Below are 144,179 nucleotides of genomic sequence, written 5' to 3'. Positions count from 1 at the left end.
AAAAGAATTTTGTCAGCATTAGTTGGCTTCTATTTTTAATTTTTTTTTCTAGCTCTGCCATTTTATTTATTTAAAGAAGAGGGGAATCACTGTGCCCTAGTCATAATGCTTTCCTGTGCCAGCAGGCTACAAATCACCCTTCAGTGGCAGCTCCAGACTCCCACCATGGGCTTTGCCATTACATTTCAGGCTTGTAGTTCTCTTTTTCCCCCTATTTTTTTCACTTACACAAAGCAATAAAATCTGAATGACAAACTTCTCTTGTGGCCTCAGATTTTTTTTTTTTACTCCTAAGCTGTTTCACAAGCTCACAGAAAAAACACTGGTCCTACCTGACAGGCACCCATTCACCCGTCCCCTTTCTACACCCAATTAAGCAGAGCCAGGCCTGGGTGCTGGGATATCTCTCAGTACACCTAAATCTGGAGAAATATCAAAATGTCAGGAACAAATTCCTCACCTCAGATAAACTCCCAGGGTTTGCAATACCCCAAGCAAGCTTGGCTCCAGTGTCTGGTGCAGTGATCCCAGCTGCAGCCTTTGGTCACATGTTGCGTACAGTCGGTATCACTGCAGCCCCAGCAGCACCATCCACACTACAGGGAGGAGCACATTGCAACTGGGGATGGCGGACTGCTTGGGGGGTTGGCCTGCCCCAGGAGTGCTGGGTTTGGGTTCACCCCCCGCCAAATGATGCTGGGCCTGGCAAAAGTGGAGACACAGCTGTGGGGTAGGAGTCCCTCCATCAAGGAAAGAAGGTCTTGTGCCCACCTGGGGCCTGTTGGCTCTGCAGAACACATCAGTTGTGTAGCTAGCCCTCATGGGATATTCTGTTGATAGAGCTTTTCTAAGGCTAGAAAGGATCATTTTGATCACAAGTAGGAGTACATATCACAAGATCTTAAGATCAGGTCAGCTACAGCTCTTTCCATGAACTCCTTGAAAAAGGCTCTGAAATCCCTTCCTATCTAGCTCTGGATTACGTGATAACAGTTTTGGAGATGTAAAGTGTGAGACAACCGGCAGGCTGCATTGTCGAGCATCCTCCAGGTCTCGTAAACACAACTCCCACTTCTGACTCAGGCAGGATGGCTGAGATGGGACCCATCTCTGACTTCACGTAATAGGAGAAAGAGCATTCACTGGCCAAGGAGTGCCTAGAAGTGCGTGATTATTTCACTTGCTCATCATCTTTGCTGTAGACCAAAGGCCAGCAACAAACCTGTCATATAATTACCATCACACAGAGTTCACATTTACCAATTTCCTTCTTGTTGGGGAGATTGAAGAATCTTAAACTCCTTAGGCAAGTGTTGCACTTTCTTTGGCCCAAACTTTGAAAGTCTTTTGCTCAGGAGACATAAAATAGCCAGGGAGACTGCTTAAAGTTTCTTTTTCTCCAGTGCCCAATAGCTAAAGTCCCTGGCTTCATTAGCTGTGGCTTATTCTAGTCCATAGCGTTGCTGCCAGTTGGCCTAATGAGCATACCTCCAGGCACAGGTTTTTCCCTCTGGCTACTCATGGTTTGTATATTAGAAAATGCATTACACAGAAATGTCAGGATTATACAGAAATGATATTTTGAATTTAAGCCCCTACATTGTTAACAGCAATGTGACAGTAACGCACAAAGATCTCAAGCAAAATCAAAGGTCAATATAGAAGGTTTTCTCCTGTATATATTTTGAGAGGTTCTGTTTTGTACAGCTGCAGACTAAGCTGTAAGTTGTGTGGTATGAAGCCACACAAAATATTTACGAATAACTGTGCCACAGCACAAATGTCAACAAAATTCTGTGTCATACCTCTTGGTGGGCAAAGTCAGTCCTCATGCCTCAGGGGAAGAAGCTCCAGGGCAGTTTTTTGCTAGGTTATATGGATACTGATTTGTGGGAAGATGAGGTCTCCCTCTCCTCCTCTTTCCTGCCTGCCCTGGAAACCTGTCTGGCTTTCCCAGGCTCTGGGCAACTCTTTGACTGCTGCAGCCCCCCAAAACCTAAAGCATGTCCTCTCGGGCCACGGCTTCGAAGCTGTTGTAGGAGCATCATCTAAAATGCTTCTACCATCCATGGAGCAGGGTGCAGCATGCAGCAGGGCCCAGCCACCCTTCTCTGGCAGCATGCAGTCGTTTGCCAGAGTGGGAGTATGTTTGCCTGAGTATACATCTGCTTGGGCTCACACAAAGGCTGTATGGGTGCCCCAAGCTTAGCCTTAAGATGGCCAGATGCCAGCTCTAGCTGTAAGAAAGCATGGATGCATGCTGAGGTTGAGACAAATATCCCCTCAGCAGTGGCTAGAAGTGGTGTACATACAGGCAGCACAAAGCCCAGGGAAGCAAATCTGTGCTGATCTGTAGCTGTTCTGTAGCCTGGCATGCACAACCTTCCTGTAGGAAGCCCAAACTGAGAGCTTGTTCTTTGCCTTTACTGCAAAACTTTCCCTCCCCTCTTGCCAGCCTGGAGAGCTTCAGGCCCTGGTTCTTATTTGCCATTTCATGGAGAACTTGCATCTGCAGCAGCTGGCTTTTCATTATACCCGGCAGAAATCCTTAGGGGTGCGGGTATGATAGAACAAACCCCTAGCAGTAAGTAGTCCATCTGGAAAACACTTCACAGTCAAAGGCAACCCGAGTGTCTAAGTCTGAAGTGAGTTCCCGCCCCCTCCTCACTTGATAGTTATCAGTGTTATCTTTATTTGCAGTTGGTTGGATCAGACCTGCTACACCGGGAAACATGCACGAAGACAAGCAGAAGGAAACTGATAAAAATAGAAGATATGAGCAATCAGAAGCAAGCAGAACATTCTTTACAGTCAATAACTGGGATTATCTTAAATTATATTTCTCTGGCATCCTGTTTCACTTTTACACGTTGTTATCACTATGCTAAACTCACTCCCTAATCTCCTTATCCAGCTGTAGCCATCAGCTATGCATGTGAAACCTCCATGAAGCCTTTCTCAAGAGACTGCTCAAGGGACCAGCATAAGTACAATTGCTTGGCAGAGGAGGCTATGAAAGGTCATGCTACATTTCACTGGTGAGCTGGACAGGAGGCTGCTCCCTGAGACAGGAGCTGTCCGTGCAACTGGCTTCATGGACATGTTCAAGCAGAGGAATGGTCCCAGTCAGCAGCCTTCAAATAACAAGAAGTAAAGACCCATACTACATGCTGAAATAAGCAAAGTACTTAATTATTGGCAGATCTAGGGCAGGGTTTGCAAGGATAGTTGTTTCTAAAGCTAACTTTCAACCACACCAATGAGTGTTCTTCACATCAAAAAAAAAGAAAAGGAAAGATGTACATAAATATCAATGGAAAATGCACGGATGCTAAATCCAGAAGTGAACATTGTGACCATCAGATCTGATTTAGCAGAAGAAAAGCCAAAGACTCTAATGCAATACTTTCTTCAGGCAAGCCCAGAGCTTCTGTTTGGGCTACAGCTCATTATCTTCAGAGGCACACTCAGGTTTACCAGAATAATTCATCTTCTCAGTCCACAAAATCCACATACTGGGCCAGGGATCACCAACCTTCCAAGACCAAGAGCCAAGCAAAACACAATGTGACAGCTTAATGTCAGAGAATTTATTCTAAAAAATTCTTGATTCAGTATTGGTCTGGTAAGTGTGATAGTAGTTTTATGACAGGTATGTCACATCCCAAAACACAGTTGAACTCCACAGAAATACACTGTTTGATTTTGACCCCCATTTGGCACAGACCCATCATCAGTAGCTCTTCTGCCTCTGCCCTCTGCAACATTCACCCTTCTCCAGCGTTTCCCTCCATACCATGACCTCTGGCCTACAGACCACCCTCACCAGCCACCCCCACAGGTCCATATGTCCTTGATCTGCACAAAGGAGCAGAACCCCTCTGCCGCAGCTGAAGTGGGCCATATCAATGCAGGATCTAACCCATTGTTCCCAAAGTCTGAGCTCCAATTTCCTTTTTCCTTGTGACCTCCAGCTTTGAGCGGCATAGCAGTTTGTCAGGAGAACGGCTGTTCTGGTTCACTGTTGTGCACACGAGCCTCAAGCCTATGGTCTTTATTCAGGCCCATGGCAACAGCAGGCTTAGGGACCTCCAATCTGATGGGACCTTTTGATCTGGCAATATTTTCTCAAGCCTTTATTATCAGTTTCTCACCTAACAATGCAAAACAAATCTGGGAAAAGAGTGCAAACAATAATCCCATATCAGCTTTGCACCTGCAGGCAAGATCCCTTCTCCAGGCTGCTTGAGCTGAGCTTGCCCCATAGGTAGCTCTGCAACTTCACCCCTGGCAGTCCAGTTCCCAGGGTCTCAGGGGTCAATCTAACCTGGAGCTGCATGCAGAGAGCAGAGGAATAAATGCTACATTAAATGCTCCCCATACTTTTATCTATTTTTCACCTTAATACGCAAGAGTTATGATGGTGCATGAATAGACAAACCAGCACACTCATCAGTCAGGCACCCTCTGCCAGCCAAGGAGCCACAGAGCAGCCCATGACAGGACTGGCACATAAAAGTAACCCTCTGCTGGAATTCTATTTATTTCCTCCCCTCAAAAAAGAGACCTCTTTAATAGCAACAGCCCAATAATCTTTCCATCCAAACTCTGACCTTGAAAAAGGGATTGTAATAAAATAAAATAAAATTTCAATAAAAGTAAGTGGATGAGAAACACACTGTTTCATCCTAATCTAAATTTCCAGTGGTGTTGGCTAGCTCACTGCTGAATACAGGCAACAGAGACAGGGCCTTCTTTGTTTGCAACAAATTATTTAATCCAACATGTATGCATTAAACGGTCTCTCCTGGATTTCTTTATGTGCATGTTGCTCCTTATTTCTCTTTGTAGAAGCCACTGAAATGCATAAATTGCCAGGATCTTTGAAGATACCACCAGGTAGGAACCTTCATCTCAAGGGAAGACAGCCCTGCCTCAGATTTCTGTCCTGTTTTCCTCGCAGTTCCCATGTCCCTCCAGGGAAACATGACTATGTCCACTCTGGCTATGTTTGGCAGCTTTTCTCCCTCGAGATGCCCTGGCTGGGCTTGGGTAGGAGCAAAGGTAATGATAATATCCCTGCTGATGGCAGTGCTGTCATTGACAGCAGTAGGAACAGGATCTCACCCTTTGGTTGGGACTCATGAGGGTCAAAGATAAGGGCATCACCCTGTAGTGTAGGCCATAATCACATCCTAGCATGTGTCCTGTGAAGGAAATTGTCTTCCCTGGTCTAAAGAATGGTGTTATTAATATATGAGGTAAACTGGTACCTTGTGATCTGGGAGTGTAAAAAAACGAGCAAAACTACCTGTTTGGCATTTCATGGCACAGCATGTGGATGCCAAGGCTTAAGTGTGATAACAGCAGAGACAATCGTTGGGTAAGTAAAATGGCAATGAATCATCCAGTAGCTGCTCAGAGGGGTCAGCAGCCATGACAAAACCCCAGACCTGCATCCCAGCGCTCCCACTAAGATAGCCAGAACTTTGGGCAACAGGTGCAACGCAGCTGGACTGGCCCTTCCTTCCTTCCTTCCTTGTTTCCTTCCTCCCTTCCTCCCTCCCTCCCTTCTTCCCTCCCTGCCTCCCTTCCTCCCTTCTTTCCTCCCTTCGTCCCTCTCCAGGCATCTTTTCTCTTTCCTCCTGAACTTCCTTCAGTGGGAAAAGGCACAGGTGGTGCATCACCCTGCATCTGGGTTCTCCTCTTTATTTATCTACAGAAGTAGTTGGCATTTTGGGGCATTTTGCAGAGAATTAAGTAGTGCAAGCATGCACCAATTGCAGGGACCAGACGAGTGTGTACTAGTTGGTGGCCAGCTATGTGGGTACACACTCCTGATCTGCTCTGAGGAAACATGTTAAACCCTAATTCAGACTAACACATTTTATCTGGAAATCTTCTGGGGAGGGGGAAAAGGAAACAGGCAATTACAGTGGCAAGGACAACACGGGGCAACCTGTCAGACTGCCTGGTCTGCTGTCATCGTGTGTGGCCATACTCAGGTGCCTCCCTACATCACAGCCCTACAGAAATATTCTTCCTCTGCTGACACCCCTTTCTTCCATTTCTGGGATATTATGGTCAGATCCCAGTCAGCTGCTCCCAGCTGCCCAGCCTACAATTTCAGAAATGTTCAACTTAAGGTCAGAGTCGAGGAGATCATCACTGTGATGGCCCAGAAATAACACCCTGAACCACCCCACCACAGCTGCATCTCTGCCAGTGGTCGCAGTCACAGGGCCACAATCAGGACATCTCTTCTAACCCTCTCAGCCCTCTCTGTGCCCTCCTCTTCCACCTACCCTGACAGCTGATCGCAATCAGGAATGAAACACAAGAGGATGAAAAGGTCTTTGCGAAGTCTCATGGATATTATCAGTGTTCATCACAGATGATGCCAATCTTCAGTGGTGTCCCTCTGTGCTTTCTTTTCCTGCACTAACTCTCCTCTTCCTGCGGGGAGGGCGCTGCTCGTCCTCTGGTGTCACCAGCAGCCAGCAGCCACCGCCGCCGGCTGGCTCAGGTTATCCCAGGGTGATGTTGTCCTCAGCACGAGCTCCTTAATGCGTAGCCTGTGGTGGAAACAGGATGTGAAGCACAGGATGGGAGTGGCAATTACTTTTATTGCTGTCCTGAAGGTGATAATACTCAAATCATACTACCATGTGTTTTGGATAGGAGCCAAAAACGTGAACATCGGACCACAATAAATGTGTATCTCTTTTGCTTTACAGGTACAATTAAAGGGCAATATCCAGAATTTTACTGTCAGTGGGTGAGTCACAAGCTGCAAAGCCTGGATGTGCCTCTGAGACAACCAGCTCCTGAACTGGTTACACCTGTGCAGAGCCCACACGTGAAAGAAATCAAGTGAGGAAGCACGGCTGAGTCCACCATGCTTGGCAAAACCTCTGTCTGAAGCGCACTCTGGTGCGAGAGGACAGGTCCCAGCAGCGCTGGCTGCCACAGCTGCCTTGTGGTGATGAGCAGTTGCAGCAGCACTCAGACAGCATCAGAAGATTAAATTTCCTGGCAAAGGGAGAGTCTGAGAATGGTGGGAGAGCAGCAAAAGCTGGGGAGGTCTGCTGCACTGGAGTACTGAGAAAGCTAAATGCTTTCAGAAGCATCAGCCAATAAATATTGGAAAAGCTAGTAAAAAGGAAGGAAGAAACAAAGAGCCTAAACTTAACTGCCTGAGATTTTTATCATCAGAATCATTCATAATACAACATCTAATAACATTGGTTTTGCCATCTGACTCATGCTGCATATCTCATAGAAGGCAGAAGCTCTTTTCTTTCATCTGATATATTCAGTGTGCAAGAAGCTGTTCACAGTTCACCCCTATAGCTGAGGTGGAATATCGAGAATATCTAAAGGTCTTGTAGGAAAAAACAGTTAAGAAAGAGCAAGCCATCTGACTGCAGTGCAGTGCATGGGCATGGAGAAGAGACCCCTGAGCAGATGTGCCAGTACCATGCTGTTCCCACTTAACCCCAGTGTACTATCAGGGCTGTGACACTGTTTTGAATAAATATTCAAGGATTCTGAAGAGATTTTTCTCATACCTACGCTTGGGCATCGAGAGAGAAGCAGGTCACCATAACCAGGACTGGTCCAAGGCCTCTTATTGCACCAGCAAAACGAAAGCTCTGGCTCGTTCTCAGCCACAGAAACTTAGGCAATGTGATTCATGGCACGGTCTGACCCACACAAGAGGCAACGTACACTGCCTTGGGCTGGGGCCATTGCCTTCAGCCCTCACCCTCAGCCAGCACAAGCAAGTGCCCTTTCCCAGCCTCTTCTAGGAAGCCAAGATGACTCAGCCACCAGAGAGAGGAAGCTGACAGGACACAGCAGGTTATCACTCTGCCCAACCTGGGTCCTAGAAAGGGGTTTTCTACATAAAATAGCTCAGTACTCTAACAAATCCTCCCCAGGTCTTGCCTGGCTCTCCGCAAACTCAGCATGTTTCTCCTCCAGTGCTGGCTTCTCCAGCTCCCTGCAGAGCAGGTCTCCTGTCAGTGCCGCAGCACTGCGCCAGCCTCCCGAGCATTGTGCTCCTGCCTCGAGGGCAAGCCAGGCCTGCCTCTGAGACACCTTAGGGCTCTCCAGCTACCCCTCAGGATCCCTATCTTTGGGATGGTTTATTCTTAGAGCAAATGCCTGTCAGGGCAAGACCTAGATTTTTTTTGAGGAAGTCATAGTGCTAGTGTGCAAAGAACCACGTGGGGTTGAGGTCCTCAGTACCCTACTGTCCCCGATGACCGGTGCGGTCTGTTTGCAGGACTCAGCCATGTGAGGACTGCTCCATCACTCATCTTAGATCCAGACATTCCTTCATCCCACTTCCTCCAAGGCAGGCAGGTCACCCTGGCTCAACAGGAAAGATTGCTTGAAGATATGATCCACCTTATTTCCCATGGGGGTGAGAGCATGGAAAACAAGCTAGCACGCTGCAGAGGAAAGAGTGTGTGGGAAATGCTTCAAGTCTGAACCTCATCTGGGCTTGTCCAGGCACTTCAACAGCACAATGAATCTTCTGTTCCTGGCTCATTCCCACCCACAGGATTTTAAAGACATCTGCCTGTCTTGGTCATGTCCTGCATGTGCTTCCAGATGTCCTTGCCCCTGGAACAGGGGGACCATGGAGACTAGTTCAATTTCCAACATACCCTAAAACCCTCTGCAAGGTTTTGATTCTCACTATAGAGTTGCAACACTCTAAAATCCAACATTTGTGAAAAATATATTACTAAAACAGCCATGCCAATGTGTATTGTTTCCTTACTTTATATTATTTAAAAAAAAACAAAACTTCAGTAATAAGAGAATCAGATCCTCAGCTGCTATGTCCTGACCTATCTCCTATAAAGCTGATGGAAACTTCCCAGTTTATTCTGAGATCCATATGTCTTCATGGAAAGACTATCTGAATTACTTCTGGCTTTGTTGTAATGTTTGTGCTCCAAAACTGTTTCCTCATCCTTCATTCCTTTTCAAAGGAAAGGTGCCACCTGGCATGGACACAGACTTCCAGGGCTGTGGGTGGAGGAAGGAGGCTGTCACCATTAGGCAGGTGCTGAGTGCTTGTTCCTGGTAAAGGGACATCGTTACGGTTGCATGCCTCTCTCTGTCCACACTGCAATGGGATCCACTCCTATGACATACTCCCACAATTTCCCCCCTCCCTCTCACCTGAACATCTTACACTACCCCAGCTCTTTTGTCATCTTTATCAGGAATGGTATCTGGATACTTCCTCTGGGTGATGTGGGATCCTTGCTGTCTTGCTGTGGGAAGGACAAGTAGGAATCCTACAATCTTTTCCTTGGTATGACTCCAGGGGGAGACCATTTCACAGCAATTTTACTGTCACCAGGTTAGAGGATGACACTAATCATGATCATCAGAAAGCAAACTCCTCTTGAAGGCACATTGTGCTGAGAGATGGACTCATCACCCTTTGGGGTTATGTCTCTCCCCATTGAGTAGGGAAATTCCTCACAGATTCCCAGGCAGTGAAACAAATCCCACCTTTGGTATATGCTTGAGTCTGTCTCACTCATATTCTTATGTTGTGCAGGGGATCGGATGACCATCATCATCAATGGGTTTGTTACCAGAGTTTATACTCTTACATTTTCATTCAATTTTGTTTCCAAGAAAAAGGACCATCCAATCTAGGGAAGAGGTATTAAAATAAGTGGCTTTTCCATCTCCACACTCCAGATGGGTAGAGGGGTGGGGACAGGAGCCACAAAGAAGCTATACTTGATGGGGCAAAAGGAGAAAGTTTGAGGCTCACCTTTCCCTAGCCCTAACCATGCTTCCTCCGAAACTAGAAACAAGACAGCAACTTCAGCCTAGAGCTGGGTTTGATCTGACGAGCCCTGCTGAGAAGCCAGATCATTAACAGTGCTGTAGGGCCTTGCTGACCCAGCTACACTGCTCCCTGGCCCTTGCCAGCATCTCCACCCAGCTCTGTGCTGTGTCCTGTTGGCGCATTCATAGCCAGCGAGGGTCGCCAGCTCTGCCTGGTGGAAGACCAGACAGGAAGTCCTACTGTTTCATGGTCTCCACTGGGTTTTGACACTTGAAGGGATGGTAGCTTTAGATCAGTAGTACTCTTAGCATCACGTTTTGCCAGGGAAGGTTCAGGTTGGACATTAGGAAAAGGTTCTTCTCCCAGAGGGTGGTGGAGCACTGGAACAGGCTCCCCAGGGAGGTGTCATGGCCCCAAGCCTGACAGTGTTCAAGAAGAGACTGGACAAGCCCTCAGACACATGGTGTGAACTGTGGGTTTGTCATATGCAGGGACAGGAGTTGGAATCGATGACCCTTGTGGGTTCCTTCTGATTCAGGACATTCTATGATTCTGTGATTCTGTTGTTTTATGATTCTATGCTCCAAGATCTGGGGTTCAGCTGTAAAACAGCTCCAGCAGTCAGGAAGCAGTGGGGGTTCTACATGAACAGTGGAAAGCACATCAGGGAGTTTACCAAACCTCTCTTTCCCCACCATCCTTGCTGCCTGAGAGCCCTCAACTCAAGTCTCCTTTCCTCCAATGAGTAGCTCCCTGCTTCTGATTTTTTTTCCTATTTCTGCCTTTATTAGCCAAAGGTGTAGCTTGCCTAATGAGGGGCTGATACTTTCAAAGCACTGTGTGTTACCCAGCAAAGATTAGACCTGTGGAAAAATGAGTAGTTTGAACTGACTCCCACAGAAAGATTGATGAACCTGTCTGCCTGCAATTTCATAGCAATTGCTGCTGCCGCTTACCCAAAGGCAGACGTAACCTGCCGTCCTGGGGCCCAGCTTCCCTTGCCTTTCACAGTTCTCCCTCCTGCTTTCCACCAAAGGAAAAACCAGCCAGTTTTAACTCTCCTCCTCCCTCAGCTGCCTTCAGTTGTTCAGGTTGCACAAAGTAACCTCGTGCCAGCAGTTGTCTGTGATTCCCACGGCAAAGCCTGAGTTAAATTAGAGATGTTGCAAGCCACAGCTGGTGTTATGTGTTGATCCTGAAAGGGGATTTAGCAGCAAAGGGGTGTAACTCATGCTGTTTTGCCATGGAGAGGGTGTATGAAGGGAATAAAACACCCATGCCCAGCTGGCAGAACAGGATGTAAGAGGTTTGGGCAGGAGGATGCAAGATGAAAGATAGCAAGGTTGCTTCATTGAGCATCCTCTTTCCTATTCCTGGCTACTTTCTTTCCCTGTCCTTTCAGCAGGAGGGAAAAGCAGGATGAGTGGGGATGCAGGCAGTGAACTGAAGGAGAAGGCACAACTTGTGCAGCCTCCTTTCTCTGGCATGACAAGGTGGCATCAGCCAAACGCATCTGGGGGCAGTTAGGATACTGCTATTTTTCTTCCATTTCTGAGAGTCACTGACTTTAAAAATGACAGATCTATCATCAATAACCAAAAATCAGCCTTGGCCAACAATCTTCTCTCACACAGGTAGTGTCCAGCAGCACTCACCCACCCAGAGCAGCCTTTATGCTTCAAATTGCCCAGGATTGAGGCGACTGAGTCCTCATCCATGTTATTCTCATCCCCTGCATGATAAGTTAACATACATGGCCACTTGCCTGGAGCCCCCGTGTAGTAGGATCCTTATAAGCCCGTAGTATTCTGTTACCACATTGCTTTGCTGACACTCCCTCATGCATAATGTGTCTGTGATTACTTACTAGAGGAGAGAAGCGGAGGCCACTCCTCTCCTATGCTCCTTAAATAGTTAAATGCATTGGTCAGCTGGGAGCAAGCCTGACAACTGAAAGAGGTGCTGCTGCCAGGACAAAGCCAGGTCCGCATGTAAGTAAGCTGTTTGATAGGTAGAACATTTCATAGCTGTTGTTATGGTGCCTGGGGTGTCTGCAACTTCCGCTACGTAGTGATAAACAGGCAGTGGTTCAAATTTTTGTTTCTATTTTGCCATTATTTTGAATATGTTTACTGGATCTTTTTTTCTCCTGAAGTGCTGTTCTCTGAAAATCAATTTAATGCTCAAGCTACCAGTCTTTTATTTTAAAGTAGCTAGATTAGGCATTATACATGTAGCTCCATGGTTGTTTTTATGTTTTAGCATGTGCTTGTGTGTGTAGGGAGAGGAGAAGTATACACACATACATATCTGTGTGTGTGTGATTTTTGTGTTTGGACTTAAACCTACCTATGAGGGAGGCGGCAGTGATGTATATTTCCAGCTGATGTGTGTGGGACACACCTTTGCACATACACAGAAAACGGTCAAAATGACAAAACAATATGTAGGCTGTGGAAAAGGAGAGGGAAGTAGGTAAAAAGGGGCTGAGTCTCACCATGAAAAAAAAAAAAAAGGTTGATTTATAACCTGTGTGTCTGATATGATGATGGAGAAAATGTAACCATATTGATGCTTGAAGCCTGGAGGAGTTCTGATGTGGCATCAGTATTTTTCCAGCATTGTGTTGGGGTGTGTGTGAGTTGGTGGATGGGTTTACACGTATACACAGACAAATGACATGGCCTTATTTGTACAAAGACATCTGAAGCCTGTTTTCTCTCTCCTAGAGGCCTGGTGTGGCACAAGAGCAGCCACTACTCCTTCCCCTAGTTGCCACTAAAGTCAGATCCTACCCTAGACTTTGTCTTTCTCATTTTGGGGTGAGTACTCAGATCCTGCCTTTCAGTGGCATCGCACTCATGCTTGGCCCCCTAAAAATCCCCAGAGTGCTCTGTGCCTGTCTAAGGAGAATTAGGCAGCCGTTAAGGTTAATGAGTGATACTCTGCCCTTTTAGTTTGTTATGTCATCTGCCTCAAGCCTCTCATTATTGGTTTATGGGGATTAGTACCTGTCATGTTGTTTTTCTGTTGTATTTTGCATGTGAAGGGAAAACTGTTAGAAATGCATAAATGCATATTCCCCCCTTAAATGTTTCCTCTACAGACAGGAGGTGAACATAGTGAAGCAGTACATGGCTCCACAATACTCGCACTTGCGAATATTTTAAGTGCAAGTCCAACATTTGACTAGTTTCACTGTTCTAGAGCAGAAAGCACTATACTCCTTAGAAAGCAGTGTCTGAGGAACTGAGCATCAAAACACTGTGATTTTGTATTAAATTTTAAAAACTCAATTATTTGTACACATCGCTAAAGGACCAGCCCCACTCCACCAGTGTTTGGAGTTGGGCAACTCATGCCAAGAGACTCGAAAGGGCAGCATTGAGCTGTGGTTCCCAACCAGAGATCATCTTCTCAAATGTGAGGGAGATGGTCCATCTAGCTGCTCTCCTGTCTCCTGGGGTCTGGAGAAGAGCTTGAGGTGACCCACAAAGCAATGCAATGAGTGCAGAAGAAGCCCTTCAACAGAATGCAAGCAGCAGTAGGTGCTAGAAGTAATAAATATGGATAAGAGCTTTCAAAGCTTAGCCTCACTTTTATATGACAGCAAATGAATATAGTTGTGGCAGCTGGGTACAGGTTAGTCTGGGGGTGGGCTGAGGATGGGTTGTTGGGTGTTTTTTGCAGTGAGACTGAAGAAAGTTAGGAAGCCCATCTATCAAGAACAATAAGGATCACTGGTATATCTCTGAACTTTGCTCTTCCCCAATGTGTTGTAGCTCATCATGGCATCATCCACAAAACCCAGGGCAGCCAGGACAGCACAACAGGCTGAAGAGGCAGAGAACGGAAATGTGGGTTTGGGGAACAACAGAGAAAGTCTGGTTATCAGAAAGTCAACTTACTTTCAGTAAATCTTTTTCAGAATAGAACTTTCACTTAGTGTTCAGCCAAGGTATAGATCGCTTTTTTTCACGTTGTGACCTCTGAAAAGTGGACACTAAGATAGATTTCACTTCTGCAGAGTGTTGTGATAACTGATTCCTACTTCAGACAAGCAGATGCAGCCACATTGGGCTGGGGCAGAGAGAAGAGTAGCTTTGTAATATACGGGCAGTTTACTTGTATCTGGCTTGGAATCTGGAAGTAATCCTGCCTTTCTATTTTCCTGTATAGGCCAAAAAACCCTGGTTAGCTAAAAGCTATTCTCTACCTGAACCATGTGGTCCCACATGCCCACTGTTGCTGCAATTTGTTATACTCCCTTGGTACATCTCCAGTTCTTGTGCTGTGGTTGTAAATCTCTGCATGCTTCTGTGAATGGGTCCCATGTAAACTCTGCACTCAACTCACGCAGCTGCCCGGCATGGGTATATGGCTATTAATAGATTCCAGGCAGACCAGTCACAGCCCAGACAGCAGGGTAAACACATTCATTAAAAGCTAATAGTTGCAAGAAGGAGGAAACCTAACCAGGAATAGCTAACCTTAATCATCCAGGATGTTCAGGCAATTTCAGACACCCAATCGGCACTTCAGCAGTCCAGTGACGGGCTCATCCCAGCTGGACTGGAAAGGAAATGCCTGACTTCCCTGAGTCAGGAGTAGTGAACATCCCAGTGTGAGGCACGAGGAGGGAAGATGAAACATCTCCTGCCACCAGTGCCTGCAAGCAGGATGAGAAAGGGAAGGAAGCTGCCAGCTGGGGATCCTGGCTGCCCTGACCTAAGGTTCAGGCTACTGTCTTTTTCAGGGGTAACCCTCATTTTAATACTGCCACATGTCTCTGGGATGACTGGCAGGCAGAGCTGCTCTGAGGGAGCTTTCTCTAGTCTTCATCAGATGTTTTTTCAGAGCTTTTTATTCTGTTATTCATATCTAGCTATTTAAATGGTTTCTTGTACGAGCTCAAGGGAGTGGTCAAATCCTCACGTATTGTAAATCACCAGAGCTCTTGTTGCAATATATGGGGTGGCACCCTCAGTTTTTACAGATCCTTTGCAACAGGAGAGCAACACAGATTAATCAGCACTGGCAGAAAAACAAGGAGAACTGCAACAAAGGATGTGAATGACTTTAAATTAGCAAAAGTTGCACAGTTAGGGTGAAACTCTTGTTTCCTACTTACAGCCAAGCAAGACCTCATGGGCAGATTTGCACAAATCTTTTCTGAGATTATTACATACTTGCCAGAGAAGGCAATTTCAGAGAACCAAGAAATATGCTTAGATTTGTATCAAAATTGGAAAATTGTTGCTGCCAAAAGCAAAAGCTTATTTTTTGGATGTGGGATGGGAGATAGAGTCAAAACTTTTTATCTTGAGATTTTTAAGAATGGAAGGATTTTGTGGTTTGCTTAGAGGCAATTATTTTAGTTTCTCTTGTGCTAAAAATGACTTTTTATATAGATTACAACCTTGAGAAACATAATATAGCAGAAAATAATTTCTCTCTCAAGTTTCCTTCTCAGCAAGATAAATTTACATTGGTTTGGCTTCATTTACTTCCTTCCCACAGCTCTTTTTCAGTTCAGCAGGTTTCACTGTGGCTGATTTAGTGCAAATGGCCCTTCCACTCACCCATATAGTCCTCCACTCCTATTACAGAATCACAGAATGTTAGGGATTATTGTTTGAATTCTACTGGTACCTGAGAACAAGTCATCCTGTTTCCATTGAGTTAGTGGCTGGAATTGGCAGCGTTATCCCCATGTCCTGATTTTGGCTCTACGTCACCAGGAAAACAAAGTCAGTTTAAGGCACTAGTATGTGCCCATGCATGTACACACACGTCTGCCATGCAGAGAGCAGGAGCTTTTGATTCTCTGAATTCTTGCACTAACTTGCCACTGACTTTCACCGTGAATCTCTGCATGCAAGTTGTGCAGCTAGAGCATAGTTGAGTGCAGTTAGTGACACAGCAGAGGAGAGGAAACTGTGTGGAGGACCTGAGCTAGAAGACGTGAAAGGACAGGTGTGCATTAACCAGCTAAATTGGCTCTTTTGTTTTGCTTGGCTTTTGCAGTTCCAGTGGAAGCATAAGATGGCTCTCAGCAACCATACAAACAGTAGTTCGGTCACGCCGAATTTACTCCACATGTTTGTGGAACAAAAGAAGACACTTCGGTTCACTAATTTCAGCAACCCAGCCTTGGAGCTGCAAGAGGAGATAATGGCCTCCTTTTATATCCTCATCATCGTCGGGTTTTTTGGCTTTCTTCTCTTTGTCATGATGCTCAGCAATATTGTTTCCAGCAAGCCTGAAAACTACATTGACTACCTCTATTCTGGGAAGCTTAACCCTCAGAGAAGCAATGTGGAGCTTCCAGGAAAGGAGATCAAAGACACTTTCATTGCTATCAACAGCGCTGCCTTACTGGAACTGCAAAGGCAGGATGGCAAAAACCACTCTGGGCCTGAGGCGCCAAACACAGATGCAGTCCCGAAGAATGTATGAAAAAGGTTTCTTTTCATTATCATTCTGTTGTGCATACAGAGCGTAAACAGGGATATTTTTCATAAATGAAGGCAAGAGATGAGGAGCTGTGCCAGAACAGATGCAGGCAGGTTTTGTGCAAGCTTCCCACATGGTGCTGTGAAGGTACTCGAGCACAACCTGTGGTACTTCAGCCCCAGGCCTTTGGAGAAGAGGCTGGAAATCAAGTCCTTGCTGGCCTAGCTCTTTCATGGCTGTTTCTATCATGTTTTAATAGCTTGACTTTTGGGAGAATGGAAGGGCCTCCCTTTGCATGGCGTTGTTTCAAGCAGGGTCAGCATGTTTCCAGATGGAGCGCTGCTGTTGTGCCTGTTTGCTGTTATTATTTATTCACTGATTTATTTGGGGGGGTCTGAGCTACCAGCAAGCAGAAAGAGCCACAACGGCCTATGCATCCACCCTTGCCACCACACCAGGCACCCAGAGGTGGAAGCAAGCTGACCCATGTTCGGCCCCTCCTGAATGAAAGATTTCAAGGGTCTGGAGGCACGTGTCAGACTCGAACTTGTTTGCTCTCTTGGCAGGCTTTGTCTGCAGCAGGTTTTTGACAGTGGTCGTGCATTTCTCAGCAGCTCTCTTCCTGCATGTCAGCCCTTCACCAAGGCCCAGGACAATAAGGAAGGGCAAGACATCCAGAGGTCCTTCCAGTGTCTCTCCCAGGGCCCACCTGGACAGCATTTGAGCTGACAAGCCACAGCTGTAGCCTGCTGGATTGTGTCACTATTGTGTCAATAATCCCTGATAAATTCCTTCAGTGTTTAGTGCTAACCCCCCCAACATGAAATCCTATTGAGCCCTTAACCCCTACTACTTCCTCGGGTGGTAGAGAGTAAGCAGGGGGCTTGCCATGGTAGTTTTAGGGGTGTCTTCTGCAGGTCACCAAGCCTCAACAGACACAAGAAAGAGGGGTTTGATGACCACACAGCTCAGGGGTGTTCAATTCATGACCTGTAGAGCCCTGGTATACAGTGGCCCAGGACAGACAGCGATGGCAAGGCAAACATTGGCAGTGGGCTTCAGTTTGCTATATTTGGTCCGCACATTCATTGGAAAAAGCTCTGGAGTCTGCAAAACAAAATGGTTGGAAACTGGTGGTGCAGACGCTCTGAGAACTTTAAGGCATTTTGTTATAGAAGGAAAAATCCTATGAAACCATATGAAAACCTCAACCATACACAAAATTGTATGCCTGTGGGGCGGGTGTTGCTGGTTTCACTCAGCCTCCTTTATGTTGTTGCTATGTGTGCTTGCTTTTTGTTACTGTTAGGAAAAAGTTCTCAACCATTTTATACCCTAGTAAATATTCCTTCTTAACTTTTCTTGAACATGTTTTTACTCCACCTGTAGCTTCATGTTTTGCTACTGCAATTTCATTCTTTTTTTTTCTTTTTTTTTCTTTAATGTACCCTTTGCTGCCATGATATAGTGTTATTATTATGGGGTTTTGCCACTGTTTCGTCCAAGCCAACTGCCTGGAAATGATTTACTTAATGTGGGACAAATCCTTAATGGGAATTTCCACAGCCTGATCTCATAAGACACGTTCCAAGGCTGATACTTCCAGCTGATAGCCAAGATGAAATCCACACTGCTCTCTTGGCTTTCCACACTTCTTTCTTGAATTCCAAAGATTCAGCTTTCCAGCACAGACATCTCCTTTTTTGGACAGGTGCATATTCCCCAGACACTGTCTCCAGTAGAGGCCAATTAGGCAGTTGAGTTAGTTTTGGACTCCATTGCCTTTGGCCTTATTACCATGTCTGGTTTAATGACTGCTCAGCTTCAGCCAGGATCTGCTATTTATACTCACTGCTCCTGACTACGCTCAGTAGCCGTGCTCCCGCTGCTGCAGCTCAACTATTCAGATCTGGAAAATGAGAGGTGTTTTGAAGGTAGAAAAATTTGCAGTTCCAGGTTTGTTCCTTCTACCCAGTGTGGGGGTTTTCTGGAAGGTGGCAAGTGTCACTGTCCATTCTGGAGAAGGGTCAATTTCTGCCCAGTACCAGTATGAAAAGACTTCAGCTTGACATTTTGCAATAGTGACAATTCCTCCTCTTTTGTAGACCCATTTTATCAATTTTTCCACTCATGCAATGGTGTCAGGAAGCAGAACCAAACCTCTCTTTCCATCGTGAGTGTTAGATACAGGTTTCAGACATCCATCACCCATGCCAGGTTCTGTGCAGTGAAATCTTAACTCCTGCATCACTGGCTGCTGCTTTTCTGGATGGGCTTATGGGAAAGCGCCAGGCAGGAGGGTGAACTCCAGAGCCATGGGAAGTGCTCTTTACCTCCCTGCAAACCCAGCTTCTGAAAACCAATTCACTGCTGAGGTATGACAGAAATCTATTGATATCCCCATTGGTGGCCCTTTGGGGACAAGCCCATTCCCACTCACATCATAGACTAGTTTGGGTTGGAAAGGACCTTCAAATACATCTAGTCCGACCCCCTGCAATGAGCAGGGACATCTTCAACTAGATCAGGTTGCTCAGAGCCCCGTCCAGCTTGGCCTTGAATGTCTCCACGGATGGGACATCCACCACCTCTCTGGGCAACCTGTGCCAGTGTTTCAACAGCCTCACTGTAAAAAATTCATTTCTTGTGTTTTGCTTGAATCTCCCCTCCTTTAGTTTAACACCATTACCCCTTGTCCTGTCACAACAGGTCCTGCTAAAATGTCTGTCCTCATCTTTTTCACAGGCCCCTTTTAAGTACTGAAAGGCTATCTCATTCCTCAAGAGTCCAGGCCATAGTTAGCCCAGTATTTCTACCTGAAATTGTGGTCATACTCAGGCAGAAGCTGTGACTGTGATGCCACCAAGGGGAAGGCTGCTGAGATCAACCTTGGCTGAGAATCCCTAATGCTCAAACCCAAATTTCATCAGTTTTCACAAGGTGCCTTGCTGCTCTTTGTGGAAAACTGCCAGCAGTTGTACTAGCCCTGTTCTGAGAAGTTCAGGGCTCTTACTCTAGGTATTGGCTTAATTTATTTTCTGAAGTTTCCACCTTTTTCTGTGTTTTCACTCTGAAGCCATCTTTGATTTTGGCAAGTGCTTCTCTTATTGATTCCATCACAGATCAAAAGGTAAAATTACACACTTTTGGAAAGTCTCATTTGATACCAGAAATACTCCTTTGGCATGGGACTTCATCAGACAGCTAGGAGGGAAAACAGATTATTTAAACTGGGTGTGGTATTTGTCAGAAAAAGAATCCTAATTTTTATCACTCCATGTAAGACTGGAAGAGAACTAAACTCCCTGTAGAATAATGGTCTCAAGTGTTGGTTTTGGAAAAAAAAATCAGACTTACAAAACATTTTATTTAGATAAAAACAAAACATTAAATTTCAAAACTAGCAACTTAGTTTTAGCTGCTACATGTAATATAATACAGCAGTAAAAACATGCTGTTTGCTTAACATCTTGCCTACTGTTTATGTGTATTTAATTATGTTCTGTATTTCACTATGTTTTTATTTGGGATTTTAAAATAAAAGGTTTGTAATTATTTTTAGCTTGCATATAGAACGTGGTGACTGGTAACCTAATAACATAATTACTACTGAAACGGGTAATTGGTATGCAATCGATAATTGGTATCTTAATTGCTTCATTAGTAGGGATTTTGTTCACAGTTAATCGGTAGATTTGTTATTTAGCTAAGTGTACAATGGAATTCGGTGTAGCACCAAGAAAGTGCACAGTGGGGATGGAGGGTCACTGCTCAGCCCCCATTTGTGTATCCAGGCAGTGATGGAAGGGCGGGCAGCAGCCAGGGGCCAGGCCTCCCACCCCCTTCCCAGGGGGAGCAGGATGCCTGGGCATCCCTGTGAAATGTTCCCTGTGCCACAGAGCCCACTCTCCCTCACCCACAGACACCGGGGGGGCGGGTACGACCCCTGGCCAGTGCCCTGTGTCTGGGTGCTGGGTGCAATGGCTGGCTGTGCTGGAGGCGGGGGAGGAAGACAAGCGGCCCCAGCACTGATGGCCAAACCCCAACCTTCAGGGAACTGCCATGCTGCCACAGGCAGGTCCTGCTGGGAGGGCAGCAGGTAAGAGCAGGAGACTCCCATGCAATGGGTGAAATCGGACAAGGAAGCAATCAGAAATACCTTTTCCCAAATCCCAAATGCGCTTCTCAGGCAGGGGCTACCCCTAGAGATTTTGTACTGTGTGGCTTTGCTAGGGGATGTCAGAAGTCTAAAATAACAAAAGGAGGGGCGATCTCTGCTCCAAAATGTTCACTGGCTATGTAGACATGGGGTGGGAGGGAAAAGAGACAAAATGGAACACAGCAAACTAAAGGTAGCATGGCAAATAAAATACAGTTCTTTGCATCTCTAACTAGAGTTTTATGTATGCTGCCCAAGTTTTTTAAAAGATATTTAGATGCTGGGACTGTGAATAATTGTTTTTAAAGCAGGTCAAATGGTAGATTTATGTCATATATATATATACACACACACATATATATACATATATATATATGAATGGGATAGAGGAAAATACACTTCTTAAACAGTTACTCTGAAAATAGTCCATCCCTCCTGTCCCACTACATATCAGCTGTATTGTTAGTATATCTGCAACCAGTTAGGCTCAGACCGTTCATGGGGGTTGAAGGAACTAGGGTCAGCTGGAGACACAGACATGGTGATGCCACCTGACAGGCTAACAGTGTCACGGTGTCCTTCTGGGACAGCACCAAAATACAGCGACAGAGACCTTGCCCATGCCTAAGGCCTCAGAAGCCAAAAGGCTGGTTTGCATGTCCTTCATCCGCCTTGCCAAGTCCCTTCATCAGCCCATGAAAGCACAGAGAAGCCGCAGCCTACAGCAGCAGGCTTTGTCACTCGGCATTCCATTTGATGCTGCAAAACCACAAAAGCCTGGAGAGAAAGAGGAAAAGTTTCAGGACTGTTTGCTTTAGGGGGTCTGAACTGAGGAACATCAAACCTAACTTTCCTGTGCAGCCCCAGAGATACCTACAAGTGTGGTCCAGTTCAGATGAGGACCATGCTTTTGTAATGCACCTCCTGAGGGCTGCGGCTGTGCTTTGGTTTGCCTCATGGAGCAGCCCTGGAGCACACAAGTGGGCTGGGCACCACAGCTTCCAGCCCATGGGTAGCCTGCAGTGGACAGAGATGCTGCTTGCCACCGGTGACCACAGCAGAGAAAGGCCTGAGAGGCACCAAGCTGGCAGTGCTGGGGCCGTCCCTAGCCTGACACAGTCGGGAGGCCTCAGGGACAAGCCTGGCAAGGGAGGAGAGCACAGAGAAAGTGAAGGGAAGCCCTACCTCACTCTTGTATTTGGGACCCTGCCTAGTTGCTACCACGGTTGCTTCCCTGCTCTGTTTCCTACTGGTGTCCATTTACAATCAGAAGGTAGCTACAAAGCAAGAGTAACAAAAGCAATGTGCCCTTTTTGTGTCTCTCTCAAGGATGGCATGCTCCAACTCATGCACAATTTACTAAATCTTCTCTGAAGAGATGAAAAGGAAATAACACCTTCAATTTAGGTAACAGGGAATATGATCTGCAGTTCCAGTGGGTTTCTTGGATGGCAGGCTGATCAAAGGCACCAAGAAGAGTTAGGGAATAAAATTCCTTTACAGGTAGTTCTTTTGACACTTTATATCCAGTTGCTGAACAGTGAAGTCTCTAAATCAGCATTTTGGGGAACCCCAGGCCCTAATCGGGCCTCTAAACATGTGCATTTTTCAAAACTGATAAGCATCCAATAACTCCAGTAGGACTACTCATGTCAGCTTATGTTCCTGGTATACATTTATTAAGGACAAGGGCTGACACTAGAAGAGAAAGGTATACCACAGTGTGAAATAGTAATAGACATGAGTCAGTAATATTTTATGCTGTATTCTCATATGAATATGTACTGCATATTCAAGTATTTTTCTTCATATGTATACGGACTGAATCTGCCATCATTTTGCATCTGGCTAACAGTTAAACCATAAAGGCTTCTTTCTGGGAGTACACCCTTTTTCTTATATCAAACTTCCATACTTCTGTTCTCCATGTGACACTGCTAACATGATGTGCCCCATCAGTCATCTGCCCCAGCAAGGAGAGCATCCAGACAGTTGAGCTTTGACTTCAGTTTCCCACTGTGTTAGGGGGAAGAAAACCTGTTCCAGAGGGAATGACACAGACCATGGAATATCTCCATTTCAAGGATGGGCAAGGAAATGCATGCTCTCACAACAGACTGATGTTTGTGCTGTTCAGCCCCATCTGGCAGGCTGACAATGCTGACAGCATTTACTCCCAGCCTTGCAGGTTGTCATGGTTTAACCCGAGCTAGCAATACAACCACAATAGCCTCTCACTCACCCCCCTCTCTACCCCCCAAATAGGAGAGAGAATTGAAAGGGAAGGGAGAAAGTTGGATTGAGATAAGCACAGTTTAATAAAATAACAAAATAGTAATACACTACTAGTAAATATATATATATATATATATATATATATATATATAATAGAAATAGAATATAAAATAAAAGATAGTGCAATTTCTCACAAACTCTGTCCACATCAAGCAGCCTGTCCCGGGCAGCAGCACCTGGTCCCAAACAACTGATCCCAAAGAGATAAAAGAGTAAAAAGGCAGAAAGGCCCAGCGGCCTCTGCAAAACAGCAAAAGGCTGAACTAAATGTCCCAAAACGAACTTCCCCGGCTCTGACAAAAAGAGCAATGAAGAACATGAGAGACAGAGCAAAAGAGCACCCAAGAAAGAGACCAGAAGATCCCAACTCGTCTTAAATATGAAGCATGACGCTAATGGGATGGAATACTCTTATTGATCAGTCTGGATGTCAGGCAAGCTCTGCCCCATCTCTGCCCCCCTTCCTTGATGCCTCACACCTGTGAGCAGAGCTCAGAACATCTTTGGCTCTCAGACCAGAGCCACTAAAAACATTAACTCCATCCCGGGGTGTTATCTCTTGTTCTCAAACTAAGTCCAAATAATGACCATGCTAGCTATGAAAAAGGAAGGTTTCTAACTGCATGAAGAAAAAAAATAACTCATTTTCAGTCAAACCAGCACACAGGTACAGCTCAGTGTGAGCAATTTAATAGTCTTGCACTGACCAGCTTGTTCTTGCAGTAAAATTCTGCATGTGCATCTGCGGGGAGAAAGAGGAGCAGGTAAAAAAGCAGATGGGTCAAAGTAGTCTTAAATTTCTATTGTTCCATAACCTTCCCCAGCCAAACACTTGCCCTTGGAGGGACTGTGCACACTCACACATCTTCCCCTGACTGTTCCCACCTCCCCAGGCTGGCTGCAGCCCTCACTTTGCCATGTGCTCCTGTAACCCCGTTTGACTCATCATGGCAGCAGGGTGGTACCTGTCCACCCTTCTGCTCTGACCTTCATTTCAGTCTGTGTGTTCACATAACACCACATGAGCAATCTTCTTTTTCCTCCCATAATCCCTTCCGTTTCTCTGAAGGTGTTGCTCTTCCTTGGAGGGCGTGATGATGTTGGTGTCAGGCCACAGGTCCTTCACGGGTTCATCGGTAGGTCCAGCACAAAATGGAGAAGTGGGTGGACAAAGTGGGAACCTAAGAGGACTCTAGAAACCAAATTACTTCTAAAAATACCTGTCTGAGGCATCACTTATTCCTTCCCCATCAAAGGCCCAGAGCTGAGCAGGCTGAGTGTGGTGGACCTTGCACAGGCTGCTTGTGCTGTTGGGTACCAGTCACCAGGAATCCCCTTGCAATGCTGCCAGGATTGGGCCTGCCCATCAGAGAGGTTCATGTGGGGGTCCAGAGGTGCTCCTTCCCCCTATAACAAGACACCTGGGATTCAGCCCTCCTGGGGTTCAACCCTCCTCCACCCAGGGGTATTTCAAGGCCACATCTTCTGTGAGGCCAGATGCTTGCCGGAGAGGGAGGGAAATGTTTTCTACCACTGGTCTCAAAGCTCAGGTGTTGGCTCAGTCTCCATGCTGGCTCTGGGCAGCTCCTGCCTCCACAACCCCATCCCTCTGAACCCTTTTCGGGCGTGCCTGGCTGGCCCACACACATACACAGAGCCCAAACATCCACTCAGTGCTGTGAGAGAAAGAACCACGATGCTCAAGATGAGCAACATCCTGATGCCAGAAGCTACTCACTGCACAGTTGCAGCCTACACAGCCTGATGGGACCTTTGTTTTCCAGTATGCCTTTTGATGAGGCACCTGAAAGCCCCTAATGGTGCTGCCTCTGGTTGGGTGTGATGCCGCAGGTAACGCCGGGGCAACAGGTGCATTGTGAGCTCTGCAAGTGTCCCCCATCAGCCCGGAGATGCCAGCATGAAGCGCTTCGCAAATCCGCTCCTCAGGCACATAATTCACAGGGGCAGCTTCGATGCTGCTTCCAAGAAGCAGTGCCTGCAGTATTTAAGATCTCTGAGGGCGCTGCAGCTTAATGGTTTCAACACCATTTTTTTAGGTGAAACAGATATTCCAGAAAGTCTTGTAACAGGAGAAAACACAGGCGAGGTGGCTGGCCTGCGCTGGCCAGTGTGGACAGTTGTTCACGCTGGCAGCAGCCAAGGGTGGGTGCCCTGGAGGTACAGACTGCTGTTAAAAGGTGATCTGCCCATACATCCACAGAACAGTGTCTTTCAGGAGTTGTGTGATTCTCTGACCATCTCCTATGGGAAGTGTGTAATTGTGATGAGAGACAACAAGCAGCCAATGCACATGGGAGCAAAAGATGGCAAGGAGTTGGAGATGGAAACTCAGCCACCCGTCCCACCAGTGATCTGCATGTCTGGCATTGAGTGTTGCCCTGAAGTTGCTAGAGCCAATGGCCATGAGCTTCTTGTTGTGCCTTCGTCTTACAACTATCTCTACCCTATGGATGTCGCCTGGTCTTCTTTGAAATGGTTTATTATAAACAACAGGAATGACTTTGGCCTGAGGTCTATTGAGCAGACCCACTCCTACAGGTGTATCCTCTTCAGTGACTTGATTGTTAAAGGAATAGAGAAGATGACTCCAACCAAATGGAGGATGGTGATTAACAGAGTGAAGCGATGGGAGAACTACTACCTTGACACTCTTTCTTAAATGGTTCTTCCTGCAGTCAGGCTTCAAATGGTGTCGAATGAATTATCCTGTTCCACCTCTGCTGAGCCCTTCCCTTTGAATGGTGTAAAGCTAATAAAAATACATGTCAATAGCACCAATAAAAGAGATAATTCTAAATCCAAATGTATCATTTTAGGTGTATTCCAGGATTAGTTTGATATGTCCTACGCTTACACCAGGAAGGGGCAGTTAATTTGATTAATCACAAAAGTGGGTCAAGGTGTACCTCAGATCCAGTTTAGCTGGCCTTCTGTACAAATTCCTCTTTTACAAGAGTCATGAGACCATGCCTCAGATGTAAATGCCCTCCATTTCAAGAAAGATTGGGTTGCAAAATCTGTAGGTCAGGTCTGTCTTTGACCCCCCGTGGGACATCTGCTCCAAAGCAGTGAATATGCAGGATCGTGACTGATGCCAGAGTCCATTACCTAAGAAGTCTGAAAAATTTAATGTGACTTTCACATGATATACACATTAACATCTGATATCAGTTCAGTAGCTCATTACACTGAGTACCTTGCTTCTAACAGAGGTCTGCAATAACCATTTCTGTGACAGGTAAAAAAAGTCTTTCTAAAAGGGAAGTTTGTTTCTGAAGCCTAACAATTAGCAGTTGGTTCAGGCTTTAAAGCATGAAGAGTTCAGTCTCTCAGGATAAAATATGGCACTTATCATTGGAGATTTTCTTTGTCCATGACATTGATTACTGAAATGTAATGATTTCTCACAGAACTGGGTTCAAAAGATTATTTATGAGTGATGCAAAGTAGTATTTCTTAACAGCAGTTTTTTCAAGTTCATTGAACACTTTCTTGGTTTTTTTGAAAGCGGCTTCCAATTTAAATTCTCTGCATTGCTCATTACTGGTTATGTGTTTATTGTGTACTTCTAAGAGAACTAAGACCATAAAGACACAAAAGAAGTAAGTTTTGAGATGATTCACAGGTTCACTAAAACATTTCAATACTCTGAGGCAAATCTGTGCAGTTTTTCTTCTGTGTGTGAAAACCATCTAAATGAGCATTGTTAACTTGGTGTGGCAGATGAATATCTAAAAAAGGGAGTCTCATCTACCTTCAGAAGAAGCCTTGCATGTAATTTTCTAGAGCTGTGAATATACAGAGAAAAATAACCATCTTTTCTCAGCTTTATATTAATCAGCAAAAACATCTGCTCATTTTTTACAAATATGGACGTAGCAGAGAATGGAAAATTAGGTGCTTCAAGAGCAAGGAGGAAAGAGTGGGGGAAAAATGGAAGTGACTGAAGAGGGGCAAGAATTTTTTTATTGTCCTGGTGTCATGGCCCTGAACATAATTCCACATTGGCTTGAAGCACCAATTATTCCACTAAATATCAATGAATATTAAGTGGTGTGAAACCATTCTGAGGAAAGAAACAGGTCCAGCGCCTCTTTACCAGAAGAATCAGCAGTAATTGCACATTAGCTCGGTTTTCTTAAGAAACAAATGATGCACAACCCATTCTCCGAAGAACTGTTTCCCTTCACCCAATGACACTGCACTGTACTACTGGGGAGAAGTGCTATAGGCAAACCTGCACAAACCAAATAGCTTCCCTGCTCTGTTTTGGATTCACATTGAGAAGGATGAGACCAAACCCGAAGGGAACAGAGTCCTGGACTGCTGCCTCACTGCAGCTCAGCCTCACCGGTCCATGATGCTGTGGCTGATACAGCTGCGGGTCTAGGGCCACATTGCAACACTTCATCTGTAGGGTGTGTCTTCTGCCATCCCTAATTCACAGTGGAGTCCATGCGACCAGGTACAGAATCACCTGCTTTCCATCTATGTTAACAATGAGGAAGAATCAAAAGGAAGTCATTTCTGTCACAGGAATTTATCAGTCTTTGCTGTTTGTATTCTTTGGTAAAATGAGGGTGAAACCTCTGTGAAGGGTTTCACAGAAACAAGCATGAGGAAAGAGGAAGTGTTTGGTGCCCCATCTCCCAGAGTATGAGGGAAAACCATCCTTTCCCTCAGCAAAGAGCTGGGAAAGTCTCACTAAACACCTTCGCTCTTCCCAGCCTCCTCCTGGGAGGTTGAGAGCTGGCAAAACTTTTCTACCCAATCCTGTTTAATGTGTATGGAAATCTGTGGGCAGGAACTGAGTCTGGAATCAAATGAACTTCAGTATTTTATATAAAATCCTCTGAGATGAGTCCTTTCTTCCTCCCTCTCCCTTTGCTGCTGCATAAGGGTAATTACAGCCCATGTTTTCTACAAAACGTTGTAGCCCTTTGTACCAAAGAAAAATATTGTGGCTCATGCAGTTCTGACTCAACTGGTAATTTAGGATGACAAGCAATTCCTTTAACGTATGACTAAACAAGCTAATAGGAAGATGTTACCAAATAGTATGCACTTTATTCAAGAGCACTTGAAATAGCCTGCGTGAGTCTAATATCTTCTTGGTAGGATTTTAAACACCTATTATTTTATTAGGTTTGCTAGCAATAGCTCTTGTAGTAGGGCTCAGTACACTTGACCACTGCAGCATGTCAAAGCAAATCTCTTTGTTCCCACTCACGACTCTCTCTGTGTAACTGAAATGCATCAGTACAATAAAATGATCAAAGTATCTTTGCATAAAGAGCAGAGGCAGATGCAAATGTTGATGAAGAAGCTATAACAGATGTGCCTCTACTCTAAACGAGCTGGAATACAAATCACCTGAATTCTCATTGACTAATTACTTCTAAATGCTTTTCCAAGCCTCGTCTTCATGGAAAAACACACTCCTTATCCTCCAGCTCACGAAGCGGGCCTGTAATGATTGGCTCAACACATTTTTTTTCCCCGTTTTCAAGTCCTCTGTCCTAATAGCATGCTGCATCCTAGTGTACAGATGGGACAAATATGCTCAGTGTAAGACCCTACAGAGGCCCAAGCCAGGGATGTAATGGTAGGACACAAGGTGTGACCTTCTGTGACTGAGCAGGCAGAGTGGGACCCATTTTCTGCCATGCCTGAGAACAGGGAGAAGGCTGGCCAGGTAGTAGAAAGGCAACCAATGTCGCTCAAAGCCCAGCCTCTGCCTCTGTGAACTTGTTCCTTGACATTTCCTTTGGCAGCAACCATGTGAAGAAGGTATAGAGAGAATGGTGTAGAGGAAAGAAGGAAGGATACGGGGACAATAGTATATGCAAAAAATGCAAACAAAGAAAACTGTCTTGGAAAATAAGAGCTGGTGAAGGCTGAAACAAGAGAGGTTTGTTTCAGCTTAGTCTAGGGGTTTCTCCCATGACAGATGTGGAAGGGGGGCTCTAAGAAATTTGCTGCGGTGCTCCTCTTTGGCCAGAGCTGAGGCCAGGGAGTTGATGCTGAGAGTCACAGGTTAGAGCAGGGATCAAGGAGAACCATGAAAGACTCTACCCCAGACAGAACATCCACAATGCCTTTACTGAGAAGGGAATAAAAAAAACCAAACAGCTGGAATTGCTGATCCCCAAGATGAAAACTGAGTAAGGAAATGTTGGAAATAGTTGTTTGCATGTGAGGCTCTTGGAAGAGCTCAAAAATATTCAGCTCCCTGACTGGCAGCACAATGGCTGGAGAGCAACCTCTCCTGCCCTGAGGCATTGCTCAGGGAGCTCTGCCTTCCTCCAGCACCAGTGCTGTTGTGTTTCTGGTAAAATTCTTGTGGCCTTCAGCCTAAAAGCGTTCAGTGGTACTGAAATCAAGCTGAGTTCATTTCAGCCAAAGTCTAAAACAGGTAATGAGAAAACAGTCCCGCTGAATGTGTCTTCACTGATTTTTCACTTGAAAGACCACAGGTCCACAGCCACTGAGCTCCTTCAGGCTGGAAGAGCCCTAATCCGGCAGCTGCTTAAGTAATCTCAGAACCTGTGAGAGATTTTGTTTTCCCTTAAAATCTCAGCAGCTCCTTTCTTTATTACTAAACAAGGATTTTGGCTTTTGTTAAATCATACGCAGCCTTCATGTCAGTAAAAGTAAGCCCAGAGATGCAAACATTGGTAGTAAACACTGGTAGTTTGAAAGCCAGTAATCCTTTTATTTTCTCAGTCTTCAACACCCAGCACTGGGGACCATGACAACATCTGATAGTGAAAGACCTGTGCAAGTGAGGTACTGCCTGAGGTTAAGCTGCCCATCTATACAACATGAATGCTCTTTTCAAAAAGAGTAATTTTATGGAACAGGGGAGAATGAGAGAATTTGTAGTTCTGCAGGCAGCAGAAGAGTGTGGCCCAGCTAATTTTCTGGGATGGGAACATCTACAAGAAGAAATGTGTAGAACCCCTGCTGTCGAACGAGCTACACATTGACACACACTGAGCAGTTCAAGGCTCTCTGTCCTTACTGCCCCCTCTCACTTGCAGAAACTCAATCGAACTGAACTCTCTGTTCCTCTTTTAAACTTGCCAAAACTAGTCGGATAACCTTTCTTTTGGTAAGACACTAGATTTCAAGGTCCGTATCTGGTTTCTGAACAAGGAACTGAAACAAATCTGAGCTGCTGTCTCCCCCCAGTGTCAGTATGTTCTCTTGTTCAAGGCTATAATTGCAGCAAACAGTATGCTGAAGAGAAAAACAAAACAAAACAAAAAAACAGCTGTAACCTACCCAGTGATAGCACATATCAAAACTCTACCCTGGTATGTCAGAGAACAGATATTGGCTTCTCATTTTGGAAACTCTGGGACATCAGCCTGCTGTGACACCCATCACAAGCTCTAGGGGCTGCCTGTGCTGTAGCACGACTCTGAAGTTAAGGAAAACAGCAGCAAGGTTGGACTAGATTAGAAGTCTTACACATATCAAGAGGTTTTCCAATCTGTCTGTAGAGGCAAAAAGGTGGTGGTGTAGAAGACTTCTGACAAGACTCCTCACAGCCGCTTTCTCCCCCATGCAAGCCAGGAGGTAAAAAGAGGGTTAATTTCCTTCTTGCACATGTTTGGCAAGGTAGGGCCCCTAGATTTGAATGCCAGCCTTGATTGCTTTGGGTGCTAACTGGTGCCCAGCTGCTTTGATGCTAAATGACTTGCTTTAAAGGGAGATGGTGTACTTTCCATTCTGCTTACAGAGCAGTTCTACTGAAGGGGAGAAAACCTCTGCTTTGAGTTTAGAATAAAACCTAACAAAACAAAACAAACCCTCGTTATTACTATTGGTATAGAAAAAATCTACTCTTGGTTGAGAGTCTAGAAAAATCTACTCTTGGTTGAGGATCTAAAAAAATCTAGATTGGGGCCAATATTCAAAGGCAACAGGTGACTGCACAAAGCCAAGACACTGCTTACATCTGAAGCTGATGGACACTATCCAAGCCTGACAATTTCCTGGTAAGTTTGGGCGTGTGGCTTAGCTAAGTATCTTGGAGTGCTTCCCTCAATAGCTGTTTAATGGAGGTGGTTAGCAAAGTCTGTTCACACTGAAGACCGCAGAGCCATTTAATTAAATTACCATTCAATTCTATGGTTGTGTAGACAGAAGACTGCTGAGACGGCAGAGGGAAGCTGCTATTTTACAATGGCACTACAAATTCCCTTGCCTGGCAGTCCTGAGACTGCCGCAGCAAGGATATCGCTCTGTCCCAGGAATGGGTTTCTGCAATACTTACATTCTCCAGCCACCAAGATGACCACGTGAACAGCAAGATTTTTAAAACGGCTGCAGTTCCTGGTGAGTAACTCCACCATAGCAAGAGCTTTCTCAGCATCAGCTGCACATGGTCAGGTAGCACCGGTGAGAGGGACACTGAAGCATCAGGCGCTAGTGTGGCCACCACGGGCACCTCAGCCCCCAGCTGCAGGGAGAGGGCGGGAGCAAGCCATTCCACAGACCTCCCACATCCGGATGGGCTCCCAAGGCTTCTCTAGGGGCTGTCCACCTCTCCTCTTGCCTCTCGCCTCCCCTCCTCTCTACGCTGACAGATTTCAGCTTCCTCTTAACTTCCAGAAGGTACAAGGATCTAGGAAGTATTTCACAATGGAAATGTGAAGGCAAATGTGAAGGCAAATGTGCCTGTTGGCACTGCTACGCACACCTAAGCCTTTATTTCTATGAAAAAAACCTGCTCTGCTGATTAACATACCGTGCCCAAGTTAGCTTACCCTCCAGGACCCAGGTGTTATGCATATGCAGGAATAGCTACGGATGGTAATGAAAAAACTCTCTGCTTCATAGACCAAGTAGTTAATAGAGAGGCATACAAAGTTCACAGATACTGTGCATAGCAAAATAACAGAATAAACCTCCTAGCGTGAAACTTCCTCAAAAGTTTTCATACTGATACTGTGATTTGCATTGCTGTAAGGAAGTCCTAGGTGTGGAAAGTGGCTTGAGAAAGATGTGCCCAGAAAAGTTGCTCTCCTGGGTCTGTTCATCTGGATTCAATAAAGGGCCCACAAGTCTCACTCACACCCCTGCAAGAAGCCGTTGCTATGAAGAAGCTCCAGAGCCCTCCTCATTTCCTTCTGTCTGTCCATGAATCTCGTACACACCCACAATTGATTCAGACTCTTTTCCTCTTTAAAACAAGCCACTTCCTTGCAACTAATCTCTAAAAACTGCCTCCCCTGCAGCTCTAACTGTAGCATCTGAATAAGCAGCAACCAAGGCCATTACTTATTTTTTTTTTTACAAAGGACTTTTTATTGCATAAATAGATGCTTAGATATTTTGCTGCATGTATAAAAAGTTGAGATACAGTTTAAGCGACTGTTACTCTTGGTTTTACTCCTTTGACACATCCTTCATCTACAGGAAGGCTTCACTCTCCCGGGAAAGGAATCCAACGCAAGTTGCCAAGTGTCGGAAAATCTGCAGGGTGGGGAAACAGCAGTGAGAACAGCAGGCAGGACATGCTGGCAGCACATGGCTTAAATCTGCCTGCCCAAGTGGCACGCTGCAATCGGAGCTAAACACAGCGCTGCGGTGCTGGCACTGGAGAACATTTTTAGGGTAGGAGAATCCCCCCCTTCTCACTATCTCATTATAGAAAGATATGGCCGACAGTCTTAGAGATGGCAGAATTTAGGAAGGATTAGGCCGCTGGTGGGCAACACTTGGGTGACTGGGCAGCTGGGGTATTTTCTGCCAAATCGGAGATGCTTTGAGGCAGTTGTTCAACAAGGTCAACATCCCATGCCAGACCCAGAGGTCCTGTGGGATGAGCTGGCACAGCAATAGCTTGGGCTATGGATCCTGCCAGGGAGAACTCCCTGGGGCCCAGCGCTGCACTCAACGCACGGTACAGTCGGCTCATTGCCCCCAGCCAGCTCACTCGCAGGGCAGCCCACCTCTCATTTGTTTAGCAATAAAACTCCAAGCAACTTAATCTGACTTATTCTGCAAAAAACAGACAGAAGTGTTCTCATGGAATTTTCCAGTGGCTAGCGAAACTTATTTAAAATAAAAATTTAAAATGGCATAAGTCTGCCCAGAGACAAGCCCTCAATTTGATGTAAGCAGGGGACTGAAAAACACCTTTGTTTTTGTTGTTTTTTTTCCTATGAGAATGTACCACTTTGTTCCCATGGTAATTTCCAGGGCTCCATTTCTAGTCACAATTTCCAGTCCTTGTTGCGTGAAATAAAACAGTGATAGGTTTAAAATCAAAACTAGTAAACATTTCCAAAAATTGAAACTCTCTTCATATGTGAGGTGATGACCTCAAAAAGGGAAAGTAAGTTTTTTAGCTTAATAAAAAGTAACATTACATCAAACTCCCACTGAGCTCACAAAGGGCAGGCAGAAATAGAATTCTCATTTTGTTGTAGAACAGAGAGATGTGAAATGAATTGACACAAAAATCACATACCAAACAAGCCAGGGAATATAATCTTAGTGCTAGGTAGTACTCATTTTGCTAATGGACTTGACCTAATAAAGCAATGATTGCTTAAACTTTGAAAGCAGAGGGAAGGAATTTGGCACATAGGGAATGAAACCCCAAAACTTTAAGGAATTTTGTAACGTTCATTTTGCTCTTTTATGCAGAAAGATGTCTATTTTTCTCAGTGAAGTATATATGGTAGATGTTACATAGCATAACCTGTAGCATTTCTGTTTCCTTAGGAAGTTCCATGGCATGAGATTTAGTGCTTTCAGCTAAACTACCTACAACTTGTCAGGTATTTAACTCATATGGAATGGCTGATTCTTTACATCTTAATTATGTGATTTAAGGCCAAGAGGTCCCACTGCATCATCCTGACTGGCATGCCTCTCATGCATTTTTTACCCAATTTAACCATCTCCTTACACATCAGGACTTCCTGTGCAACTGATTTGGCATAAAAATTCAGGGAAATTGAGAGCAGATAAGGAATACTGTGCTAAAAACTCCTAAATCACAAACCATGGCTGCCAAGTTTTCTGGCGGTAACTGCAATTCCTACAGAGAATGGGCATGATGCAGGTGTGCAAATATGCTGAAACATCACAGGAGACAAATACTACAAGAACTCAGATAATGGTGACAGTTCTAATTGCACAATCCAAATGCATCCAAGCCAAAACATAATGGGATTAATATGCCAACGTTGTTATCGAACACCAGGATGCCGAATAAACTATATACCTGAGAGACTCTTCAATCTTCCTTCTTCTCTGCTTCTTTTTTCAATCTCACTTCATGTTCCCTCTTCAGTTTTTCTTCAATTCTTTTTCTCTGGTACATTTTTGCTGCAGCAAATGCTAGGCAAAGAATCAATGTTTTAGCTGCCAAAATGTACATCAGCAATGGGAAATTCTCCAAAGCCTGAAATGCAAAATAATCTATTTAGGCAGTTACTGGAACACTTGGACAATTAAAAATGAATCTACAGGGATGCTTATAGAGCTTCCTACAGCAACAGCATTATTCAAAACAACAGTAATGCTTCTCTGTTCATGATTTTTTTTTTCTGTAGGAAACTTTCAACCAGGCAGATCAACATCTAGGGGAAAGGCAAAACCAAGTTCACTCCACTTAGCTTATGAAGCCCGTTTGAACAGGTCTTTGCTGCTTCTACTTTACAGCAAACTGAATATTGGCATGATCTGGAGCCAAAACAGGGGAAGAACTTAATATTTTTGTATAACTGTAAACGTGGAAACATTTCTGAACAATTCTCATACAAGCAATGGATCTGTGCATATCAGTTATCAGATATGATCCCCAAAGACACTTTCGTGCTCCTATAAATTTTAATATGTGGTAGCTCTGCAATTAACTTGCCCAGATCTAGAAGATATAGATAAATGCATTTAAACCAGAAGAAAAGTAAAAAACCCATAGCCTCCAATGATTCAATGTCAGGAGTTTTTAATGCCTGGAATGACCAAAGTTGCACAACATTTTTGAATGTTATAAAATCACGCTATCGTAAGTGCACATGGAGTGGAAAAGAAAATGCAAATGGGTAACACTATGAACTCAGAATACAAACATAACAAAAATGGCACAGGCACTCAGCAAAAGACATAAATCTCAGAAAGATATTGAACGTACAGGAACCTCCCAGCCCACTGTTTCAAAGAGCTACACGGCCAGCAGGATTGGTCTGTTTTTTCAGTGGTGCACAGTAGGTTCGCAGTGCCAGCTCCCCCTTAGCAAGCCTCCCAGTACCCCCGTGTACCCTTAGCAGCACCTCATAAAGCTGTTTGGCCATTGTCAAACTACAGAATTTAGAAAAAGCCTTGTATCCATACACCATTAGCATGTCCCCTTGAAGTGTACAAATCAGAGGCTCAAGTGGGGCCTTTTATAACACTGATGTCAACAAACTACACATTACCTTTGACATCAGGCCACTCCCCTCTAATTTTGAAAAAAAGAAAAAAAATCACCCTCTGTCAATCTCTCCACATATTAAAAGTAGCAATCTCTTCAAACCACAGCTCTGCAATACCAGAAGGGTAAAGCCACAGCTTGGGCTTAGCATTGCTTTCTTGATAAATGGTTTGATTTAACATGTTAAAATTGCTAATGCATTAGGTACTTGCTCAAACATTTCTGTGCCTTACACACATACCCTACAGAGTGTTTATGGCCCCAATACCATAAAAGACACAGCAGAGAAAACACCCTCTACTAACAAAAGGAGCTGAGGAACAAGCAGTGGGAAAAAAGCCTGGAAAAACAAAAGCCAGGAAGAGCAGAGGGAGCAGAGCAGAGCTTGCCTACCAGCGCTGTGCTCAGGACTAAAGTACAGGGCCCTGAGAGCAAGCCCTGGGGCCAGCCCACAAGGTGCAGGCACGTAGGGCAGGAAAGGACAATAACAAAGAGTTCTCTGTCCCTGAGGTGCAGAGAGTGTGGTAGTTAAGCAACCTTTGCCTGGGTAAGGAAACCATCTTTTAACCCAGGACCCACTCAACCACATCTTACATGCATCTGCTTGAAAGAGCAGAAATTCACTGCTTTACGAATGTGAAACATCCTCACCTTCCAGTTAAATGCCACCATCTTGGCTGCGTAATAATGTTGTCCGTCTTGCAGCAGGCTGTGCCCAGTACTGACGAGCGTCACACTTCTAAAAGCGCAGACCAGGGCAGAAGCATCTTCAAGAAATGGAGATTCAAAAAGAATTAGCCAATCTGTTTCTACTCAGCATGTCCAACCTGCACCTCTCTAGCAAGCTCATCTGCTGCACAGCACCCAGCAGCGTATCAGTGCCACACGGTTCTGAAATGACCTATGGGGGCCTTTTCTGGGGCTGAGTGACAGGAGCAGCGTCAGTGCTGCTAAAGGACAGGGGTTTGACAGGCCCCGGGCAGGTGCCACGCGTGTGCAGAGCGGAGGCTGCGCTTCCACCACACACTGCACATCCCAGCGGCTGCCCAAGCAAAACCACAACCCTGGCTGCTTTTGATAGCTTGACACATGCACACATCACACTGCCTGGCTGATGTCTGAGATGCAGAGGACAGAAGTACACCCAGAAAAGCTGTCTTGTGGTTTTTAAGCCTACCTGCCCTGTTTGGAGCCTGAATACCTAATGAATCCTAGTATCTAACGTCATTTACCGGTTCTCTCTGATTTACTAATAAATTAAATTATCCGTGTAGCCCATAATAACACAGAAGCGTACCAACAACTCGCTGGATCCCTTGAGTGGTCAATTTATGTTTCAGAGCTGAACTTCGGGCCTGAAAAATGCCTGAGTGGATATGCTGGAGGCTGCAGCACACTGTCACAACACTGCCCTCCAGCCTCTGCTTGCTGCTCCACCAGCGCTGACACAGTTTCAGCTGCGGGATTCCAAATTAAGCACATTTCTCTGCCTGACCCCCTCGAGGTGTTTCCTGGACATGTAACAACAGAGTCACGGTTGAAAAGCAGGAGGAAGCCCTACAGCTTAGTCCAAATCTTCACCAACAGCTGGGCTGAATAAATCACCACCAGGTCACAACAGCTGCTGCTGACCTTTCTTCAGAAACAAGGAGTCAAGTAAATGTTCTTGCAGCTCCTGCACTGCTCAGCCAGCTTCTTCATAGATGTCCTTATTTCTCCAGCCAGGCCATCCTCTTCTCTTCCCCCAGTTACAAAATCTTTACCCTGTAGAGACCACCCACGGAAAGACAACACCAGAGATCTCTGCTACCAAGATCGAACCATACCGAAGCAGTGGCACAGCCAACTCGTTTGTCATTCATTATTTATTTACCGTGTTGATCCTGAGTTGTGCAGCCCCTTCTCCTTTTGATAAAATGTCAGGGCAGCTGTGAACTAATGATTCAGTAGTGTTACACATTTAAAAAAAAAAAAAAAGGCATTTTAACTTCTGATGTTTCCTCCAGAATTTCAGTGACCATTAAGATTTTATGTCCGCTGCCAGGACACAGCAAAAATCCCACATCGGAGCTGAATCTGCTTTTCCATGCATGGCTCATGTGGCTGCATGCTTCTCAACAAAACCTAAGTTACAGAAGCCTGGCCTGATTTGAAGGAACCGCACTTCCCAGCTGGGGTGTCCACATGTCAGAACACTGACTTGTGTGGGGGCTTCATCAGACACAGTCTTCACTCTTCTCCTAAATTGCTGTAAATTCTGTGCTTCAGTCAGAATCAATTTTGCAACATGTTGTAAAAAGGCAAGAACTCAGCCATTCAAACACTCACTAGCATCTGGCATACAATGCTGAAAATGGGGTCTTAGTAATTTTTTATGTACAGAAGAAGTTTTAGACTCAGCAAATGTGCATTTCAGGCTGTTATGTGAGCCCATCTGTCAGGTGTGATAGTAGGGTACTGTCCCATGAGCAAGAAGCAGCATATAATGTGCATCACAGTGTGCACTTCTGCAAACATTCTTGGTTGCAAGTCAATTATCTAAGCATTCAGTGCAACACTTCTGTAATATTTCTGCTCTTCTGAGACATGAGCCTGAATCTGCCTGAATTGTGTATCCACCAGGAGTAGCTGCACTGAAGTCAAAAAGGACGTGAAGTAAAGAAACTCCCTCTTTGTTCTGAAGAGTGCTGTTTTGATCCAAAATGTTTCCCGTGACAGCTGATACTTCTGATGGTCTGTCCTCACAGTTTTTTCTGTGGTTGGAACTGAGCACAGAAAGCACATTGCATTCCCACTTCTTGTCACCAGCCTTCGTTAGTCAAGCACTTCTTCCCCATTTGCCTCTTGACTTTTCCAGTCTCCATCTTGATCCAGACCTTATTAAATACAGCTGAAACCCCAGCACAGAAAAAACAGGTGGAGCTGGGGCATGGGGCAGAGAGAAGAAAGTGGGGAAAAGGAGAGAAAATGGCAGGATTCACTTTAAATTTGAAAAACAATATTTGTTAGCACTGACATTGTCAATTCAAAAGCAAAAAGCTTAGGCACTGTACTTTCAAGGTTGTGATATCTTAAAAGCAAGCAGGCAAATAAACAGCTGAAGTTTCATGTTTGCCTTTTCAGAAGCAGATAAGGCACAGATAGGAGTTCAGAACACATCTACAGTCAGGCATTGTTCGTTCCCTAGGAAAATGCAGGCTCCCTTAACAAACACAGCACTACTGGGAACAGAGACTGGGCCCCAAGGAAGGTCACTATTACCTTCACTGGCAAGCAAGAAGGTCTCGTGTTGAGCCACGTGAGAAAGAAACAAGAGCACTAGTCTCTGCCTGAAGCCCTAGCAGAGATTCTGTGACAGATGCTCCATAAACTATCCATCATGTAATTGTAGACTCTTCTGCAGGGTAGGGATAAAATGATATCACACTCACACATATCGGTAACTCTTCTCCACCGTGATTACACCTCACAATCACTATCCTATTTACACTCAGACCTCCCCTACAGAGCAGATCAAACTACTGCAGATGGGAAAAGAAGGGAGGGTCTGCCCGTACCTCACACCTTAGCACTGTAACCTGCAACCTTGCAAGTGCTGTGAGGTTTTCTGTGTCCAGAGCAGGCAGAGAGAGTCACCAATGCAGCCCCAGAGGCTCATGTCGTCAGCAGGGCTATACAGCCATCAGGGAGGAGCAACCTGCAAGTGCTGTGAGGTTTTCTGGGTCCAGAGCAGGCAGAGAGAGTCACCAATGCAGCCCCAGAGGCTCATGTCGTCAGCAGGGCTATACAGCCATCAGGGAGGGCTGCAACAAGTCCCCGAGCTACACTTCAGCTGATACCAGCCCCAGGATCTCTGCACAATGTTGTGTTGTGCAACACAGACCACCCCAGACAGACAAAGGAGTTGGGCACCAGTCAGATGGGAAGTCTGTGGTGGAGCACAGAATTAAATCTAGGTCTCTCGCCCACTGAATTACAGCTCCAGTCCACCACAGCAACCACAACACAGCCCAGCCACTCGCACCATTGTTTGCTCGTGCAGCAGCAGAGTATCGACTGGCCTGCACACAGCAGAAAACATTTACACAGGCATTTGGATACTTACAAACCGACTTGAGTTGTCTTGGCTGAAAGTCTCACTCACACTGCCAGTAACTCCATCTATGCAACAAAATGAGACTCGAGATACTCTTTTGTCTGCTGGGGATTTCTGAGCAACTCCATTTTATTTACTTTGTCAAAAGCTAGAAAAGTTACTGGCCACAAAGTCTTGGAAAGTAGCAACTTACTACAGTTATGTGACTACATTTAAAATGGAGTGATGGCTGAGTATGTCCTGAGCCAGAAAAGGGCTTTCATTGCAGCTGTCTCTTATTTCTGATTTCTTCAATGCATATATTTGGGGAAGCAAAATGCATGCTTTCCACCTGAACAGTCACTGGAAGACCCACCACTACATGTGACATGCTTTGTCGTGCATCAGCCTAAACATCTGCAAGAGAGGATCAGGCCTCCTCATAAAAAAGACTACTGGATCATGGGAAAGCATGGTAATATGGCAAAGCCCAAAGGCTGCAGAGAAACACAGTGGAAGCAACTGTGAGCCAGAGCTGCTGCAGTAAGAATCCATCACAAACCACTGCCACAAGATTCATTAAGTCAGAAGCACTCAGATCTGTACACATTTGCAGCCCATATATGTAGGCAAGTCAAGACATCACCCCATAGAAAGACCTGCATAATCACTCAGTTTATACTAGTGACATCAATAAGGTAATTCCTAAACTAACACCAGCTCAAAGAACATCTTCCTTCATACCTGAAGACGCAGAAATGAAAATATTAGTGATTCCTCTGGCAGATCCTCACATGCTCCAGACTCTGGAAAATAAGAACAAAGCAGATTATATGAATCAATCACAGTGCCTGGATCAAAATCCAATGAAATCAAAACCAAAAATGTCAGTGGCACGTCAGACTGTTCCACCGTGGGTCCCAGAGCATCATTTCGGCCATGCCCTAGCATTTCAGCCATGTCCCAGGGTCCTTGCAAGCTGCAGACCCCTGCTTGCTCCCACCACCTTGCCCTAGGAGGATCTCCTGGGCCAGCAGCCTCCCCTGCCTCCGTTCCGACCCCAGCTCTGCCCCTGTCACCCCTCCTGGTCCCTGCAGCACCACTGCCAGGCACAGGCAGCAACCTTTGAGAAAACAATTTTTTTTCAAAAAATAATAACTTCAGATCCCTCTTTCTTACATATTGCTTAATTTCTGTTTAAGAAAACAACAACACTGGAAGATTCATGGAACCCTTTCACGGAAAGGGTTGTCAGGCATTGGAACAGGCTGCCCAGGGAAGTGGTGGAGTTACCATCCCTGGAGGTGTTTAAAAGGCATTTAGACAAGTTTCTTAGGGACACAGCTTAGTGCTAGAGTTAGGTTATGGTTGGACTCAATGATCCTGAGGGTCTCTTCCAATCGAAAGGATTCTGTGATTCTACGAGTACAGCGCAGTGCCAGGTAGCCACACACTATGCCCTGCAGACACACGGTCGGGAGATCTCCAACCTGGGCCCGCCTGTGCCTCCAGCAGCCGCTAAACCTCAGGCTTCCTCCGCCTAGAGGGAGAGGCAGCCGAGAGGCTGCAGGCTATTGCAAGGGAACATGTGTAGGAAACTATTACTTTGCCAACATAATAGACCCAGGCAGGATCTCTCAGCAAAGCGTATTTTATCAACAATTTCGCAAGACCGGGTGTTCTACCTAGTGGCAGGCACACAGAATAGGGTAAAAAGCCCCTGCATACATCCCCCTCAAATCCCAGCCACAAATTCCCTTCCTTGTTCCCCACTGGCTGGTACTGCAGGGTTTACAGACAACCTGACACCTGCCTCAGTTTGCATATCTCATTCATCTAATTCTAACCATGCCCTTCCCCTTACCGATTTAAAGTATGGATTCCCGGCTCTCTGGCTACCCTTCCCCCTAGCCTAACTTTTCAAATACAGGAATCAGTTTGTGTTCTGGGATTAGTTCGAAGAGGCTTCGTTTTACAGTAAGGATTCCTAGTCTGATGTCTCTCAGTCCTACCCCCCTGCTGGGGTCAGGCGCCAGATCAGTTGCAAAAACAACATCCCTCCTTCAATGGCTCCTTACAGCGGCAGGGTGGCAGGCAGGGGAGGGCAGGACGGCAGGCAGGACAGCAAGAAAGCAGGGCAGGAGCACGGGCAAAGGCAGGCACGCTGGGCAGGAGCGGACAGGCAGGGGGGCAGAAGGCTGAGGGGCATCCGGGGGTGCTGGAGCTGGCAGGCAGCAGGCGGGAGGGCAGGCCGGAGTCCCGGCAGCGCCGCCGGCTGAGCAAGCCGGGTCGCGGGGAGGCTGCCCCACTCCTGCCGGACCTGGACCCGCCGCCCCCGCTTTCACTCCCCCTCCGTCCCCCGCCGGCGGCCACGCCAAGGAGGGGTGTGGGGGAAGGCCAAAGAAACGCGTCTCCTACCTCACGGGGCGGCCATGGCTCCGGGCCGGAGGCCGCGACAAACTACATCTCCCAGCAGCGGCAGCGGCAGCGGCGGGGCCGGGCAGGAGCGGCCGGGTCCCCCCGCCTCGTCCGGGCGCCTCGCCAGCCAACCGCTGTGTCCCGGCTGTCGCCTGAGCCCGGAGGGGCAGGTAGTCCCCTGTTTCTTCCACGGAAATCATAATAATGATAATTTTGAGGTGAAGCAATTCTCCCATGTCCCAGGGGTGAAGGTCTGAGGGCAGAGCAGCCCGGGTCCGTCTGCCAGGCACTGGGAGCAGGGCCTGAGCGGGTCGAGCAGCCCCTGGGGATGCTGGAGCAGCCCCTGGGGATGCTGGTGCACCCGAACAAGTTCTTCAGGGGTGCTCCTCCGCCTGTGCCTTTGCCAAAAGGAGTTTTCTGTGACCATGGCCATAGCAACAGGCCCAGGTGGCCACAGGCTTCCTCCAGCTGCTTGGTGCAGCACAATATATGTGCCCCAAGGGTAAGGAAGGTCATAGAATCATAGGACAGTTTGGGTTGAAACGGATCTTTGAAGGTCATCTAGTCCACCCCCAGCACTGAGCAGTGACATCTGCAAATAGATCAGGTTGCTCGGAGCCCCATCCAGCTTGGCACTGGATGTCTGCAGAGATGGGACACCTACCACCTCTCTGGGCAACCTGTGCCGGTGTTTCACCACCCTCATTGTAAAAAATTTCTTCCTCATGTCTTGCTTGAATCTCTCCTCCTTCAGTTTAAAACCATTGCCCCTTGTCCTATCGCAACAGGCCCTGCTAAAAAGTCTGGGCCCAGGTCCCACAGGCTGAAGGTGGAGCACAGCCATGGCAAGAGCAGTGGGGCTGGCAGACATCCACAGGCCACCCAGGGACACTACGAGGAAAGGGGGCACACTGGGTGGAGAGAGGCTCACCAGAAGGCTGTGTATGGGGATATAGTGAAAGATTTGGCGAGGAGATTAGTTAAATGTAAATACGCTCAAGTGACTTGCAGCCATCTGTAGAGAAAGCACATACATCACACTAATTGTTTTACTTACCTTGTGTGCTTGATGAGTAGAACCTCTGCATTAGATAACATAAGCCTGTGAGAAACTCTAGGCACCTTATCACTATGTCTGAGATTCTTGCTTTGTTGTGAGAAAGAGTGGGAGGCTGTGCCTGCCTGAAGCCTTGAAATACAGGTGAGCCCAGCAGGCCCGTCCATCTCCCAGCAGGGCTGAACTGACCAGCACCTGTGTCCCCGCCTCTGTCACCTCTGTCTGGGAGCTTACGTGCTACTTCAGAGATCCCCCAGCAGAGAGGTAACTAAAATAAAACTTGCTCTTTGCAATGCATTTGTGGCCTCTGGCTCTTCTTGCAACTTGCCTGTGTATGTGTACACGCAAAGGCTTATTACTACACCAGCAAAAGGCACATCAGGACCATGACAGCAGCTGCTGTGCCAAATCTCAGGACAAGTCTCCAAAACAAGCCAAAGCTTCCCAACAAAAGAAGCCATTTTCGTTTTCATTTCTTTTTAACATGAGCAAACCAAAATTGTCTGAAATGCAGTGCCAGACATGGCTGAAGCGTTTCAGCTAAAACTTTCTAAAAACAAACAATAAGTCCCCACGACAGACAGACAGCATGGGAGCTTTTAGGTTAAGTGATTTAGGTCTGACAACATGAATAGGAACTAAACCCAGAGTCTTACAAAAGGAAGCACGTTTTAGTCGTAGAAGCATCACCAGTTCTGCTTCTTATTATTCCCTGAGAGACAGTGTTGTGGTACTTTAGCAGCACAGGAGAAGACAAACTATCCTGAAAACCCATTTGTCAGCGAGTGCAAACTAGTACCAAACACAGGAAACACTTAGGAAGCAGAGCAATGGGACAGCCTTGATAGCTGGCCATGGAAGTCCTTCCTCTGAAAGCCACAAGGCAGGATTTTAGTGGTTTACACTGAGCCCTGGCTGATGGGGTGTAAACAGTGCTTCCATCACCGAGCTTGCATCCCAGATAAACAAATTGCTCTGGAGAGCCAAGTAGCAGCAGAAGAGACAGCTTGGCCACCTATGGACTTGAAGACAGCCAGGACAAGCTCCTATATGAGACTTGTAGTTTAGCAGCTCTTCTGCTATAAATCAGTCCTTGGTAGATGACCATAAGTCAGTCTTTGCTGCCGATAAATAATTAAATCAAAATTGGAGCCATATAATAAAAAAAAACAATTTGGCTTGAATGTGTGTAGGTATAGGTTAACTCCTATGATTCATACCATAACACATTGTTCAGTTAATAGATAGAGATTTTGATATTTTACTGTACATTTTCAAGTTGTTTTTAAGATGGGATTAAGTAATACAGTTTGGATCTAAATAAGCACTTTAAACCACTAATTCACAGTTATTCTGAGGTGGAAACATCCAGATCTACTTCTGGATTTCAAATATGCTAAAAAAATCGAGTTATTCATTCTCTCAGTTTTATTTTCGCGAAGAACTGAATACCAAAGCAAAGCACAATTATGTATTTTTCTCAGGTATTCTTCAAGCAGCTGCGACAAAGTCCTCATGGGCAACAGTAATGTTAATTTCCTCAGCACTGTGTTGCACATTGGCCTCTCCATTAACTTAATGAGCAGTTTCACAGCTCCTTGTAATTCCGGTGAGTTCTCTACGTGTGGCTTAATGATTTCTTCATTACTGGTGTTCCCAAAAAGTTAAGGTGATCCAGGGCTTGTTTTGTCCCTTGCACCAAAGTTTTCGTGAATTACACACTTCAGGTCTTCTCGATTCAGGACCTGGCTTTTATACTTCTCGCCCCAGTCCTCAACGATGTACTGATGATAGGGGTCATTGGAGTGCTCTCGCCTCTTGGATTTCACAGTACTCACCAATATCGCCACAATAATGAAGGAGAACATCCCAATCATCACCATCAAATAAAGGATAACGTAGTCAAAGTTTTCAGCATTAACTTTGGCTTGCAATTCATCTGCTGCTTCCGTCATGTTTTTCCTCCAGCCATTCATGTAATTGAGGAAGGTTTCCTTGAAAATATCTTCTACCGCCCAAGTGAAGTTTCGCATTTCAGCCATCCTTGCAAGCTGTGGTTACTAAAGACAAAATGATGCTTATTTTTATCAAATATTTCTACTAAAACATTTACATTGTTTTTTTTAGTCTGCATTATGACAATTGAATAACAACACCTGCCACTTGTCCATGAAAATGTAATACCAATTTTAGATCAGCTCATAATAACCATCTCTGAGTGGTTCAGTATGTTCAGAGACCCAAGGAGGTCTTACTCATCTCCTCATCCAGGTCACTTTAGGTCTGTGGGAAGACAGATAGACTTTGGTGAAGGCCAGTGAGTGTGGGGCCCCATGCACTATGTTACAAGGGAGCTCTCAAGAAGCTCAGAGAAAAGCCACTGTCCTTTTCTGCCTTTCCTAGGTGGGTGTGAGTGGATTGCAGCCTGCTAGCCTGGGAAAAGCGAAGGGTCTGCTACAGCATGTCGCTCTGATGCTCCTGTATGACACCTGTCCTTCAACACTTCAGGCCAACCAAGCCCTACAATGTGTTGTGAAGTTTCCACCAAAAATTCCTCCATCTCAGTGCAGTCTTCAAGCAAAGATGAGCTCACTGCAGGCTGTGGGAAATTGCAGTGTCTTTCTAACAGGAGTTCAGCAAACTACCTTCCTCTGCTTGTTGGACCAGCTTTGTGATATCAGTGTGCACAGGACACACACATACAGAAGGACGCAGGTACACGCGCATGTACATCTGTCTGCAATTATACACTTGCACACACTCACTCACAGGGTATAAAGGTAATCTAATGAAATTAAGCAAGCTATGAGAATAAACAAATACGAACTGCCTTGATTTTTTTTGTGTGTAAAGTCTCTCTGCTTTTTCTTTGATTCAGAACAAAAGTGACTATGCTTTTTCATTAGGAAGTAAAGAATTGCCAAACAGAAACTCACCTCTCCTGTGCCCTTCTGCAATGAGATTCACGGTAACGTGCAGGATTTTAAAACTCCACTGGATAATATGATGATACTCTCAAGGAGCAGAGATATCTTAAACTTTAAGTAGCCTCCAGCCTACACAAGTCTATAAGCAGTTGTCTGTTAAATGGGTGCCTCGTGCTGCATGGCTTATGTTTAACTTAAATTTAAAGCTAAATCTAATCTCACCTGGAAAGTCAAATATTGGCTGACAGCTTACTTCAGTCATCCTTTCAGATGCTGAGTACTACTCTTTATGCTTCTTACTGAAATTTCACATATTGTAAAAGAGCCCTGTAGTGCTTTTTAGGGTGGACATTGATGCAGCTTGATCTTTGTTCACCCAGACAGAAGAAGAGTGAAGGTGAGCTCTACAAAATAATGGTGATGATAATAATAATGACAATAGTTCCTTTGGCTGATAGGGGCGCAAGAGGCTGAGCACTGAGCAGGCAGTGCAAAGAGCCTGCCAGGCTGCTCAGCACCCAAAGGGAAGAATTTTCTGCTCCCTCGCTTCACCTGGGAAGTTGGCGATTTTGGTCTTCTGTGTCTTTCTCTGTTCTTTCTCCTTCCTGCATTTCATATTTCCCCTGTCCTTTGCCATAAGCTCAGCCTTTCTCTCCCTTTCCCCTAGATTCTCCACATGATTTTCCTTTCCTTTTCTTCCACCATGAACATGCTTGATAGTAACCAACCCTTCCGTGAAGCCCTTGCTGTGAGGAGCAGGTCCTCAGACACAGCCAGGACTAGCTTCTCTGAGCTCTGCTCTGTATACACCTTCACTCATGATCTGGAGCAGGAAAAGATTAAAAATTAATTTAAAAAAAAAAGGCAGAATTAATTAATGTTGATTTTATTTCTAGCAAATGGCACATGCTGACACCTAACTGAAAAGCTCTGAGTCACAGCTTAGAAAACAGCAGTGTGCTCAGTGAAATTAGACGGTTCCTGACTATTATGGGGACATCCAAGGGAGGGCGACTGGGGTGGGATTGTGATGCAGAGTGCTTCATGAGCACATGGGCTGAGGCAGACTCTCTGTAGAACATATTTTCATTTTACAGGTAGTCCTGCCTAAGCAATTTGCAGAGAAAGCAATTTTTCAGGCAGCTCTGCCTTGAGGAAGATAAAGTGAACACGGACTAACCACTGAATCGACAGCACACATCACAAAAAAGGGAGATATGCTCATGGTACGGAAAAGTCTTAATCCCTGAGGAAGCCCTTCTAGTGCCGTGCTGCTGACATTGTCATGGTTACTGCTGTCATCTCTTCTGGATGTTTTTCTGTGCCTGAACACCTCCCAGCATAGGAGCGAGCTACTAGCAGCATTTCATCTCTGATTCCCTGCTTCTTTCTGGTGGTTTCCCATGTGCCCTCAGCTCAGCCTCTGGAAGTTGAGGCACCTGACAAGCTGCTTCTCTTTGCTTTGATGAAACCTGAAGGCCAGAGGGACCACAGCGAGTCCAGCCTCTTGTGTTGCACAGCCAGAGATGTGCCCTGGTTGGTCTTGGCTGGATAAAGTCAGCTGGAGCCACCAGAGGAGCTCCCAACTGCAGGACGGTGAGCCTGGCTGTGGAAATACGGCAGGAGACATAGTCCTGGAGATTCCCAAGCAGAGTATCTCGGGAACTATTGCTCTGGCCTGCCAATTACCAGGTGAAAGGACTTACCCCTCCTTCAACCAACCTCTTCTACCATCTGTTCCTGGCCAGTCCTGTTTGGCCAATACTTGCCAGCATGCACATACACACACAGGCATACCTACATGTGTAAGAGAACCACATGTTGTCAAGCAGCCATTAAATTTAATTGTCATCTCTGTTCTCAACCACACCAGAAAAGTCCTTGAATAATCTCATTCTGCTGTGTGTCCCCCTGAAGGTCACATTTGCCCAGGGTTTGTTTAGTCTTTATAGCAATGTGGTGATCAAGGACAGGCAGTGTGGAACTGGTTAAAAAGAAGGAGGGGCAGTCTTGGGCAGGAAAGGTGACTGCCTTAATATTAGTCTCTCGAATATAGACTAGTATTAAGCAAAGTGCTCCTGATCTCAGTGGAGAGAGGTAAGAATGGCTGGTTGAGCCTCCTGTCTCTAATCCAAGAGTGGCAATGAAGATCCAGGAGCTGAAGGAGAATCAACCACATTTCAAACCCTGTGACGATTAAGGGACAAACCCTTCTGGGAGCCATTATCAGGCATGTGGAAAACAAAAGGTGATTTGAAATAGTCAGCATAGATCTACCAACAGCAAATTGTGCCTGACCAAGCTGATTCCTTTCTATTTTGAGATGATTGCAGGACTCTTTCAATGGGTGAAGGCAGAGTGGTAGTGGTGGTTTACCTTTGCTTTAGCAAGGTTTCAGCATGGTATCTCAAAATATCCTTGTAGCCAGATTGGAGAGGTATGGACCAGATGTGTGGACTCCGGAACTAGCTGGACCACTGTCATGGGCAAGTGAGTAAATGACAACCTATTGCAGATCTAGATACTGGGCTTTATGTGAGAACCAAGGACAACAGTGTCAGCTCCACTACAGCACCTGAGCATTCACTGATGAGACAGTGCTGTGGCAACATCTGTTCTTGCCTCCCAGGTGTTTTGGAGCAGGTGGGTCCATCTCGTGATAGGGTGTTGTCACCAGCAGGACATGCACTACATGTAGACATACACAATGTTTAACAATTAGTATTAACAACCTTACAATTGGATGTATTCTTACATGTAATAGCCCTGTGGTCTTGAAGGCACCATTCAAGGAAAATGTTTTATTTTTAGACGTACAATAGGCTCAGAACAGAACAATATTCAATTGTTCATAACCTTCATGGTTGATAACACTTCTGTGACTGCTTAGCATTGTTGACCTGTTTACAAATCCCTTGTTAGTGTTACTGGTGAAGAAGGTAGCAGACATACTGAAGATCTTGTGGTTAGACCCAGATCTCATAGGAGTGAGTGTGAGTTCATTAGAAAGTCATCCCAACATTTTGCAATATCTATTGTAAACACCTCGAGGGATAGTCATAAATAAACACAAATATGCATACACATACATAGATCAGTATCTATAGGACTGGAATGGGGTGCTCAATTTTCTGTTTCCTTCAGAAGATTAACAGAAGAATGTTACTAACAGTGATCTTTGTTCCCCAGACATTTTCTCTCATAGGAGCTTCCAGTATATCCAGTCACTTTTTTCCAATCCTCCATCAGTTGTTTCCCGTATTCTCTACAGCAAACAGACTTTACATTTTATTTTGAATCAGCAGATGATATATTTATACACAGCTTTTGCCATCTTCTTATTCCTTCTGTTCATTCAAGTAAGGAAACTAACTGTATATAATTCCTGAATTACAGGGTTCATTACTTAGCATGATGAATTTTATACGGTTAACTCTTGGAAACAAAAGAATATAGCTGTTGAGTGTGGTTATTGGAAACTAGTATCCTCTTATATGTACCTATGTAATTTTCCTTCTGTATTTCTTCTGGTTAAATCATAATATCATATTATTCAGTGTGCCTTTCAGACATAAACCTTTATACACACAGACTTAACCTACAATCTTCTCAGCCTTAAACTACTGATATGCTATAGTGCTAACTACTGATACACTATACTGCTAACTACTGATATTTAGAGTGCTGATAGCATTTAATTAGTTTCCCCACTGCTTTAAACTTTTTACCTTCTTGATAGTCCTCTTAGATTCCTTCTGGTATTTACACGTTTGCTTAAAAGAACATAAGTGAAATCAGCGGTTCTATCCCTGGGTCTGGTTGCTGTTTTTCAAGTTGTTGTCTGTCAGTGAATCACCCTGTAGAACAAAAAGACCTACTAAGGCCATTAGGTTTTTATAGTTTGGCTCTAACTGTGGCTGCTGAAACCTTTTCCTCTTAAGGTTACTCAAGATTACATCTATTAATTATGTTTGAACTGTTTCTTTATGTTGATTGTTATTATCAAATTTTTACTGCATCTCGGGACATCCTTCTGGTTTCTCATAACAGTGTTGGTAACTAAAGATACTGCCTCTTTATTTTTTATTTTGCAGCTGTGCTTCCAGGTGTCTTACCCATTTCTTGCATTCATATGCCAAGCCTCTGCAGAGGGTCAGCCTGTGTAAGCTACCACCTCTCCAGGAGCTTTGACTTCCACTTCTCAAACATTTAACTCTTTTGCCTCTGCTTGCCATTCCTCTAAGCAAATCGTAACGGTTTCATTTTCTTTCTGTATTCGCTGCTTGCATGATGGATGTTACTTTCTTTCCCAGGATAAGGGAGTCAGGATTTGCACATTGTTTCATCTCAAGGGTATGGTTTTCAGCACAACTGGGAGTTTTGATATCTTGCCCTGTACAGGTTGGGTTTTCTTTTTAAGTGGGGGAATCCTGTTGCAATTGTTTATTTCTTGTGTGACTGTTCTTCCATCTTCCAGGAAGCAGCATTTAAAGGTTTCATTCTTAGCCTATTTTCTTGGTCCTTTGTCTTCTCAATGGTAAATACATTTGGTGGTTCAGTGGTTGGGATGTTCTGTTTTTCTGAGAGATACTGAGAGTTAATTGCATGTTATAGAGTTTGACCACCTATTATAACACTTTGGATACATTTGCAAAAGTATTAACTCCCATCCCTTCATATGGGGTCTGGCGTGGGTACCAGCTGAGAGGAACAGCTGTTCTGCTGGAAGGTTGGCTGCTATTCAGAGGGACCTTGACAGGCTGTCCCCAAAAATGTTCATAGTTGGAAACTATCTCTAAATATTAGAATAACTCTGTGTTTGAAGATCGCTCCCTCATCACATCAGAGACCCACACCAGGATACATGGTCTTTGATAGCTTGTATAGAAGCAATGAAAAGAGTGCAGACAGTGGAGAGGGACACCTAGAATGGTCCTTTGTGACTAAATAAAAATATGCTGGACAAAACAATATTTTCCAGTCATCACTGAAGTGAGAGGAAAAACATTCAGAAGGAAAGTGAATTTTAGCCATATTTTGTTAAGTAGTACAAGCATAGCAAGGTTGTGAGGAAAACCCTTTGTATCCCTGAGAAAAGAGTGTATCAGCATGCATTTGACAGTGAGAGACTCCAGTCTAAGCAGTTTCTCAACCCTGAACGCTTGACAAAAACCAACCAGGCAGAACAAGTCAGGTCCTGAGCTCTGACTGTGTCTGGTGCTGGGACTGCATTGCAACTGAGATATCGGCACCTGCCACCCTGCCAAAAAATGCACTGCTCCCCTCAGCCAAAGCTTCAGGGATGGAGAAATCAGGCAGAAAGAGGAGAAATTGCAGGCAGAGACTGCAATCATTCAGCTTTGTTGCTATGGTTTTACGTGCTGCTGTTGCAAAAGCTTTAGGGGATAAATAAGGGTGTTGGCTGCACATAGCATTTCAATGGAAAAGCAGACACTAATATTACACCACACCATGTCCAATGCTTAGTTTCTAGTGACTTAGGAAATTCACTCCTCAGCCTCTTTGAGATCCCCCTTCTGAAAGCAAGATGGCAAAAAGAAACACCTTTCCAAGCAATGGCCACAGGGACAGCTTTTGCTGGGGACAGATAGCTCTGAGGGAAGCATCCAACACACTGCAGGTAAAGGCCATCCCCTGGAGAACATGAGCTGCTGAGTGACCTCCACTCCCAGCACAAGCAATGGGGATGGTACCTACATGCACCGCTGATAAACTGCGCAGCAGCTGGTGGCACTGCATCCCTCCTGCCTGCTAGCAATAGGGTAGGGCAAACAAGGGCTACATGCTATGGCCACATGCTCATTACCACCATGGTGTGTCCCTGAGCACAGGCAGGCCAGCTCTCATGTGGAAACCCCATCTTCACTGAAGTTCAGGCAGTCTAAGAGCTCCTGAAAGGCGGATCAGGCTGTCAGCTCCCAGCCTGACCTCTTCACACTGCCACAGCACGAGGACAGCATCCATCTGGCTGGGAAGATAAGATGTGATACCTCGAATGCATGTATGTGTGTCCCTCAGAGAAGAAGAGAAACCTGAAGTGCTCACACAGTTTCCCTCCTAAATATCAAATGGATTTTCACCATACTTTCATGTGTAATTAAAATATTGTTACCTGCATCTAAACTGCTGTGCATCACCTGCGGCTGTCTGAAGGCAAGGTCCTGCTCAAGGCCAGTGTCATGAAAGGCAAAGTCAGTGGTAATAACTGACAGCAGCAGTTTTGCTCTTAACAAGAGTAATCTGAATCTATCCTTTGGTTAGGAAGCTGCAGGTCAGTCGCTTGCTGGATTGTAGGTAGGTACCACAAAGCTCTGCAGACATACGCACACCCTTCCTGCATGCACAAGCACACTCGGTACCACCCAGCATAGCTGCCCTCTGCTCCTCGCCCGCACTTTCCAGGCCTTCATGGAGAAATGCAGTCAGTAGCTCAGCCAGAGCAGCTAAAGAGTTGGACAGATGGTAGTAAAGAGTTGGATGGGGAGTATAATTGTCACCCAGGGCAGTGCACACAGTGATTCTATGTGCTGCCTTGTGTGGGTGCTGCACCTTGTACGGGTGCACCAGCTGTACCCACCTGCCCTCTGCTTCCACAGAGTGTCTCTGAAAACCATAGGTCATTTGCCATCAGTGGTTTGAACGAGCACCAGCAGTGGTATGGAGGTACCACTGTCCCTCATGTCCCGACCTAGCTTGGGATCTGGGCCTTCTGTACTGCAAGCCTCTGTACAGCTCTGATGCTTATACATTTGACAGCTACACTCCTGGTCCTGGAAATAAAATAGCATCATGATCTATCAGCCTCAAATCTTGGGTTTGTTTTGATTTGGTTTTGTGTTGGTATTTGCTCCTATAAACACTATCTGTGTAGCTAAAGACTGACTAAAGATTGTGCTGTGCACTTCAATTAACAGACAGAATAAGTCAGCCCAGCATAAGACATAGACCTCATTTTGACTTCAGTGGTGTCCACAGCTGAACATGATGACAGATGAAAATTTCTTCTGAGTGTGTTGGCTCTTTAGGTGCCTGGGCTGTGGAAATGACACAGCTCTTTACATGTTCTCCCCACTTCTCTGCAAGGCATCCAGAGACAGGCCAAGCAGACCTGTGGTGGTGTGAGGGGGCTGAAGGTGTGTGCTTTAGCCACAAGCTGACCTGAGGTTCTGTTTAGTATTGCAGTTGAGAGAATTCGTAGCACACGTGTACAATGGTAGCAGGCATTATGCCACACCTGCTTTCTAGCAAAAAGCTATTTCTCACAGCCAAATTTACTGGACCCTTGGGGTTTCCTTGAAAATGAGCTGCTAGTATTGAGGATTTTCTGGGGAATGGAAATGGGGAGAGGCACCCTTGCTGAAACAATGTTTTATTGCAAAGTCCTGCCCTCATAAAGCAGAGGGAAGGGAGAGTAGTAGTTACAGCAACAGGCTATGGTTTGGCAGGGCATCGTCAAATTGACAAAGGTCACTGATTGCAACAGCTCCTCTGGGCAGGGCAGCTCACAGCTTCTGGTGGGGCTGAATGTCCACAGTAACACTAGTGGCTTCAAGTCTTGCTCTTTCTCCTTTCATATCCTAACTGTGGAGCGTGGCCTGTAAGCTGGATCCAGATCCTGACTGAGTCTCTAAGTCTGTACCGAAGGAACTGGTTCCTTCTTTCTTCATACAGTGCACTGCTAAGCTGTAGACCTTCTTGTTACAGGACACTATAGATGCTACTAGCTGGCAAGCATTCAAAGTGATTAGATTGATTCAGAAAAGAAAAATGTATCAAGAACATTTGAGTAAAAAGACATGCTCTCTCACAGCAGACTCCTGAGGATTATTCTGGGGAAGCATGACTACATGCTTGCCCCACTTTTATGTTTTTTCTTAGGCTTCCATGTTTGTCAATGATTTCTTCACTTAACAAAACCTCCCCACCCTGTCTGGTTAGAGGGAAGGAGAGGTAGAAAAGAGGACAGTGAGAAAAGAAAAAAAAGCATGTAGGAACCAACCTATTCAGTGGACAACAGAGAAAATAAAGGGAAGGATGTAAAGATGACCAGAACGCTCCTGTCAAACCTCCCCTTCTGGGGGCAAGAGTGCCATGACTTGATGGAGCTTCAGATAGAATGAGGTGAAACAAAAGGGGAGAGCAGGGGAGCATCTAGAGCCTTTCTAGGAGGCTCTTCAGGGCTCAGAAGAGAGATCACAACCTGCCATTCTCAGGGTGGTTGTGTGGCAGGGTGTCCCTCTTGCCACAGAAGGCTAGGTAGACTCATGGCTGACTCAGGACAGACATCCTTACATTGTTATAGTCCACTGATGCTCCAGAGTGGGCTTCAGTCCCGATTTTGATGGCAGCAGCATAGAATCACACCTGAGGGGTGGATCAGGACAGAGGTGCAGGGGTACTCAGGCCAGCTTTGGTACCTGCCCCCCCATGGGCTGCCCCTCCAGCACAGCCCAGACTGTAAGCAAGCCAGTTCTGCACTCCTGGCTCTAGTGAAGTCCACAGAGGCCAGTGGGGAATTTGGATGGAATGGAGTAAGGAGATCCTGAACTGGAACTGGAGTTACTGCCAATACTCACTTTTGCAGGGCCTGGTGTTGTTAATTCATGTCTGCAGACTTAGAGACTTGTTGCTGAAAAGTGGCACATATGAGTGAATCATCTGTTTTCATAACTCCTCAGCAAAACAAGTGATCTGATTCACACAAGCAGGAGTACTGCTGCGACTCCTTAGCAAGTATACGTATGAAGACACGTTTTAAAGCAATGCTGTTTAGAAGACAGGGACTGAAGTCAGTGATTAAATTCTAGCCCCCTCTGGTCTCTGAAAAATTACAAGACACTTCTGGGCCTTTCAAGTTAGGTTGGAAGAATATCCTCTTATTACTGAGCACTGCAGATCCTTACAGCAGATCTGTTATGCATCCAGTGAATTTATCTACACAGACGACTTCACCTGCTCCAGGACAACAAACTGTGCTTTAAACCAGCTTGCAGCCACGTGTGAAAGACTCTGCCTTACCTCACACTTGATCTCTCCCCTAGCAGGCGCACTTAGCCAGTGCCTCCTGAACAGCCATGAGTTGCTTCTGCTCAAGACAGACCTCCTTTGAAAGTCTGGCAGGTAGGTACCTACCCCTGCCCCGTTTCTCGGAGGCTGTGAGAGGAAGCACTGGCAGAGCAGTGTGCCTTCCCAGCAGGTACCCTTGGGAGTCTGTGACTGGCAGAAGCTGGGAATTAAAGTGCTTGCCAAATAGCATGCCTTGTCTCCCCCTGTCCAGAGCCTAGTGCAAACCAGTCCCTTTTGCACAGGAGCTGAATGAAAGTGCCTGCAACCAGCACAGTCTCATGTTAAACAACTTTGTGTTTAAAAATCTACCTTTGTCCATATGACTACATGCAAATGCATGCCTACATACAAACACACATGCTTATGTATTTTAATCCTTTCTGTCTGTAAAGGCTGTTAGAGTGCTTTACTAAGAAGCTGGGAGGAGAAATGGATTGGAGACCCCAAGATACAGCCTGGGGTTTGCAGAGACTGAGCTTAAGCTGGAAAGCCTGATAAGAGAGCAAGGCAGGGTGCAAATCTGTGATATTTAGTGCAGGAACAGAACAAAGCTCAACTCACTGCTTCATCTGATGCAGCATTCAGTGCGAGCTCAGCTTTCACTGCACTTCTTCCAGGAATGCACCAGCACCTCTTCTGACCCATGTACCTGGTGGGCGAATGCTGCTGGGCTGCTGGAGCTACCCCTGGCCCTGGAGCTCACATCAGAGGAAGGCTGCTAGCCGGTGGTGTGCTGCCTGGTAGGGCTCCATGTTCAAAACCTTGGTGCTAGTGAGCAAGCACATTGCTTGAGTGTAGCAGATGCCCCTCAGCCACATGAGTCCATGTGGCTTGGCCTCCCATGTTGGGAGAGAAGCGATCTGAGAGCTGGTCTTCTTGTCTTGTGGCACTTGAGCAGCTTTGTTACTGGTGGGGTCCAGGCACCAGCAACCTCTGCCGAGTGTCTGTGCCACATTACGCTGCACAGGTGGGAAGAGGAGGAGAGGATCCAGCATAAGTCAAGCCAGCATTAGCTGGTATGAACACATGGTCAGTATGGCTGGGTGCAACCTGCTGAGGAACTCAGCATTTTGCAGAAATCTCAAGTTAGGACTAGAACTGCTATGTATTTTTGGGTTTAATGCAGTCCATCGTTGCACGTTAAAAAAAGTGCTGTTTGTTTTTCCCAACCTGTAGACATCGATACAGCCTAGTAGAGATGCTCATTGCTCATACTTGAGACTTAGATGGAGTTCTGTGATCATGGAACCAGTTGATACTCTTCCCACAGTGACAGTGAAAGGGGAAGCACAGGCCAGCTCGCATTTGGTTGAAACAGAAAACCAGAGCAAGCATCCTACACAACCTCATGCAATGGCATCTTCTGAGCCCAACTCTGCTGTCAGAGAAAGTTACATTACACTGATATTTATTTTGGCAGAAAAAAATCTATGTTTTACGCACAACTATCCATAGAGGTGATTGAGGCCAAAGCGCATCCCGAGACCCCACATCACCCTGAGAACTCAAAAAAGTAAAGTGATCATTTCAAGCCCACTGACAAGGAAGGAAAACAAGTATGTCAGTACGTGAGTTAAGAAATAATTGCTTATTTAACCCGATATATGTTGCGTGAGCCCAGGCACATTTCCTCAGCCTTTCTTGACCTTGGGCCCATTTGCTTATATGGCTGCAATCCAGTTGCGCAAACTGGCCTTGCAATCTGCCCGCATTCAGCTCCTGCTTCCAGCAGAAACCCCGTTGCCTCTGGAGCAGCAGACGCCACCCACACGCACGCACCTTCCCCATGCCATTGTCTCTCCTGCTCCTTCCCTCATACCTGGCCTGGGCACCACATAGCAGCCACTGGTTTGGGGTGGGGGTAGGTGACATGCGGAGGGACCCAGCACCCCACCCCTGGCACCAGCCTGATTGGGATCCAGTGCTGACCCTGCTCCCAGTAGGGCTGTGTCCCTGTCATCTCCCATCTGGCACCAGCTCCCCCAGGAAGGCACTGGGAGTCGAGACGAGCTCCTCTTGCTGATCTGCTGGACCACACATCTTCACACACCCCCGGAGGGCTCCCAGGCCCAAAAGAATGCGTGATTTTAGATGTACCATGCACTACATAACTCTGTGAGTATTCCCATGGTCAAGAAGCACAGCGACTCTGTGGAGAAGGCAGCAGCATTCTTCCAGCTTTCCAAAATCAGCTGGAACCTTCCCATTGACATTAATCTCAATTTAGGAAGGCAGCTGGGGTGCAATTAAGTACAGCCTTGTTGGAAGTGGCTCTTACGTACTCGCCTAACTTTAAGCAAATGCTTAAGTGCTATTCTGAATAAAGACGATTTCCTGAACTAGAGCCTCTGCTGGGAACTGGAGTGGATCCAGAAGAAGGTTATTCTGGGTAAGCTGCCTGAGGGATTTCAACAGATAGTTTTGTGCATCTATATAACGCCCTATCTGGAGAATGAGAGAGTAATCTTTTAATTGGATTCCATATGATTAATTACCCTCCTGAATCTGCTAGTGTCCTGCACTCTAGAAACTATGTTCTGGCATCTCCATTGAAGGCTTCAGTAAAAGCTAAAGTAAAGAGCTATGGACTGCTGATTCACCTTAGATTTCAAAAATACTGTGAATGTGGTGGCCAAGAACATACACTGCAAGTATTGTGGCATGACATGTACATTTATCCCACCAAAGTTATGGAAGTGCATTTTAGTTCTGCTTTCTTTTAGCTCCAGAATGATATAATGTACAGTTACTCAACGTGCCGTCTTTGAGAAAGATGAGTTTAGCATTTCTGCTGCTGCCTTTCACTGGACATTTCTGAGATGAAGAAAGAGGAGAAAATACCATTTTCATAAAAATTCAGTCACTTTTAAAATAAATCTGTCTTTTCATATGGCCCAAGAATGTCCTGCACAACTGGAGTGCACACACCTTTTTGTGTGTATAAGCATGTTATTGTTGTGGCTTGTGTAAGAATGTGTTCACAAAACTTCCATCTCATCTTGGTACCTCGCCCTGCTTCTGCATTGACCCAGTTTGTTCGAAGGTCTCATTGTCTCAGTGGGGTAATCACATTCCCCATGCTGGTATCTCCTGGATGGGGATGAAGCTGCCCAGAGCAGCGTGGAGGCACCAGAGCACAGCAGTCTGTGTACAGGCTGCCAAAGACAGGTCTGGATATCAATGTCAAGAGCTTTTGAGGACAAGGGGAATCTTTGTATTCCAGTCTAACATGTTAAATCAAACTCCTGTTTTTCACTCTTCTGCAGGGATTACCATATGTCATGCACTTGCAATGCAGAGATTTACTGTTACCATCACTCCTCCATCACAACCCAGTGTTTGGGGCATCCTTCCAGCCTAAAAGCAGCACTGTGCCTGAGCTTGGACCCTGGTACATTCAACAGTGCGCTAGGCTCACACACCTGTATGTGAACTAAAGGGCCAGATGTACTGACCAACAAGGTATCTGTATGATGGAGGAGAGAAGTCTTAAGACACTTACTTGGGTGCAGTGTGACTATGCATTATCTAACTCGGTGAGGGTGATCTTGGATCTTCTTTTTAAAGTACTTACTGCTATTGTAATGGCAGAAAAAAAAAACAACACTACAAGGTTCCTAAGGTAAATTAGCTACAATAGACACAACCAGATTTCAGCTAAAATTTAGCAGTTTGGTCCCACAAACACGGAAGATCATAGTTTGCAGTCAAGTGGGTGTTTATTTGTCTGTCTCCTCATCTGTTCCAGGTGCTTTCAGAGCCAAGGAACTTCTGCTTGTTGTCCTTAGGAAGCTGGGAGTAGGTAGACTACAAGGGACAGACTGCATGCCTGGTTTTGTGCATCTCCACTGAAGCTAGCTTGAAAGACACCCTGAGCAAAAGAAACATCACTCATCTCTCTTTTTCCTGCCATTGAAGTTCTTCAGCGTAGTATCACACCTGCTAAACAAGGACCTTATATAGGGTATTTTTTAAAAGGGAAATTGTCCATTTAATCAAAGGCCCTTTAAAGAAAAGCAACATTGGAGGTAAGGGAAGAGTAGACAGAAAGGCATACATAGGACCAGTCTAAATGATGGAATCTATATGATCTAAAGGACAATGTTTTGCCTTGTATCTTTTACAGTGATGACGGGAGAAGCTGTCTCTTTTAATGCTCATGAAAGAAAACAATTCTCGGGCAGAAGCACCATCTGCTGGTGGACACCAATTCTAGTACTTCACTTAGAAAGTCTGCAGTGAAACTAGCTTAAGAAACCACCTCAGAGAGTATTAGAAGTGCTTAAGGGGCATCTTTGATACCTTTCTCCAAATCCTAAATGTGATATTCACCCGTTTTTCACGCCAAATCTCTCATGGCACTGTGTTACTCCAGCTGCCAGCTAAGAGGTTTCACAAGCGGATATTTGCTTTGACATAAGTGAAACATTTCCTGTGTTTAGAAGAGGACCAGGCTTTCAGCCTCCACTCAGTAAAGTCAATACAAGAACTTTCATGGCCTCCCGAGTACCACAAGTGTTTCTTCAGTGAGAGCAGGAAATGCTTCTTAATGTTGAGCTGCCAAGGCTGCATGTGTCCCCTTTGTCTATGAGGGTCTTGGTTTTCAGCAAATGGAGATTTTTCTCTGCTCAGAAACATGGATTAAAGGCAATGTATCCTGCAGGCTTTCAAGAAAAGGTTAAGATACAGGACTGAAAGGGTGACTACATTTCACCCACTGGATGTGCTTAATCATTACTAATTTCCTTGTGTTTCAATCTGAAGGGACAGTGGAAAATACTGTCCTATATGTTACCCAGGAAATGGTTAGTGAGCTTACAAAGGCACAATGTTGAGTAAGCTTCCTATGTTCCTTCATTAAAAATTTACTCCAATGACATAATTCAGGAGCCTTGCTTGACAAGGATGCAGAGCTGACCTTTCTGACCTCAATTACCTCGACTCAGGCAGGGTTTAACATATAAGTCCAGATCTGGATTCAAATACTGCAGATCATTCATACATCTGCATATCTGTATAAAAAGCTAAACTTCGACTGTGTATATTCCTCCCTGTTAGTATAGTCACATTTGATACCAGATCTCACTGCTGATCCTGGCCTGCAGTGAAAAATGAAAAAGTTTCTTACAGCAAACTGATCTTCCTCCAGAAGGACCCCAAACATTCAAAATGTAATAATGTGGATGGGTTGGCTCAAGAAAATAAAGCATGAATTGGAGGGGTCCCCATTTCTGGGGTTTGATTTTACCAGCCCTCATTCAGAAATATATTACACATAATTAAAATAAAAAGAGTTTCTGTAGCTCAGGGGTCACCTGGAGTAATTTCATCTTCTCAAAAGGGAAGTCTCAAACCTCTCAGCAAAGATAACTTTCTCTTAAAAACTGATCTGTAAAACTTACTTATTTTTTTTCTCCTTTCTTTATTCAGATTTTTGTTATGATGAGTAAGTACTCCCTTCATTGCTGAGAATTACCATGAAGCTAACACACCACTGAAGTGCTCAAAAATGGGCTAAAGAGTGATGTGTCATTTGTGCATCTCCTTATCAAGAGGACCAAGCCTGTGGGGAGAAGATTGCTCACATTTCTTACTTCAAAGGCTCCATATCAGTCTGCATTTGGCACAAACCACAAAGCTGTTTGCTTGACCTGCAACTCTGGCTAAACATCATGATAAATGGAGGGGAACCCGATTAGGTATAAAAGTATCTGGGTCACTTTTGACAGTTAAGTAAAAGCAGATTTAATCTCTTCCAGAGACATTTTTTTTTTCCATATATCGAGACAATGGGACATCCTTCCTTTTTTCTCATGGAGCACATGCACCACAGAGGATCCAGGTTCCACCAGCTCCAACTGGCATTGTTGCTCTAAATACCATTTCCTATTTGAAGGGCTAAACTGAGGTCTTGTTAAAGAAGAAAAATGTTTATCTTTTGCTTCAAATATCAGTCCAGTAACAAAAGTCCAGGTCAATACCCTATGGTGACCCAAATTGGGTTCCTCCTAGTTTGTTCATGTACGCAGCTGAAAACTATGAAACAAACAGGCAGGACATAAAGAAATGGCCAAATAGGAATAAGTGATGCTCTAATCCAATAAGTTACAGGCATTTTGCTTATTTGTCTTGTACTGATAGATACACTTCTGTCTTGAATTCTCAAAGGTGCTTTAACCACAACATCAGCTCCATCTTACAGTGACCACTCTTTTTTGCTGGCATCTTTCGATAGCCCAAATGTATCTTAAAGCTCACATTTTAGAAGAAAATGCCTGAAAATACAGATACAGTTTTGCTTATATAAATCTAAACAATGTGAAAGCTTCCAGATGCACTGCATGTGGTGTGAGATTTTCTTTAATAAGTTGGAACTTTGAAGGGAGCCTTATCTCACCAGGCGGGAACAGCATGAGCCGTACCTTGCAGCACCCTGCAGCTGATACAAGGCTAAGGAAGGGTGAGAACATTGTTTCTGAAGGACACAGACACATGCTGCCCAGAGATAGAGCCTGGCTACTGGCACAGAGCTGCCTCTAGGTGTGCCATCCCAGGAGGTCTGCATTTGCAGGACTGCGTGCGGTGCTCTGTCCTAGCATCTGTGGGCCTTTTTCTGGTAAAAGGACCACCATGGATTTGAGCAGTTCAAATGAAAACATGGATTTGCTGGCTGTCTTTCAGGAAAGCAACTGAAAGTGTAGACCTTCAAGGATATTGTGGTAATACTAATTAAAATCAGTGGGAGCTAGGAACCAAAATAGTTTTGAGAAGCTGAGTGGTTTGTTTTGTCACTGAATGACTCTGTGGTGGGACAAGAGGCTGAACCTAGGTCTTCTCAGCTGTGGCTGTCTCTGCTGACCCACTGACCACTGATACCTTTGATGTAGAGACTGATTTATGAACCCCATCCTCCACAGAACATGCATCAAAATTCTCGTTGTTATACAAAGCCCCACCTTACACCTAACATCCATGCTACATGCACGATGTAAGTCTGCTTGAGAGTCCCCACAAATCTGACAATATGTCCTAAAATTGCACTTGCTCTTTTCAACAAGGATTCCCATTATTAATTAATAGATGAGTGGCATTTTTAATTGGTCATTAATATCACATCATAGGTGGCTGAAGCTCACATAATGAGATGAATAAGGACCAAAGGCTCGTCTGAACAGTCCTGAACTTTGTGGAACTGGAGATCAAATGCTGTGTCAGGCATCATGAATAATGGATTGAAACCAACTATCCCATTTAACAGGAGGAATTCAGGAGCTCAGAGCCATCTTTGCAATAGAACATGATCCTGGTTTGTAACACTGTGTACCTGAATTCTTCCTAGTTTAACCAGAGCCCCAGAACAATGGGGTTCCTTTAATCAGGGACATGCATGAAACGTGTATGCAGAACCCGGATCAAGATTCACAGCCTGCATGGTATTGCAATGAGAACTAGGCAGAAAACAATAATCCCTTTATGAAATCTAGTTACCTTCCACCCCAGAATAGAAATCAAAGATCTCATTTTCCTCTTGGAAAAGGAATGGAGTCTTGGGCAGGAGGGTGAGGAAAGGAGGAGGAGGCCCAGGGCCAGCCTGCACAGTGCCTGGGCTACTGAGGAGTTGTGAGATGGGTCTGTCAACACCTCATCCAAACATCAAATTCTTAAGTTTTGACAAGCCGGTGAACTCCTTGTTTTGTTCTGTGTCTTCAGCCAGCTGTTGCGGTGATGGATCCAGCCTACAGAGACAGTGCTGAGGAAACACTACTGTCATGTTCTGGAGAGCACAGCACACTCCAGCACAACACTTTCCCTCTGCAGCTACCACACAAGGCTTGACAGAAACTCCTGGCTGTGCATGTGAACTAGTTCAGAGGCAGACTAATCCAGAGGTTAGCCCATGGATGACAAAACCTTGTGCTCACTTAGGGTTTGCTCTGATTCGAAAAGCAGGATAGCAGAACCTGCAGTGGAATAGCGCGCATCTGAGCTTTGCCTAGTTGAGTTAATGAAGAATTATTTGCTGACACAGTAACACATGGCCACTGTTCCAGCTAGATGATAAACCATAGGGTATGAGGAATCAGTTGTCCAACTTCTTTTTAACGTAGGTATAATCTGTGTATGAGTTATCTATTGAAGATGGGATCTAAATCTAGGAGAGTCCAACAGCCTGTTGAGGAAATTCACATGGAAGGGCAGTTGCAGCTTTACAAGCCTGCTGGGAACACTGAGGTGTATGAAGGGGGACAGCTTGCATGGGAATAACACTCTCAGTTAGGCTGATGCTCATAGAGATGCTTGCACAAGTGGGATTACTCTGGAGGCAAACACCAAGCCTAGGCTGGTGTCTTGTACAGATTGAGACAGGCAGAAGGAGGCACGATTTATGCTGGCTGGAGACACACTTAGCCTTTCCTCTAAATCCATCTGAGCAGATAAAGGGCAGAGCTGCCAGGTTTCAAAGTGCAGAAAAGTGAATCAGTACTTTTCCTCTTTGCAAGCTGGTCAGCATGCGAGTTTGGCCACCCAAAAGGCTGGCACCTAGGGCCAGATAACCCTGTGAGTTGGCACTTTTATTTACTCGCCCACGGTGACACGCAGATGGGTCTTCACTCTTTCTCTCTGCCTGCATCCAGCGAAGGAGAATGCAAGTCAGAGCTCTGTTCGTCCACGGCGGGTGCCGTTTTCAGGAGCGACCACACCGTGTCCCCACAGAGCTGTGCTTCCATCCCTCCACCTAGCAGCAAAAACACGTCCAAATCGTAGCTCATCTGCATGCCCATAAATATACCCCCCTCCAGCGCTGCTCTAACCCCTGCTTACATGGTTAGAGCTGGCAGGAAAATGACTCTGACCTTCAATTGCGACCAGTCCACTCAGTTCAGGCCTGGTCAGGCGAGTACAAATAGTTGTAAAAACAAATAAATAAATAAACCAAACAAAAAAAAAACCAAAAAACACAAACCCCACACCAACAACATGTAAAGGTCAAAATTCAAGGGCTGCTGCTTGTTACTAAGATACAACACCAGAAACCTTTCTTGTTTGCATAATACATTTTGTGCTAAGATCTGAAATGTCCTGAAAATAAAGGTAAGCACCACTTGCCCCATTTCACAGACGGACAATCAAGCCAATTGCCAAGCCCACACAGAGGCGTGCAGCAGACCTGAACCCAATTAGGCTCATGTCTGTCTAGGCTCATCCCAAACCCATGTGATAATGTGACAATGTGGTTGTTTTTTTTTTCCCCTCTGCTCTTAAAGGTTACGTCACCCTGGATAAAGGATGGAGGTGAAGCAGCTCCCACCTTGACACCAAGCTATGCCTGTTGTGTCCTGTTCGGCTGGCCCTGCAAGGTGGGAGCAAGCAGCCTCCCTGACCTCCCCAGGCACACACACCTGAGACTACCCCAGCACATACAGAAATGAGCATTTCAGAAGGACCGACCCCACTACAGCAACCTTTAGGAGACCTCCATATTTGTGTAACCAGTCGCACACAGGACTGCAGCATTTCTAGAAGACCAGAGTTTGCCAACAGGAGGGCAGAGCAATGTGAGCAACTACACCCTCCCACTTCTTGTCCCTTCAAACACAGCATGTCTCTTCAAAAACTGGGCACTGCAGGTAGGACATAGGGTCCTGTCATCTACGTCTCTGCAGCCAGGCATGCCAACAACCTGACACCCAAGGGTGGGGTTCTAGGGCCAGATAAGGCCCGCCTAGTCCTCACTAAATGGGTAGGAGAGGTTGAGGGGAATGGGGAAAGAAACACATGCAAGGCTATGATTTCACAGAGCAGAGCTGCAGTAGCCATGGGGTACACAGAGATCCCTGGCCAGATCAGCCACTTTGGGAAATGCAAATTAGAGGGCAGTTCCAAAGAAAGGGGAGAAAGCTAAAGGATGCTTTCAAGGCCAGAAGCAGGAACAACTGCTCAAGATAGGGAAAGATACTTCTGCCTCAAGTATGAAGACTTTCAGGAAACCCACAGACAAGAAAGCCTTTGGATGAGAGGATAGCTTCTTACCTGCCAGCAGGCTGCAGCAGATCTGAAGGAAAACAGTTCTCAGAGAGGATGGCAGTGAAATGTTCATACATCCATGTGACAGTGGGCCTCATCTTACTACAGGTACACCACCAGCCTGGCAGCAATAGTCACTCCTTGGCTAGGATCATTGTTTCCTGGCAGCAAGCTGTCTGCCCCTAGGGCCAGACCACCAGCCCTGGCTCAGACAGACACCCATGCCTTCCACCTACCAAGGTCACACCACCAGCCCTTCCATCAGTCAGTTCAATTGGCATCAAGGACTCTTCCACTAAGGAGTTACCAGATAACACTGCCATCCTTGTTGCTCCAGAATAACTTGCTGGGAACTCCCCTCTTCCCCAGGATGACCCGCAAAAATATGCCCTAAGCAGCAAAAGAAGAGAAACAGTGAGTCTAGTTTTGAGCAATGTAATTTTACGCTGGTGAATCATGGTGGAGGAGCCCAAGAGAGAGTCATGGGACACACCCCCACAGCACTAGCTGCACAAGTGAAAAGATCCTGGGACGAGACCCAAACACAAATGTTCACTTCCTCCTTCATCACATAGGTTTAAAGTCATAGCAAAGCAAGGACTCCTGCCCTGCATGTGCCATTCTAGTGGAAAAGATTGTGTTACTGAGGAAAATCATAGCTGCCCTGGTCTCCCTCACCCAGTGCAGGCAAGTTGCCTCACAGTTTTACCACTGAGGGTGCAGTCTGCTCACCATGGGCAGTACATGTGCATCTAGGCCTGAATTGTGGAAAAACCCTGCATCCTACCCTCCCCAGCAGACCAGCAGGCAAAAGCTTGACTGCCAGAAGATCTGAAATTGCGTTAGGGAGGTCATGGAGTGAACTAGGGAGAGTAAATGGTCCTGAGGTCAAGTGGTACCTCTTGCAGGAACAGTGACCATACAGAGCTGGATGACTGCTACCACAGAAAATGCCTGCCAGAAGTTGAACAGCAGTGCCGAGAGTCCTCCTGGTAAAAGGCAAGGAAGGAATGGGCTCTAGCTATCAAATCCAATGGGATTTCTTCTTTTAGGTCACCTCACTCCCCTGTGGATCAGCCTATTTCTGTTTTGGTCAGGTCGGTCCAACAGCGTGCTCCTTGAGGACCCATAAACATGGGTCCAGAAAATCATCCTGGCAAAGTGGTAGGAGGCTCAACCCTATGTTTTCAATGTCAATGCTGAGCCCTTAAACCAGAGGCAATCAGATCATCAGGATTGAGGAACTCCTTGAAATGGGACAAGCAGGGTAATTGAGGGCCCTGGGACTCTGTTTCAGGTCTATTTTTTCTCAGTCATCTTGATTTTTATCATCTTTAGGGAGAGATGCCTTGTGCACCTTCTTCTACAGGCTCTGATGCCACAGACTTCAGCAAGCAGAAGAGGAGATAGCCCTTAGCCTGGAGTCACTGCCATTAATAGCTGACAGAGGAATCTGAGGTCTGACTTACAGCTTGTTTGAGAAAAAAGGCCAGGCCAGCATGTGGCTTGTGATTATGCTCCCAGCCTTTCCTTCAGTATCGTGACCCATCTCTTCTGGGTACAATGAATATGAATGACCTCCAGGATTGCACATTGCCCCGGTGATTAATGAGGAGCTTTTTTTCTCTGTGTGATGCCTCATGTGAGCTTCCTCGGCCCCTTCCCCTGTGGTTAAGCAAGGGCTGCATGGTGTGTGTGAGGTGGTGGGATCTTTATGGCAGGCCTGTCACTGCTATTGGTCCTCTCTCCACCTTCTCCCCCCCTGTATTGAGCCTGGACTACAATACTTGCAGCTGGAGTTTCTCACTACTACAAGCTGGACCCCAGCATAAGGGGAGGTGTAGCGGGCATAGCACCAAGCAGCCTGTATTTCTTCCCTGGGATTGTGCTTCCTCCATGGAGCTAGCGGTCTCAGTCGTGGCTTTCAGAAATTACTTCTCACCAGCAGCTTCTCTGTGTGAGGCCGATGAAGATTGCTGGCACTTGACCACAGGAAAAGGCTTTCCACTTGACAACCAACAAGTATTTTTACAACACATGCCTTTCTCTGGACTCGTTGACCTGTAGGAGGGTCCTTACCTCTGTCCCTTGCTGTCTCACCCCATACGCAAAGCACCTCCACGATGTCCCACCCCTGTCTCCAGTTGAACAGGACAGCTGCTTAACCCTGGGGCAGGCTGGCGAGGAAGGTGCCCCTGGCCTTGTGCTCAGCTGATCTCGCAAGCAGCTCTCAGGTGCCCAAAGACACATTTGGCAGGAGCTCAGGATGTGACTGAACTCCCCATGGCCATCTCGGTGGAGGCTGTGGAGGGTCACACAGCACTGATAAAGATGAAAGAGGAGATAATCGCATAATGGAGGCTGATATGTCAACAGCCAAGAGAGTAAACACTTGGCATGAGTAGTGGGCAGAGGACTTCCAGGAAGCACAGCACAAGACATGCGGTTGGCACTTCTGACTGGGGTGTGCAAGGGCCACCTGCGGTGACCAGAGAGGCCCAGATGCAACCAGACCTTTTGTGATTCCCTTATTTGGGTGACAGCATAGGGCAACATACGTCCTGCCTATGAGCTCAAAAAGCGGGGAGATGCTTTGCTGTGTCCTGGGCAGCGGGAACAGAAAAGTCATATATCCAGTGTATGGCCTTCCTGACCTTCACAGTGACACTGGCCACACTGCAGTGACCTGCTGTGCCACACGGATGTGGCAGCATCAATCTGCTCACTGAGCTGCATGGAAAAATCAGACAGCAGGCCTGCTCTGCCAGCAGCCATGGAGTCATAGGATAATTCAGGTTGGAGGTGACTTCAGGAGGTCATCTAGTCAAGCCTCACACTCAATCATGGTCAGCTAAAAGGGTGTGCATGAGGCAGATAAATTGAGACTGAGGATGAATTTTAAGGGGACTTGACTGAAATACTGCAGGGATTTGTGGGAGAAATGCCATACACTGTGGATTGTCATACAGGGAGACAGATAGGGTGCTCTAGTCCTTCACTGGAGCACCTCAAAGAGTGATGCAGGTACATCTAGGGAATTTGTTCATTCGCTGCTTCTGCTCTGAAATTACTGCTGGAATGACTGACTTATCCTTACTGAAAGCATGTGGCTTCATGGCTGCAGGACCACTTTGCTCTCTAGTTGAGCACATGCCTGGTGTCAAGCCTTGTACCAGAGCTCCTACCTGCAACTTCTTAGAACTTCCACTGCTGCTGGAATCTACTAATTTCTTACTAATTGCTTATGACTGCTCAATAATGCAGGCAACCTAAAAGTGTCTTCTCAGCAACAGAAGCATTAAATTTAATTTTAAAGCTTCAAACATTGTCCATGCATGTCTGTCTCCCCAAAACAATGAAAAAAACTCACCTAGAACTTGTAATTGCTCTCAGTGCTGAGCAAGCCTGCCTTGCTTACTGTCCCGTGTGGTGTCTGCCAGTGAGATATCTGTGACTGCAGTCTGCACTTTCAGCAAAAATAGTGATCTCCCTGGCTTTCTTGACTTGCCCATTGTGTGGATGTAGCCTCTTCACAGCTTGTAGCTCAGGGATTATTTCTTAGGAGTTCCTGATATGTGAGCTAAGAAAATGCTCCTGTGGAATTATTATATTTGTTTTCTTTTTTTTTTTTTTCTTAATGGCTTGGCTATTAAACTAAGACAACTTCTTCATGCAGGTAGTAATCCAATAACCAGATGTAGTCACACAATAATTATCTCTGTAGCCAGATTTCATGTAGGATTTGTAAACTACTACAGGCCAGCTCTAAGCCCCCTTCCAGATCAGGTAGGTGTTTTAATCAGGAAAAAGAAAAGTAATGGCACAAGAAAGATACCAGCTCTTTTAATACCACTCAGTTCTCCTTGTTCAACTGGACAAAAAACTCCTTTACACACAAACTTATTCTACACGTTCTGAGAGACTGATTTAACATGATTAGAAATTTAGCTTCAGCATTTCTGGATCCCTGGGGACAGAGCTGTTAATACAGCTCCAAATTTTGTGTTACAAGGGCAAAAAGAGACGGAAATTAGTTGTCAGAAGTTGGAGTGACTGGTCATTTGCGGTCTGATCCTGCAGGCTGTTGAACATAAACAGTCCCCTATAGACACCAGGAGACACAGAGATGAGTTCAAAAGGCAGGGTCTGTAACATATGACTGGACTCTCTACCGATTGTGCCTGTCAAATTTCAGCCTTCAGCAGATTTGCTGTTGTCCTTCTTAGAAATGTGGTCAGATATTTTTCTTCCCAAGCCAGAAAAAATGTAGGGGTTTTTTCCACTCTCCCATAATGTAAAAGGGACTAGACATCTTTGTTAAAACTTCCACTCACACAGGCAAATTTAACCTCCAGGCAAACACCAACAATGGAAAACTCCAACTCCAAAGGTGAGTGTTTTGGAAAGTTAGGAGAGTGTGAAAAATAGGGCCCATAATGGAAACAATTCCTGCAACAGTAGGCAAATGATTGTATTACCATATTGGACTCCTTTCCACAGTGTTTCATGTTTCAAGCCAACCCTCTAACGTACAGTGCACTGAAGACAAACAAAGCCAATAATGAACTGACCAAAATTCAATGTTATTCCAAGAAACATAGTTGAGGTGAAGTAAGTTATGTGGAATGGAAGCTGAGGTTAAGTGAACACAAAGACAAAGGAATTTGTGCAGTTTGGGGAATGTGTAGTAAATATCTTTGCCTTTGCATCTGGTACAAATTGGAGATTGCCATGCAGAAAGTGCATACCCTGGGCCAAAACAGTGGTTGGTCTTAAAAATATTTCAATTGTCTTCAAAAACTAAATATTGTTTCTCTAGGATTTGTGTTTGTGTAGCTTCAAGATATTCCATAGGGAACTCTGTAGCATGCCAATGTTAAGATAAAATTACCCTACTATCTGGGCCAGAGCTGAAAAGTTTAAAAGACAGGCTCCTATACCCTGAGCCACGGTCCCTGGTGAGACTCATGGAGATGGCACTTCCAGAGAAAGGTGTCGGTTGAGGAGGAGAAAGTGCTCCCCATTCTACCTTTCTAACCGACCCTCTTCTTGTCAGTTGTCTGCTTGACAGCTTTTTTTTAAACCATGCTCTCTGCAATTTGTTAGTTTGCCCTTTTCTCTACACTCCTTCACTGAATGGGAAAGGACAGAGCATGAGATCCATAAGCAATGGCCAAAATGCTATTTCAAATTGCAAATCCCTTTTAGGTGCACAGCTGAACTGAGTAACTTTTTCTTCCCTTGGGCTGGGCACTCCTGACTCTGCTGTTAGTTGTCCTCTCTGATTTTGAAATATTTTTACTTCACAGCATGAGCTGCCTTATGCTCAGTAGCCGAAGAGATGCTTGGAGCCAACAATGCGGGGCTTGTACTTGAGACAGTGACATGGGGAGATGAATCCTGTTAACTTTAGTAAATACAGTACGGATACCTGCATAAAACTGGTCACACTAGGCAGGAAGAAAACAAGTGATTTTAGGGTGTGACTCATCTAGCCTAAAGTAGTCATTGATTGAGGATAAGATGAAATGTGTTCTGCAAGTGCCTACTTGTCCTTATTGACTGTGAAGGTTACATAGGGTGACTAGACCTAGTGGAAATACCTACGTTGTCAATATCTGCACGTGACCAGACAGATCCCAGTGCTGCTTTCTGGTGGAGTCAGGACACTGACTGCATCTCACAGACACTGTCCTGATTTTCAGTGTCATAAACCAGTGTGTTACCATTACTGACTTCTGTTCCTCCTTCAAATGCAGGAAAAACTTTGAAGCATAGGAAGGCCGTGACAGCTGGAAAACATCTGCTGGTTTCTAAATGAAGCTGTGGAGCATTTCAAAATCATAATTTATTGATGATTTCTTCAGCATGACAAGTATGAACATAACCTGCTAAAATGACCACACTCCTTGCTCTAGGAACCTGGGTTCTGAGTTTTGTGTGAGACAGGAAAGTCTGAGCCCAGGAAGGAAAAAGAACATGTATGGAACAAGAACATAATAAAGGAGAGACAGGAGGAGGAAAGAAGAGATATATGTGTGCAAATAAATCAAGAGATGCAGGAATGAAACAGAAAACCACAGAGAAATATGAAAGGACTGTCTCTGCGTAAGCTTTCCCTAGTCCCAGACATCTGGTATTTCCAGGAGGAGTAACATCATACCCTGTCTGAGGAAAATGGCAGTATGCTCCTAAAATGTAGCAGGGTCATTAGAGATCAGAAGGTTTCCCATTTGCTACTGCTCCTCACTGTCTTTATCAAAAACACCAGATGACGATGTCCTCTGAGATCCAGATGATCTCCACTCCTTCTCACCCTGTCCATTACAGCTCTTTCTTCCTATTTTTTTTCTGGTTTTACAATTTTCCTCTTTCCTCTGCACTTCATGGCTCCCAAAAACCACCAGATTTGAATCCATGCCTACAGCAGGTCCCTCTGTCCTATACAATGCTAAACTCTCTAAATCCTCCATGACAGAAGGCCAGGCCATGCTTTCTTTCTCACCTTGGCAGCTTCCTTGTGCCCTCACAAGCCTGGGCATCAGGCTTATAGGTACTGTACATCCAGCAAGTCTTGTTTCTCTCTGCCTTCAAGAATTAAACAGCCCCGCCATTGCTAAAGAATTGGATGCCGGAGGAAGTGTCTCTCCACAGTCTGGGGGTCCAGGATAGCAAGGGATGAAAATGTTTCTTTGTCTCACATTAATTACACAGCTGTTTATTTCTAGGTCATTGCAGACCCCTACATGTCCTGTTCCCTTCTTCAACTGCTCTTTTGTTCTGCTTTTGATTTCTACATCTCTCTGTGGTGAGAGTTGTGCTAACACAGAGGTCTTGCCTGTTCCAACACTTTCAAGCCTTCAGCCCATGCTGCAGCCCCTTGAGGTGGGTATACACAAGTGCAGCTGTTCAAACTGTGTGTCCCTACCGCAAGGATGGGGACAAGGAAGTTTGGGAAACCAGCAGAGGTATGGGAGTCTATGGGAAGTTTGAGAGGTCTCTGTCTCTTTCTCATTAATTCTTCTGTCCTCTCTTCCCAGCACATGTGACTTTCTTGAGGTACCAGGACAGGAAGGACTCCACCATGCAATGATGGCACAAGTTACTGCTGGCCTGGATCCCATTGTAGCAGAAGGATGGGACACAGGGCACAAGAAAGGGGTCACTTGCGCGATCTGCTTTTACAATTGCCCATTTCCACTCCTTTCTCTTTCACTTCACTGAGAACACAGGACCCTGTCCCCAGGCTGCTCCTCTTTTGACCCTTTTGCTCCATGTGTGCACACCCAGACGTTTTCTGGTCTAATCATACTCCTCTGCATGCACTGCTGTCACCACAGTCTAGTTTAGGCCTGTCATTTCCCATCTGCTCTCCCTGTACGGTCTTTCAGGGTTGATGACGCTCCCTTCACACGGAGTGCCTGCTTGTTTCAGTTGTTCCCAGAGCACAGCACAGGGGTAATAATGGCTGGAAATGGCTAACATTTCCTCCACTGGTCTTTGCCTGAGTTTGAGATGTGTGTCTCTTCCCTTGCAGAGGCCAAGATTTTGCCTCACAGTTGAGTGTGGCTGTAAGAAGTCACTGTCCTTCAGGCCAGTGGACTGGCTGCACAGAAGAGAAACCAGGATCAGATACTATAGATAGCTTGTGTTTCACCTCTTTCCTCTTGGACCAAAGCTCCTGTGTCCTGACTAGCTGCCAAACGCACTTTTGCATTCCCTCAGCCACTCAAGTGACCCCTCATCTCCATGAGCAGATAACATCCCAGGGCCTCAGGAAAGCCATGCTGGCTGGTTGAGGAGTAGAACAGCAGAAGCCTTCCCTGTGGACAAAGTTGTGAAGGACTGGAAGGAAAAAGGGTTGATTCAGCTTCACAGTTTGTTGGTCAAGGCCAAATTCTGCCTACTTACATCCATGCAGGTTTGTAGGATCCATGAAATTTGGCACAGCACTCTGCTTTGGTGAGGCACAGGATATAAATGTCCTGGGTTAGGACTGGAAAGACAGACAGACAGATAGAGGGTTTCAGCTTAGTTTCAGTTCTGCAACATGAGCTTCCCCAAGGAGCTTGTCAGAACTTAGAAGAGTTGTTGGCTATTGCACTGAAAGATACAACAGTGAAGAACTACCATGGCTTATAATGATTTGACTGAACCCAGATGAGAATTTAAATGCTAGTTTCCTCTGAGACCAGCTGCAGGGGACTGCTGGGATGCAGCACATCAACTTCGGCCCATCAACACTAAAGTTCTTCTGAGGCTATCTGGCCCACGTTCACTCACCGGTTAGCTCAGCCATTTCTGAGCCCAGGAAAATGCCAACCCACCTCTGCCTCTAATTCTCAGAAATGTTAGCTAAACAAGTCTGAGAGAACATTAAATTTAGAGCAAAATGAACACAGAACAGGGCAGAGAAAGGAGTTTGTTGTTCCAAACAGACAAGGCAAGGAAAACTCTATTTTTCTAAGTGTCTACATTTATTATAAAAGTTGCTTGTGATAACGTATGAGTTTTAAGATTATAATGGGTATGCTTCTGGTAAACTGAAAAAAAAAAAGGCAGGCCCTGCTTCTGACACAGTGACTCATGGTGCCAATTGCATGTCATTGAAGTCCAGAGAAATATTTGCACAGATAATGGTAAGGAACAGCAATGGAAATAGGGCCATCACAGGAAACCCACCATGCAAGAACACTGGGTCCACCTAGTTCAAGCTTGCTCACTTGCAGCCCAGCCCAGTCATCCAGTGACGCTGCATGTGCTGGTCAGAGTCCCACCCGAATCATTATTTACTACATCTTTACATTGTGAGCACCAACAATCACTACTGTTCTACCTACCATATAGTGACAAATATACCAATGCCACACCTACCATAGGTAGATAAAATCATGGCAGCCATAATATGCTAGCACTTTTCAATGCCACCACTATCATGAAAACATTTAATTCCTTCTCATTTTCTTGCTAGATTTTAAGCCAAACATCTCTGTGTGCCTTGGAGAATCTTCACTGACACTGCTACTACTACAAGAAGAAAAACCAAGGAGACAAAGACAGGCAGACATCTTTGCATATGCATCTTTACCTCCACACACCTACCTCGTATTGAAGGCCAGAAGAACGTGTTGGAAATATAAAGGTCTGAGGTGCATATGGATTGTACTTCATGTTCACCTTCTGGAAATCTCTGCTGCCCTGGAGCCAAAAATAATTATTTTCCTCCATTATTTCCCACCATTTTTATTAGACTTACAGTGATTCTACAGCTGGCATAATTTAAAATAATACCATTTCCAGGGCATGACAATGGCTGTGGCAATTCATTGCTGCATTTGTAATCATCTTATTTTGCCCTGCATCTACATGATTTAGAAATCTTTATGGTGCTCTATAAATGGGTTGCCATTAAGTAAGCCATAAAAATCTTTTAACCTAAGGTCAATGTTTGGCTTACAGTGACTATATTTAAATATGATTAGTGGAACTCTGCATTCTGATTAAGCAATTCCATATAAAGTAAATTCACTATAATTTAATTTTTTTAACTGTAGACAGACTATGAGATTCACATTTATTTAGTAAAACTGAGGGGATGGGAATTTGATTTGATTACAAGAGTAAATATAGGATCATAAGACTGAAGAATTAATAGCTTCCCTTATTCCTATTTAATCTGTTAAAATAACTTTAGAAAAGGCTCAAGGCCTGAAATATTTTACTACTATTCAGTAAACCAGCCAAACAGCTTAGCGGAGTCCCCCATTGAAAATCCTTGATTGACATTTCACATGATAACTGAATACTTAGGTTTTCAACCAGTAGCTTTATGCAGCATTTTCTCACACATTTTGAACAGCTGAGAATTTTGGGGGCTTTTTTCTGTTGAAAAAAATCTGTGGATATTTCAATGGAAAGTTTACTGTTAACTGAATTCAGACTTTAGGGACAACTAATGTTTTCAGTCCTAAATAAATCAACACTGATAGTTGAACAACTGAGTCCTGTCAAATAGATCACAATAGATCATTCACATTTGGTGAGGAAAGATTTGTTCAAGGAAGTCTTGAGTTAGAAGAATATAACTCAGTAAACAACTAGTGAAAAATATAAAGCACGTTTCCATGCCCTCTACCCCACACTGCCGAAAAAAAAAAAAAAAAGTAAGATGTGCAAGATCCATTGAAAACTTGGCTTGAAAACCTTTGTTGTGTGGATGCAGAACATCTAAATTATTTAGAGTGTTTGCTGGTGGGAGATGGAGTGCTATTCCACTGACATACCAAATAAAAACTATTCCAGGTCACTCCTGAAAATGACTCCTGACTAAAAGTGCTGAAGAACCCGGTTTGAAAGAGCCAGTAGCTAGAAGTTTAGTTGCCTGAGCTCCTATATGGCTCTCTTTACTCCTTCACATACTGTTCCTGTGTAAGTAGTAATGATGATGTATCCTACTGCAGGAGACTGAGTTGAGTCTTTAATTATTTCTTCTGGTAGAGCCTCATGCCTCAAAAGACCATGAGCAATGCAGGACTCTGGATTGCGTTTGATCAGAGCTGAACACACTGAAGGGCTGTGGAGAAACTTGCATGGCCATTCCAAAAGCATGCCCGTTTGAAGAAACTCTCCAGTATTATCAGTCAATCACATCTTCTTAGCTTTAAACATGCTTTAACAAATTACCAGAAATTCCAAGGTGTTTCTCCATAGTCTTTATGCATTTAAGCCCTGGAGACTACAGTAATAACATTGAGTGTAATGGGAACAAGCCACTGTCAGAGAATGAGGGTACGTTGAGAGTTAGGGTAAGGTCTCTCCAATGTTGTAGAAGACAGAAACACATAGAAACAAACAAAAAACTCCAGTCATTGTTCAGCCTCGTTATTGCGATTCCTTCAGGTTTCTTTAACACCTAGCAGCTAACAAGATGCATTACCCCAGGCTGAGGTAGAACTCCTTGTGGGCACAGCCATTTGATGCAAATCAAAATGAGAGCATGAACAGGTATTGGCAGAAAATCCTGTATGTAATGAAGATACACACTGCAGTAGAATCTCTGATGAGGTCTTAAGGCGAGTCCCATTGCCATGAGGGCTGCCTCCATAGTGGCAACAACTAGCTGTGTTTGTCCATACAGAGGGGTTCAATTACAGTCCCTTCTCCATTTGCAAGACATCCAGATGTATTTCCTGTAGGTAAATAGATAAACCTTTAGTTAATGTTCAACTTGTCCAATATCAAAATGGGTAAAGGATTGTGATTATTGCTCCAGCTCACTCCATGCTGATTTCATGCAAACCACAGATAGCAGAGCCATGAGCTTCCCTGCTGCACAGCCCAGGACATAGGTTATGGATATAGGTTTACCTGTTTTAAGTTGATCAAAAAGGAAATCCAAGAAACGTACAGACACATACACAACCACTCAAGCAACGGTGGAGTCCTCAAGAATAGCAGGTTTGTCTCAGGTATTGACCTGAACCTTCCTTTCGATCACCTGCCTTTCAAATGCAGAGCCTGCTTTCTCTTACACAGCTGCCTTGTCACGGTTTGCCAAGGGCAGGGCTCAGGATCCGTCCCCCCACTAGATATCCACAGCCTGAGGAATCCCTTCCCCAAAAGTTGGAAACATTTAGTTGTGACTTGCAGGTACTTTTTGTGACGCACACACTATTCAGAGTTCCCCTCCCAGAAGGTCTCCCTGTGGCATGGAGCAGGTGGTGTGCCAGGAGGTACATTCAGACTACCTGCAGCTGCTGAAATAGTCTTTAATTTCCTGCTTTGGTTGCACATGTCTTCAAGCTAAGGTAAAAATAGATGTCTGCAAGAGGTGGAGAAGGAAAATACCACCTCCTAAAACTCTCCTGCACTGACTACTTCTCTTCTTCATGCCAACTTGAATTCAAATGGAATACGTATGTTTTGCTGGATCTGAGGAGCTTGCTACTCCAATGTCAGAGGTTCATCTGTGGGAAGAGTGTAAGGAACAGGGCACATAACACACTATTTCCCCTGACACACCTTCTGCATTTCTAGCAATCAGTGATTTACCATTTGGACTGGAGGCTGTAGCCAGTGTTTACTAGCTACAAACAAACCTATCTTACATGAATTTGTCTAATCTGTCTTCAAACTGATTTAAATTTTTGGCCTCCACAATATGTTGTGTTTAAAGGTTTCATGACTTAGATACATATCGAATTAAAAAGTCCTTCCTTTGGCCTGTTTTTAAATCTCTGCCTGATACTTTTATTAGCTTCTCCTTACTTCTTTTATTACCGGAAATGATGAGTAATCCTTCCCTGTTCCTCATTCTTTGTGATTTTATGGGCCTACATTACCATTCATCTCTTTTTCAATCTATTAATATTAGTCTTTTCTCCTACAGAAACCATTCTGTATTTATCATCAGCTTTATTTAATTCCCTTCTATCTTTTTCTAGCTGTGGTAAACAGAACAGCACATAATCGATTTGAACAGAGGCATAATCTGTTGCATTTTTTGTTTTAGTTCCCTTCTAACCATTGCTACCTGCCTTTCTCTCTTTTCAACCATCACTGAACACAGAGATGACTTTTCAGGGAATTATCCAGTGGCTGCCAGACCAGTTTTCTGAATAGCGACAGCTCAGTTAGATTCCCACTCTGTTCATAGCTAGGGTAGTTTCCCAACCCCGATATGTATTATGTTACATATGTGAACATTGTACTTCATACGTCATTATATCACTTTGTTATGCAGTATTGTCAGTGCCTTCTGAAACTCCTTGCAGTTCTCTTTAGACTGTGTAAAGTATAATTTTTGGACTATTTTTTGTAGGAAAAAACATGTGGAATTTCACAAGCCGTCACTGATAAGCGTGACAAGCAGCACTGGTCCCAGCTGACATCCTGGTGGGATCCCACTGATGAGTTCCTTCCATTTTTCCCTCTTTCCATTTTATCCAATGAAACATCTGTTTATTTAACAGCCTGTGCTGAGTGGCCTCATCAAAAGCTTTTCAGAAATCACTGTTATCCATATGGTTCTTTATTCAATCAGGTGTGGTGGCTGATGTAGGTGACAGAGAGCACACTGCAAGCATCAGTTCAACTGTATCCGATTGTTTCCCTTTGTACTCTAGGGTCTAAGACATCTAGTCCTGATAATTCATCACTAATAATTTCATCAGCTGGTTGTTCAGCTCCTTCTCCTGATGTTTCACCTTCATACAGTTCCTCAGGTTGTCCCTTGTAAAGATATTCTTCTACATGGGAACTTCCGTAGGGTTCTCTATAGAAAACAGTAGCACGATAAAGTTCAATGCTAGAGCTGTTGTGAAACACCTCTCTGTTTTTTCAGGTAGTTGTATATGTTGGTTATGATAGCCCTCTGCTTGCCACTGGAACTGTAAAGGCAACAGCAAAAGGATTGCTGTCCCTACAGCCACCCGTTCCTCATGAGACACCCAAGCCTGTTTTTCTCTGTCCCTGCATTAGCAGACAACCTGATGTGCAACCTTTCACTGGCTTTTCCTGAAAAGAACTGTCAGAAATTTATTTAAGCACTGTGCTTCTCTTATCATCTAGACAAGTTGCAAGGAACACTTTTTTTTTTTTTTCCAGGGATCTTTTAAGTATTTTCCAAGCCTTAGCCATGAAGAAATAGTTACCCCCTATTTGCTGGCCAAACAGCTGCTGTAATTTGATTCCTGCTTTTTTTCTTTTTGGTTCCTATTCTCCTGGAGAATTGCTAGCTATTGCTGAAATTTGTATTGTGCCTGTTTTTATTAATTCATCAAATGCCAATGAACTGGTTCCTCATTCTGTATGACCAGCTGTTTCATATAATCTGTTGTTACAGTTGGCTTTAAAAATCTCCCAGGAGAAGAACAATAACTCAAATTTGCCAGATCTGCAGTAATTCATGAAAGATGGTTAGTATGTAGAAATCCACATCTTAAATGCAAGTATCAAGATATGAGTCCTATTGTTGAAACCAAGATAGGACTTCCAATATAACCCACTTGTCATTTACAATTCCCCAACCCCCCATCATATTACTGCATAGCCTGAAATTTTCTGTGTTTGGTCTTAGTCCAGAGTTCAATGTATTTCCTTTTAAGAGAGAAGAAAATCTGTTCAGATTAGTACTGAACACTCTGAACAATTAAGAAAATTACTTAGATGCTCCTTGTACTAGGATAACTCAAACATTTTCTTTACAGCTTCACATTTGGCATGTGTCTAAGAGGAATGTGTGGTTTGCCTTGATAAAAGAAATATGGTAATGAATGTCCAAACATTTTCTACTTTGTAATTTGTAATTGTCCTTACTGGTTTAGCAATAAGTATATAAGTATAATGTTCAGAGAGTTTTTAGTTATGGTTATTTGACTGCAACACAGACCTTTTTGTTATCTTATTTGGCCCAGGAGTTACATAAGATGTCATTTGGAAACCACCGTCTGGCATTGTACAATGTAAAATATATAACCCCTGAAGAGATTCTCAACAATTTCTTTACAAAATCTGTCACTCATTGTTTTGTTTTTTTTTCCACCAGCACGTTCTCACCTGCACAACAATTCTGTATAAAACAGTTCAAGCTCATGGGCATAAACTCCCATGTGAAATAGCGGATTTTTAAATCTATTCTGGTATTTATGGGAAGTGTGGTTAAATGCAATTAGACAGGCAGCAACAAGTTTTTTCATAAAAGTTAGATTCCCTGACAGCAGAAAGCAATATAGCATCAATTAATAACTAATTATATCAGTTTAGACCTCATCTTCAGAAGCAACAGGTCTCAATGTGTCTGGTATCAACCAGCACACTCAGCCTGATAGCATGAGGGCAGTTATGTCTGTTTGGAGATCTCCTACAAGCTGCCTAAGGTCATCCCTATACTGCAAAGTAAGGTGGACATACAAGCTGCCTTCAAGCACACTTCTCATCCACACTACATGGCCTATGGATCTATGCCCTCCTTGGAGAAGCCATACTTGGGCTGCCCATTGGACATCTGGCATCATCCATCTTTCTTGCATGCAGCCATCTGGAAAGAAGAACCTGGGCTCCAGCTCTGGCCACTGAACTGCGAACTCCTCTGCTCCAGAGAGTCAGAAGTCCTCCTGGCCACTGGTCCTCTGGCACATGCATGCAAAGAGTGTGTGGGGGCAAGCCTGGACTTCATAGTGGGTTCAGAGCCAGAGTGCAACACAGAAGCTGATGCTGGGTCCACAGCCTTATGGGCAATGGCAGGTAAGGGCCAGGACTGATGTCTCCAAGGTCAGGACTGGAACAAGCAGTCTTAGACTGCCCACCTCACATGGCTAAGAAGCAGCATGTTAACAGCTGGCGGTGGAAAAAAGATCAGCTATGGGCAGAGGAGCTTCTGTCCTGCTGGGTACCCCAGGAGCAGCTCATTAAAGAAACTAAAGGGCATGTCCTCTCCACTCTATGCTTCCAACAACTCTTCCAGTCTCCACAATTTCAACCCAGGCAGCAGCCTGAAATGCAGAAGATGCAGAACTGGACATATTCTCCTTTCGCTCTGATGCCTAATACTGTGTGTCCTAAGGAGACAGGCTCTTCAAAGCACCCAGCTGCTGCTCCAGGGTCTTGTCCATAACTCACTGCTCAGAGAACAAGGAACATCTTTTAGCTTCATCACTAGTAGGTAACCCTGCTGACTATAGATGCAGTGAGGTCCTTGGTTTAGCTTCCTTGTGGGAATGGCTGCTGACAAATAAAACATAGCCAACTTGTGGTTAAAGCACAGGATCTTTGCTCTATTCCTGGAATTGCAGCAGATTTCCTGTGTGGCTTTGGACAAGTCACGTAAGCCAAGTATTCAAACCTGGGGCCAAGCCACTGGGTGCTCAGCAGCTTGAAAATCAGGTGTTTGTTTATTTGTCTAAGTATAGATTTAGGACCCTTATTTTCAGCATCCTTTTTTTTTTTTTTTAAGTCCTTGGCCCATGTGCCTCAGATTGAACATCTACATGGCCATGTTGCACAGCCGGACAAATCTCCTGTTGAATTCAGGGGGAGCACTGTGTTCCCTGGCTGTCAAGCCAATTACCTACATACAAATTTATGTGCCTGTCTTTAGTTTACAAGGCTGATCGTGTGGGGATTCATCTTTCTGAGCCAATAACTTCCACCTACGGATGAAGAGGACCCATGAGCACACTTCTACCTCTTCAGGCCTTTCAGAGGCTCAGCATGTTATAGGTGGAAATGCTCTAATACCATATCCAAACAGAGAAAGTAAGAAATTATCCATTTGTACTGGTGTTTATTATGCCTCTGTAATTACACTTGATTTGGACAGTCATTAAATATCCCTTTTGCATTCTCCGTGGTGAAAAATTCAACACTTGCTGGGCAGAAAAGTCTAGCAGTTGTTCTCATCTAGTAAATGAACTAGATTTTCATTCCTGAAAAAGGAACCCCAGAACTTGCCTGTTAGTTTTTCGTTCCCACTTCTCCCCAAGATATAAACCTTCTGTCAGGATGCAATCACCAGAAAATATAATCTAACACCTTTTTAAACAGAAAAATGCAAGGTAGAAGTCCAAAACCACTAATTATTTGTCATTCCCTGTTTTAAATAACCTGTCAAAATAAACAAATACCTTCTAGGTTGAGACTTTCTATGGCAATTTTTAGTCCTGGCTGAATTTTAACAGTCAACTTATAACAACAATACACCCTTATTGGTAGCGGCATGTATGCTACCACAGTAAAAATATTTTCAATGTGCAGACACTGTATGGTATTTAAATAGAAATATCCTTTTTATTTTTGCTGACAGACTCCTCGGGTAAAGCTGGCTGTTTGGAGAAGCAGGACTTTTATTAGCATACCCAGGGGCTGGCTGGCTGGGTGCTGTGTTCAACACGCTGCTCTCACACAGAAGGGGGTTATCGGGAAGGAGGAATAGGGTAGCTAATCTTAGTCCCCATTAAGAGCTGCATATAGAACCTAACAGAAGACACCAATGATGTATTTCATACCCTCAAGGAGGGAGGACAAGTTTTATTTTCCCAATGTGCAGTAGACCTGTGGTATATGTGGCAAGAAGCAGGTACAAAAGCAGGTGAAGTCTCTAAAAATACTAGTGGCGAGTGAGATTTCCTAGGAAAGTGATTTAAAAATCCAAGGGAATCTTTAAACCAAATATTGGCTTTTGTAGAACAACAAAACCAGGATAGTGTTTCCACTCAGCCATAAAAGTTACTGTGGTTGTGTAATCATGTTGAGTTGTGGCCTTAGGAGAAGTTATAAAGCAGCTGCAGCAAATTAACTTTTCAAAAGTTATTATGGATTGGATGGAATCTAGAAAATTCCCTCATGTTAGTTTTTTTAATAGAACAGTAAAATGAACAACCGTGGATGAGATCTCATCTCAAGCCTCCCACCCTGCACAAGTATGAACCTGAAGACTTCAAGGGAAAATGTACAGCCAGCAACTCCCCTCAAAACAGACACACACTCCCCTCCCAAAAAAATGGATGGCAATCTTTTTTCCTCTCTAAAGGCCTGATCCATACCCCACAGAATTCAGCCAAAGGAATCCCATTGTAGGGGGCAGTAGACCTTAAACAGGGTATAAACTTATGGGTTTGATCTCCAATGACTGCCTTCTTGCCAAACACCCAGGGATCCTCATGCCTGAGAAAGGGGTGTGCGACAGCAGAGGGAAACGTGTGGGAGGGTTGCCACGGCTGGCATGGGGGAAAATTCTGAATTCAGTAGGATGCTGTAAATGGGAAGTCACTGGTTCTTAGGCCTTCTGGCTCACAGCAAGCCCAAAGCTCAGCCAGAACAACACCCTCTGACCTCATGTGGGAAGAAGTTCTTGTCACTCAGCTAATAGGAGGCACCTTGACTCTCCAGGAGGAGGCAGCTGCTTACCTTAACCAAAGTGTAATTTGGGCAAGAACAACACAGCCTTGCAGAGCACCTTGAGGCTGCTGAGCACAGGGAGTAAGTGGAAGACAGAGGGTCCAGACAACAGCAGGAAAAAGAAGCCAACAGTACTGCGTAAGAATATGTAAAGTAAAAGAAAATACGATATTGGTGTCGTGGTCACCGCAGTCACCACGTATTAGGTGTAGAAAATTTGTCATTAGGGAGATGAACAAGTTTGAAGACTCGTGGACTGAGCCGTGAGAAAACCACAGAGTAATAGGCAGAAACATGGGGGTGGGGGGAGGCAGACATAGTAGAAAAGAGCAGCATGACCTGACGTTTGAGAAGAAATCCATACTGCAACTGTTTTAGGACAAATGCCCTGCATCTTAACCCACAAAAGTTCTTGAATTAGACATTAAAGCAGCAAGTCAGTCAGTAGAAATCCATTACCTCTGACTTTTTTCCATATTCTCTTACCAAGTCAGCAGTCTGAAATGCACATACCTGTCATTTGATTCATCATGTATAACAAAATGTGAAGCACTGGATTCTACTCTGGCATCTGGAGATCCATGTTATTGTGGCTGCAGAAGATGACAGTCTCAGAGCATTTGGCTTCACATCAGGTCTAAATACAATAGAGGTCAATACTTCCAATGTATGCACACTCTGAGTATTTAGAAACAAAACTGAATTAACGATGCCTATACTACCCTTCAAAACAAGGTACATGGCATTTCCATGCCTGTTCAAAGCCAGCTAGTATACCCAATCTGAAGGATCTGGCCCAGTATAGTAGTAAAATCTGACTTGTACAATGTTTTAGACCTTCAGAGTGTTCTCTCAGCCTGAATTAATGACTTCTGACCAGCACTCATGTGAGATGGGTAAGTATTTACACAAATAGGGAAACCAAGACCCTGTTCAGAATATGTTTATAGAGTGACCTAGTTACATTTGGACATGTTAGACTGTGCTCTTGCCTGAGGACAGTTTTTAGATGTGACACAATTTGCAAGTCATTGAACTACAGATGTAGTGTTGTGGATAGCCAGACGGCCACGTTCCCCTGTGATCAACTTTCCCACATTCAATCAGAAGGGTTGCTTCAAATATTTTCAAGTATTTACCCCAACCATTCTGGATGGAGGAAGCTGGGTTTACCTACTGAAGAACTCGAAAAAGAACACACAGATGCCTTGCATACGGAAAAAAAGCCTTTGCATACAAAAAAGCTCTTGACAAAATGTGGGCTACTTTTAATATCCACAGATGAGCTTCCCTAGAGGCAAGTAATGATAGAGGTGGACTGAGGGAGTAACAGAAATTAGTGGCACTGGTCTTTGCAAATTAGTTTAATAAAATGTCAAAATTTGGGCAATCATTAAAGAATTCAAAGCCTCTTCCCTTCTTGTGTTTCATAACTCAGATCTTGTCTAACTTGCCAGTTGTCTGGGGCAGTGGTTTTCTCTTTCAGTGACTCTTTGCACTGCCTAACAGCAAAAGCCTTAAAGAAGCCTCTGAATTAGTGATGGCCATCCTCTGGCCTACGGGCCTGTGGTAGCATGTGAACTACTTACAAGTGATCTGGGAAAACTGACTGAGGAGAAGAGTTGTTGCTATGCTTATACTATGCTTCACCTCTGTTAAAAATTTTGTAGGGATCCACTAACTGGGAAACACTGGAAAACACTGTTCTAAATGAGATTGTAATGACATTTATCAAAATAACAGCTGACCTATTGAAGGAAACAAAATCTCTACATAGGCCTTGCTCGTTATAATACAAAAAAAAATACTATGGCAAAAATAGTTTTCTGGTAGACTTAGGAGTTAGGATGTCTAGTATCTCAACTACCAAAAAAGCAGGAGGTGAAAACAGATCACCTTAGGGTAATCTGAACAACTCTAACTTAAATCAGAAGATAGGGACAAATAAACCTGAAGGATGGATGGATCATCCCCACATGGCACAGCATCCCCTTTAAAGTCAGCGTTTGACTATTCTGCACCTCTGCTGGAAGGATTTCCCTCTGAGATCCTAATAAACACCCACCACACACCTCCACACTGCATCATTTGGTCTTCACTTGGTTGCATACACTTCCTATTGCTTCTGGCCCAGAAACAGAAATGAATTCAGCTGCAGGATCTGGTTTGTATTGTTTGCTCTTGATTTGTTTGGTGTGCAGAGGGCAGTGTTTTCCAAAAGCCTCCGTGACACTATAACTGTTCTCTAATGAGATGTCAGTGGGAATTTTACCACTGACTTCATTGGGAACAGCTTTAGGTGAATGCTAGGCTCTTTCTGGAGGAGGTCCTCTTCTCTTCCTCTCTCCCCCGCAAAAGCCCTCAATCTTTGTTTTCCTTAACATGATGCCTTGTGTATTATATTATACAGGGTTGCCAGTCCAAGGGAGGCAGAAAAGAATGCTGAGAGACGAAATGCAGAGTCTCCTCTAAATATCAAGTGCAGACATCAGCCAGTGACTTGCCATTTTTACAGTGTATAATCGGCAGGAAGCTGTCACAGATACCCTACATTCTCCAAACAATGTTTCAGTTTCTCTTTCCCTTCAGAATGTTTTCTGAGAGTCCCCCTCGCCGGCTGTCTCATCAGTCTGCTGGTATTTTTCCCTGGGGCCTTCATTTCCTCGTCTGACTGTGACCAGTTACATACATCCTTTTTAACACATCTAGGTCTCCTTTCACCCTTCTCACTTTCTTTCACACCATCACAGTTTTAATTTGGGTCACTTCATTTTTTCCCCTCAGTGGTGGCACGTAATTTTGTTTAAGAATCTGTATTATCCTCATCAGTATGAATGATGGTTCTCATTTCTACAGTAGGCCAAAAGGGATGAAATCTTTCCAATAAAAAGCCTTCCCCAGAGTGAACACCGTTTCCCAGTCACTTTATTGAAAGAAAATAGATGATGCCATTGCAAGGACCTGGATCTCTTGTATTGTTCAGTTTGTACTTACTATAGACCCCATCCAAACCTTGTTCAGAATTAGTGGCAGTTTTTGTGTCACCTCCAGAAGACTTAGGATTGCATTATAGCTTGTTACAGGATCATTTTGTTTTCTCCTACATTAACAGTCCTGTTCCCACTTACACCTGCATATTTCTGCTGGGTGTTGTATTCTCACAAGGGGTGTTGCACAGTAACAAGAATTTTAGCTGTCAAATACACCTTCCTTAAAGCCCACTAATTGGTTTAGGAAAGTGCTCAGTTCCTTCAATTGTTTTTCTATCAATAAACTTTCACTCATTAATATGTTCTCCATGCTTGTGGCAGGTTTTGCCTTTAGAGCGGGCAAACAGAAACGTAGTTGGACCATGCATCCTCAACTGCTGCTTAGCTTTGTCCTAGCATGAATGGAAGATTTTATGGGTGCCACACTATTCACTTCTGGCACTGCACGGCTCCATAGCTGAGATGGTAAAACCAGCTGCTCTTCCAGGTGACACGTTCATTGTCCCTATAGGAACACTCTGCATCCAAAACCTATGCAAACACACTGTGGGGAACAAAGCTGGCTCATCTCCACAAAGCATTGACAGGATTGGAACAGGAAGCTGATGTATTGTGTGATACATTTTTTCATCCACATTCCAGAGAAAAATATCAGAAAAGCAGGCATATAGAAGGCATTAAATCTGCAGTTCAACCAGATTCTAGTCATGAACTGAGAACAGGAGCTGGTCTCCAGGTTCTTGAAGACTTGGCAGTAAATGGGAAAAGTAATTTAAAAAAAAAATCAATGGCTATGGCCTCAGCCTTCATAGCCACATTTGCATCCAGTATGAATTTGGGCTGCTCCAGCAGAACCACTATAGATCAGCAGGGGTCTGGCTATAGGCCTCGTAAGTCCAGACTTGCTGCAAGGGCATTTCCATGAACAACAGCATACAGAGGCTGACATTTTCAGTGTGACTTAAGGCTGCCCAATACCTGAATCAATCTGAAAATCCTAGCCTGAATGTCTTCAGTGGTAACATAAAATGACTTTCTGCTTCTTATACACATTATATTAGGACAAGGGGGCATGGGCTTAAACTCTGCCAGGGGAAATTTAGGCTGGATATTAGAAAGAAATTCTTTACAGAGAGAGTGGTCAGGCATTGGAATGGCCTGCCCAGGGAGGTGGTGGACTTGCCGTCCCTGGAGGTTTTTAAACTGAGATTGGACATGGCACTTAGTGCCATGATCTAGTAAACGGACTAGAGTTGGACCAAGGGTTGGACTCGATGATCTCTGAGGTCTTTTCCAACGCAGTCGATTCTGTGATTCTGTGATTATCTGTTTTAACAAACAGAGTTCCTACAAAATAAACCCCTCGTGTCTCCAAAGAAAATCCACACACTCTTCTAAGGTGACTTTGTTATTAATGAATGGTACCTGCATGTAGCCGGAGTTCTCTGCTTGTTACAAATAGCTCCTAAACCACATGCATTAAAAGCAGGTTTAAAGAAAGAAAATAGCTTGAACAGAATCAATGCTTAAGCCAAACACTATCTAAAGAATCATTCATGCCAGCTCAACAACTTTATTACGCCCTGGTCTGCTTTATTGCAGATTCAGGGGAGTGGAAGATATGGATAATAGCCACTCATACCTTAAATTTCACCCTCAATCAAACAGCTTCTGTCTGTTTTCCACTTTTCATAGAACAGCCAAGCCACTCACGTACTTGCTGAAGGGAATTGCCCACTTCTTACAGAAACCCTATAAAGATGCAGTGGTGATGCAGTCATACATAAACAATAGCTTGTTTTACAGAAGAACTGTTCGTTGTATGCTGTTTATAAACGAGTCCCAGACACGTACATGTACATCTGCATATAGTCATCAGTTTTGGCAAGGACAGCATGGGGCATGGTAAATCAGTATTGATCAGGCTCACAGACTCTACTACTGGAATTTGTCATTGCAAAGAGCTATTTGACATGGCTTTGACCAATACGAGTAGAAAAGCAATACTTGTGCTATTTAAGAAGTTTAGTCCATTTTGAAGCATGCCAGCTAGACTCCTGGGCTGTGCAGACTAGCTCTTCAAAGGAGATGTTTTCAACCTGCTTACCAAAGAGCAGTCATAAAGTTTCAGAAAATCAGTGCAACAGGGGCTTGTAATTAGTCTTTTCATTTATGTACCCCATCCACAGATGCAACCAAAGGAACCAAAAAATGGGGGGATAGTGGATCAAATCTACAAGAGTAGTCCTCTTCTAGTTTCATTTTAAATTGATTGCAAGTGTAAACCATCAACAGTAACAGACCAGAAGATGCTGTTTCTTAAAGAAAGGATTGGTGACCTTCAGTGGACCAGGTTGACAGGCACTACCCTGGCATTTCCTGGTTATCTTGGCCTTGCAGAATAATTAGTACCTTAGGCATGTTCTTCTCATTCTCTTGCACTTTCCCATCTGCACAAAGGATCCCAATGCACCATTCCACTGCTGGGAAATGACTGGATTTCTTACTACTGTTACTCATGGAATGTTATTATTTACTGTTGTACTGTGTTGCCTAAGAAATTCAGTGTTCAGGTTAGAATCTCATTGTAGTAGGAGCCAGCAAACCCCCTGACTAAACTTTGGTCCAGGGTCTTTATGGACAGTGACTGAAGACAATAAATGGAAGCAGATTAGGGATGTCAGGAAGTAAGGAGAAAATACTGCAGAACATGGTGGGCAGCAGTCATAGCGTACCACTTTGTCACAGCCCAGCTCCTGTTGCAGAAGCCCAGAAAGGGGAACCTGAAAGCAAATAATGAAGTAACTTTGCAGGTTTTCCTGGGAAGCTCCCTCACCAGAGACACTAGGTAAAAAAGCAGGAAGAACTCAGATTAAAGCTCTAACATTGACATTAATGCTGGCAACAAGGCAGGTGAGAGATGACATCGCCAAATATGATACCACAAGAATAAAGTAGGGAGGCTCCTCTCCATCAGGACAGTGTAGACAAGTGTTTTACATGTAATAGGGAATAAGACCCAGTGTACAGGTTGAACAGAGAGGATTGGCACAGTGAGCACAATATTCCCTAGATGATGTTCTCAATAAAAAGTCATGGGTTAGAGCGGTGAGTAAAGTAAGGCCAGAAAAACTGTGTTGCGGCACTTTGTGGGGTGGAAGAGCAGGAACTTGACTAGCAGATTTTGGCCTCACTTCCCAAGAAAGAATTCCGAGATGGTCCTGGTATCCATATTTTAATGTCTATCTCTTATTTAATAATTTTTTAATCCATTGACTAAATTCAGCCACATCTGGCAGGTGAACAGGCACCTCAAAATATGAAACTCCTACACTGTTCATGAAAATAGAGGGCAGGCAGAAGACAGAGACACTAGAAGAATCTTTGCCTTGACCACACCATCCATGGGCTGTGGTATGAATTCACTCTATATTAAACATGGGACAGAAAGAGGAAATAAATATTCCCGATGACATAAGAGCTTCCATCGGATACTGCATTTTCCTGTATACCAGTCAGCCTCCTGATACGAATATGTCAGAAAACAGGATATATAAGTTCAAATATTCATGGAATGGGGTAACAAAGTCTGTACATTAAAGATGGCTTTGTTCCCGTGTGCTCATATTTTCCTGAACATGTGTTTTTCTTCCTCCTAGAAATTCTGCCTATTTTTAGCATATTTCAGGACACTTTCCAGACTTCCTAGGTCTGTTTGGATTTCCAGACCTCTGGCAGATGCAGGGAGACCTGGGCAGCAGAGCTCACAGACTTTTGTACATCCCAAATACTCTCACTATATGAGTATACACTGCCATACAGCAATGGTGCCTGACCTGTACCTATCATTATGCAAGACACTTAGCTGGCAGGTAGACCTCTGTTTTCTGAGTCATATCAGGGATGCCTGAACAAGAGTTTCATAGGTGGTCTTCACACAGAATAAAAGTCCCACATGTTCTGGAAATGTTGGCTTTGCTAAGCATGTGCAGAATATCCCGTGTATTGTGTGCTTCCATGCTCCCAGTCTGTAACTGCAATGTCCATATTATCACATCCAGAAAACCTCAAGACTAACCTCAAGGCTAACAAGGACATTCTGGAAGATTTTTACATAATCCAGAAACGAAAAATTATGTAGAGACTTAAGCAACAGATGAGTAGAGGAAGAAAGGGATGAAGGCAGATACGAGGGGGCAGGAGGGCTGCAGGAGTTGTGATAAGGACAGTCAGAGCTTGGGCCCAGCAATGAAGAAGGTGAGGTGGAGGAGACATCAGCAAGGCAGGCAGAGAATTAGTTTGGGCAGAAGAATTTGTCCTACTGTTGAACCTCCATTTCCTCCAGTGAACATGTTTTATGCAGCATGTAAAGAAATAAGGGAAAACCAAAGGATGAGTATGCCATAAGCCACTTTTGAAAGCCTTTTTAATAAAAGGATGTCTGAGCTGCAGGGCTTTGCAGCACCTGTGCACCACAGTGCTGGCATTTCCACCTAGCAGCAGCACTCCCAGCCACAACTAGGCAAGCAAATAAACAAACAGTTGCCATGTTGTTTGCATTGTAGATGAACTCAGAAGAAAATACAGCTGCAATTAGCTGGCATGCAGCTGTTGAATTAAATCCTTTACTGCCCAGCTAGTAGAGCACTGAACTGCGGCTTAAGCTGCAGTAGCTGGATTCAAAGCAAGGGGTGCTGAAGAAAGGGTTAACCCTACACCTGCGTGCATGTTCATAATGTGTATTTTTTCCTGAACATATTATTAGTCTGTTAGCTCATCTAGAGACCATAATGAAGTCATTATGATGCCACCAGTATATTTTGCCAGAAAGCTGGCAATCTTTAATCTGCTTCCTCTGCAGCATCTCACAAAAGAAGGGAGAAACCAAAACACTGATTTCAACTAACAATGCATTTATTTGCAGTGCTGAGTCCCAGCACATGCTGAGAAGAAAATTATTTTGTTTATTCCTGCCCTCCTTCTGATGGGTTTTACATAACAAATAAGGCATAGAAGAACCCTCAATACAGCACAAAGCCACTCCACCTTTTATACGCTTTTCATTTTCTCTGCGTCTTCCTTTGACCTTTCCTTCAGCTGAGGCAACCAAAGATGAAGTTAAAAATTCTTTGTAAAAAATCTCTGGCTAATGAGTTGCCGTGCACATACGCGTCACCTGTAACTGCTCGCTGCCACACTCCTACCTTCTTGGAGAGACAACAATATACACTTAGGAGGGGTTTCTAGGGGAAGTGTGCTAGGAAACAACGGTTGGCATGCCAACAAACAGGCCCTTCTGTGCGAGTCAGGGGAAGGTAAGGGATGTGGATGAGGACAAATAGGGGTTAATCCAGTTTCAAATTCACTCGTGCATGTGCATTTACAAAGGGGGTAAAAACTACCTTTGTCATTGCCTGCTATTGTTCCCCAACGAAACAAACCCCTTTGATATATCAAGCTTACATGGGTAGCATGCAAGACAGATGCTCAGAGGGGCTGAATGAACTGAGTTGTCCTGTTAGCAATGGCTGGGATATGACTGGGTCACATGACAGGGGAATTGCTGAGCCATGTCTATCCAGCCCTCCATGTATCAGGGAAAGTATATCTTGTATAAAAAAGAGAGAGGTGAGTAGGTTGAAAAGCCGAGGGCAGATGAATACCATGACCATTGTGTTTTCTAAGGGCCTGATCCAAGGTCCAGTCAAACTTCCAACAATTCCTGTGACTAGGGCCCGCAAAGCACCATCCCTTTTGTGACAATACCCTTGTGTTAAAACACTAGCAGAATGGCTAAATGCCAGCAGGGCTACTTGCTTTTGGTAGATGCTGCACCGCTGCTAGCAGCATGCTGGCACACCACAGTGATCTGAGCATCCTCTCCCAGCATACCACTGTATCACAGCCCTGAATTATGATTCCTGTGCTCTTCTCCAGTGCATTGATGACGCACAGGCAAAAGAGTTATCCTTGGGTCTTAAAGTGGAATAAAAATGAAGATACATGGTTGTGCCAAGGGAGCAGAAAGCACTCAAGGGTAAGGAGGGCACTGTGAGCAAGTGTGGATTGAAAGAGGAAGAAGCAATGAGTATATCATGGGTTGCTTTTCAACAAAGCAAATTATTTGTGTTCTCTGAATTTATATGTGGCGTGTGCTGCACAACTGGAGGACTGTGGTCAGATAAGGGGAAGAAGAACAGCATTTGACTTAAAGCATATGAGCAGAACCAGACAATGTAACTCTTGTAAATTATTTTGACCACCCAGGTCACTGGTGGGGAGCTTCAGGAAGGCTACTCAAAGCTGCAGCCTCCAAGATACATGGGCACTCCAGTCTGGAGGAAAGAAGAAAGCTAAGGATGGGGAAATTTTCATCCTCAATCACTAGGGGCATTCAGTGCATCTTGTGCATGTTGCTCATATGGCAAAATCCTGGCATTTTGCCACTCCCTGCGGTCATATCTAGCCCTGAGAGGCCCTGACAGCTTGTGGGCTCCCTCCTGCCGTGACCCCAGTGCCTGAGCATACAGGCTCCTTGCAGAGATCCTGGGGACAATTAGATGGCTCTGGGACATGGCCTTGAAAGAAATTAACTGAGATTCAGAGGAACAAAGCTGAGAGCCTGGGCCTGAGCAGCTGACCAGGACATGAGTAGGACATCTGCACTCCCACTCTGGATGTTTTTCATGCTCTCTGCTTTGAACATGGTCCCAAAGCCACTGACCAATAATAGAGCTGTCAACATTACTCTGGAGATGAAAACGTCCGGTCTGTGCCTGATAGCAGGGAGTGCTGAAATTAGAACTTATGTGAGGACATAAGCACTAAATCCATCCATTGCATCCTAAAGTGATTGAGATAAACTGCACAGCTTCCATGGAGTCAGTGCAGAAGGAAAACCAAAATAAAACCATGGTTTCAACCCTTAAAACAAGGAGCTTTTGTGCTGATCTATCCTATGACCATACAGTCAAAATTACGTAGCACCTTCTGTCTGTCAAAGCTGACAACCAGGCAACTGGAAGCTCTCAGGGAAACTTGGAACCTGCCAAGTCACCATTTCCAGGTAGCAAAAGAAAAGGGCCATACCCAGGGGGAAATTGAATGACAAATAACAAAAATAACAGATGTATGGCAGCCGTTTAGAGAAGTGAGACCAAGACTCCTGTTGAGGAACTTCGGCTTGGGCTGGGGAGGGGAGCTACCCCCAGCTGCAGCATGGGAGAGATGCACAACATCTTGGTTCACCTACAACGGTCAGATGGTGATCGAAGGGTAGATGGGAGAGAGAGTGGTGGCAAGGTGTCTTTCTCGTCACCAGTGCTGAATGCATAGATTTAGGTGCTTGAAGATGAGGAACGTCAGCTTCTCTGGGCTAAATCCTCCGTAGTTACCTCAACCCAGAGTTTCAGAGAACCACCTGAATATTCTTCACTCCTGCACTCCCTGGCAGCACCCCCAAACATTGCCTGCCATTGATTTTAACAACAGTTAGATAACCAAATACTGAATTGATACTATCAGCAGTCAGTCAAGAAGAGTGCAGGGAAATGGAGAGAGCTTCTGAGACCCAGGTTAGTCCTCTAATGCGTTAGTCAGCTTTCCACCATTAATACATATATATTACATTCAGCATTATTTCCTAGCACTGTTGATTAAGAAGAAAATTTGCACCAATTTTGTGCTAACCTTGTTAATAATGAGATAGGCTATTACTAGAAACTTACACTTATTTTTAATTTTGTATGTGCTATGTATATATCCTATAGTTTGCAAATATCCAATGTAAATTACACTTTAATTTTATATCTATATATATCACTTTCATTCGAGATCACTTGAGTCCATGACATAGCCAAATGCCTTAGTAACTGCATCATCTGCAATGTTTCTAATGTTAGTATCTGTTAGACTCGAAGCCAGACAGGTATACTGGTGTACTGTACACTGGTAGCAGCACAAACATATGGGAAAGTGCTATCCTTATCCCCAAACTGTGTATGTTGAAAAGACCAAACTTCAGTCTCCTCATGCTGCAAACTTGGCTAAGAAAACTCTACATTTAAAAGAAGTAATAAATGCTGCTTGAAGAATTACTGAAATGTCAAGCAGCGTATGAAAGGACTCTGTTTTCGTGTCATCTCCGTGCTCTAACTCCTTTCACATCCCTCAGGATTATAATTTTTTTAAATTGTATTAAAAAAAAAAGAAGGCTCACTCATCTCAAGTGTATAATTTAAATGCCAAGTTCCTGCCTAGATTCACATTTTCTAGCTCAGTTTTAAATCATTGAAAATGGATTGAATGGGGTGTCTTGTCTGGTGAGCATTGCTGTTCACCTACCAACAGAACTTCAGTGTGGTCCTCTCTGCAGACATTTACCCATTGGCTTCCTGGGGGCTACTCAGGAGAGGAAGGATCCTTCAGGCCTGCTGCGTACCCTTTTGTCTCGTCCTGCTATTGAATCTCTCAGGAAAAGAAACATCAGTATTCTGGAAGCTGATACTGTAGAAAATTCTGTTGTCCTTTGGACCCCATAAGTGCCAATTCATGTTTTGCTTACAGAAGAAAAGCAAATGGATTTTTCCTCTCAAATAACATAATAATTGCTTTCTCCTTTTTGTGCACACGACATTAAACAGTTGGTCTTGTTTGTCATACAAAATCAAATTAAAGAGAGCATGACAAGTTAGTATGTGTCTTCTCTTAAGAACGAGAAAGAACTGGTGCTCACATTCTTGCCAGCACCACCCACTTGTCTACCCTGGAAGGCCCAATGGCATTTCCTAAGGTGAGAGCAGCTCACAGGTGCTCTACAGTCCCAGGAGTGGAACCATGACTGACCTTGCTCCTCAGGAGGACTAAGTCTGGCCATGCATTTCAAGGGTGGAAAAGCCCTCCACCAGCATTTCTGCATCTCCCTGTTCCTGCGTCTCTGTGCATCCTCCCACACCATGATCCCTGTGAGCTGGATCCGCTTATAGTTTCCTGTTTGGAATTGGAAGGCAAATATTCCCCTTGGTCTGCTCCCAGCATAACCACTACCAGCTCCAGAAGTCCTAGTTAACTTCTGCTCTGTCCAAGCAGGATGTTCTTCCAAATACGCAGCTGCTGAACCAGGGGGCACAGCCATATCCTGCTGAAGAGGAAAAAACAAATGCCAGAGTTTCAGCTGCATCGATACAGGTGGTTGTGACTGCAATGCCATTGCAATGCCCTTGCAAGCCCTTCAGGTTTGAGCTCCTCTGTAGCAGAACCATAGTACCTGGGGAGGCCCCAGTGTCTGGAAGAGCTTTGGCAGGCTGCATATGGGAAATCCAGCAGCACCCCAGCTCTGTGCCCTGATTACATGGACCTCCATGAAGCATTTCCCTGCACTCTGAGCCCTTGCCCCATCCTTCTCCCAGGAAGACATTTATGACTGCATTGTCCTGACCCAGATGTACGGAAAGAGAATGCATGGAGGGAAATGGTGGCAAAGAATGGAGCAGATATTAATATCTTTGATGATTATTGTATTTTCCATTTTAATTTACAGCCTGGCACTTCAGCTGAAGTTGCTGTTTCCCTGATTGCACCTGGCTTGGGAGTTAAAAAATAGTATATTTTTTGTTGCTATTGGCCCATAGGTCAGAGTAGCTTGCTCTAACATTTCTACTTGTTATGTATGTACATGTGAGTTTAATAAAGTCTGTTGTCTGTTTAAGCTCTGTTATTGTCTACTCAGTTGTAGGGAAGTGGGAAGCTGTCACTATGCCAGAAGTTTTCTTACTGAAGTCTAACAAAACAGAGAGCGATCTAGGCAAACCAATAATATGGCACCCTGTGTCCCCAAACCAGCATGCACTAAGAGCTTCATTAAAATTGATCTTGAATTCAGCAAGTAAATCAACACTTACCCAAGACAATACATTAAATTAATCACGCACAAAATACCCCATACCAAAAGTTTTTAAAAAATAAGCACAACAGAAACTTTCAGTTCTTGGTCTGTATCAAAGAACCATCATGTTCCACCACAAAGCTGCACATATAATTAGCAATCAATTACTCATTACAATTGCCCTGTGAAGGAAGCATGTGAACACATACAATGTTTGTAACTCCTTTTGGCTCACTGTGCTCTGACACATATCTCATTATAAAAGCACTTCTGGCGTGTGCAAAAAGGCAAAAACGCTCATTCAAGCCCTGGGCCCACTTCCATGACTGGGAGACTACGGTGGGTACAGCAGACCATGATCAGGAGCATTGGTTTCCTCGCACTTCTGGAGGAAGAGCCCTCTCACTGCTGGTATAACCACCTTTTCTGCACAAACCCCAGATGCAGCTCCAGATGCCACATCAGAAAGAGAGATAATGGCAAGGTCCTCCCCAGACTGTCCCAAGCTACCAGTGGCTGTGTCACTGGAATGCAGCCCTGCTTCTCCTGGTCTGTAGGTGCTTGGTCTCCCCAGACCTTCACGGTATCCACAAGACCATGCAGGAGCACGGCTGTGATGCCCAGGAAATCCTTCCCAACAGGGAAGCAGTACCTGTTGTGATTAATGTATTTTCAAGCTTTGCAGACCTTTGAAGGGCAAGTGATGTCACCACTGCGGCTTGAGATCCCCATCCACTGGCATTATTTCCAGTACACCCCTGCTCTTGCCTGCCTGTTGGGCCATGACCTATGGTCATGGTCAGCCTAACACTTGATTTTCCAGCATCAGGTGGAGTGTCCAGATTTCTAATCCAAGATTTCCAGGACAGTCACAGGTTACCTACTTCACTCTTGCAGTTCTAGAGGCTTTTATCAGCAAAGGGCTCCTCTCGGTGTGGAAATCCTGGACAAAGGCAGCAGCTTCCCAAAGTCCCTGCAGGCAGAAACTAACATATGGGGGCTGCAAAACAGACATAGATAAAATATTCTAATGGCTTAAAAAAAACCCAACATATATTTGCTGGGACCCCTAAAATGTGAACCCTTATCTCCACAATGCTGAGTGACAGGAACTCTGTCAAAAAGACTACTCTTGCTGTGCAGTGTGCTGCCCACGGTTAGGGTTTGCCATGAAGCCTCAGTGATACAGATTAAGAAAATCCCTTGCAAATTCCACCCAGTCATAGAGAGTTAAACCAGGAATACCCAGGAGGTAATATTTCAGAAAGGGTGAGTTTTAGCTCCAGGGGAGATTTGGATGGTTGAACAAAATTCTTGGTTAAGTGGACTGTAATGTCCCATTTCTAAGAAATTACACCAAACAAGGTATTGGTAACTGGGAATGAAGACTGTAGGCATCCTTCTCAGCAAAACCTGCTGTCTTAACAAGTGTTGCTGGTCCTTAGGGTGATGCAACGGCCACAGGGCTCTCCTGCATCTCAGGGCTAAGCCTATGGGTTTGGAGTCAGTGCATCTCTGCAGAGCGCTGGGCTGGGCAGCAGAACCCTGAGGTGCCAGAAAGCCTGCTCAGACTCAGGGCTGAAACACAGTTGCCCAGGAGCTCAGCCAGCTGACTCATGGTCTTTTTTTATGCCATTGGCTTTTAGATAGACACCGAAAGAAAAAAAAAATAAACTTGGCACATCATTTGCTAGGAGAACAGCCTAGAAGCATTTATTATTAAAAGGAGTGATTGAGCAGTGACATTCAGTGTTTCCATTTTTCAATCATTTCTGTTTTTTTCTTCTTTTTTCCTTGTGGTCTTTGTAAAAACACCAGAATAATAGCAATTTATTAAGAACTGGCATTCACTCAAAATAGTTTCCCTTAATGTGAATGCTCTTACTGACATTGTAAAATTTATTTACAGTTTCTCTTTTTTCTTCTGTTCATTGTTTGGATGTACCATAGGACTCTAAACAAAAAAAAAAAAAAAAAAAAAAAAAAACAACAAAAAAGTTATTTATGCTAAACAGATGTACTGTGAAAAGCCCAAATGCAACACAGATGATAACCAGCAGCTGGGCAAGCCCTAACAGATAAGCTGCCTTTGACTATGGATTTCCTTCATGCCCATAGTTGTTACAGCAGTTTTCTCTGTCACTCACTTCGCTTGCAAGTACACAGGGGTGCTCATAGTAGAAATTTAAGTCCCCATTACGTCCAAAGGTTGAGGAATAATGTGTGAGCATGACCTCCAAACTGCTTCCTCAATCTCCCCATACCTCCCGATGCCTTTCCTACATCAGAGTTTAAAACAAGACAACATGAAAAACCCTGATACAATGTCTAGAAAGCTGAAGTGCTGCCTGGATTTACCTCAGACATATTCATCTCCAGAGTCGGTCTCTCCAGGCCAGGCAAAGGTTGTCCTGAGACTGCCTAATATTTTTAGGTAGAGCATACACAACATCATCTGGTCCTGTTCAGAAATGGTGAGGTAAACACAAACACATTGTGCTCATGGCAAGGTGCACTCAAACTGCATCCTGTGGTGCCTCAGGAGGACACAGGCCCATACTACAGCATTTAAGATCAAGAAAGGGACTAACACATGAAACCCCATGGTGCCCAGGGCTGCCAGACGCCTGCTCCCTGTGCAGTCAGGGAAGAAGGATGCAGGAGGCACACTACAGGTGTGCTGTGCTGGCTTCACGATTTCTTCTCTCTTTTGACCACCTAGGTAGCCAGGGCCTGGAGAGTAGGTGGTCTGAATCATGCATCACTCTCTCAGCCAAAGACATCAAAGTAGGCAAGCAGGATACAGCTGGATACTCCTGCTTTCTCCTGAATATGAGCCATGCCTGTGGCTCTCCCCCACAATTAATTCCATTGACGTTGTTCGGTTCTCATCCTATAAAGCATTCATTTAAGTCAGAGGGGGGAAAAAAAAAAGTCAATTAAAAGGAAAAAAAAAAAAAGCACAACAATGAATTTTTAACATATTGTCCCAAAGAGAAAGCTGGACCAGGTGCAGACCCATGATTAGGATCAAGTGATGGGAAGAGGTCCAAAGCATTCAGCTGAGCTGATTGCAGAGTCCTGGCTTTGAAGGCTGTATACAATGAAGCAACTCATTAATAGTTGGACTTTCACCTTCCTGGCAATAGATGAGTCATGTACTTGAGAAGGTCAGTGCCTTGAATTTTAAGAATGGAAGAGAAGATCAGGATAATTTAACCAGCAGTACACAGGCCATAAAATTTTCTTTCAGCATTAAGACTGCATGAGGCTGATACTTCCATCTACCTCATGCCTTAGTTGCTTCTGGGTGACTGGGCCAGGAGGGAACCAGTGACAAAACTGACATCTAAGTATGTCAACCTCAGTAACAACAGCAATTTGCGAAGACCTGGGTATTTGATACTTCTCTTATGTTTCTCACTGTCTTCATCTGCAGCCAAGCTCTCCAGTTCATAAACGTGATTCCATTAGAGCAACCTGATCCCTTGTTTACAGGATGGTCCATGTCTCTGCATTATGACTAAAGCCTCAAATTGGCAAAATGATTGACCTTTTGAGAAATGCTCTCCAAAGCACGAGTAGTCTCACTCTTTTCCAGCGTGTCACGTGGTGTCACACTCAGAGCACCAACAAAGAAGGAGTTCTTCACAGTATGAGGTAGTTTGAGCCTGTTAGGAGAGCAGCCGCAAGGACATTTTGGCTCCTGTTTTCAAAGCAGAGGGAAGCAATGGCTTCATTGGTAAGCTAGGGCAAGAGAACCACCTGACTGCAGAGCTGGGCTTTCTGAAGAGCCTCACACTGTGTAAGATGGGGAAAGCAAAGAGTGTACATGCTATCAGGCTTTTGAGGGAGATACTTGTAAAAACAAGAATTCTGGTACGTGCTGATGTGCCTGACATGTGAGATACACAAGACGGTTTTATTAGGAACGCCAGAGGAGTGTGAAAAAAGCCTGAAACTGAGAGCTATGGGACGTTTCTGTATCCTACCTACCAGCAAGTACCAGCCTGCCCTCAGAACAGAACTGGTTTTGAATACGTGTTAGCACATTGCTTGGACAGAAATTGATAATAAATCTTATCAAGGCCAATTAAGAGGAGGGAAAAAAAAAAGATAGGACCAAAGAGTTCTAGGTGCTTCCTCCCCCCAGGAAAGCTAGAAGCATCCAGAAAAGCTTGCAAATAATACATTTAATTTTCACATACCTCTTCCACCCACTTGGCGTGGGTGCACTGGAATAATTTCGCTAGTTTCTAATATTTGACTTGCAAGAAAAATCCCTGCAAAGGAAAGAAAGTGTCCAGGTGACAGAGTTCCAGATATTCACAGCTTCATATTATGTCCTTCAAAAAGCTTGGGAGAAAGAAAAGGCAGACCAGCCCCCCAAGTTGTATCTTCTTTCCTGAGGTAGTCTTCTGTCTCTTTTTCTCAAAACTAGATTGGGAAGACATCTCTACCCCCTTGGGAGAGAAACTAAAACCATAGGCTTTCCCAGAATAACCACATTTATACAAACTTCCCTTCCCTAGAGGAGAAGGAGAGAGACTCAAAACCTCTAAGATTGTTTTAGAATTTACATGGCGCTTAGCCAGAAATTTCAAAAAGACTTCATGTGGCCATAAATCAACTGAACTGGTCAATGTGCAGAGACAACTGACCAAAAGACTCACCCAATGCTAGATGATTTGCATTTCTGAGAAAGCCATGAAACAAAAGGTTTTGCCTTAAAAAGCAATGCGTTCCTTAACTTTTCTTAGAGTCATAGCACGCTGCATGAACTTCCATGATTACAAGGACCAACATAACTGAATTAATGAGGAAGTATATGCAGACATTTATTTCAGTGATGGCAGAATGACAAGTACACACCAGGTGACCAAAACCTCAACATCCTACACAGTTAGCCAAAAAATTCTTGCACAAATATTCTCACAAACAATTCTGTCCTGCTCAAAAACAACAACTAGTGCCTTTTGCTCTGGTATATCTCCTATTCACATAGATTTTTATGTCAGGAAATGGTGTATTGGTCTCCTTTCAATTGAATTTCCTCTCCTCATGGCTACAGAGGCTATTTTTCTGGAGGAGGAACTAATGATTCTGTCTGTCTCAACTTATATTTTAAATGTAACTGAGTTTGAGAGTGAACAAAGCTCTTCTGAAAAATTAGTAGTCTTGAAGACATATTCGCTCAAGATGAATACACAATGGATTTTTTTGGAATAGGGAAGGTAAATACCTTGTACTGTATGTTTTTAGGGATAAATATAGATGTGTATCCCAAATACTAGTGACATTCAAACAATCTGAAATTTCCTATGTTCTGACTGGATTCATCACTGCTTGTAGATATGCTGTGACCTGGGAAGGGGTCCTCTCACACAATTTTCTGAATGTATTTGGCTGCCCTTAGCTGATACAGACAAACCTTTGTGTTATCCTTGTTTCTGCTGTCCTGTGTTAAGAGTACCCAGTGCTTTATTTGAAATCATTTCGGAGGAAAATGTCCTTATGCTCCCACTCCCGTTGAGCGGGGTGGCAGACTTCAGTTTACAGACAATATGTTCAGAAATTAATGACTTATAATGCCAGTGGCCCAAAGACTACAACTGCTCCTACTGCAGTGGTAACTAGGAAGTACAGGTGTTGGCAAATGTCATGGGCAGATCTCACTTAGGGAAGTGACTGCATTACCTAAGTCAAAGACACCATCCTCAAAACACCCACAACAGGATTTATCACCACCCCAGTGAGTGCTAAGATCTGGAGACCTTAGTCGCAGGCAAGTGGAAACCCATAATGTATAGATATACTTTCTTTGTCCCCACAGCTCAATTTCACGTTTCAGTGGTGTAACTCACAAAGTCCTGTGACTGAAGATACTCACAGAGTTTGCAAGGTACCCTCTGGTCTACGGCCACATTGCACAGTAAATTGTGTGAACAGAGGACGCCCACTAAACAGGGCACAGTGCAGGACCACACCATATGACATATGACCATATGACCGTCATGTCACTTGGGGCTAATGGCTCAAGTGTTGTATCATTTTGACGTGCTCCTTCTTCTACTAAATTCACACCTGGATCATCTTGGTTCATGACAATTGGAATGCCTTTAAAGATCCTGTTATTTGTGCTTTCTGGGTTCTGTCTTTCCTACACGATAATCAACTGAAGACCCCAGCCTATGAAAGCTGCATCTGCTGTTGCGCCATCAAAGCCCACTTGAGACAACCTTCCAAACTTTATTTTTGGCTTTTGGATCGTATCATTACATATCACCTTGGCTTATGGGCAGACAAATTGGTTCATCCACAGACTGACTGATAGCAGACTGACAACCTAAGGACTTCATGTTGTGGTGATGCAGGATTTTGTGAGGTAACACAAATGAGGTATTTGTTTCAAACATCCTGTTCAACCTCTGGTTACTATGCTTAGGGAGACAGCACTGCAAATGTGTAGGTAAAGCAACAAGAACATTTACAAAGCCACACGGCAAAAGCTGGAGATTCACAGATCAGCTTCAGCAGGGCTATGTTGATATGTAGGAGATGGCCTACATGTATCTGATGCAATCTGCTGTCCAGGAAAGAGATCATATGAGGTAGCTGCTCAAGATAGCAGAGCACTGGGAGTCAGTGACCCAACAGGGTCCTTCCAGATTAATATTCCAAAATTCCTTGAAGCTTCACATAGGACCTGGGGCAGAACGCTTAAACTTTGCAAAGAAGGATCATGTTCAGCTGGGTGCTGTAATAGACACTTTGGAGCACTTTTATTTTTAAATGTTGCCCTCCACCATGAAGCTAACCAGCTTGTAAGGATCAACAAGTCAGAGCAAGCATCTCCCTCTCCATGCGCAATGCGGTTAGCTCTGCATTACAAGGTTTCACCAGCACTTTTTAACTAGTGGGTGCTTTTCTAAATTGAAGACCAGGCACACTGGTCAGCAAAATGAAAAGACAGAGCCCCAGGCAGCATTCAGTTCATAAGTACCTGCCAATTTGTTTTGCAATTGCACTGTTATTTAAAAATGACAGTATTGAATTAAAAAAAGTTTCAGCTGGGTATGGAACTTTGCAGATCCACGGCAGATCTGCCAGGGCACTCTATCTGCCAGCCCATAAAACATTTTGCGACCAAGCGTGCCAACCTAAATTAACTGGATTTGAGGTCAAGCGGCATTCACAGCTAAAAGCCCTGCAGACACCCTGAGAAGAAGCAGCAGCAATATCTCCTTTACCTGTAAAGCATATTGGAAATAAATAAAACAAATAAATGAACAAGCGAGAAGGGAAAAATCCACTCAGTGTTCTCATGCTTTTTTTAATGAGGTTGAGCAATATGTATTTGAAAGCTGTAAAACCACAAGTACTTGGCATCTGCCCTCTTTGATCGCAGTATAGTTTAATGTAGGGCAGGGGCATCATTTAGCTGCTTTTAGCAAAGTTAAAATTGGCCCTTTGAATCACTACATTTTTTTCTGAAACATGTCTGTACATGGATGTGCTGAGGCACTATTTTATGTATAAATATAACATATATACACACCTTCTCATGTTTTCTTCCTTGGCACAATCTTCCTTGGTGACACTCAATTGAAGTCAGCAGGTCAACCATTGGCAAAAATGACTGAAAGGTTGTCAGCACACAACATGACCACAGATGCAGCCCTCAGCTTCCTTCTGCCTTAGCTTGCAAAAACATTCTTTTGCCATCCAGCTCACACACAGGTACTGAAACCTGATTAACATCTTTTAAATAGATTGAGATAATCGTATAAATAGAGCTTGTAAAATGATGAGAATTATCATTATTTTACCAGGCCAAATCCTGACATCATTGCTGTTTTCCTCAGAGAAGAAAATTATCTGGGCTTCAGTAGCAGTTTTGCCTCTCTAAAAGCTGAACAAAAACAGACTGAGAGAGGACTTTAGGGTCTGTCCAAAGATTATTTATTCTTAGGACAGACAACTCATAAAAATTAATTTCACCACAAAATAGCTTGGCTTCCAATTGATCTGTCTACCATTTCAGTAGGCCACCTATAGCCAGTCTGCACAGCTATAAAAGGTGAGGTGGCCTGTTCCTTTGCACAAAGGAAAGGCTGTGTTAATGCACTGGACCAAGGGACAGATGATCACTCAACTTGCAGCTGCTTGGTGCTTCTTCTCTTAAAAATTGTCCAGGGGCATGGATGATCTCAGGAATCAAGAGCTCTTCCCGCCTGGGTCTTCACTGACTCTTCCCGGCTTCCAGCAGGACAAAGGGCATGACCAAAGCGCATTTACATTTCAGCTAGCACCAGGTCCAGAATGGCTCTTTTCTAAAGCAAGTAATTCCATCTAAGAAACGACCTTATTCAGTGAACACCATTTCATCTAAGTAGGTCGCTTTGTCAGCAGTACTAGGGTTTTAATGGAAATGTTTCCATTTCAAGACAAATGTTCCATACCCTGATGGTTGTGGTATCACGTCGGGCATGTGGAGTCCTAAATTCAAGTCACCCAGATTGAAGCACAGTAAAGGTTTGGCATGAAAAATGTCAAGTCTGCTTTGGGCAAAGCAGGAAATTGAAACCAAATTTCCTATGTGCCAAGCCAGTAACTCAACCATCAGGCTTTGGATCACAAAGGTCTCATCCATGGGCCAAACAATCCTGACAGCAACTCTGGGAGAAATCTTCCAGTCCAGTTCTAATCACTGCAACAGGAAGCCAACTGACTTCTGATTTCACAATATCTGGGTCTACAACCTTGGTTCTTTAAGAGCTATCACAATGCAAGCTTCATCGGCTGAAGATCTAGTTCAGTTAAATGCATTCTTCTCTCCCATCCTGAAAGACATGAGGAGTGTTAGGGGCTATTCTTGTGTTACAACATGTTCACAGCATGACTTCCATTAGATTATCTTGGACTATGCAGGTGAAACCAAGGGCTTTTTTGTTTTGTTGTTAAAGCTGAGTACCGACCTCACTGAATTTCAATAATATAATAACTATTTCAATGGATTGGAAATTTACAGTTTTTCAAATATTAAAAAAATACTGGAATAATTCCAGTAATATTGGAACATCTGATATTTGAAAAGTACAGCCATTCGAACTGGCAGAAATTACTTCTTACAGACATAGATCTATGGTCTCCATGTTTGTATTTTCCACTAGAAAGTAGATCCTGCATGGCATGAACAGAATATCATCACTGTGTCTGGGTGACTCATGTTTAAAAATGCTTCCATCCTAAGTCCCTTTGTCCTTCTGGCTGAAGAATTAGTCAGAGTGACGCACAAATTTATCACCTCCAGCTGCATTGCAACAGTCCAATGCATTTAATCTTGGAATAGAAGAGACCAGCAAAGTCATCCAGCTGATCTCTTGCATGAGATTTCCAGGTACCACTAATTAGAGAGGCCAACACTTCCACTGAATACAGATTTTGAGAAGATAAGTCAAGCCAGTTTTTTTTCACTATATACCACTGTATGCCGTTGTTTATACACATGCTTCTTTAAGGGCTGACCTTTAAAAGCATGAGATAACCACATTCATGCATAGTTTGTGGCAACTGAGCATATTTAGCAGCACTGAAATTCTCAATATGCTTATCGTTAACAAAGGCCTAAAGTAAGTACAAGAAATTCAAGCAAAAGAATAAAAAGCTTGGCTTATTGCAAGCAGTATCCATTTTTCATAGTAAACCCTGCTGATAAGAGCAAACATTTATCTCCTGTCAGAGATTCTGCTTGGCAGGGTAAGCAGAAATATGCCTTTGCCGTCTAAGAATGAACAACATCAAGTGAGTTATTGTAGTGCTTGTCATCCTCAGTGCTATGTTAGAGTGGGAAAGATGGCAAATACCTTGTGCATAAGGGAGTGTTGCTACCCAGTTATTTCCTCCTTATCTGCCAGACCAGCTAAACAACCAGCTAATACACAAATGAAACAAGAGAAGGGAAGGAAATTATTCACGAGCTGGTTGGCCAGTGAAAACTTCATGCTGCTTCACCCAACCCCTTCTAGGAGTGGCTGAAGCCTCCCAACAGCTCCTCCACAGCAGCGTTAGAGGCAGTTTGACTTGGACCTGTGGGATATGAGGCATCTTCCAGAGCCCACTTGGTCCTTGCTTGCCACAAGCTCCCTGTACAATGGGCAGGACATTGGGAAGTGGACAGTGCTGTAAGCAGTACATTAATGGATCGTGTCTTCTCTTGATTTTGCATGGTGGCTCACCATTGACTCTGACTTACAGCCTTATGAAAGCTCTACAGCAGGATAGTCAACCAAAACCACAAATGAAGTCCTTACTGTTTCAAACTTATTTGGGATGTGAGAGAAGGAGCTACTCTTTTGCTGAGACAACCTGACCCTTTTCCATTGAAACCTTTCCTCTCCCTGAGTCCCCAGTCAACAGCTTGGGAAATGGGGGTGGACATCATGGCCAGCTGGTCATGTCATGATCTCCATGGGATCACCCCAGCCCACAGTTACCTGCAGGCTTTTGAAAACATGTGTCCTTCTTGTAAGGTTATAGACAGGCCTTCTTGTTACTGAAAGGATCTTAAACTGCCTGTGCTTTTCTGACACAAACCAGGGTTGTCCTAGTCCTTAACAATGGCACCTCCAATCCTGTAATACCAGCCATACTCTGAAAGACAGCAGAAGGTGGCTCCAGAAGCACTTGATAGTCTTGAACAACTCTGAGGTTGGATTGACCTGTATGGTTCCATGTCTACATTAGCAGATAGTACAGAGGTCTTGGTTTTCCTCAGATAGGTAATCATCTTGATTTCAAAGGGCAGTGGCCTCCTCACACTCTCTGCCACATGTAGGCCCACATACCACGTTGCCACTGACATGTCTGAAATATCAGTGGGCAGCATAGATGAACAATGAAACAAAATATTTCCCCTCCCACATGAGGCTACAACTGTCAGAGGCAACTTTTCAGCCACCCACCTACTTCAGTTTCTCCTCCCTGTCCCTTTCGCCCTGCACGTCCCTCTTGTCACCCCCATTCTTCCTTCTCTCTTAGTCCTCTACAGACAACACCTAAAAAATTATTGTTGAGGCTGGAAAGTTGCATAGGGCTGACTGGCAGCTGGTGAAGTCAGATTAGAAAGAATCAGCTGCAATGGAAAGAAACAGTAAGTCCATTAGAAAAGGCTGGAATACCCTAATGGTCATGGTGGTTGTAAGATTTAAGGCTATCTCAAAGCTTGCAGCAAACCTGGTCTGTTTTTACAATGAGCAGCTCTGAATGTCAAAAGAAAAATTGTGCTAGAAATTGAAAGGGTGGCCAGTAGCCAAGTAAGAATACACAGACACTGAACACTTCACCATTAACAGCAAGGGTAGCAAAACTATAAAACAGTTATTGTTAGTTCAGTGGGTGTGCAGCACAGAGAAAGCTGTTGGTTTTCTGTCAGAAAACGACTGTTGAACAGCAGAAGAAGACAGACTGATGTATGGATTTTCCAGAAAATGCAGCAGAACGTCTGTGAGGTGCTGCAGCAGAGCAGCACTGCAAAGGGTCTGGGCTGTGCGAGGACATCCACCATGCTCCCTCAGAAAACAACACCTCTCCTGGGCAGGGAGCAGAGGGGAGCAGACACAACAGCCCTGTGCTGCAGGGGAAGAAAGGAAGGCAGCCGGTGGCCTGAGTGGGAAGGAAACCAAGGGAAGTCAGCTGCCCCGGACACAGGAGAAGCAGAGGAGGCTGAGGATGTCAACGCAGATGAGGTGTTGGTGAAGAAGAGAGGGGGTGGAAGGAGGGAAGGCGCAGATCAGCAGCAGATCTCCACAGCTGGCCAAGAAATGAATCCCAGCCACACGAGCCCCACGTGGGGACAAGGACCAAGAACCAGGGAAAAGCATAGTCCTAAAAATACCTAGGGGGACATGCACAGGAATAGTTGCCACGATGTAAACTAGGGTGTGCATTTTCAGCCAGTCAGCTGCTCTCTGATGAGGGCTTGCACACACATGCTGAGCCTTTCCCACAGCTAGCACAGGTTCGCTGGCCCCATCTCCACTGAGAGGTAGGGAAACCACCCCTGCTTATCACAGGGTAAGGAAGTGTGCATGGGCAGCGCTTGAGGAATTGTTCCACATGTTAAGTAACTAATTTGTCCATGTTTCTCTGCCCTGGGCTGTTGCCTGTAAGAGCTTTTATCAAAGGGGTATAGCATCCTGGAGAAAATAAACGGACTCTGGATTCTTCACCTACAGTCAGATGGGTTTAAAAAAACTTTTAAAACAACCAAGTAAACAAAAAGACCAGAACAAAAAAAAAAACCTTATAGCTTTCAGCAGCTTTTAGAACCCTGGAAAAATAGCAGGCAATCTGAGAAAGGAGTAGAGAGGTTATAAACCATTGAAAGAACAGAGCCAGGTAAATAGTAGATGAATACCAAGCCAGAGTGGGATCCATGTCAAAAGAGAAAGCTACAATTTCATTATGTAATTTTACAATAATTTGACTTGATTTTAGTATGCAGATGACCTCTCAATAATATTTGTCATATCCTTGCAATATCCCAGTCACCTGCTGCTGCCAAAGTCTAGCCAAGGTAGATAAATGTATAAACCGGCTCTTGTCTTAATCATCAATTATTTTTAAATCTTTTGTAGTATAAGAACTGTATGTGCAGAGGCTGGGTAACTAAACAAAACAAAAGGTCTAGAATACTTCTAACCATTTTGTTATGCTTCCAGGTTAAAAATTATTTTAAAAATTAAAAAAAAAAAAAAAAAAAGGAGAGAGAAAAAAAGGAGAAAGAAAGAATTAAAAGGAGAGAGAATTAAAAACTAACATTAGTCCAGGCCCTTAGACAGCAACATGTAACAGCTTGAGACAAGTAAAGCATGCAGTATTTGGCAATGAGCAGCATGCTACAAAACAAGGAGCATACACTTGAATGCATTTACAGATCTCCTAGCAAGCAAAAATACCCACTGCCCAGAGAGGGTCATCTGAAAGGATCCCAAGCTGTAAAGCATGTTTCCTGGAGAACACCAGCTCTTTGAAAATGCAAGAGGTGACACTCGGTGCAGACCTCAATTTCAACAAAGATATCTAAATGCTGACAGATTGTGTTAGAGGCAAACCAGCAGAAAGCAAGTCCCACTTCAGAAGTTACATGTGAATATTCCCCCGAGATCAGTGTTTTCAGGTCCTGAAAAAAACATAGTAAGACCCTTTCACTTACTTATAATTTTAATATTCCCTGCTGTTGTTTTTGACCCCTGCTAGTTGAGATTCAATTCTGCTGCTCCAGAACACAGTGAATCTTTTCACATCTCTTTCCCCAAAGTGAACACTTCAGTCAGAGTCTACAAAAATGCAAGCTAGCACCTCAGTCTCTCCCAAAATACAAGCTATGACCCACTCAGGTCTGATAAGGAGCAGCAACCTTTCTTAGCACTGGTATTCAGCCAGTCTGATTCGTGGTCCTGACAGCAACACAGGGAAGTGGTCCATCTCAGCTTTTGAATACACGCCTAACTCAGAGGCAAATCCCATGTATTTCTGAGGCCTGACATGCAGCATTGTGCTATTCTCATGAAATAATGCTGATATCATTGAGTTCCACTTAAAAAAAAAAAAAAGAAACATTTGGATCATTAGTAGATAATGTAAGAAGTTATGTGGTAGGAACAGACGTTTTAATCGTGGATGCAAAACCACCACTGAGAAGTTGTGGGGAACAAAATTAGTGCTGCTACATGATTGCGCTGTTTCTTGTGTGAAATTTATAGATGTGGAAAATACATTCCTTGGACCACAAGAAACCCTTAGTACTGGGTTCCTTTCACAAAATGAAAACTGAGAAGACTCATACATTTGCCATCTTGTTTAATGCAGCTAACATAGTTACTAGACATGATTTCAAGTCAAGAGATTTTTCAAGGACTCTTCAGCTGCCTTGCCAGAATGGGCTTCATATTGGATCAAACTGCATAAGCAGAGATGGAATGAGACAGTTTACTGAAGGAGCTTGCTACACTGCCTCCAAGGAAATTGCCTCAGAAATGAAATATCAAGACAGTCATTAGCTTTGGTGATGATCCCTCTAGCAGTTACATAGCCAAGCAATAGTCAACACACAGCAGATTTATCAAGGAGGAGTATTTTTTCACCCACATTGTTGGCATTGCAGGTTTGAAATCCACAGCAACTGGGAGGTATTGGTGGCAGAATATGAAGATCTACGGCCCAACAGAACAATTCTGGACATTTGAGGCCAGCTCCTGGGAGATATACACAGCTTCTTTCTGGGATATTTGCTAGCCTCTCCCACCACATCCTCCCAGGGACTCATGGGGCGTAGAGCCTCTAAGAAATCTCTTGAGCTACCATCACTGCCAGAGAAATTCCTCTGGCTCCCAGTGTACCCAAGTGCTGACTCCAAGAAGCTCTCAGGAGAAAGAGGGAAGCCAACACAGGCCTCTACGTCTTGCAGTCTACTCCAGCAGAAGCAGACCAGAGGCAGCTATTTCAGGCAGCCACATGTTCACAGATTCCTGCTTTCCTAGACATTGCTCAGGACACATGGACTTGCCTGGATGCATGGGCCGAGTAATGCATGAGCTACCCAAGAGCCGTCCATGAGTATCAGGAGTTGTTCTGGTTACTGCAAGCTACAGGTTATTGAGTAGTTTAAGGTAATTGTGGCCTGCCAAGCTGAAGAAGTTGGGTGTTGCTGACAGAGCTAAAAACACGTCGGTCAAAAGGAGTGAGTGTGAAGCTCTGTGGGCTGGCAGGGAAGCTGAGTTGTCCACTTGGTGCTCATGCCAAGTCTGGGCAAACTGGCATCTCCCATCATGCAGTTGACTGAGTGACTGAAGAGTCTCAGCCCAGAGCTCCTTCCTCTGCATCTCAAAATGGGCTATAGCTACAAATCATGAGTTTAAGAGAAAAAGACAGCAGCATCTTTACTTCAAATGGCGTCACATTGGATCCCAACATCTTAGCTCCAAATTAAGGCACTGAAGGTCACAGTGAAGAACTCCACTCATATGCGCCAGAGATAGTTATTCAGAGTCCAGCTTAGGTCTCAGTTGTGGTCACCTGGAGATTCTCCTGAGACAGGTGACACAAGCAACCCATGAAAGTGGCACAACATCAGGCAAAAATAAAGGCAAAATCAAAGACGTGGTAGAGAAAAAGGGTGTATCTGTCCTGCAGATCACAAGTAGCTGCAGTGGTGCCCGAATAACCCTGAACAACCAGCTTTGGGCCTGGCAGAACAAAGCTCAGCCAGAGCTAACTTTGATGTTTTGCTGCTATTTATTTGGCAGATTAACCATCACCCTGTGGCTCACAACTAAGACAACTATGTTCTCCTTCAGTGCCCTCCATTTCAAGCTTTTAGATAGCCTCGAACTATCTGTTGGAAGCAGGATCCCCTCACTATGTTGTTCAATCCAGTGAAGACAGGAGCAAACAGAAAAAATCTCACAACTTGAGCGAGCTAAAGACAGACTGCAGAAAATACACCTACCGAGAGCTGAGGGGGTAGGTTTGTGTTCATAAACCCTCCAGAAAGGTGCTTATCCCCTTTCTAATATTCACATTTAACTAGAAATTTAAGAAAATCCATTTATGTACTCACAAATCAGGAAAAAATATTATGAAGGAATGTAAGAGGAATTATGTGAGATACAAACACATTTTCTTTGCTTTGTGGTGTTCATACTAGTATATCAAAGGAGTTACTCAATGAGTTTGCCTTGCCAATAATTATTCCTTCATTGTGAGGGACTGGGAGAACTACAGTGCTAGGGGATAGCAAAATACAAATTTTCAATAAAAGGGGACATTGTATTATTATACTGGGCTGCTTAAACTTGTCTCCTCCTAAATGTACACATTGTTCTTTGCACAATGGGCCCTGATGGTGGTGGGGTTTTTAGATGCTTTGATAATAGTAATAATAACAACAAAAATGAGTAGCAATCAACAAGAAATTTAATGGTACCAGAAATTACCCCCTTATAAGTCTGACTACTGTATCTAGTAGTAACGGAACAAATATTAAGGAAAATAAATTACTGAACATCTGGAAAATAATGGACTATTGACCAATAAGCAGCCCACTAAATCTGGTAAAAAAAGTTATGGCTGCCTTTTTTGATACAATTTAAAAAATGACTGCAGTGTACACAATACATGCGTTACATCTACCTTAGCCTCCCAGTAAAACATTTGCTCTGGTGCCAAATAAAATGTTTGATTTTAAAAAAATGAGTAAAATTAATTTTTGGGGGCAATAAATAAGATGAAGATCAGAGCAGATCTTTCCTAAAGGACAGGAAAGAAAACTACCAGCTAGTGTCATTTAAAATACAGGGCCAGTGATCCTTCAAAGATCAGTATTAGGCCATGGGTTTTTTTAGAGTCTTTCATTCTGTGCCATTAAGATCTTTCCTTCACTCTCCTTGTAATACCATATGAGATGTCCCAGAAATATATTGCTCTATGTTGATATTTTCATTGTCTGGAGCTAAGGTTGGGGAGGGAGAAAGGGAATGAGGGCAGCTATTTATTCTCTCACCCTATCAATTCAAATAGCTTCTGAATTTTTCCATAATACTTAACACTTCTTAATCATGACCTGCAAGGAGAAATTCACAAATGAGGAATTCAATCTTATATCCCACTTACTTTGCCTTCCTCAAATTACCAGCAATAAATCCATCCAGAGCCAACCCACAGCACAGCAAAACGCTTGAGCATATGTTCAACTATTGGCTCAGCCCATAGTCACTGCACTAAAGTAAGTGCAGTTAATCTTGGAGGCCTTTTTTTATCATCAGGTTGCATTAGCCACTGAGAGCTCTTTCCTCTATGCAAGGATGGACAAGAAGGTTCTAAGACATCTATCACCTGCAAGAGCAAGAAAATTATGCTGTGGAATTCCAAGAGGAATTGGCACAAGTTCGTACTAATTGAAGCGTTTTAAAAAATGTGAGACAAAGCTCCAGTAATTGCACTGTAAAGGACAGCCCATCCTCACACAGACCTGGAATGGACATTCTCAACGATATGGACATGTGTGAGCAGGGCAGAGCTGTCCCTTACAGTGTGGACTAGAGGAAGAAAACTTTCCACACAAGACTGCACCAAACCCAAGTGTCTTCTGTCCCTGAAGGGAAATATGGTATGTGAATCCCAGTGTGATCCAAAAAAAAAAAAAAAAAGGCAAGGCTCTGTCTGTCTTCCCTCTATTATTTATTAATAATTTGATTTATGGGAATTTCTAAAAATAAATAAAGTACCAAAACATATGACTGGCCAGAGCCCTATGGCTTTCTTCCTCATGTATAAACTTGAAAGCCTTTCTTTAATTAGTGTGTATTATGTGAAATTCACATGACCATTGGTACTAATGTAAACAGTTCTCAGCTGGGATAGTTACTTGCTTTTTACCAAACTAAGAACGGTAAACTGATGAAAAACAAAACTGGAAGGTCATGTGATAGTGACATAGAAAATAAAGTATAGTATCTGTAAACTTAAAGATATAATGTCCAGATGGCTAGGAATGTTAGGCTGCTTTGGCAGTTGACTGAAATGAAAGGGATTTTTTCTTAGTTCCTTATGACTATACACTCCCTTATGCTCTGGAACGCCAAGCAAGAGTGGCAGCATATTCTTGACATGTCAGTTAACTAGCAGGTCAAATAAAATCCTCATAATGCTTCAAATCAATCTGAAATAGTAACATTTTCCTTTATTTATTTGTAGTGAAGCAAAATACTAAGGATGGAAAACATTATAGGCCAAGTGAGATACTTAAATTGATCAAAAGGGAAACAACTCCATTTTCTTTTAAATAAAATTCAGGCACACTCTGAACTGTTTGTTGCTATGAATTTCAAAAACAGGAATGTTTCACTTTAGGACAGTCAAAGGGAAGCATTCATTCTTTTCCCTCCCCCACCCCGCATTTGGGGTTTGTTTGTGTTTTTGGCTAAAGGAATTGGGTGAATTTGACATCACACTTCATGAAGGATGTGGGAATGCTAAACAGAAGTAAGGAGAGGGCCTGAGAATGATCCAGTGGTTGGCAAATAGCTCTTGCAATGGCAAGACCTCATGCTGTCCAGCTCACAGGAAGGGAATATTGACAGGCAGTAGAAAATAACCCAGCCTTTAAATCCCTGTTGCCAAAGAGATAGCAGGATCCAGTGGCTAGGAGGTGGTTCAGGATGGTGAGGAGTGGCTCAGGAAGGACCAAGATGTGCAGCAGATCCTGGGGAACCCCAGGATTCGGGAAGCCCCAGACTAGCATAACAGAGTCTCCTTCTCTGGATACATTCAAGACCCGCATGGACACATTCCTGTGCAATCTACTCTAGGTGTACCTGCTTTAGCAGGTGGGTTGGACTAGGTGGCCTCCAGAGGTACTTTCCAACCCCATCCATTCTGTGATTCTGTTGCTTGGCTGGCAGCAGCTTCGGTCCCAGCCCCAGCACGGAGGCAGCTCCTGCTTGCACACAGCGCCATGGTGCTCGCTCTGCCCAAGTTCACGAGCATTCCTTCTTCCGTGTTGGTGTGATCCTTGCAGAGGAAAAGATGAAATCCTGCATCTGTTGGAAAAAGCTTGTACTGTGGGTTTACTCCTAGTTAGAAGTGGCTATGATTGTTCAGTTCAGGAATATATTTAAGCATCTGCCCAGTTTCTAGCACAGGATAATTCCTGTAGCCAGGTGCCATGTGCCTGACTGTTTTGCTGAATAAGGTCCTATATTGTGTTCTTCCTCTGATGTCAAACTGAATAAATTCACTTTCCTTCTTTTGGAACTCATGTGAGCACTCTGGTATTAACTGATGAACATTATTAACTTGTGTTTTTGCTGCAAGAAAGTGAGGAGAAATAGAAAGCCAATGGGGGGCGGGAGGGGAATGAAACAAGAAGTGGGTATAATAAAAATCAATACACATGAAAGAAAAGAAGTTGAGGAGGCAAGAGACAGAACTTCTCATCCGAAAACACAGCGTACCTGCCATGTATAGGGCGTGCATTTCTGCCAGCATAGCTCTGGGGAAGAGTTTTCTCCTTCACACCATAGGGCTCACCTTAGCCACAGAGTTTTTAATTCACCACTCCCCTGCAGAAATAAATGAGTGAGTACCACAGTGGTAAGAGGTTCACTATTCAAATATCCCAAATTAGTTTCTGATTTGCAAAACCTCAAACTCCTCGAGGTTCACTTCTTACTGCACAGTGACTCACTTTGTATAATGAAGTCTCAGTATAATAAAATCTGGATTAAGCTATTGTAGCTCTTAGCTGAGCCAAATCACTTTGCCAAGTTTCTCTTAATACTTTTTAAATGAAAACACATTAAAAATCCCCAACATAACTAGAACAAGGGTCAGTACAATGCCATTAAGCAGAGCAATGCCTTGGTGATGTAAAAGAAATTGTGATACCTCATTGCCATTGAGAACTCAGACATCGAACTAACCATGTGAACAAAGCGTTACTTGCTGCTTTGAGAAGGATGCTTGGAGGGAGTCACCTGTTCGATTCAGATATTACACTGCTGGATCTCATCAGAAGATCTAAATTCAATAAAAAATAAAAGCGGTAGTTTGGAGAGAACAGTCCATTTAGATTGACAGAAACCATAATTCTGTATATCCCCTGATTGCAAATGAATCAGTCTGAAATGTTTTTTCTAATTTACTCCTGTCCAGACTCAAGCTCTGCTCCAGCCCACACCAAGTCCAGTGAGTTCCTCTGCAGATGCACAGCAGCACCCAGCTGCTGACACACACACACCGCCAAACCCAGACCCCTCACCCAGGATACTTTGTGCTTTGCTGCAAGACATGTCTTGTTAGGCAGATAAGTCACCACCAGAGAAGCCTTCTCTTAATCACAGAGCAGTTTAAGGCCAGTGAAGAACCTCACACTGGAAACTTTATAACATCTCTCTAAACTTCTGTTTTTCCCTTTTTCTTTTCTGTTGTACCCACATGCTGCCCAAACTCTGAATAAGATTAGAAGTAGAAACCTGGAATACGCAGCTGAAACTGCTGAACTTTCATTTTCTATGTGAAGAACATGTAAAGCTGTCACAGGAAGTAATGATTCCTACCTTTGGAAGTACCCTGGCTCCTGCTGTAGCACTGGGATGGAGCTCAGCAGTTCCCTTGGACTTACAGTGGATTGCTGGGAGTACACGCAGAGCTGCAGCCAGGCCACCTGCAATGCTGGGGTTGTTTTGTTGGCTCTTTACCCAAAATAATTCTCTGTGTTTCTTTAATCTCCCTAAAACGTTCTCTCTATTTCAGAGAACACAAGTCCTCTTGAAAGTTTTCTTAGATCTTTTTCTCTTATACCAAAGGGACTGTTATGATCAGTTGAACAGACCGCAAAGGAACAAATCAGCAACAGAAAAATGTAGATTTCTATCTACCATAGAAATCACCTGTATAGTAGACAGGATAACTCCATTCCAAGTTTATGCATGGAGGGAAGCTCTATTTTGAACTGATGCTCTGGGATTCCAAGGAAGATCCTTTAGACCAAACAGGGTCAGCATTCAAAGCGTGGACACCAGAAATGGTGCTTTCATGAACCAAGCCTTATCTTTCTGAAGTCTGTCCTTCACTAATGGCATCCTCCCTTTTCCAGCAGAAGGACTTGTCAGCGGGTAAGAAAAGGACTTAAAAATAAACTTCAGAGCTGCAATGCTATTCTTTCCCCTTAATCACCATGGAATAGAGGTGCCGCAAAAATATTGCTTTGATGTCTATAGAGCAATGCCCCAGCTGTCAGTCAGCTTGCAGTTAGCCCTGCACAAGCACTTTATGCAAATACAGCAGTCCAATACTTGGCATCAAATGTACAATCTCCCTTTTTTCATTTTTTTAAATTTGCTGCAAAGAAGCCTGAGGTGACCAGCCAGATGGTAAATTATTACAAGTTTGGCACCAAAGTCTGGTCTGGTCTCCTAATAGTGCATTTGTCATGGTTATATATTATATCATGTTCTAATTTATAATGCAGTTATGCCCATCTGTGAAGCCAAATTCTGCTCTGAGTTACACTAGAGTAAGCCCACTACAGCAGGAATAAAGACACAGGAGTGAGCAGAATCTAGCCCTGGTTCACCTGCGCTTCAAAAAGCCTTTAGAAATACCCAGTAAACAAGCCTATATACACTTGCCCAGAGTCTAGATGCTCTGCATGAGAAATATGTGGAAACCCTGTACAGCCTTAACTGGCACAATCAGAATTCAACAACAACAACAAGTCTTTGTTTTCAAAGAAGGAGTTTTATCAGCAATGATACAAGCAGATATTAACTATATATTAGAAGTCCATCTTCGAATACAACTCAAGAAAAAGGGAATCTGCAGTTGCAGGGTAACGTCTCTTGTTTTCTGCATACAAAACAAATACTGGTAAAGCTTAGTCGTGATAAACCAGACCCTGCCAAAGAGACACAGCAGCAAACCTTCCTTCCTGGGAGGTGATGTTTCCTCCTAAGGAAGCACTGAGGGCTGCACATCGCCTCCCATGCCAGGTGATGGGAAGGCAATATCTATGTTTGTGTTCAGATTCTTCTTCCAGACCATTTGTCCTCAAGGATAATTCTTTTGAGGGCAGACAGAAGCCTAGGCTTTTCCTCAAACATAGGCACTTTTGTTTCAGACAAGCAGTTTTCTTATATCAAGACTCCCTTAGTTTGCACACAACAGTATATCTCCACCTAAATAAGTGCCAGCTATTTCATCTCAGAGTCTGGAGTCCTCTGATTTATGTAAAGGAATGAACAGAAAATCTGTTTTAGGCTTGGAAGGCAGCTGTGCCTTGAGTAGGTAGGCACAGCTTGCTGTTGCTGTGGATCATGGGCAAAGGTGTGGAGAAGAGCACCTCAGCCAGCTGTAAATCACACCTCTCTAACCCCTCTCATTTAAAGAGGACTCCCAGGAAGTAAAAACAGTGTACACGTTAGCCCTGTATACTGGCTGAACATCAGTTTGCAAAACCAAACGGGACAAGTCTTTGAGGTGGAGAAGAATCCAGTGAAAGCGGCACAACCTCATCACTCTGGGGAACTGCGCAAAGGCATCCGTGCAGCCCCTTCCCAACAGCTGCTGGATCAGCGCTGCTCTTCATCCCCGGGTGGGAAGGTGGCCAGGAGGCCGGTTAACAGATAGTGTGTGTGTCAGCACAACGGCTTGACAGACAATGTCCTGAAAGTTTCCAAAACTTCTCCTCAACTCATATTGAAATGTGTTTGGAAAAGTGTGTGATTAATTGCAAGGCTTGGCGATATCATTCTGTGAATTCACCATTGTACAACGTGCCATTAACTTTAAATTCCAGTGAAAGAAATACGGAGGAATTGATTGTCCATAGTGCACAGAACAATTGCTGTCTAATGTAACACCTTGCTAAGCTGGCTTCAGTTTTATTGAAAATCTTTATCTGCGTTGATGTTTTTTCAGACCTACTCAATGCCTCTGGGAGCTATTTGTGAGACTAGTAAAAAAGGTAACAGGTATTCCTATCATTTGTGTACCATCCAATAACAGACCTGCCAGAAGAGCTATTACTTAGCCCAGTAATAATTCCTTCAAGGAAATGGCCTAGAAAAGGGCACCCATAACACTGAAGGACAGTGGACCCAAAATTCAGCTGATATCAACAGTGACTTTGTTAATTATATATTTTGAATAATATAACTATGAGACTGGAAAGCACTATAAAGTACTATAAAACTGTAAGAACTGAAAGCCAAATAAAAGGTTAACTTAACGTTTATCGTATCATAGTTTTGGTTTTATCTAGTTTTCTTTAGCATCCAGTTGCAGTACAGATCAGCTGCTCTTGAGTTCTGAAATAAATTATTTCTCAAGAATGATCTTACATTTGTATTATTATAATAACCATAGCTTTGTTGACAACATTTGTATAACTGATTCAGTCTGTGCACAGGCATCACTTCACGTGCCATAGACATTTTTCCGCTTACAGACAAGCCTGTATCAAGAGAGAGGGAAGTAGCTCTGTAGACACCTTGAGAAGAGTGAGATTCATCTTATTAATACTTCACTTGGGAAAGAACCCTCTGTGGTATAGACTGAGTTACTTAAGTTTGCTGTACAATTCATAGGGAAAGACCATTCTGAAAGGCAGCTCAACACATCCAAGGACAGAATTCTCTATGTACACCAGAAAGTTCTTGATCAACAAGCTTAGATTGGACAGCTAATATTTAAATCATGATGCGAAGGTAAGATAAATACTGCCTGAAGTACTGAGCTTTTTTTTTTTTTTTTTCACTTTGAATCTACTGTGGAATTTGGCAAAGCAAAATGTGTGAGTAAAACTTTGCCGTACATTTATCGAAGTTCATGCTGCTAATCTGACATGGATTAAGAAACAAGTGTAACTTGCTTGCTGCTGCATTGTGTTTCTCTGAAATACAGGGTAAAATAAGTACATGCTTGCTGTGCACTGAATTATAAAGTTACTACATCTCACATGACAGCAAGATGTCCACTGAAGGGTGAGGCGTTTTTCGTGTCCACACACATACCCTGCAAAACCAGGATTTTCTTCTGAGTCTGGTCCTCAGAAGAAGATAGTATGAAAATAGGCAATAAGGGCAGATATCCTGGCTCCTTAGATTTTGAAAGTAGCTGAAATCACACTACAATTGCAAATTTATCAGAAGTACCTGTCAAATAATTACAACCTCCTAAATTATTCTTTGCGAAACAGTGATTCATAATCTTATGAAGTATGAGGCACTCCTCATGAGCATGAGATGCTGGATTTCCAGTGGATCTAACAATTACAGCAGATCACATTTTCCTATGAGGTGGCTGAACCCATCGCTGTAAAGGAGGAATCCTTGATGTTTCTAACGAATTTGAAAAGCTGACTTCTCAGGAAGAGTGAGCAAAGAATTCTATAAAAGGAAGGACTGCTGTGGCAACTTATCCCAGCTGAAACTATGCCTCCAGTTAATACACAAAGAAATCACAGAGGGACCAGAACAAAGCCTCAAAAAAAAAAAAAAAAAAAAGAAGAAGAAATAGAGGCAGAAAGGTGATTAAGCTGAAGCAAAATCAGAACTTGAGGGGCGAAAAGGAGCAAAAAATAAAAAGGAGTGTAAGAGAAAAAGGAAATACAACTAGGTGCAGAATCGCCAAGCAAGTAAATGAACAATGAACAGATGAGAAGAATGAATTGCTGGACGATGACCAGAAACATATCTGAGAATTAAGAAAAGAGGCAGAAAGAGGAAGGGAAGGAAGCCAAAAATAGCAAAACCAATGTTTTTATCTTCTTAGTATTTGTTTCAAATTGTACTGCATGAACCTGATTTTTTTTTTCTGAACTAGTCGGAAGTCTTGCTGAGAAACTGCAGCCTACCACTAACAAACACCATGCCTCTCAGAGGTTTTTCTGTTGTTAATCACACACCAGTACATCCTTTAGTGGTCTTGCCCCATTCTTCCAGATATGGTTCATACAGATTTTCTCTCTGCTGTGCGAGAGGCCACTTTTAGTCCCCAGGAGAGGCAGACGAAATACAATACAGCTATACTTTTGCACTAACAGAAATAATAAAATGTGTGCAGTAGGCTACTCATGCTGTAATGGAATTATGTCCTCACTCTGCTCAGACTTAAACTACTGAAGCCCTCTGTCCCCTTTAGCGGGACAAGATACATCTCCTGTGACACTCAAGCTGCAGCTGTAGAAACATAATTACTCACAAAGTAACCTATTCTCTTTTTTAAAAAAAAAATAATTCTGTCCATTTGTGCCTGTGTTATTTGTAAAGTAATACTCCTCACATCATTATGTCCTTCCCACTCACATTACAGAAAGGTATCTTTGTTCTCCTCTATGGTTTTCCACAGACTGGGAGAATGCTTATTCTCCATATTTTAAAAACCACACATATACACACACAAGCATGGTATGCTGCTTACCCATCATTAGCTCTCCTCAGACCCACGCTAAGCAGATTCACCTTTGCTTTCACCCACTGTTTTAGACCCTTACTTCTATGGGGACTCAGCTACCTTGGAGGTGATGAAACACTACTTTAACAGGCTACAAGTGATCTTTCTAAAAGCTCTTAGCTACAGTTCCTCTGCCTTTTTTTTTTCTTTGTAAAAATTGTTTACATGACAAAACTCGTGAGAATACGAAAAAAAATCTGTGCAAAACATGCAAGCAAGATCTGACCTTGTAGCTATGGCCCAAGGGTTAAGGCAGATGAAGATATCATATGACAGTGTATTCCTTACCCCCCTCTACGGCACAATGTTTGTCTTCCAGCATCTGTCTTTGGACAATTGTGTAATACAAGGCAATGAGGTGTCTACAGGATCCATGTCTCTCGAAGTGAAACTGGAATGCCTCTGCTCACAGCCTTTCTGGGCTTTATCAGGCCAAGCATTATGAGTTTTCGCTTTCATTTGCACTGCACGTTGCATAGTTCAATACACAATTACAACTGTATTTCCAAGTGACAGGTTAAATTGAGTTCATTATTTTGTGTAAAAACAAATGATCCTTTTATGTTTTCTTCCTAGGCGTATATCAAAATCTTTCTCCTCTTTTAAGGACTTCTCTGACCCTCTGTAAGAGACTGTTATGTAAACCAATTTTTCAGCTAGGATAACGCAACTGAAGTTACCCCAGTTAATTTAGCCAGCGCACCTTGTGTCAGGTATTCTGGCATCAAACTGTGATTGAAGGAACTTGGCAGGAGGGAGGGGAGCTGGGGGGGGACGTGCTGTGTGGGGCGAGTGGTGCTCACTGCAGCGCTCAGTGCCCAGCTGGCACGGGCTCAGGATGCTCCTGGAATGTATTCATTCCCTCATAGATAGATGAAGAACAATATGTACCAGTGATAGGGTCTGTGATGTGCTAGCATTGGCCTTGGGAAAAATAATGCTCTGGGAAAGCATAGTATAAAAGTTGAATTAGGTTTCAGTCCCCAAACAGTGGCCTAGCCAGGCAGTGGCCTCAGCAGCAAGGAAAATCGTTCTGGCTCAAGTAAGTTCATAGAGCAAGACTGATAGCCATCCCTCATGCAGACTTGTACCCACACCACTTTTTGCTCACAGTTCAGTAGGTATTTGAGCAAGTCATGGTGCAAGGTGCAAATTGCTTAAATAAAGATCATGGAATCATAGAATATCTCCAGTTGGATGGGGCCCATGAGGATCATGGAGTCCAACTCCCTGCTCCTCACAAGAGTACCTACAGCTAAACCATATGACTTGGAGCATTGTCCAGATGCTCCTTGAACTGTGATAGGATTGGTGTTGTCACCACTTCCCCAGGGAACCTTCTTCCAGTGACCAACCACCTTCTCAGTGAAGAACCTTTTCCTAATGTCCAATCTGAACTTTTGCTGATGGTCCTTCATGCGATGGAGCCTGACAGCTATATGTAGTTGTAATAACTTTCTCTTCTTATATGGGAATCAATTGCTACATTTTTTTCTGAAGCTAAAACAATTGGGATGAAAACAATTTAAAATCACAATCAAGGTGGAATGGAAGATGTGAGCTGTAAACAAAGTCTTTAATGAAAGCCATGTGGTGACATAAGTAAAATTTTAGAAGACAGCTCTTACTTCTTCTATCCTAGGGAGTTAATAAACCCATGCACAGTTAAAAATTAAGATGATGAAAATCAGGTTGGCCCAAATTATGTATTGCTTCATTGCCTGTTTATTAGCTAATTTCTTTTATAATATGACTGCTACGAAGAACATCCAAGTTCTATCAGTTTTACATGGTTTAACTGTGGAGTTTTTGTAATTATGAAGACCTAGTTTAAATTAAAAAAAAAAAAAATCACCTTTCAGCATATGTGTGACTTCACTGGAAATTGTCACTTGCTTATAGCCAGACATACATGTACACATCCTGCTGAACTAAGATTTACAAGGGTTATTTGCAGTCTACAGGACAAAATAAAGCAATTATTTATTACCTGTAATGGATAATAATCAGAATAAAATGAACCAGTTGATTCAACAAAAATCACATTTTTAAACCTGCTTCTCCTCCACCCCAAAAAACACTTCTTTGTAATGATTTTTTTATGTGAAACTTTACTGTAAATTATTTTCAAGCAGAGATTGATGCTGTCTGGCTCGTACTCAAAACAACTGAGACATTTTGTAAGGACAGGACAAACTTGAAGTTGTACATTTTTTAGACTTATCTTTTTCTTTCTTAGGGAAGGAAATTCAAGATATATCTTAAATCCACAAAACCTCTGTAATTGTCACCCTGTTCTATAAAGTACCACTACATTTTCTTAAAATTATTACAGCTATCAATTTACAGCAAAGAAAAAATATGCTAGGAGTTAGGGATAGAAAAAACACCTAGTAAAGAATTATGGTTAATACATAAAACACTGTGTTTATATCAGGATCTATTCTAAACTGGTAAACCACCTTGGCTGCAATTGATCTGCTGCAGGTAGTAAATTCATTTTTAAATGTTTTTTATCCTGTTTTTCTAATGAAACTAGGCTTATGTATTCACAGAAACTACCCATTGTCACTGATGCCTTTTGAAGTCATTGGCCAATTCACAAAACTTGACAGAAGTTTCAAAGATATTAAATTCAGCCGGTATTTCATTAAAACAGGCAGGCTAGTGAAGGAGACACATTAGTGCAAATTACTGCAAGGTATTATTAGACACCAGAGAAACCACACACAAAAAAAAAAAAAAAAAAGATGGATCAGAGAAAACAATTCTTCCTCTGTTTAGTAGGTCAAATAGCCACTTGTTTGTGTCTCTCCACAATTCCTCCTTTTTTAATTTTTTTAACAGAGCAGAAACATTGCCTAACGTCCTCGTACGTGCCTTTCTTTGAAAAGTACATTACTGTGCTCCAACAACAACATATTGAGGTTTCTCATTGTTTCTCTTTGACTGAGAAGGAAATAAAATTATTCACATTAGACTGCAGGGGTTGGGTAAACGCTAGGGTGGCACAAGCTACCCTCCTCACCAGACCACCTCCCTCTTGCTTTAGAGTCCCACCTGCTCTTTTCCTTGGGCTTGCCGAGGCCCCCTGGGCAGTGCACTGTAATTGTCCAGCATGGGTTAGTGTATGAAACCCTTACAATAACTAACTAACTAAATAACTAACTAACAAACTAACTAACTAAATAAATAAATAAATACACACACCCCAAACCCCCAAAGTAAAATAAAATCAGGCCAAATTCCAACATTTTTTGAGCTAACAAGTACTCAAGTAAGGCATGACAGAGTTTAGGCACCTGGCACACTGCAGTCACGCTTATCATAATGATGGGAATCTTGTCAAGTGGTGTTTAACCCCAGTAGGAACTTACGCATGTCATGAGCTCTTAACAACAGGTAAACTAACATAAGAGTTTGTGAGCTTATAAGCACAGGAGAGGGTTGTGTGTCAGCTAAAAGCTGCTAAGATAACCAACAGATTCAAGGTCATCAACCCTCAGTATTGTTTAATATTGCCTTAGCACAACCTTGAGCTGCTTTGACCGGTTGTCTTCTAGACAAGAGGCTTCTTGTTATGTTTGGTGAGGTTTCTGCATTTATATAGTGAGATTTTGGTCCCTGACTGAGGGAGAGAATGCTCATCAGATAATAATGACAGCAACAGCAAAAATAACCCTTGTCCTGCAACATCCTTCTTGAAAACAAAACACAATATTTACAGGAAAGAGGGAATTACAAGAGAGAGGTCAGGAAAGACGAGAGGAGAGAGGTAAAGAGAGACTACAGGAGAAGAGGTTGATGTAGCAAACCAGCTGAGGACAGGTATTCCCTTGCTTCAGGCAGGAGGCTGTTGGGAGTTAGGACTCATAGGGCAGTGGCCACTTCATGTAGAGGCATCAAAAGAATTTCTCCTTGTCCTGCTGAGTCCAAGCAAAACCAGTGTCCAGAGGTGTTCCTCTGCCACTTACTAACAGTTGTGAGATGCCCTACAGAAACACATGGATACTTGTGGTAGGCAGGACACCCTTCGCATCTGCTACCCAGAGACAAATAACAGGAAATAAGCTCTTCACTAAAATTAAATAAGCTTCTCAAAAGTGTATCTCCAGTCCCCTCACAGCCTCAATGAAGACAAAGAAGGGACAGAAGTGGAAAAACTTTTTCTATTGTTACCTTGTGCTGAACCCCTTAAATTTGAGAAAAAAACTTCTTCTCAGTAAGGGTGCCAGAGCACTGGAAGAGGCTGCCCAGGGAGGTTGTGGAGTCTCCTTCTCTGGAGACATTCAAAACCCACCTGGACATGTTCCTGTGCGACCTCACCTAGGCGTTCCTGCTCCAGCAGGGGGATTGGACTAGATGATCTTTTGAGGTCCCTTCCAATCCCAAACATACTGTGATACTGTGATACTGTGAATCACATACATTCATGCAGTGCTTAAGTATCAGTACAAGGAGGACCATAAAAATCTTGGAAAGATGGTATTAAAATAAAGAAAACACCTGTAGACAAAGACCTAGCCTTTTGTTTGAACCCTACCAGGGAAAATTTAGCTTTCACTCTACTTTCACTGATACAAGTTTGAAAAATCTATCCAGCTGTGCACATTACTGGGAGCTGAACTGTAAGCATGTTTGAGTGCTTGAAGTACACAAGTGTGTAAGTGCTCCGTTAACCTACATGGGAGGATAGAAAAGTAAAAGGTTTTAAAAAAACTTAAAAGCAGGACAGCTTTGGTTTCCTACAAAACAAGACTTGACTACTAGTCAAGAAAGAAATTCGTTTTTTTGCAAAATGTCACCGAGTGGCTGAAATTTGGGTTAGCAGAAGCCCTGTGACCTAAATATAGGGTACGTCCCTGGACAAAAGAAAGGTACAGCCCTTCATTTCTATGAAGAGATTCTTTGTCTGAAGAGATAGTTGAGTTTCATAAGGCTGCTTGTGTAAAATAAGATTGCTCCAGCATAAGAGTGGGGACCCACACTCAGTCCTGCAGATCTCACTGTTCCCATAAGCAGAACTCTTCTGTCCCATGCATTTGTGAGGGAGGATCACTCACATGAATAGCGTTGCAGGCTTAGCTTCCAGGGCTATTCTCTTTGCCTTGTCATGAACTGATGATGCTTAGCAGCAGCTTTAAAAAATGAAGTTAACAGAGATCATTTTTTTTTAAAGTGATGTTGCAATTTCCCCCTTGGACAAATTTGACAGACTAAGAAATATGTCTTAGTGAGACAGTAAAATTTCTTTCAAGAATTGTGTTACAGATGAAAAATCAAGCCCATAGCCTTATAGAAGGCAGTTGAACTAATAAGTAACAAAATGTGCAAAAAATATGGTTTTGTCCTTTGTTAAGGAGCACAAATTCAAGGGTTGGAACATTCAGTTGTACACATATAGCATTTTGTGGGACTTTCATCAAGGTACAAAATCAGGCTGGAGAAAAGACTAACAGGAATATAAGCCTCAAATATTTTCCAGGCATTTGTACCTGATTTAATAGGTTTATCATTAACACACTGAACAAAAATAAACTTACCAGGTTCCCATCACTTGCATCTCAGTTTTTAACTATTGTGATATTCCTCCGGGCTATTACATGACATGCCAATACAAAAGCAGGAGTATAATCGTTTTCTTTGTGTTCCTCTCTCTTAATCTGCAAAACAGATGCAGTGAGTGCGCTAGCCACTCCAGATTGCTTTCAGCAAAAAAACATAACTTTGGCAGGTTAGTACTAGTTAAGGGGCATATGGTTTGCTATTCTCTGTGGAAAGACAGCCATAAGTCAGCCAGAAAATTCAGATTCTTATAATTAACAACAGACAAACATTTGGCTAAAAATTCATGAGGGTTTTTGTTTGTTTGTTTGTTTTCTTTTCTTTTTTTTTTTTTGCATGGCTTTCTAACCATTTATCCTTCTCTTTTTTTTTTCTTTTTAGAAAAAAAGAAGAAAACCCACACAGCTGTGTGATTGATGGAGTAAATTATGTTGCAATTATCATAACGATGTCCTTGTTATTGTTTCAGAAAAATGTTTGTTTTTTACTACCATCCTCCTCTGATTTGACATAAATTTAAAGTTGAAATGAAATAAATCTAGATTATCATAAATCATAATTTGGGGCCAGTCTTTTTTGAGTTAAGCCAAGCTGGCTTGTACTTTGCAAACCAATCAGCAAGAGAGAATAAAATACTTGACTAGCTTGATATGAAGAAGCTGACTTTAGAGGATGGGCCAACTACTGAACTTGTGTATCCTTTCCATTAGCTTTCAGGGGAAAGTCATGTACGTGCTTCAGAAGCAGAGTCTGTCCTATTGTATTAGGCCTATTAGACAAATTATGAAGTTTTAAAACTTCACGCTGAGAGGGACAAAGCACATCCCTAGCAAGACAAACATGACACTTCCTGACCGATACGTTCATGGTATCTAGGGCTCTGCTTCAGAAAGTACTTGTGCATATGGCATTTTTTTAAGCTGCTGCATAAGTCCCAACAGAGGTTCAGCAAATCCCTTGAGCACACACTCAACTTGACAGGCTTGCCCATGAGCCTAGCAGATGCAGGGCACCAAGACTCCAGAAGGCATGGAGGGCTCACTTCTCACTTGTACTGCTGCAGCTTCTCCCCCATTAGCAAACACCAGTCGGCAGCAGAAGAGGGATTTCATCATAGGGGAACCTGTGTCTCCATGTGACAGCACCAACTTCCCAACTTTTTTGGAGCTGTGGGATTTGTTTTCCTGGAGTCCCATCAAGCCTCATAAGCTTCGAGAGCGGTCAGCAACTCAGGACCTGGGGCTCACAACAGGGAACTGCTATCCTAAGCCTGGAAATTTCTGCCTGCAGAAAGCCTGCAGATTTCAGAAGTTTCCCTCAGCTTCTGTCTGCAATACAGAAACACACAGCTGGGCATGGAAGGCTCAAGGCCTCCCAGCTTGGTAGGCAAAAGTGATTGTTGCATCAGCAGGAATGGGGACTTACTTGCTCCTGTTCAAGAGAGCCAGAAGGACCTATGTCTCTCTTGTGGGAAAGGGTGCACGAGCTGTAGGGGCTGTGGGTATTAGTGTTAATCGATCGGACTAGTAAGAACAGGAGAGTCCTGCAGCTCCAAGACAGCTCTTGCTGCTGCCAAGGGGATAAGATCCAACATTGCTGTGGAGGGTTGGGGAGTCCTCTCCCTCCTTTTCTCCCTCCTTCTTTTCTTCCCTCCCTCCTTCCTTCCCTCCCCCCCTCCCTCACTCTTCTGCCCTCCAGCAGGAACCATCACTTGACATAGTCCAGCTCCCACCTCACCTCTCCAGGGCTCTGGCACAGGCATAGACAGCAGACCAATAGCCACTTTGCATCTTCTCCACCCATCTGGCACCCCAGGTGTCTGCCTGTTCTACTTACTCAATCCTCATGGAGTTCTGCATTGACACTGCTGCAGCCCACCGGTCCCCAGGTAAGTGTCTCAGCACCTGCTCACCATCCACTGTGGCCACCTGCAGCCGCCCTCTACGGTGCGTTGTGTTGCAAGCCATCCTCCAGCATCACACCAGGACCCACAAGAGGTGTAAGAGGGAGACTGTCTCCAAGGAAGCATCAGGAGAGGATGGTAGTCTTGGAGTCCTCAAAGAACCCATGCAACTTTGCAAAACACTCAGTCTTCTTTCTCTCCCAGTTGGACCTCAAGGGAAGCTTTCTCTCTTTAGGCGAAGGCACTTCCAGTCCCACAAGGCTGGCACCAAATAAAATTTCCACTGCACACCACTAACAATATGCAGTTGAGTTCCTCCATTTTTTGCAAGCTGTGTACATCCTATATGCTTGCATGTAGACTAAGTTGCTCCAACTCAGTAAGTATGGGGAACTTTGTTCACATGACACCTAACAGCTGAAAATGTTTTCAGGGACCTAACCAGCCTGTTCCTGCTTCCAAGACCGAACATCTCAGAAAAGGGAACAAATAAGCCTTCATTACCCCATCTTTTAACCCCAGATAAGTAAACAAGGAATGACAAACAATTAATAGCCAATGTATAACTTGTGCACAGATATCCTTGCTTATGTACTATTTAATATAATATTTATATCATCATTGATTACATAGCTAGTGGGATTGAGCGCACCCACAGCAAGTTTGCAGGTGACGCTAAACTGAGTGGTGCAGTTGATACCCTAGAGCAGGGGTGTCAAACTCATTTTCACCAGCGGCCACATCAGCTTCGCAGTTGCCTTCAAAGGGCTGAAGGTATTTTTAGGATTGTATAAATGTAACTACTATACAGTAGTATGGACTGTATAAATGTATGACACCCTGCAACAGAGGGAAGGGATATCATCCAGAGGGACCCTGATAGGCTCGAGAAGTGGGCCAGTGTGAACCTCATTAAGCTCAACAAGACAAAGTGCAAGGTCCGGCGCTTGGGTTAGGGCAATCCTCAGTATAAATACAGGCTGGGGGATGAATGGATTGAGAGCAGCCCTGAGGAGAAGGCCTCGTGGGTACTGGTGGATGAAAAATTGGACATGAGTTGGCAATGTGTGCTTGCAAGCCAGAAAGTATCCGGCCAGTCATACACTGGGCTGCATAAAAAGAAGCGTTACCAGCAGGTGGAGGGGGGTGACTTTTCCCCTCTGCTCCACTTTGTGAGACCTCACCTGCAGTAATGTGTCCAGTTCTGGGGACCCAATATGAGACAGAGTGTTAGAGTGGGTCCAGAGAAGGGCCACAAATATGGGGCACTCCCATTTAAGGGGGCTGGAACACCTCTCCTATGAAAAAGGCTGAGACAGTTGGGTTGTTCAGCCTGGGGAAGAAAATGCTCCATGGGAGATCCTATTGAGGCCTTTCAATATATAAAGGAGGCTTGTAAGAAAGATAGAGCCTTTCTACCAAGGCCTGTAGTGACGGGACAAGAGGCAATGGTTTTAAAGGTAGATTGAGATTGGACATAAGGAAGAAATTTTTTACTGTGAGAGTAGTGAGAAAATGGAACAGGCTGCTCAGAGAAGATGTGGGTGCCTCGTCATCAGAAATGTTCAAGGTCTGGCTGGATGGGGATTTGAGTAACCTGATCTAGTGAAAGATGCGCATGGCCATGGCACAGGCACCAGACTAGGTGATTTTTGAAGGTCCCTTCCAATCCAAACCATTCTGAGAGTCTATGTATGAAAAAGGGAGGAACCATCCCGAAAAGCAGTGCCTCCTTGTGGTTACCTCAAAAGGTGAACACGAAAGGTTCTGAATAGGACCAAGATAAGCAACTGGGGGGATACTGGCAGCACTGACAGGCTTTCCTTACTGTTGAATAAGGACAGATCAGGCATTCCCTCCTGCCTGGCCAGTCTTACTTCAGTTCATCCCTTCCCCACAAGAGGGTGATGGTCCTCCCTCTCCGGGCAGTAGTATACAAGTGACGCCCAGGGAGGAGGAAAGACCCGGTGGAGCAGTTAGAAAGTTCCAGAGCATGCAGTGAGCTATAAACAACAGCTGTGAAGGTTTCTTCATACTCCAGTTACCTGGCAAACAAAAACCACAACTGTTCTATCTCAGCCTACCAACAGACTCCTGTTAAAAAAAGCCAGGATTTAGCAGTCCAAGGATGGAGCTGGACCCATGCTAGCATCCCTTCTCTCCTGAAAACTTCAGCCCTCGCTGGCAGCTGCTTGGCTGCACTGTCCCTCTTCCTCCTGTCTGACCTCCTCTTCCTCCCATGACAGCACAGCCTCCCAGTGTGCCAGAACCAGAGTTACAAACCTACACAAGAAATGATTCAGTAAATCAGTCAGCACAGACTCCCAACGCTTTGCTGTATGTGGATAGCCAACATTATTCACATTCTCAGTAGTTCATTAAGAGAAAAGCCAAATCAAGATATTGCTGATTTTTTTCAGTTTGTCTGCTTCCAAATGCCATATAATAAAATATTAGTTACATTAGAAATTATTCACACGGACACTGGACTTTGAAGGGGAGAGAGGCACAGTTAGCATGCAGCAGAAAAGACTGCCCACATGATTTGTTAGCTCTGGAAGGAAAAGACAGCAGCTAGCACAGTGGAGTCCTGGTCTCAGCCTAGGGCTCCAGGGCATGGCTGTAATACTCCTAATAAATAATCTTGAATATATTGCTGAACTCAAATTCGGGTCCCAGAAGCTCTCCCAAGCTCTCCCTCCACAGCAACCTTACAGTCCACATAACAACCTGGCTAGCTCAGCTGTCTCAGTCTTTCTCCACATTCCTGTTTCCCACTGCTCTGTAATAAAACACTCAGCCTCCACTCTAAATCCCTGTCCCTCTTCTGCCATTTCTGCTTACAGTCCTTTCTCAAGCACTCCCCTCTGTCCCTTCAGCCCATCCCCACGTTGACCTGTACATGCTAGAACTGGGGTGACAGGCAAAGTGCATCATCGAGGTGCCTGGCTAGGGCACATAGCACATTTGCTCCCAGCCCCTAGGCTTGAGATCAAGGAATTTTCTCCCCAGAAGGCAGGATTCTGGTTTTTCTTCTATATCTCTCCCAGCAGAGTCTGTCCCCTTCTCAGTATGATCTGAATGCTTTTACCAATACCCAACCCCTACTACTGCAGAAATCAAGAAAGTTGGTGGTCCACTTGGCCAGACCTGATGCTGTTCAGTCACACATTGTGCTCTTACAGCTTTTGGTGCAGGTTTGTTACAGGTAGCAGTTTTCAAAATATGGTTTGCAGACCCATTGAGAGGTTTGTCTGTGGAGAGAAGCATTCTTCCCTGCCTCTAAGGGGACCTGCAAAAGGACATTTTACTCTCCCTGTGCCAGCCACTTCACCTAAGAAATTATAGGGGTCTACAATGTGGAAGAGCTTGAAAACTCCAGCATAGGAGATTGGGATGGCTTGTGCCCACAGTTGTTGGTAAATGGTGGGAGAGATTGCTTCTGAAATAACGTGTCGCATGGTTGCCTGATGCATCTACAAAGGTTTTCTATTTCTTCCAAGCTTCTGAATCCCACCAGGTGTCTGAAAATGTACTTACTCCCCTCCTTTTCCCTCTGCTGAGCAATTATGAAGAACCAAAGGTCTGGAAAGTATTTCAAATAAATTAGAGGGAATTGTCAAGAAAGACTGACTCAATTATAAACTGAAAATCTATCATTATCCTGAAAGATAGATGGTAGAGGACAATGGACTGAGAACATGTAGAATTAATTTGTCTTTTCTCGAGCTGGTTAAAAATGATTTGTTTCGAAATGTTGCTGCTTGGGGGCAGGGGGAGGGGGGAAAAAGTCTTTTTGTGATCACACCTTTTCTTTTCTGAAATGGCCGCTATAGGCAGAAAGTGCTGGTACTCTGCCCATAACACAGCCAGGCCCACGCTGCACACGCATCAGCTTTGTGCCGGCAGAACAGGCTGCAGCGGCCCAGCGCTCTGCACCTTTCAGCAGAGAATCTCCACTCTTCCACAAACGCTGCTGGAGTTGAGTGGCGGAGCATTCGCCAAAGGCAAAACTAGAACAAAAAGCCCTTCTCTGTCCAGCCACTCCCTGCCTGCCTCCCTCCCTAACTGTACAAAAACAGCAATTCTGTGTGCGAATAAAACATGTTTGTTTGTGTACTTTTGGACCTTGGAACTACAGAATACAGCTAAATACATCCCTGATCTGCGAGAACCGAAGTACAAGTACTCTCATGTCCTCCCCCCCCAGCCACCTCTTTCAACAAACTTCCCTTTCTGAGCCATCCATTCATTTCTCTGAGGCTATACTGCTGCTTAAAAATAATGAAATATTTGAAGTATGGCAGATTAAACCTGTTTTGAAGAAACAGGTGACAAAAAGTGGAGTGACCACGTATCTGTCAAAACCTAATAACTCCAACACTGTGAATTTCTTTCCCTGACTTGCCTTTGTCCATTATACTTTGACATTGAGCAAGGTTTTCCAGGGCATTGCTACACTTCATAAGGCCATGCCCAATTTTTAGATGCTGGGTTGCCATGGGGAATTCACAGCATCCAAGATACGGGGGCCTCTGTTCCCACAACAAGGCATGGGAAAAGCACGCCTTAAAGCAAGAGCCACAAAGTGCAGTTTGCTGAGCCAGGCAAGGGAAATGCCAAAAAACACGGGTATGTCTCAATATTGTCCCTCTCCAGGACTCAGATGCCATCAGCAGTTTTCAGAAAAGTCCTCTCCCTCCCAAAGCCAGCTAAAGGCTTCTCAGCAGTGTAGGTGAAACTAAATTTTGCTGCTTCAAAACTTGGGGGCATGAGGAGGAAAGAAGTAGACAAAGGAGCAGTGTTAGATGGAGAATCAGGGGATGGAGACTGGAAATCCAGGGTTTGCTGGTCCTGCTGGCTTCCAAGGAAGACAACTGGGGGCAGCGATTCTTGCTTTCACCATCCTAGATGCAGTCTCTGCCCTGGGTAGCAGCAGCAGCAGCAGCATTCTGCCTAGATTTTCCAAGGCTGACAAAGGAGACAGTGGGGTGGTTTTGCCCTCTCATGGCTCTTACACAGGCTGCTGCTGTAGACACTTGTACAATCTGCTTGTGCCTGGTCTTCCTATTCAGTGTACAACAGCATCACAACCTGCAGCCAGGTTCCTGTTTTCTAAATGTTGCTGTATTACCTATGCTGGGGAGTTACAGGACACATATGCACAGTCAGATCAGCATGCAGCCATGCTAGCTCTGCTCAAGCCAGGAGGGTGCAAGCTGGTGCTAGTCCTAGTCCTGTGTCACCACAGAGCATGGAACTGCACCTACCTTGCGCGTCCAAGAGCAGAGCAGGTCTCCTTAGTGCCAACACATCTCTGATCTAGCATGTAGAAACACCTTGTAGGGCTGGCATAGGTCCCACCAGCTCAGTGCCAGCATGGAGTTGGCATGACGCTGATCTCAAGTGGTACATAAACCCACACTGTGCCCCCACCCTTCCTGCAGGTTTGGCTTATTTTCCTGGTGCTGTACCTCAGACACAGTTCCAAAGGGGCTGCAGAGTGAGCACTCCCCTGGGTCACCTGCAATATGGATCCATATCTGGCCAGGCAGGAGAGGGAACTGAACCCCAGTGTCCCAGGGAAGGGATGAATGGGGGAGCCTGGAAATCAGAGGAGTGTTTTCAATCTGCCTTCCTGTGACGGGTGATGTGGTACAGCGAGTGTTTTCTGTGTATGTTTGGTCAGAGCAAGAGCACAGAAGATAACACAGACTGGGAGGGCTAGGCATGAGACAGAGCTTGTTGCTTTGCCCCCATAAAAACTGTGTTACTGCCATAACACCCAGAAATGGGATCTTAGCTGCTTTCTCATCAGAGAGGCAGATGAACATGGACTTCAGCTGCCCCTGAGGCAACCTAGCAGGGGAGCTAAATTTTTAATTCAAACGTTTAGAGTGAAGTTAAGGTAGATGTGTCCCACCTGGACCGCCCAGCAGAGCTGGGTCTGAGTCTGAAGTATGTGGCATCGAGCACTTTTTCATCATTTCATACAGGATGAGCCACAGTAGTGAAATACATTGCTATGCCTATATATACTCAAATACAATGGTTTTGGTCAATCAGTTAACAAGGAAACCTATCATATGCCAGAATTTCAGCCACTGACCTGAAGTTACATAAGAAAAACACAACATTCATTTAAGCTTATCCATAATATAGGGGTGTGTGTAGAGAGACAGGGACGGGGGGAACCAAAAACAAATAAGTTATTCTTGCAGATTTGATGAAAGGTTCATGGGCCAAACAGTTTCGCCTGAAACCCAGTAATTTTTACTTCCCTGCTTAAAATTGAAACCAGCCAAATTGTGTGTGGTTTGTGCTATTGCTGTGAACAGCTTCTATGGCCATACTAGAAGCAGTAGTAATTAGGCTATCACAGCTATACATTAGTTAATAAATAACATAAATAATCATATAAATGTCATGCTTTGATGCCAGGACTTGACCAATTCAAGCAAATTCAACAGTGCTTGGCACAACCAAGCATTCTACGAATTTGAACATAATCTGCTTTTTTGCAAACCTTTTGAGAAGGAGTTATTTACATGGTAAGCATGTTTTTCTTCAAGAGATTATACTCTTTCCAAGTCAATTAACTACATTCCAATGAAAACAAGGAGAATTTTAAATAAATGATACTAGCCTGTTCATAAAGAAAGAGAGAGGGAGAATGAGAACACAATGGAAACTCTGAAATTGCGGTCACTTAAATAAAAACCCTTCTGTGCACAGCTGAAAACATTTTCTCTCCTAAAATACTGACATTTTACCATGGAAGAAAGAACAAGAGCATTAATCTTACAGGGGTTTTCACTTGTTTTGGTTGCCAGAGCGTCTCCGTTACTGCCTCACATGTTATGATTGCTATATTAAAGACATTAATTACACAATTCAGTGACAGAACAATCGGGAGGGGTGGGGGAGGCAAAGGCAAGAGAAGTCTTCTGTGGAATCAGAGCTGAAAAAAATGCAGGATAAACCAGCAAGCATCAGGGTACAGGAACTTTGCTGAAGGCAACACTGACCTTTCCAACAACTTAGGTAAGCAGCTTGTCTCAGCATTCACCCACAGTACCACCCAAAAAAATTACTACCTACCATAAGAGAAGAAGATGGTTTTCTGAGGCAAAGTGTTCATATAGCCATTACCCAGGATGCAAGGGGAAGTGATCAGAACAACATGTCAAGAGGAACTTATAACCCCAATGAACCCAGCTCACTTTGACAGCTGCTACTCCTGGTGACCCCACCACATGAAAAGCAGCTGCTCCTCAAGTGAAATTCAGCAGAGAGCAACTTCCACAGTAGTTTGAGCCACTAACAGGCTAAAGGAACAAAACACCACATTGCCCATGCTGCCATCTTCATTACTGAGGAGGAAGAGGACATTCAGTTTGAAAGCACTCATACACTTTTCTGTGCAGTTATATTTGAACAAAAAGGAAGATCCTAACAGCTGAATTCCCTCTGTGTGCCTCAGGTCCACCACAGGGGAACCAAGCTGGGCTGGGAACACTGAGTGCTCAGCTCTTATACGAGTCAACATCTTCAAGTCTCTGTAAATGTCCCACGAAATGCAGGCACCATCTGAAGGTGCAGCATTCATACAAAACCAGGGCTGCCAGAGTCCTTGGAAAAGGATAGCTTCAGCCTGTGACACAGAGAAAACCACTAGGTATAAAAGAGGTTTGGATATCAACAACCTGTAGCGTGGTCACTATTTAGTCAGAACTTACAGGATGTATTTTTGGTACTACAGATTCCACACTTAGGTGTACATTTCCAATGCTTCATTTTCAATGGAAACCTGTCTAACCCATACACAAAGGCAGAGCAAACATTCCTCCTCACTTGTCACATTGATAAAGTATGAGTCATATTCAGATGTCAAAAAGGGTCCATTCACACAAAACTTAAAAAAAAACTTTGCAAGACTCTCTTAGATAAAATCCCAGTCTACTGCATTCTACCTCCATCCTGTGAGGAGCCCCCTCTGAAAAGGGAAAGACTACAGTTGTTATTATTTCTGTTCCCTGAACACTACAGACCAGGGCCCCTTTATTTTGGGCACTGTACAAACAAACTACTCAAACAGTCCTTCCCTCGGGTACTCCCCAAATAGGAGTGCCTAAAATCTTTCATTTGCCTAGACCTCCCACTTCCTACAGGAACATCTAGTTACATCAGGATTTCTGAATGTGAGAAAATAGCTGAAGTTCACCTTCTGTGAGCTGAGCACTGCCAGGGTTAGAAAGAAGCTTTCCCTGAGTTCATACATCATGCAGTGGTGGGGTTACTTCTCTGGAACATGTGGTTCCTGGTTCTAATCTCAGCTGTGGTGATGACCAGTGTGTTCAGCTACTGTATGAGAAAGTTTGCTAATTGCCGGTGTCTGTGCTAATGTCTGACAGATACAGCAAACGTCACGGCCAATTTTCAATTATGTGCAGAAATAAACTGCATACCCTGGAAGAAACCAGAGCTTTCAGGACCTTTTCATCCCCCAAATCTTAGGTGTTTCATCTGTGTGCCAGTAAAAAGAAGCCACTGTGAATAACAGATGAATAAAAAGCTCTTTCAGCCTAAAGCTTTATCAGTGAACTTGAAACACCCTTCCCTTTCTTTCACAGGGACTGTGCTGTCTCTTGCAGTCCAAGATGCAGGCACAAACTCAAGGCCTTGAAGAACAGTGTTCTCTTGGCCTGTTAACAGGTCTAAGAAGAGCTATATCTGAACTGCTGTCCATTGCCACGGTGCATTTCATAGTTCTACTGCCTGTTCAACAGACCAATGTCCACTGTTCTTGCACCACCCCCAGATCCAAACCAAAAGCATGCAGACCACCTTTGGACATGCAAGCTGCACTTCAGCAGCTTGGTTCCAAGGAACATTGACTAGGCAACTGTGATTCTCTCTCTTGGCCAACCTTAAAATTATAACAAGCCTCTTCTAGCCAGCTTTTCTTGATTACCACACCAGTAATTAGCTGACCAGCCTCCCTGGATTTCTGCATTATCCTCTTGTTTTCTAAATCAAATTTAATAATGTTTCCAGGAGCTGAAAAATATTGTAGACCAAGATACAGTTGCTTTTTGTCTTTGATGCCTACCAGAGGCAAGTTTTGACTAATAGGGCTCCTAGCAATTGAATTCCACCTTTTTGTCTACTACAAATGGAGGTTCGCTTTCCCTGGCAAATTCCACAGCTGTGTGAAGTGTTCTTAGACTCCTTTCACATCTTGGTCTTTAAATCTAAGTCCAGCTGAGCATCTAGAAATTGGCCCGCTGTTAATTTATCTTGGAAAGTCTCATGTGGATATGCCTGGAACCTAAGTTTTCTCAGGTCCGTAGTTCAGATGGGGCCCCTTTTTTCTCTTCTAAGTCTCATGTCAAGAGTTTGAGCCAAATATGGATATATCTAATCCTACATCCGGATCTAAATAAAAACTGTGCCACAAATCATATTTCCAAGATTTTTCTCTTCAAGCAACTTGCCTTATTTTTTTTTTCCTGAGGAGCACTTTCTACTGTTCTACTACAGTTAGTGCTATTATGCTTGTTTATGGAAGGAGGAAGAAATTAATGACAACATCAGAGAAATTCTTTGGCGAGATCCTATTTACAAAGTATGCCCGCAAAGTCCTGTTTCCCAGAAAAAAAAAAAAAATAGAAACAAATAACAGCAGAACATTTTCTTTCTCACAGTTACTAAGTCTCCCCCTTCTGACAGTTCTGCTTTTTCTCATTATGACACACTTAACTGTTTCTGTACATTGGCTCGCTTTTTCTCATGTGTACAGTGATTGCAAGTGACTGCAGTAGACCCCCGCTTTTGCAACTAGAGGATATCTCGGCCCTTATTTTTCAGCATTTGACTAGGCTTCATCTGCTATTTTCCTGCCATTTCACTGTGCAAGGAGCTTACTATAGAACAGAGATTTTGCGTCAAGGCAACTAGTAACACCTTGCTATAAACAGCTCGATATCACATGCTATATTCTGCTCTGCATCTTCTGAGGCCATAGTTCATCTCTCAGTCATGTGAAAGCTCTGTGCTGCCAGGTCACGTAGCAATTGAAGGCATGGTTGTGTGGGCAGACTATGAACGGTCACTGCTGTTAGCCAGATCACACAGTAGTGACTTTGTGCAGTGGACACACTGCCAGGAGTGTCCCAGAGTGTCTCATGCTCAGCTTCCCACTCTTTTTTTCCCAAGAAGGGTAGGATGCCAGCAGAGAGAGAGTGAGACTGAGGCCTTGATGCTGGCTTTGTACCTTCTGGATTGCTCTGACTCTTGCTACTCTGTAATGCCACAGCTATTATAAACCACGACAGCTTCTCCAAGGCTGCTTCTCTGCTAGTTCTATAGCCCTTCAATCCCTAAGTACTCTTTTACTCCCTCATCCCTTAAACATTTCCTGTGATTTAGTTCCTTGGGCTACATCAAGGGCCTTCATCATTACTCAGTGTCTCACTGTACATAACCTGCATATTTACCTCAAAGAAGCTGGATCCAGACCTTTCTCAATCACAGCAACAGGTTTTTGCTGTCCTTTTTAGACAACTGCTTCAGATTACACCTACACAAACATGCACATACAGATCTGAGGTCTTCTATATGCTCCAGGATGGCTTCATGGCCAGGCAACTATTTGACTTCTGGGTAGAAGTTGTCCTGTACTTATGAAGATATGCCCTCTGACAGATTTTCTGACACTCCAAAATAAAAGCCTGGAAAATAAGTTTTATCTTGCACAGTTCTCCCTGGTGTCATTTCCCAAAGCACCAAGTCCAGGAAAGCAAAAACATCCTTGGAAAAAACAGGGCACTGCATTTCCCAGAGGTGCAATTCCCTTCATCCTGCTGTGAAAAGTAAAAGGAGACATTTTTTTTCCTTCACAATATTTATCAACTTGTTGTTGTGCATAAAAACTTGCAAGTCAGGATTAATCTACTCCAAACGTAGCCTTCCCCCAATGCAGTCACCAACCACTGTGCTAGGCTTTCTTTGTAGTCAGACAACTGAGGGTCTTTGCGGGGCATGATTCATCCCAACCTCAAGCGGGTATCTAAATCAGGGCAAGAAATACCTCAGGGGAGCAGCTCTGATGGAGACACCTACTCCCAGACATCTGAAGTTCAGAAAAATGAATACCACCTCCAGACACTTTTCAGATGACCCAGTTTATCAACAATTGTCATTTACCTCAGCAAAAAGCAGATACTTTCATCTGTACTTTTATTTCTGTACTTTTGTTGAGAACTCCAGGCTTGTATCACTGATGTCTGAGAAATATTAGCCCTTCAGACTGCACCAGGGGGTTAATAAGATTGCAAACATCTTCATAACATGGCTGACTCTCAGTTTGAGAGCTCATCTGGACCTTTGTCATCTGATTTCTCACATAGTCGCATTCCCAAATCAAATATATACTTAATCAAGCACCTTACAGGACTCTAAAGCATACATTTTGCAGCATTTCAGCCAAAACTACCTGCTATTTACTTACTATTATTGTTCAAACAACTCCCAAGACATATATGGAGCTTTATAAACACATAAAACAGATAGGTCTCAGTCCATAAAAGCTTTGAATCTAAATAAAACATAGCAGCAAATGAAGACAGACTACTGCGAGTGGGCTGAGGAAATGGCTACAACCAGCAAGGATAATCTGGTACAGACTTCTTATCAAAAACAACTTCGCACATTTTTCAGTTGGTATTTCTGGCTCTGGTATTTTATGCTTGAAAAGCTTCCTCCTGACCTGTCTGGTTTTATTTGCGTTGAACCATTTGCTTCATTGGAGTTTCCCAAGAGACTGCAGGATTGTCATAAACTCCCTGTCACTCTATTTTAAGCAGAATGTTGATGTACTTGAGTGTTCAAACTCTTAGGAGCCTTGCTAGCAGCCAGTGAGTGCTGACCATAGGCCCCTCCAAGGTTGTCTCCTAAGTCACTTCAAACAACGATCTTCCTTGGAAGACCCCCACTTTCTTTCCCCATAGCTGGAAGCCTGGCTGAGGAGGAAAGGAGGTGAGAAGAGCTTCTCTGCCTCCTGCATTTTTGCACACAAGACACAGTAATCTGGCACCTCATTTACAACTTGTGCTGGGCGTGGAGGAAGTCCAGAGGTGCCTTGCTGGATATAGCCAAGCCTCAGCAGGACATGCAGAGGCACGACAGGAGCACGGCAACGCTCCTCCCTGCACCTCTGCCTCCCTCTGCACCACTATGGTTCGTGACGAACAAGCATAGAGAAGCAGGGGAACTGCTCCAAACAAGACTCCAAGCAGGACTAGAGAAGTGATTGTGCCACTGTACTCAGCACTGGTGAGGCTGCATCTTGAATCCTGTGTCCAGTTGTGGGCCCCTCCTCATAAGAAGGACATTGAGGTGCTGGAGAGAGTTCAGAGAAGGGCAACAAAGCTGGTGAGGGGCCTGGAGCACAAGTCTGATGAGGAGCAGCTGAGGGAACTGGGGCTGTTCAGCCTGGAGAAAAGGAGACTGAGGGGAGACCTGATCGCTGTCTACAATTACCTGAAAGGAGGTTGTAGCATGGAGGGTGTTGGTCTCTTCTCCCAAGCAGCAAGTGACAGGACAGGAGGAAGTGGCCTCAAGTTGTGCCAGTGGAGGTTCAGATTGGATACTGGGAAACATTTCTTCATGGAAAGGGTTCTCAGGCATTGGAAAAGGCTGCCCAGGGAAGTTGTGGAGTCACCATCCCTGGAGGTGTTTAAAAGGCTTATTAGATGAGGTTCTTAGGGACACAGTTTAGTGCTAGAGTTAGGTTATGGTTGGACTTGATGATCCAGAGGGTGTCTTCCAATCAAAATGATTCTATGATTCTAAGACATTCTCTCTCCCCCTCTCCCTGTGACCCTACAGACTGACCCCTGCTCTCTGGGCAAAATTTCTCTGCCCTGCTGGGTAGGATAGTAGGGGGAGCCAGGCTGGCAGGGGACAGCAAAGCTCAGTGCAGCAGGGAATTTCACCAGCGGGGAATGTCTCGGGGCTCGGCCCTCTCCTTCCCTGCTCTCAGGCAGCCCCAGGCCATGCCAGCTGGGCTCCAGCTACACCATTTTCTGCAAAGGGGATGAGAGGGGCCATACAAAGAGGGTGGCAGCTGTAGAACAGAGCAGGGGGTTTCTCTTTGCCCCCATGAAGCCCTAAGCAGCTCCAGCAGCTCCTGCCCCCAGGCAGGCAGGGAGGGCAGGGCTGCTGTCCACATGGATTCCAACTCACCCATTGCCTGGACTTCTGGCTGCCAGGCACCACTTTGGAAGCCACAACAGTTGATGAGGTTAGTCTTTTGCAGTAACTGATAACAAGTATTTTAATTAATTTTAATTAATAATATAAAATATCTTAGCCTATACATGATAATTGTATATGATCGTATGATTTTGTCATACTCTAAATAAGGTATAAAGCCATGTTTATTGGCTACCAGAGTAGCAGAGAATTTATTCCGAAATTTTGGCCAAGCTCAGTCTCCTCTCCACACCTCCAATATTTCCTGATCATTGAACCTCTGCTTAATATACTTAATTCTATGCTGACACACACTGCCTGCAACAGCTATTCATCCATCTGAAATCACTACTCTTATTGTAATGTCTCTAGCAGTTATTACACATTATTTTCTATATCACCTCATGCTGATTCCTGAATGTAAGCCTATGAAGACAGTGAGGGTTAATTATACCACACTTGTTAGATAGCTGTTAGTGTATATACATTGCTGCGCCCAAGCACAGTAGGGTGACAACACCCTCTCCAAGCTCCCTGCCTGCATGCCCTGAAGCTGGTGTCCAGCACATGGTCTTCCAGCAGCAGGACAGTCTCTGCTGTAGGGTTTAACATGCAATGGAATGAACTGTAGCACTGTTGACAACCAACTATGGGGCCAAGACATTCACCAGGACCTCTGCCACCATTGTGCTTCAAGTGGAACCAGCAAGAAAACATCCAATGTATCTTTTAAAAGAAGAGAGTGCACAGGAAAGAGATTTTCTGTCCTGCCCCAGTCAGTGCAGAGGTTGTGACACATCCCCTTTTTCACAGAGCTGTCAAGATGTCCTGTTTTTTTTTAAAAAAAAAAAAAAGTTTCTCTTTTAGTGAATTTTTCTTTAAGTTAAATTCTTCTAAGTAACTGCACTTTTCTGAAGTTGGATACATGTTTTGGTAGACGTAGCAATAGAATGCAAGGTCACTCATAAGGATGCACGTCCCGTAAGTGAGAGGGGCAAGGAGGAGAGAATTGAACAGGTAACTAAAACTGACCAACTAAGTATTCCATCCCATCCACATCATACATCATATAAAAGTGGGAGATCACAAGGGTCTCGTTCTTCTTCGACTATGGCCGACATCTGGAGAGGACCCTGTCTGCTGTTCCTGCAAATCTAAGGCCTAGTGACAGACCCTGCATCCTTGAATCTAGTTCTGGTTTGCGGCAGAGTCCAATCCAAGACATCCAGGTGCCTGCCCTGCAGCTGCTGGAGCAGCCAGCACTGAGCTGTGCCAGGAATTTCAAGATTGGTTTTGTATATTTTGTATTATTTTCTCTATTTTATTAGTAGCATTAGTAAAACATTTAAACTTTTTTTCCCAACTTGCAAGTCTGTCCCTCTTTTCCTCCTATCGCCTTTCCTTGCCAGGGGGGAAGGGAGAGTGGGTTTGTTGTTGCCATGGTTTATTGTTGCCCTGCAATCAAACCTTGACCCAAGACTACTGTCACACCCTTCAGTCAAGAACAGCCATTGACTCTGGTTCTCCACATGCATGTGACTTATCCATTGTGGCTTTAACTGTAGGCACAGGGATTTATGCAAACAATGTGCAGCATGTCTATACAGAGGTCTTTTGATGAGACCTGAAATACCCCCACCTTGGGGTGCTTCCTTGAGCCTCCTCTAAAAAGCATGCCAGAACCTGAACACAACCTCCACTGTTGCTCTGGTACAGTCATCCTGCCAATTCTCCTGATGATAGTCAAAGCCCAGTAGTGCCTGCCCACTACTGCTTATCTATAAAACACAAGGATGAGGCTCCCCAGTAGTCTAAGGACTACTGACCATCATAATTCCCCTCAACCTCTCTTCAAAGAGCTTGAAGGGAAGCCTTCAATAGAGCATAAGCTTTTCCATTCACAGAAGAAGGGTGATTTTCTCTCCGGTGCTCACATACTGTATAGTGACATAAATTAAATCAAAGTGGAGCTGCGAAAATCAATTAGAGTCTGTGCAGGATTTAGATGGTTTGCAGTACATAAGGCCTAGGGTCACATATGAATGCTGAGAATGAACCAGTAATAACTAATTGCTACCCAGTCAATGAGCACCATCCAGTGCTAAAGGGACCGTGGTAGCACAGAAAATAGAGCACAAGAGCGTGTAACTGGAAACCACATCACACTGCATATATGCAAGCGGCTGGGATGGACAACACACAAGCAGTTTAATAATTCTTCTTGATAACTTTTGAGTGCTTTATGTTGCAATCTTCACACTTTCTGGTTTCTTAGATTGAAGGCACTGATGTTATAAATAAGAGACTTGTTAACCTTCAGCATTACCTTCCTCAAACTCAGCTCTGAGAAGCAACTAATGAAACCGCACTCCTAAAGCACTCAGAGAGTATTCAAAACAGGCACATGGGAAGTAGCTCATGGAAATGTACTGGGCTGGAGCACACAAAGTGTGTCTGAATAGCCCCTTGGAAAAGCCTGGCTACATGTTGTTTTGCAAGAGAGGTTGCACTCTGTGGAGAGGTAGTTCAAAAATCAGCATGACTAGAAATTCCTCTGTGTGCTGCCATAGTATCTTTCTGTGAAAACATCTATGGATCTGCAGAAACTTATTCCACCTGCCTTGAAGGGACTAAGATACCCAGTGCAAGCCTGTGAAGGCTGACAGTTGTAAAACATCAATAATTCAAAACCTGTGTATGACTCACACTGCCCAACCCATTCCCCTAAGGTTACTTTTACTTAATATTCACAGAAGGCACTTTATTATTTCTTCTTCAAAAAAAGTCATGAATAACTTACCATTCATTACCCAAGCACTTTTTTCTTTTCTTTTTTTTACAATTGACTTCATCTAAAAGAATAAGTAAGCGTAGAAA

At 44.1% G+C, this 144,179-nt stretch overlaps 4 protein-coding genes and 2 long non-coding RNA genes across 12 annotated transcripts in view; 3 read left to right on the top strand and 3 right to left on the bottom strand.

Annotated features, from left to right (window-relative positions):
* The window catches only part of KCNE1 (potassium voltage-gated channel subfamily E regulatory subunit 1), a 22,199-nt gene extending 21,940 nt beyond the window's left edge, over window positions 1-259 (top strand). For all 4 annotated transcript variants that reach the window (XM_065067217.1, XM_021299895.2, XM_021299896.2 and 1 more), the window contains exon 2: window positions 1-259. This exon is cut by the window's left edge and continues 3,067 nt beyond it. The gene's annotated coding sequence lies outside the window, so the exon portion shown is untranslated.
* An 11,452-nt stretch (window positions 260-11,711) lies between these two features.
* Window positions 11,712-19,853, top strand: LOC110365515 (uncharacterized). The gene is made up of 3 exons (XR_002425068.2): window positions 11,712-11,820; window positions 12,559-12,651; window positions 15,857-19,853. It is a non-coding gene; the product is annotated as an uncharacterized LOC110365515 (long non-coding RNA).
* Window positions 19,854-23,401: 3,548 nt separating this feature from the next.
* On the bottom strand, window positions 23,402-24,469 carry LOC110365386 (uncharacterized). The gene is made up of 2 exons (XR_010473480.1): window positions 23,727-24,469; window positions 23,402-23,481 (listed from the first exon to the last, which is right to left on the bottom strand). It is a non-coding gene; the product is annotated as an uncharacterized LOC110365386 (long non-coding RNA).
* Window positions 24,470-24,558: 89 nt separating this feature from the next.
* On the top strand, window positions 24,559-25,646 carry C1H21orf140 (chromosome 1 C21orf140 homolog). The gene has a single exon (XM_021299575.2). The coding sequence runs from the start codon at window positions 24,658-24,660 to the stop codon at window positions 25,417-25,419; it is 762 nt and encodes a 253-aa protein (XP_021155250.2). The 5' UTR covers window positions 24,559-24,657; the 3' UTR covers window positions 25,420-25,646.
* A 6,405-nt stretch (window positions 25,647-32,051) lies between these two features.
* On the bottom strand, window positions 32,052-35,963 carry SMIM11 (small integral membrane protein 11). The gene is made up of 3 exons (XM_021299713.2): window positions 35,854-35,963; window positions 34,009-34,188; window positions 32,052-32,246 (listed from the first exon to the last, which is right to left on the bottom strand). Exons 1-2 carry the CDS (start codon window positions 35,872-35,874, stop codon window positions 34,021-34,023), a joined length of 189 nt encoding a protein of 62 aa, XP_021155388.1. The 5' UTR covers window positions 35,875-35,963; the 3' UTR covers window positions 32,052-32,246; window positions 34,009-34,020.
* KCNE2 (potassium voltage-gated channel subfamily E regulatory subunit 2) lies at window positions 32,052-127,803 on the bottom strand. 4 transcript variants are annotated; one of them, XM_065067251.1, is made up of 10 exons: window positions 115,010-127,803; window positions 114,577-114,684; window positions 75,076-75,981; window positions 73,895-73,990; window positions 72,704-72,788; window positions 41,696-44,812; window positions 40,022-40,083; window positions 35,854-35,969; window positions 34,009-34,124; window positions 32,052-32,246 (listed from the first exon to the last, which is right to left on the bottom strand). In XM_065067251.1, the coding sequence occupies exon 6, from the start codon at window positions 44,792-44,794 to the stop codon at window positions 44,417-44,419; it is 378 nt and encodes a 125-aa protein (XP_064923323.1). In that variant the 5' UTR covers window positions 44,795-44,812; window positions 72,704-72,788; window positions 73,895-73,990; window positions 75,076-75,981; window positions 114,577-114,684; window positions 115,010-127,803; the 3' UTR covers window positions 32,052-32,246; window positions 34,009-34,124; window positions 35,854-35,969; window positions 40,022-40,083; window positions 41,696-44,416. The 4 variants fall into 4 exon arrangements, with proteins under 4 accessions (XP_064923323.1, XP_064923317.1, XP_064923338.1 ...); XM_065067245.1 differs by having other exon boundaries at window positions 73,895-75,981; window positions 115,045-127,803; XM_065067266.1 differs by lacking the exons at window positions 72,704-72,788; window positions 73,895-73,990; window positions 75,076-75,981; window positions 114,577-114,684; window positions 115,010-127,803 and adding an exon at window positions 45,689-72,690.
* Between the last annotated feature and the right edge of the window lie 16,376 nt (window positions 127,804-144,179).

The sequence above is a fragment of the Columba livia genome, chromosome 1, assembly GCF_036013475.1.
Source record: "Columba livia isolate bColLiv1 breed racing homer chromosome 1, bColLiv1.pat.W.v2, whole genome shotgun sequence".
NCBI lineage: Eukaryota > Metazoa > Chordata > Aves > Columbiformes > Columbidae > Columba > Columba livia.
The sequence above is the reverse complement of the archived record's forward strand: the minus strand, read 5'-3'. Positions and strand labels throughout refer to the sequence as shown.

Coding starts and splice junctions, on each gene's coding strand:
- C1H21orf140 (XM_021299575.2), top strand. CDS start 24,658: ATGAAGCGCTTCGCAAATCCGCTCCTCAGGCACATAATTCACAGGGGC.
- SMIM11 (XM_021299713.2), bottom strand. CDS start 35,874: ATGGTGGCATTTAACTGGAAG. Junction 34,189..35,853: donor TGGTGGCATTTAACTGGAAG/GTGAGGATGTTT, acceptor TTTGCATTTCAG/GCTTTGGAGAATTTCCCATT.
- KCNE2 (XM_065067251.1), bottom strand. CDS start 44,794: ATGGCTGAAATGCGAAACTTCACTTGGGCGGTAGAAGATATTTTCAAG.